The following is a 109937-nucleotide window of genomic DNA, read 5'->3' as shown; positions in this document are numbered from 1 at the left end:
TTGTGAGTTCAGTCCTTGAGGAGGCCATTTAAGGATCTAGGACAAATAAATTAAAAAAGGGGATGATGCTTGGTCCTGCCAAGAGGGCAGGGGACTGAACTTGATGACCTCCTGAGGTCCCTTCCAGCTCTATGAGGGGTGTGTGTGTGTGTGTGTAAAGCACATGTTGATTTTGGCACTAGGGAGTAGATGACGTAGCTTTAAAAATGCATACTCACTTCAATGTTGCGAAAGTTCTTCCCTGCTTTTTTTTGGTTGTGTTGTTTTTTTTTTCAGTTTCTCTATTTTAAGTTGAATGCAGTGTTTTGTGCTCAGTTCAATATTATAAAGTATGTGACAGGGTCATTATAGCTGAATATCATTTGAATAGTGTTTATATGCCTTCTGGACTTCATGTTTAGCTTCAGAGCTTTACTGGGTTTCATTCTCTAGTAATTTTCTGACTCAACCATATAATCTACCCTACCAGCTGCAAACCCATTTATTTCAATGGTTGAATAGCATGATGCAGTGCCTAGTTTCCCATGCTGCTAAAAAATTATGCATATTTTAACACTGAAGTGGAAACTTGAGCAAGTGAAATATATACGGTGCTGGTCACACTGCTAATCAATATTGGTTTGCTTAGCAGTTTTATAGATTTATTTTCTGGATGCACTTACATAATTTCAATTATTCAAAGATTGAAAATATCAGTTTGGAAAGCTGCCTCTTTTGTGCTATGCAAATAAAATAGCTTGTTTTCCCCAAAGCTCTACGTATACCTAAAATTGTGTGAACAAGGTAAGCAATAAAATGGTCCTACTATACCTCCTAAATTATATAAAATTACCTCAATATTTTCTCTTCTTGCAAGTCTTCTTCCTCCCTCAAAATATTACATCAGCATGAAACGGAACTTTATTTAGGATAGGAAAACACCAAAGAGTAATTGCTAAGGGTGATATTCATCTCTGTATAGGCAGCCCATACCTCACTTGGATACCATCTTACAGGCGTCCTGATGAGTGTTCCATGTAAGCTGGGTGCTTGTGCCGCTATTCAGGGATTCTAATACTGATTAGCAGAATGCCCGCAGCCAGGTTTGTGCTTCTGCTGGAGGTTCACAATTGTACATGCCTTGATGTACATAGCAAAATTTATTCTGCACGTGGACAGAAAAAGATGAGGGAACATTGCTTGCAAGTATTTGTTGCACATTAAAAAGCTTCATAGATTTTATATTCAATAAAGTGAAGCCTGACTACCAAAGTACATACACAAACTGTTTAAATCTTCCTACTACAACAGCTAAATCACAGAATTATGCAATTCCCACAGCCATGTTATGGAAATACTTCTGCTAAAATATGCTTGACTAGTAAAGCTTATTATGAGCCTAACCCAGTTTAACAGATTAAACTGCTGTTTATGAAAAACAAGTATGTTTCACCAAGATACGTTTTTACCAATGCAGTATGCAAACCTGGGCAGCAAGATATGCATCTCAGTTACAGCTCAAGGAAGAAAAACACTCATCAGAAAAATGTAAGATTGAGTTAAGCCAAAATATATGTGTGTGAGCAAAATTAAATGCTTAATGCTTTCAGTGGACTTTATGAATGAGTCCCTACACAGATCACAAAAAGTAAAACTGCGTGACACAATGCCAACATTAGACCTTACGTCATTAAATCCTGTTTTTTAATTGGGACTTAAGCCATGCATAGAAAGATGAAAGATGTTCAAGAAAGATGTGGAGAAATTAGAGAGGGTCCAGAAAAGAGCAACAAGAATGATTAAAGGTCTAGAGAATGTGACCTATGAAAAAAGGCTGAAAGAATTGGGCTTGTTTAGTTCGGAAAAGAGAAGATTGAGGGGGGGCATGATAGTGGTTTTCAGGTATCTAAGAGGGTGTCATAAGGAGGAGGGAGAAAACTTGTTCTTTTTGGCCTCTGAAGATAGAACAAGAGGCAATGGACTTAAACTGCAGCAAGGGAGGTTTAGGTTGGACATTAGGAAAAAGTTCCTAACTGTCAGGGTGGTCAAACAGTGGAATAAATTGCCAAGGGAGGTTGTAGAATCTCCATTGCTGGCAATATTTAAGAACAGGTTAGATAGATGTCTATCGGGGTGGTTTAGACAGTTCTTGGTCCTGCCATTAGGGCAGGGGGCTGGACTCTGGCCTCTCGAGGTCCCTTCCAGTCCTAGTATTCTATGATAGGCTTTTTATGGATCCTTTGTATAGTGGCTAGAATATGGAAATGTGAGTTCTGAGTACTGCCTACATTCTCAATGTGGCGCTGTGGGAAAACCGTTTAGGTCCAGTGCCACAAAGGTGTTTAGGCACCTAACTCCCAATGACTTAAATGAGTGTTAGGCACCAAAGTACCTTTGTGAATCTGGCCCATATTTCGTCAGGGTCTAGGGCTGTGTCTACACTATGAGATAAATTGGAATTTCAAGGCTTTAGCTAGCTAGTAAAACGTGACTGTCTTAACATGTAATACTGTTAACTTGATTTATTGACCCATAGCGCTGATCACAAACTCCGCCATGAAGCCTCTATGAGCTCCATGCCAGTCCCAAGCCTGGATGAAGGAGGAGGGTTGGTCAGATGTGTGTCGATGCTCTGACCATCAAACAACAATATGCATGAAATCTGATTCCAGTACAACTAAATTATGATAAATGCTGGCTCAGACGTCACCTGGATAAACAAGGTCCGCGATACCAATCGAGTGATCAGGGTTGGGTCGATAAGTTGGCTACTGAAAGAAAATTACAACTAACACATATGCTCTCCATTGGAACATGGAACGTCTGAACACTGTGGGCAACTGGAAAATTAGAACTGCTTCAGAAGGAAATGGAGAGATACCAATGCGATATACTTGGACTGGCAGAGATGCGTTGGATGGCTTCTGGAGAGAGATGCAGTTCTGAGTCATTTGGCCAGGAAACAAAATGAAGCATGAAGCAGGAGTTGGATTCCTTCTTAGCAAAACAGCTAGAAGAATATTATTAGGATACAAACCACTGAGTGCAAGAATGATGGTAGCAAGATTCAAAGCAAAACCGTTCAACATCTCAGTCATTTAGGTGTATGCACCCGTGTCGGACAGTACGGAGGAAGAGATTGTGCTATTCTATAAAGACTTGACAAAGACGGTGGAAGAGATACTGAAGAAAGATGTGTTGATCTTCGGAGGAGATTGGAATGCGAAAGTTGGAACAGATAACGAAGGTTGGGAGAGAGTCATGGGAAGGTCTGGAAATGGAGAAAGAAACAAATGAGGTCAGAAACTACTAGAGTTTGCTACAGAGCATGAGATGGTGATCTGCAACACAAGATTCCAACAAAAGGACTGTAGGAAGTGGACGTGGCCATCAAATGACGGGAAGTCCAAGAATATGATAGATGGATAACATCAGTACAGCAGTGCCAAACTTTCCAAGGAGTGGATACAGACTCAGACCACAGTCTGTGATCACAAACATCAAGATAAAACTCAAGAAAATATAAGACACAGTTTAAGAAAAGAAGAGACGGGGCGAGGCTATGTGAAGAATAAACAGGGAATGCATACAGAGCAATGCTGAAAGAGAAGATGAAGAATATCACCACGGAGTAAGACCTAGATAAGAGAGTCGCAAGGGATAGCCATTGCTAAAGAGGGGGCAATTGAGCGGACTGTTCCAGAAGAAGAAAAGATCAATAAGAAGTGGATTACCCGGAAGACACTGAAGTTGGCTCGAGAGAAGAAAGCGTTGAAGTTCAGAAGAGATGTTTCTGAGATGTCAGAACAGCAATATAGGGTGAAATGCAATGAGGTAAGGAAAGCAGTCAGAAAGGATAAGGAGAAATGGTTAGAGGAGCTATGTGAAGATATAGAGAGGTATTACAGCAAATGTAGGACCAGGGAGGTGTATAAGACAATTAAGAATATTAATAGGAAATGGCAAAGAGGAGAATGAAGAAGTGCTCATGAGCTGGGGGAAGATTGGTGCAATATCTCATCCATCGCTGCACAATCTATAGAAAGCACAGTTGGAGGGAAGTGGTACGGACTGATCATGAACATGGATAAAACAAAAGCAATGGTATTTGGAGATAAGGAAATAGGAAGGAAGATCAGTGTTGATGGTATCAAACTAGAAAATGTAGAGAAGATCACATATCTGGGGAGCAACATAACATGATCTAGACGATAAGAAGGAAATAGCGAAAGCAAGTGCGAGTTTGAAGGTGACGGATAAGATCTGGAAGAGCAAAGTGATTAGCTTAAGAATGAAGCTGAGCATCTTGAAAACGTGTGTATTCAGCAGCATGTTGTATGGATGTGAGTCATGGGTGATAACGAAAAATTTGAAGAGAAGAATATTGGCATTCAAAAAGAGTTGTTATGGAAAGATTCTGAGAATAGGATGGATGCAGAAGGTCACCACAAACTGGTCAGCCAACATTTTAACGGAGTGGGCCATTCTGTTAATGACCTGAAAGTCTGCATCTCACTGAAGAGGAATTTTCACAATAGTTTTGAAAGAGAGGCTGCTGAACTCTCTTTCATATTCAAATTCGACACATTAACACGTGGTTTGAACTGGGATGCGAATTTTCTGGGTCATTATAGGGGCTCTTTTGCATACTTGGCTTAATCTATTTCTTGACTCCCCACCCCCACCCCTCTACTCTCTGATTTGCTCACCATGGTATTTTTTTTCTGATTTGTCAACCTTGATTACTCTTTTTGGTTCTCTGTGCCTTAAATATTGAGTCTGTTCTAGTATGGCTATGGACTGAAGTAGTGGGTCTGTCCCATGAAAGCTCATCACCTAATAAATTATTTTGTTAATCTTTAACATGCTACTTTACTGCTTTTTTTCTTTTGTCTCTTGCTCTGACATAGGTCATCAGGCATTCTTCCCTGTTGTCCTGGCCTGTTGGAAGACCCTTCCAAACCATAGTCCCTCTCCACCCTCTCAGGGTTCAGACTGCTTCTAAAAAAACTCACTTCTGCCGTATCATGTACAGTTAGGGTTACCATATTTGAACTTCCAAAACAGAGGACACTCCTGAGAGGCAGTGTATCAGTATCTGTATCTATTAACACAAGTTGTATTAATGTGTTATAGTGTATATCTAGTACATGAATACAACATGAGTTGTATACAGATACACCTCTTCTCAGGGTGTTCTCTTTTTTGAAAGTTCAAATATGGTAAGCCTATAGACAGTGAGGGAAGGCACTGAAATCATTTAATGTAAACCAAAAGGGTTAGGTTATGTCTGTCTCAAGTGAGTCACCATCCATTCATACAGCAGAAATATGCCTCCTCCCCTTCCCTTTCTCTTAGTTCTTCACTTCTCTGTGTATTTCATCATGAAGGCCCCAATATTGCAAGTTGTTCTGCAGGGGGTGGATACTAGTACCAAGCCCCATTAACTTTGGTGAAGCTCCCTGTGTGAGGAACTGGCTGTTCTGTGTCATAACTGAGGGTACAGGCTGCACTGTTGAACAGTTGTGTCCCCTGAATACTCTAGCTTGGGGTTCTTTTTACACTGCTATTCTGACCTGCTCATACAGCCTTCAATGTGCACATTCACTTCTAGCTAAATACACGGGCACTCCAACCACCAGTCAATCATGAATTATACACAGGGCAACAGCTGCAAAGTCTCTTGGTTCCAGTCTTGTTCCACCCAGAAATGTGCATCCTGTATTGTTTAACACAGTACTGCCAACAATGCAAGGGCACAGAAAGCCCACCATGGCATCAAAAGGTAAATGATAGGTAACCCCAGAGGCACCGAGACCACTGATGACAGGGAGTGAAGTCTCTGCTCGATAGCCATGGATTTCACTCCCCTTTGTCAATAGCCTCTGGCTGGGTCTATGCCTGTTGCGGAAGATTCAAACTCTTCGGTTTGATCTTCCAGGGTGCCATCAATGTTGACCCCAGAATTCCTTACAAGTCACAAGCATTAAGGAATGTTGATGGAGGAAGTGCTCCTGTCGGCATTTTGCAGTGAGGACGGGGACAAATATCGACGTCTGCAAAATCAATTTTGGTCCAGAACTGGTGTGCTGAAAATTACGTAGCAGCTGTCGATATTCGAGGTAAGTACAGACCCAGCCTGTGTCCCTTTGGGGTTACAGTCGTTCCCTCAGGTAAGAAAGCAGGTTCAAGCTTCTGAGACTTTCCAGCAGTTCATCCCAGACAAGTGCCTGCTTTTAAGGCCGACGCACCCGAGTGGTGGCAGAAGGGCCTGAGCCCTATGAGCTACCACATGAGCTACCGGCCCGCTGGTGCTCAGCCCAGGCTGCGGAGCGGAGGCTTCCCTGGTGTCTGTGTCCCTGGGGTCACAGACCTCTGCCCTAGCCTTGTCAGCCCCAGAAGAGTTGGCCCGCCCCTGCCCTGTCTGGGGCCAGGCCAGCTCAGCTGAGCTGAGCTCATCGGGGCGGGACGGGCCAGGGCTGGCCCCCCAGCGGGTGCGTGCGGTGGCGCCTGGCTCTCAGCGGCACCTCCGCGCTCTTGCCTCATCCCCCCTCCCCCCGTTGTCCCCTGCCGGCTCCGCTCCCCGCGCTGAGCCACGTGCTGAGGAAACCCGCCGGGCGGGCTGCGCAAGTGGGGGGGGGGCAGCCCCGTCCCAGCGCTCCCGGCGCACACGTGTTGCCCACTGGGGGGGTGTCTCTGTCCCCCGCCACCGTGGGCAGCCGCGGGGCTCCCCGCCAGCAGCGTGGGGGGAGCCCGGAGCCCGCTGACGGCGTCCCCGCCAGGGCAGGGCGCTGCAACAGGCTGGGAAGCGGCCGCTCCAGCCCGCCCCTTTCCCGGCGCGTGGGGCTCCGCCAGGCGCGCCCGCCCCTAGTCCCGTCCCAGCCTTCCTACGGCCCGGCCCGGCCCGGCCCAGCTCGGCCGCTGCTGCCGCCGCCTCCCCGCTCAGCCGCTCCGCTCCGCTCCGCAGGCTCCCGCCGCCCGGCCCCATGTCCTCCACCCCCGTGCGCTCCCCCGCGCCGCGGCCGCACAGGATGAAGAAGGACGAGTCGTTCCTGGGCAAGCTGGGCGGCACGCTGGCGAGGAAGAAGAAGGCGAAGGAGGGTGAGGGGCAACCCGCGCAACGTGACTAGCAGCAGCTGCCGCCGCCGCCCCGGCCAGGGCCCTGGTGGAGGCGGGGGAGCTTTGACTCCCCCTGGAGCCCGAGCCCGGAGGCAGCGGCGCCTAGGCTGGGTTGTGGCCCTGCTGGGGCCGGGGCTGGCTGGGGCGAGGGGCGGCTGCTGCGCCCCGTTCCGGGAAGTGTTTCCATGCCAGAGAGGGGTGGCAGTTTGGGTCAGTGGCTCCCAGCCTCCTTCCCCCCATTGCATCTGACGAAGCGGGGCTTTGCCCACCAAAGCTTGTGGTCCAAAAGATCTGTTAGTCTGTGAAGTGCCACAGGACTTCTCGTTGTTCTCCCCCCTGCCCCCCACAAAGTGGTCCAGCAGCCCTGGCTGGGGGCACTGGCTGCTGGCAGAAGGGAGGGCGTGTGGGTAGCAGAGAGGTTTGGGGCAGCCCTTCCAGCTCAGCTCGCTGCTGGGGCACCAGGCATTAAATGGCGTCAGGATCACTCCTTGTTTTGCCTCTACCAGCGTCAAAGGCTGCAGAGTAATGTACTAATATGAGCAGTGCAAAGGAAACCCCTGGAGCAGCCTGGCTGACGGTATGTTGGAAACATCCCGTTTAGTTAGGCAGGGCGCGTCAGTTTCACTTCTTTTCCCCCTTTAGTTTTACTTGCCATCTGCCTTGTTCTTGTACCTGGACTGCCAAAGGGGAGAAGCCGGAAACTTTTCTTGGTTGGAAAAGAAGGACATAGTTTGGAAAAGGCTGAGAGCCAATGCTCCAGCACAGTGCCAGGGTATTTGGGTTACAAACACTGCAAGAGACTGGTCAAATCCAACCCGTTGTTTTTCAGGGCTGATGGGCTACACGCTGCTGTTCTACAGATCTAACTTTTGGCTGGGGCTGTATGTGTGTAACTTTTGCTTAGGCTTGTGGTAGGATCCCTTCCCTTACTGTAATGTCTACACTCATCCCTCCTTAAACGAGTACTTTATTTACGAGTACTTGTTTAAAGGAGCAACACATATACTTACCTTTTGTTCACTGGACGAGTGAACTCCCCCAGCTAATACGAGCCTTACCCCCTCCCTGCAGCTCCAACCCACCACAGCCTGACCCTCTCACTGGCCCCACAGACCTAAACTGCTGCAGCCTAACCCCTACCCTGCCCCCACCAGCTCCACACACCCAAACCACTGCAATCTAAATGCCCCCACCAGCGCAGCAGACCAAAACTGTTGCAGCCTTAACCCACCCTGCTGACCCCATGCACCCAAACTACTGCAACCCAAACGCCCCTGCCAGCCCCATGCACCCAAACCCCTACAACCTAACCCCCCCCACCAGCCCCATGCACCCAAACTGCTGCAACCCAAATGCCCCTGCCAGCCCCATGCACCCAAACCCCCAAACCTAACCCCCCCGCCGGCCCCACCCACCCAAACCGTTGCAGCCTTAACCCCGCCCCCTGCCGGCCCCACAGACCCAAACTGCAGCAGCCTGGACCCTGCCCCCCGTAGACCCAACCCACCACCAGGTTTTAACCCTCCCTCCCTCCCTCCCACTCATGTCCCCAAACTGCCCCCAGCCTTTAACCCTCCCCAACCCCAGGTTCACTTATGTTTCAAAAGCAACGCCCCCTGCTGCCACTCCAAGCCCTTGGAACCAATCAGAGACTTTTACATGTATTGTAATGGGAATTTAGCGTCCCTCTTAAGAGTTTTTGCCTATGAACAGAAAGCTGGGAGCCAGTTGTGCTTGTATAGCGAGGGATGCGTGTACACTGAACGGCTACCATGGTGCAGATCGAAGCCGTGTCTACACGTGCACGCTACTTCGAAGTAGTGGCACTAACTTCGAAATAGCGCCCGTCACGGCTACACGCGCCGGGCGCTATTTCGAAGTTAACTTTGACGTTAGGCGGCGAGACGTCGAAGTCGCTAACCCCATGAGGGGATAGGAATAGCGCCCTACTTCGACGTTCAACGTCGAAGTAGGGACCGTGTAGTCGTTGCGCGTCCCGCAACTTCGAAATAGCGGGGTCCGCCATGACGACCATCAGCTGAGGGGTTGAGAGACGCTCTCTCTCGAGCCCCTGCGGGGCTCTATGGTCTCTGTGGGCAGCAGCCCTTAGCCCAGGGCTTCTGGCTGCTGCTGCGGCAGCTGGGGATCCATGCTGCAGGCACAGGGTCTGCAACCAGTTGTCAGCTTTGTGTATTTTGTGTTGTTTAGTGCAACTGTGTCTGGGAGGGGCCCTTTAAGGGAGCGGCTTGCTGTTGAGTCCGCCCTGTGACCCTGTCTGCAGCTGTGCCTGGCACCCTTATTTCGATGTGTGCTACTTTGGCGTGTAGACGTTCCCTCTCAGCGCCTATTTCGATGTGGTGCCGCGCAACATCGAAGTTGAACATCGACGTTGCCAGCCCTGGAGGACGTGTAGACGTTATTCATCGAAATAGCCTATTTCGATGTAGGCTTCACGTGTAGACCTAGCCTGAGTGTTACAGTTATGCCGCTGTTACGATTTAAGTGTAGTTTATCACTGTTGCTCTATTGTAAGAGTGACCTGAGAGAGATCTAAACTATAAAGTGTTGCCAGGCATAGGTATTTTGGTCACTATTTTTACCAGTATAGTTAATTTTAATTGGAATGAGAGAGAGCTGAAATAAGTGTTGCCAGGTAAAGTACTGTTTTGCTGGTACAAGTTGAACCTCTCTAATCTAGAACCCTTGGGACCTGACTGGTGCTGGAGGATGGAATTTGCCGGACGATGGGAGGTCAGTATTGTCCAGCAGCGCTACCAACACTTCTTCTGCTTATTGGACTCTTACAAGGCATTTTGGGGTAAATTACAGCAAAATAACAGCACAGAATGTTGAGAGCCAGAACTGGTGGCTGTAAACAAACTTTATGGGACCATGGGAAACTTGGCCACACCCATGAGTGGTCATCCAGCTAACTAAAATCATGCTGCATTACAGATATTGCTGGCTGAGAGAATTCCAGATTAGAGAGGTTCAACTGTATAAATTGCATCTACACTAACTCCTGGTCTATCCCAATGTTCCCTCTAATCTTTTCCATCTGAGTGCAGATTTTTTCCATCCTTGTGCAGAATAATTTTTTATGTGCACCGTGGCATGTACGTACAAAAACCTGGATGTGCATGTTCCATTAATCAGCTAGGCAACGTTTGACTCTCTCCTGAGGGGCTGCACAAGCATCTATCTTACAGAAACAGAGGTCTATGCTAAAAAATTAGGTTGACTTAACTACCTCAGTCAGAGCTGAGAAAATCCATGCGTCAGAACAGTGTATCTAGGTCAGCTGAAGTCCCCCTCTAGACGGTGCTAGGTTAACTGAAGGAATCTTCCATCCACCTAGCTGCTGCCTCTCAAGAAGGTGAATTACATATGCTAAGAGGGGACCCTCTACCATCAGCACAGGCAGCCTTCATTTTGGAGTGTTACAGCAGTGCAACTGTCCCACTGTGGGATTTGCACTGTGGACAGGCCCCCAGGGTGGTTATACTGCTTTAACTCCACCAGAATAGTTAAAATGATGCAACTTCTGTGTGAACAAGAAGATACTGCAGTTAAATTTTGCAGAACTATTTTTACTTCTTTAAAAACTAAGCTTGATTTTTCTCCTAAACTACCTCAAAACGTCCCTTTTGAAGATGACTCGCTTTCTTGCCCTCTGATTCTTGTCTGTTCGCATGTTGAGTCCTACCCAGGAAGTATCCCCCATCATCATCATCGTCCTTGTCCTTACTCATTAACAATTGATATCTGGTAGCAGGAAATCTGAGTGTCATTTCCTTATGTTTGAATCTAATTTTGACCTTGCAGATCAGAGGCATTTTTGGCTTGGTCTAGATTGGGGTGGGCAAAATATAGCGCGCCAGATCTAGCCCACCACCAGCCTGAGGCTCAGGGGAGCTTCGGGCAGGATTCCTGCCTTCTGCACCCCTCGGCACGTTGCTTAAAGTGGTTGGCTGTGGGGGCCATGTGCTTCTCTGAGTTGTGTGAGCCCCTGTGGTGGGAGGGCTTTGCACAGAGCCCCCCAATCCCAGCAGAATGTCACAGCTTGGGCTGTGCTTGTGGTGCAGACAGCAGGCAGAGGACGTTCCCTTCTCCAGAGGCATGCAGAGAACACATAGCTCTCACAGCCAGCTGCTTTGTGTGACATATGGGGATGTTGCAGTCAGGGAGCCTGCCTGTGAGTCCCACTGAGCTGCTGGCAGTAAGCCACCTAGGAAAGCAACTCACGGACAGAGCCTGCACTTGGCACCCAAGTTCCTCCCCCCCCAACCCTCTGCTCCCCCTCTTGTACCCCTGCTCCAGGTCACAGCCCAATCCCATGGCACTCCCTTTTTCACCCTTTCCCCCAACCCCTCCCAGAACCTGTACCTCCTCCTTCACCCCTCCTTCAGGTTAGACCCCTCTCCTTTATCCATACCTCCTCCCTGCCCCAGATCACAACCTCCTCATTCACACAAACTCCCTCTCAGGCCCCTTCTTGCACCCCAGTCCCTTACCCTGAGCTCCCTTTTGCACCCAACCTGCATCCCAGACTCCACACCTCCCTTCATATAATGAAAGAGTGCAATCCTTGAGCAGGTGCCAAGTTCTTGGAGTGCCCCGCCCCCAACCACATCAAAAATTGCCTACTTTGGTCTAGATTAAGACTGTGGGTGAGGGGGAAGGGGAAAGTCACTTCAATTGAGAGGAGCTTCAAGTGGCTATTAAAGTTGTGTATGTTTTAATTACACTCAATTATTCTATGAACAGCTTTTATTTTATTTTGAAATATAAATGTTTGGCTTCCAAACTTGGATGAAAGGAAATGTTGCAAGGCCACGCCAAACTGCAACCTGGGAGATGAAAAGCAATTTCCTTTGTTTACTGTCCTTTTTTAATCCAGAGTTTCTCAAACTTTGGCCCATTATTCTGTTTTTGAGGTACTGAAGAAATATACTTGCAAGATCCCCTGATATAAGTCAGTTTGAAAAGAAAGGGATGGAGGAATTGATCTGTGGTGAGGGACCCCAAACCTTCAAATATACAATTCTGGTTTTGGTTGTTGAAGGCAACTCTTTGAGCCTCAATAGCTTGCCAGCATCCCTTTTAAACAAACATTTTCCACATTGTAAGATTTTATTTTTCTAGACATCCGCTGCTGCAGTTGTGTTTGGCCTCATCTAAAAACATGTTTTGCTGAACTTATTATTATTTTGCCAACTCCTGTTGTGGTCACAGCTCCCACTGGCTATAGAATTCTTATTTTAATTATTGTCTTTTGTATTGAGATGGAAACTCCTTGATTATATTATTCTTCTGGACTGGAAGGAAATCCAAATTTGTGATCTTTTTCTTTTAAATGAAGTGAATGGAAATTGAAAAAAAAAATTTCCCCCAGACCTATGCAATTACAAACAGTTTATTTATTGCACCTTATTTATCAGCAGGGCCAGCATTATGACTTTGAGGACATGGAGCTTATTCACCTTAAGAGGAAGGAGTTTCCATTCCTTTAGCCGCTTCTGCCTTCTTCCCTATGCCAGCCAGTTGTCCTTTCAACAAGCCAAGGCCAAAATACAGCATGTGACAGAGAGCCATAATGAAAGCCCCCAAAATGTCTGTACAGAAAATTCAAACCAAATGGTTGGTTTCATTTTTTCAGTATAAATGGCCTTCTTTCTAACCTTAGTTTAATGATTGCAGTTTCAGGAATACCAAACATTTAAAATCAAGAGTTATATCTGTACAATTCGTGAGATTTGGGACATTTAAAAAAAAGACAGGTTCTTTTTCATTGTCTCCTTGCTTTTGAGGCTTTTAGGTGCACATTTTCAAGCTCTCTCAGCAAACCTAAGATTTAGAAGCTGCCTTTTTTAAAATAAAAATATAAGCAGGGATTTTTCCCTAGTGATACGCTTCCAGGAGTTGCAGGTTTATACACACAAAAAGTGTGAGGCTCAAGATAAAGTTGCCAGAATTCACAGACTTGTGAAAATGTAAGATTGGGAGGGACCTTTAGAGGCCATCTACACTGGCAATACTCTGTTTCAGGACAGTGGTTGTCTACATTTTCATCATTCGTGCACAAGGGCATGGAATAGAGGGAATTTAGAGACTAAAATGAAGGCCATCCTGTGACATTAGATGCACGCCAACTCCCGAAGGACTCAGCCTTGGGGATTACCAGGAGGGCCTGATGTGGGATAGCAGCAGCAATCAGCCTCAGGGTCCCCCCGCCACCACATCTCTGTGCGCTCTCCGCAGATTGCAAAACTGCTTCAGCCAGGGAAGGCCCACAGGCCAGGCGTTTGAGACCCCTGCTAGAGGGGCAATAGTTGGTGGATGATTTCCCTCAGTAGGCCAGCAGAGGGCCCAGTGTCTTTCTCTATGTCTACTCATTGCCAAGAGTTGGTGCTTAAAGAACTCTTGGCAACAGCAAACTAAAATATCCCTTATTACCTTCTCCTCCTACATTGTTATAGGTTTTAAAATCTAAATTCTGCTGTGTTAAGACAACAAAATTCATCAGGCACAACTAGGTAGTCCCTAACCTGCCTCTTGTTAGTAGTGTAAAGTATAAGAAAGTGATACTGTTAACTGTAAAGTATATTATGCCCACATCAGTCTATCTTTTGTATCCCAGCATTGGTGCAGTCACACACTACTGAAGACTTTTGGAAACTGCTACATTTGATTTAAAGGAATGAAAAATAAATGCTAACAAGCTGGCCCCAGATTGTTAACCCCAGATTTGTTTGTTTAACTGCCCATTGCAACCTTGTCCATACTGCAGCTGGAACTACATTAATGTAAACCCACTGGTTGGTATGTTACAGGTCCCTGATTCATAGTGCTTTGCTTGGTTATTTAGTTGAAGCTCAATAAGGTTATACTTTTAGCCCTGGTGGTGGTCCCTGGTTTAATCCTTGGTGTTGGCTAAGAAGGCAACCATCAATCAACTGTATTTAAATGAAATTACTATTAACGAATTTGTTACATGATTTTTCCAATCAGTCTGAGAGTTGTGTTAGCCAAACTGTGCTATTGATGACTCTTGTAGCCCTGTAACATGGTTTTATAAAGTGGCTGTAACGCTATTCCCCAATAAAATTCCTACCCACAGTGATTGGGGAAACAGTAGTAGAGCTAAGATGACCTGCTGTCACATTTAAATACAGCAGCTGCTAGTGCTGTTTCTGGAATAGGCGAAAAGGGGCCCGTCTGACAAATGTGGATGTTATTGGACACAGCTTAACTTTCTGGGTCAACTTTGTATTTCATTGAACTCCAGTAAATCTGGATTAAATCCTTCAAGTCCTCGAATTTACATCAGTGTAGTAGAAAGCAAAATTGCTGTTTTTAGTTGTAGATTGATATGACTTTTATGGCTGAACTAGTTTATATGGTGTTCCTGAGAGTAAAAATGATGTCATGCTCTTGTTCCCTTTGTTCATCTCCCCATCTCATCAGAAACTACTTTTTTCCTCTTCCTTCGTCTGTATGATGTCTACACTATAGGAAGCACTGTGCTGACAAACCTGCAAGTAACCTGGCAATGTCTCGTCATGGCTAGGTCATGGGGATATTAGACAGGAAAGTGTTTTGTTCCCCTGTTGAAATACAAACCTTCAGGAACTCATTTTGGATCCATCGGTGTGTAAAACCAAAACATGGTGCGACCAGTCCTCCAAAGCGGTTGAATTTGCAGGATTGATGGGCCTTTAGCTTTGCTCAGCTATAAGAGAAGCTGTGCAAGATAAAGATGTTTCCTTTTTGTCTGTAACAGAGCTTTTAACTCCCCCCAACCCTTGCCTGTCAAATTAGAGTGACATTCCTATGGGGAAATAGAGAAGGAGAGTGTTTCATTGCAGTTCTCCAGTCTTTTGTTCTTGCAAAGCTTTTTTTCCTTGCCATAGATTGTGGGAAAGATTTGAGCAGCACAGGTGTCTAAATAAAATTCTTCTTTGTAGCTACATATAATGCCTGTATGTGGGAGTGGGTTAGAGAAATACACCAGCCATAATTGGTAATGGGCGTGTGTGTCGGGTGAAGGAGCTTGTCTCAGAAAAAGAGCAATGAATGACTTATCATGTAATCAGTATTAATGGAGAAGGAGAGTGAGGGGGTGGAAAGAACGGGACTGTCAGTGCTGCAGAAGACATGGTTACAGTAACTGACTTTAAATCATGTTGCGGTTTTGATGGAGACCAACACCAACATACCTGTTGGAGGTTAAGGTGAGGTCCTTGGGATCTGGGCTCTGATACAGCAGTAAGACTGAGCAGCCAGTGGCTTGGTGCACAGTTAACAGCTGCTGGTTGGTGCCTGGCTGGCAGTGCAGGACCAGTGAAAGAGGAGATACAGCTTGGATCAGCAGTTCTTGGTCAATTAGGTGGAAGTAGAAATGGATATTGCTTTTGCTACTGTGTTCACTTACAGGCAGAACAGCATGATAAAGAGCTCTATCCATTGACCAAACCACCATATAGCCACTTCACTGCTCCGGCTAGCTCATTTTGCTGCATAAATCTCTACGCAAAGTGAAATCCAGCTTCAGATCTAAAGAGCAAAGTCAATGACGTGGCGACAGTTCCTCAGACTCTTTGAAATCAATGAGACTAGCTGTGAGAGTAGGGAATAAAGTGGTCAGAGTCACGTCTACCAGGCCTCCTGTCCCCATCTATTTAGCATGATAGGTGCAGCATAGTGAATTGGACCCACTAGAAAAACTAACTTCTCTCTCTCTCTCTCTTTTTTTTTTTAAACAGATTATGGATCTTGGGTTTTTTTAAGCGTATCTGTCAAGTAGGCTCTGGAAGGTGTAGCTCTGTAGATACGCTGCAAAAATTACTCTTTTTAATTAATAATGTAAAGTTTTTCCAAATACAACAATATACTAACAAAGCAGATTGATCATCATATCCAAAGTAAATAGAGTTAGGATAAAAGGAAGGGAGGGACGGTGATGTGTCTGAGCCAGGCATCGGTACTGTGGACAGCTAGGTGAACCAAAAGGTCCTTCTCCCAGCAGCGCGGCTGTCAGATCAGGGAGAAGGGGCTGCAGAGCAGCATCAAGTTGTGCTTAACTCTCATCAAAAGTGTGTTGCATGTGTCGAGGGTTTACTGTGGTATCTTCTATAGGGCAACTTTGTACACACTGCTGGTTTCTCTCATCAGCAATCTCTGGCATATGTTTTTTTAGAACAGAAAGTCATAAAAAGGGTACCATAGAATTTGTAAAGGTTCTGGAGTTCCCAATGCATCTGGTCCAAATATATTGATGAGTAAATGCTTTCACTGGAGATATGTCCATGCGCTGGAGCAGGACAAGCCAAATTCTTGCCAAAGACCTACAACTGGTTTAAATTTATCATTGTCAATCAGCTGCAACACAGTCATCATTCCTTGGTCCATCCGGTCCCCCCACCTCAAAGTTTTACCAGCTGTTTTCAGGGTAGGATTGCTTCGTTGGACTGCCTCTACAGGGAAGAATGTATCGAAGCAGAACTTTCTAGTCAAGGTTGACCAAGCTTGCCTCACAGTTGTCATTGTGGGAGCTCTAGAGCCATCAGCTCTATATTAATTTTATCCTACAAGGCCTGAAAGGGAAAGAGGGTATACCAAAAATGGCACTTCTTTAACTCCCCATGCAGTAATGTTTTGTGTGGAGTGTCCATTCCTACTGTTGCTCTGTGGTTAACTGGAGATCTTTTATTTTATTTAGATTAAATTATTTGAAAAAGATTCCTGTTCAAGGTTTCAGGCACCTTAACACCTCCTTAATAGTACATTGAAATTCTGGGCGTGTAAAGTAGCAATCTCAACAGGACTTCAGCCAGCCCTTTACAGAAACTCCTTTCTCTCTTCTTTGTCTCTGCCCTCTCTGCAAGCCATCTGAAACAGATGGCTTTTGCAGCCTACCTTGAAGGGTGCCAAATTCAGGCTATTCTGGACCAAATGTATGTGTGTGTATAGGGCATTCCACAGTCCCACACACCTTGGAGAGAACACCCAGCCAGCTGCCCTCTCTCTTTTATAACAAGAGGGGATTCAACTCTCACACTCCTGCTGGCAGCAGCTTTGACAGGATAACACAGGGAAAGAGGCAGGCACTCAGCTAGGGGAGGCCCAGGCATTTAGTGCTTTATAGGTCATAACCAACGCTTCATCTGAGGACCTACAGGCAGCCCATTTAGAATCCAGAGATCTTACTGTTTGTCACTACTATGTGAAGGGATCATATTGTGTGTAATTTGGAAGCTTGTGTTTAAAAGTAGATGCAATGGATTCATCAGTATAAGGCGGGGGGGGGGGGCGGGGAGGAGGAGGAAATAGGCAGGGCCCTGATCCCACAGTCCTTGTGCATTCAAGTATCCCCATTGAACATAAGAGAATAGCTTGGATAAAGACGTGCTACTTTTAGGAGTGAGAGCTGCAGGACTGATCACTTCCCTAGCTACAGTGGTGATTCTGAGTCTTTTCTTCAGTGATGCTGTGCCTTTCCATGCCTGTGAACTGGCACCTCCGTCTTATTGATGACTGTATAGGGTTACAACAAGAAGTCCTGTGGCACTTGATAGACTAACCGCTATTTTGGAGCATAAACTTTCGTGGGCAAAGACCCGCTTCATCAGATGCAAAATATCTGTTAGTCTGTAAGGTGCCACAGGACTTCTTGTTGTTCTCAAAGATACAGGCTAACATGGCTACCTCTCTGATACTTGTATAGGGTTACCAGATTTGACCTTTGAAAAAAGAGGACACCTCTGAAGGGGAGTGTATCTGTATCAGTATCTACCAACTCGGGGGGTATTAATGTACTATATATACTCTTGCACATTAATACCCCATGAGTTGGTAGACGCTGGTACAGATACACTCCCTCTCAGAGGTGTTCTCTTTTTTGTACAGTAATCCTTTTGTGGGAGTTTCATAGAGCCATGTTCCATAGCCCGGAACATAGCTAGGACTGTAACTCTTCTTGTATCCTTCTTATCTTGTTAACAAAGGCACTCTGTGTCCCTTTTGTTTCCTGCCTGGCCGGATGTTTGCTCCTCTCCTCTTTCTAGCGTCTTCCCCTCTTGGCCACCCTTGTGTCCCATGTGGAAATAATGAGTAACAACTCTTGCCACAAGGCTCTGCAGTAACATTTTTGACGAACAATTGCAAACCTCACAGCCAGTTTGAAGGATCATGTTTCGCTGGTGAAGTACAATTGAAATACCATAGCCATGAAATGTTACTGTAAGCGGAAGAACAGATTTCTTACATCATCATTTCAACCAGTGGGCATACAGCAGTGGTATGCCTAACTAAAGAGTGAAACTAATAATAAAGTGGAAAACATTCATGCTGTATTTCACCAATGTTGCGTATTAAATAACCCATCAGTTGCGTTCCAGTATCTACCAAAGAGAAACTTTGGGTTGGCAATGTGGATAGAGCGCTGGATGGGGAAAGGTGAAACTTGACTTTTATCCCTGGCATCGTCCTACCTTGTGACAGCACTTCACCTCTCTGTGCTTTTTTTCACTCTTGTGTAAAGCAGGGAAAAACGATACTTAGCTCATTCTTGTAACCTCATCTCATGAGATCCATGAATGAAAAGCACTGTAAGAGCCAAGTGTATTTTATTACTGATGTATGCCCAATAGGTATTTCTGAGGTAATGGAAGAGTGCCGCACAGCTTTCAGTGTCATAAAGATTGATTTCTAGTTGATCTGCTTATAAAAGGATGACGTACTAACAAAAAGAGAGTGTACGACAGACACAGCACAGAATCTTTGCTCTGCACTTGGTTAGCTTTTATAGTCCATTTACACAGTGTCACTGCTTCTTTTGTCACTGTAAAGTTAAATAAGTAGATCAGTGATGGAATGTAATCTGGTTAGCAGAATTGACTGTTTTTAGAAGGGAAATTAACATGTTGTTAGAATTTATACTATTAAACTGATACATTTACCTATAGTGAGGCAGGTAACAACATTCCTGCCTTGCTGGACACACACTGGACTGAGTCCAAATTATCCCTTCTCCTTGTGCATCCTTAATTAATAATGAACATGGACTTGCTTCCGAGCTTGGCTGTTCGTAGCATTGTCATCTGCAGGGCCTCTGTGCAACAAATTCCCTCTATCATACAGGCCCGGTCTACGTCAGGAGTGTATTTTTGTAGTTTTCCTTTTTTTTTTCTTTTTTTTTTTTTTCCAAATGCCGTCGCTATGTTGGCAGTGCTTAGGGTTCTAATCTTACGAGACTGAACATCCTTTCCCTAGCCAACTTCCCTAAGGCCCTGTCCTCCACTCAGTCCAACCCCACTCACTCTGTCCTTGCTCTCCCCCACCCTCCCTCACTTGTTCACTTTCATCAGGCTGGGACAGAGGTTTGGGGTGGGGAGGGCAGGGTTCTGAGCTGGGGCAAGGGGTTGGTGAATGAGAGGGGGTTCAGAGTGCAGGCCCCAGGAAGGAGTTTGGGTGTGAAAAGGGGCTCAGGGCTAGGGCAGGGGATTGAGGTGGGAAGTGGGTGTGAGCTCTGTGCAGTGCTTACCTCATTCGGCTCCCGATTCCTTGGAAGAAGCAGCACCTATGAGGAAGGTGCAGCAAGGCAGCTGTGCCCTCTGCCCTCATCTGGAGATGCTGCCCCTGCAGCTCCTATTGGCCACGAATCTTGACCAATGGAAGCTGTGGAGCTGGCTCGTCTGTTGGGGGCAGCGCACAGAGGCCCTCTAGCCATCCACCTGCCTAGGAGCTGAGGGACACGTTGCTGCTTCTGGGGAGCCTTGTGAAGCCAGGTAGAAAGCCTACCAGCCCTGCATCAACTGTGCTTTTAATGGCTCGGTCAGCAGATCCCTGTTTGATTGGGTGTTCTGGTCAACAACTGGCAGCGATGCTGTAGAGGCAGTTGTACTGGCAAAAGAACTATTTTTGCCAGTATATGTTATTTCATGTGGGTAATTTGTCTAAGCTGTGCTAGCAAAAGCAATTTTTGACTGCTGCAACTGTGTTTGCAATAGGAGCACTTTGTGGCTATAGCTTTTAAGTGCAGTCAATACCTCTGAGCAAATGGTGCATATTATATCATGTTTTGGGTTATAGCTAAAAACTTTCATCTCATCTGGCAGCAGAATAGCTCTACATCTTTATTAGAGCAAGTTAAAAAGGCAAAACCTTTCAGTTTTAAAATAGTGAACTTGTTTTCATTTCATAGTGTTTTGCAATAGTTTTGTTTTTAAAAAAGTTTTCGCTCATTTTTAAAAAAAATTAGCAAAATAGTTATCAAAACACTTCATTTACAGAAAATCAGTTTTCACAACTGTTTTTAAAATTATTGTTGGAGGGAGAAAAGACATTTTATAGACTACTCAGTTCCTTTCTGGTAGTTGACTTGTGATGGTTAGGCTGGACTGTAACTGCAAAGCATGAAATCATACCTACTTCAGTACTTTTTATGGATTGTAACATTTCAAGGCTCTTCATTTATGCATATTTTATTCAAATAAGTCACAGCTCAGTAATGTGGGAGTACAAAGGACTTATTCAGTACAGATCTGAGTTTTATATACATGAGTATTGTAGAATTAAATCTCTTTCTGACATATTTTAAAAGCAGCTGTCTAGGCCAAACATTGATGTATGATTGCTGTTTATCCTGTCATCTTTTTACTCTCTGCAGCAAACCAAAATTGCCTCTGTCACTCTTCTTACAAAAGAATGTTCTGTCTGGGGTCCAAAATGTGCTACTTTTAAGACTTGATCCAAAGCCCACTGAAGTCAATGAGAACCTTTCAACTTCCTTCACTGGGCTTTGGATCATGTCTTTAGTTCACAAGAATGGGGGCTTCAGCTAGTGACCACCTTCCATTGCCTAAAAGTATCAGGAGAGTTTCTAGGTATGGGTTCAAAAGGCAGGTGATCTGGGGAAAGAGCTAGATGAGGCAGACTTTGCTTCCTGTAGGCTTCAGTGTTTTAGCAGCTGCAGGCTTGCTGCTCAGCCTACATAACAACTTAATCCATGGTACAGAGAGGTTGACTGATTACAGGTATACATTTGGTCAGCATTTTGGATGCTAAAGGTCCAAAGTTTCAAACTTGAGGGTGTGGGGAGGGCGTAAAATTATGGGGTTGAGAATTTCAGAGTTGCTAAAGAGATCTGGATATCTAGTTCCCATTTACTCTAAAAGTGATTAGGTTTCCAAATCCCTTGGGCATTGTTGAAAATCTTAGCCCTGGGGAGCACAAGGCAGGGGGTGGTCCATTCAGGGGGGGCATGGAATTTCACGGGGGGGGGCGCAGTCCGATGGGCTGCTGGGTCCCAGGCTCATCCATCTAATTAAAGATGTTGAAATATGTCACTGTTTTTATGTATGTGCATTCACGTTTATGTGCTGATTAATAGAATTTTTACATTCTACAGACTTATTTTCTTACATGTGCCATAAGGGCTTTTTTTTTTTTTTTCCCCATAGGAACATAACTGAAATTTCCTTAAGTTTGGATTGCATTAGACAGGTGGGGCGGCCCTGCTCACTGCTGGGACAAAAAGTGGGACTCGATGTAAAAAGTTTGCTCAGCCCTGTCTTAGCCTGTGTTTATGAGTTTGAAAGTGTGGGTTTATGTGAGGATACATGGGAGACAGAGACCCCTCGATGACTACGTGTTAGGGACATCAGAAAAGCTGAGACAGGGTGGGCAGTAATTGTTGATGGGGGGGGCCGCTCCCAGAATTTGGTAAGTGTCTAAGGGCTGTACTTTTCTATGATATTAATAGAGGTGGGGTTTGGGATGGAGGCTGGGAGCAGAAGGCAGCTCAACTAGGGACCTGAGGTTCCAGAGAAGGTGTGGGCTCTGGGAGGGAGTTCAGGTGAAGAAGCGTGTTGTGACCTGGCCCAGGAGTTTGGGGTGCAGGATACGGGAGAGGGCTGGGGGCAGGAGAGAATTCTGACAGCGAGTGGATGTAAAGGGTTGCGTTGTGACCTGGGACAGGGATTTAGGAGGATGTGCAGAGGGCTTGGATTATGACCCAGGACAGGGAGTTGTGGTGCTGGGGGGGTTTAGGGGTTTGGGTACAGGAGGGGGTTGTTGTGAACAGGGACAGGAGGTTGGGGTGCAGTGACTGGTGCAGGCTCTGGCCAGGTGGCACTTAACATAGATGGCTCCTGGCCAGCAGCTGGTGGGATCCTCAGGCAGGCTCCCTGTCTGTTGCATTTCCACAAGCACAAGCCGTTTGTTCATGGGTGGGCCGCTGAGGTGGGGCCCGGGTACGAGCATCCCCCTGCTGCCTTGGGCCACCAGGCCCATCAGGATGGCGTGTGGGTACGGGAGGCCCTGCACCAGGCCTTCAAGCGGGGACCACAGTGACCCCCCCACCCTGCACACCGCCCCACATGCATGGGGAACACAGGATTAAACACAACGATGAGCAGTTTATTGGAACATTGTAACTGTCTGCCTCTGTCTGATTGAGGGAACTATGTACAGGCAGGAGCGGGAACAGCTAATGGAGGGCTGAGGGGAACTATGTACAGGGATATCGTGGTCCTGGGTGGGTGTCCTGTGAGCCCAGGGTGGCTGGGGTCAAGGCAGGGGGCTTTACACCTTGATGGAGGTCTCTGGGCTGGATCCCTGCACCTGCCCCTTTCCCCCTGTGGTTGGGGGCCCCATTGGGGCTGGACCGGGGCTGGCGGCATGGGCGGATAAGAGTGTGGCTGGGGCAAGGCCCCCACAGCCTCTCTGGGGTTGGCATGGGGGGAGCGGGGGGCAGGTGGCGCGGCCTTCACCTGGCCGGCCCTCGCCAGCAACATGTGGGCCAGCTGCATGAGGGCAGCAGGGAGGAGGTGGGTTGGGGGGGGGCGCTGCATGGGGTGGGGTGACAGGGGGGATCAGGGCACGTGGGAGGTCAGAGGGGAGTAGGCAGGAGGGCGGGTGGGTGACAGGGACATGGGAGACCGTGGGGTGGAGGTGCAGGGGGTGGGCACGGGAGTGGCTCACGTTGGCGTGGCAGCTGGGGCCAGGTGGCTGACCAGGTTGGCCGCCACTCAGTCCTAGGCCTGATGCTCCATGGCGAGCCACTCCCGCAGCACACCCAGCAGGTGCCACAGGGCTGCGGTGTGAGCTGCGTCCCCCGCTTCCTCCTCCCTGCCCTGGTGGACGTCCTGGTGGTGGCCCCGTGCTGTCCCGGGCTGGGGTCTGGGCTGCTCCCCCTCGCCCTCTGTCATTGGGCACCCTGGGACTATCGCGGGGCTGGTTTGGCTGCTGTAGCCGCAGAGACAGAAGAGGGGAGAGGAACGGGCCATTAGTCCTGAGTGATGACCCCTGCAAACCCCCGGCCCCTCCCTGTCCCGGGGGCCCTGGGGAGACTGCAGCCTGGCTTTCCCCATCTGGGTGCTGCAGGCGTGAGCTCCCCTCTGCTCCGCCCCTCCGGTCCCTCCGTGGCTCAGTGGCCCGTGGTGCTGTCCTGGCTGCATGGTTCTGAGTTCTGCGCGTCGGCCCTCTGAGGCCGGGAGATCAGGGCCATCCAGCCTGCAAGTGCCTTAGGGCTGATGGCTGTGTGGGTGGGCTGTGGCCGCCCTAGGCAGGACCGAGCGCCCTCTCCCCAGCTCTGCGGCGACCAGCATGCACGGCAAATACCTCTGGGTCCCTCCAGGAACTCAGGAGGGGCACAGTGGGAGGGGGCCCGGCTGCATGGGCCAGATGGGACGTTGATGATGAGGGCCACCTCACTTGAGCCCTCATCATCACTGATGGTCTGGAGCCTTTGCGGGCAGCTGGTGCCAGCCGCTGGTCCCTGGCAGTCCTCTCCCCCCGTCCCTGTCTCGGGCTCCAGCTCCGTGTCGGGATCTGCGGGGTCAATGACCACGACTGGGTGTTCCTCCTCCTTGGGCCCAAGGAGAAAGTCCAGTTCTTTAAAACAGGGGCAGCTGATGGGCACTGCCCCCGACTGCCCGGCAGCGTCCTGGGCCCTGCAACAGCCCTGCCAGAGCTCCTTGACCTTGGACCTCAACTGGTCTGTGGTGCAGGTGGGGTGACCCCAGCCAGAGACACCCTTGACAAGGCCCTCGAACGCCGCCACGTTTTGATGCTGGACCCCTGTCTAGTGCAGGACCTCCTTGTCTTCCCAGAGGGTGAGGAGATCCCACAGCTGGGCCTCGGTCCATGAGGGGGGGCCTGGTGCTCTGGGGCCTGGCTCCCCTCCTGGGAGGACTCCCTGGTGTGGGCAGGGGTCTGTGGTGCTGGCCATGGTGCCGGGGAGCAAAGTGGTCTGGCTGGGGCCTCGCAGCTGGTAGCGGGCTGTGTAGTGGCGGTGGCTCCCTGCTGCCTACGTGCTCTCAGCTTCCTGTCGGGGGGTTTGTGCAAGCCTGCTTCCTTAAACGTGGCCGGACACTGGAGCCATAGAATTCCACTTGTGCTGTGAGCGGTGCCGCTCTGTCCACTGCCGTGGAGGACTCCCTCTTTTGAAGCAGCCATCTGCGGAGCGTCTACATTTGCTCTCTTTCAAAATAATCGTTTGAAAGGCAGAGCTCTTCCCAGCGTGGGAACGGAGGACCAACTTTTGAAAGACCGCGGAGTGTGTGTAGATGCTCCGTGGGTTATTTCCTAAGAAGGCCGTCTTTCGACCTCAATTTCAAATGTACTTGCTAGCGTAGACACACCCATTGAGTGTTGCTGTACATTCAGCCTTCCCATGCAGTGAGTCACCTTGTTGACAAGCCTGGCACTTCATCTTAGCCATGGAGAAACCTGTGTTTCTGTAGCTGAAGTTCTGGATTCTGTGATGCATGTATACTAATTGGAAAACATGGTGCACAACATTGTTCCAGTTCAGCCTTGCCTTACGGATTCAGTTGACAGAAATGTTTGATTATTTTTTTAGTTATGTTTGTATTGGAGGAGTGGGGTAAGGTGTGTGCATGTGGTGAGGGATAGGGTGGAGGAAGACAGTACAATCTAGGAGATAGGGACCTGGACGGGGTTTTATTTCTGGCCCTGCTGTTGATTGGCAGGGTGACCTTGAGCAAGTTTATCTCTCAGTGACTGTTTCTCAGACTTTAAAAAGATGTTAATGATACTTGCCTCTTTTGTAAAATACTTGAAGATCTCTAAAAGAGCTCAGTCTTATTATTATAAAAATACTTTTCAACACTGAATAAAACATATTTCAAATGGCCATTAAACAGGTGATCCTGTATGGCTTTAATGTCTTCTCTTCCTCATTTAATATTTCATTTAAAATGACTGAGTTGTAATACAAATACGCATTGAAAAGAAAAAGCGTATTTTTCAGTGTAGCTGCCATGTGTTGGCACTGAAAACTTTTAATTAGCTGAGAGAGAGATGTTCACCAGTTATTTTGGGTGGGGGAAATAAATTCCTGTGGTTTTGAAATGTGAGACTTGGATGAGATGGAGAGCTATTCGTCTCTGTATAGAACATGTTGTCTGTTTCTCACTATCTTTAAATAAAAAGAACGTGTGATTCTCAAAATGCGTCACTCCATTCATCCTACTTGGCGAGAGTTGGAAGACATATTAAATAGATGCGAAGATTGCTGTCTTGTTTGGTTTAAAACAGAATGACACTTGCATACTGTGGTCTTTGTCTGGCATAGCAGTGTGGATATAATATGTAGTTCTGGCACACAATGAGGATTAGATCTTTTCTTCTGGGATGGTGGAGTTGTGGAGCATTTCCAAGGCATGTGGTTGTGAACTTTCCCTTAATACACCTCTCCCAATTCACTCTCCTCTGATTTACATTCACATCCCATCCTGTTGGGATCAACATCTGCCTCCCTTCCTTTATGTACTCCAGAGATCTGCTGAAGTGACACCCTAGGGTATAGGGCAGAAGTGGCTGGTACATATTTGTCTTTAATGATCTATGCTGTGTCTAAATTCTCAGGGATCTGTGCCACTGCTGACCCCCAGATATGGCTGTTCACATACCAATCATGGAGCCCTGTCCTACAGAAACCATTTAACTTAACTCCAATCAGAATTGCAATTTATGTATACACAAAAGTGCCTGGAAATAATATGGGACTTCCTAGGTCACGGTGAAAGGCATTTGATTGCACCAGGGTATTTTGGCACCGAGAGCAAATCCAGTGAAAATAAAGATAACACGAATCAATCGTGATTGGGAAATTTCACTTTGATGATGGACAGGACTGCACAGATGACACAGACTGTTGTTCCAAGGACGCTGGGTATTTTGGCATGTCACAAAGTGAGTAGTACCATAACTTTGTAATTAACGTTGGGAGTGAAGGAAGAGTTTTCTTCTGTCCCCTGAATGGCCTGAGCAGGATGCAGAGAGGGAAAGATTTCCAAGTTCACCTATAGCAGCTCTCCAGTGATGGTGCTTGGCTGCTGGCTCTATGCAAGTGTGGCTCAAGAGGACTATTCTTATGCTGGTTGAACTTTTGTGGGGCAGGAATTGCCTTTGTCTGTGATTTTTGTGCAGTGCCTAGAGCAATGAGACCCTGATTCCTGTTTGGGTCCTTGCTTTATACATTAAACAGGCAATAACAGGAAGGTGGCTTCTCGTTCCTGGTCTAATGGGAGCTGACTCAGAGGCCACCATCTTAGTGAGGAGGAAGCTCTCTCTCTTTCTCTGGGCCAATTGTTTTATCCCCTTCTCTCCACCAGGCCAGGGTGAATTTGTAGCCTAGACTCCAAACCTCTGCTCCTCCTGTTCAGTGAAATCATTGAATTCTTGGATGCTTTCCCAAATCTATAATCCAAACTTTTGGATTCTCTCCCAAAACACTGAGCCTCTACTGGTTGGTGGTTGGGCTGATTTTTCTCATATTTGAGTTATCTCCTGAAATCCCAAGGATAGTCGTGTGTTGGACATGCTGGACTGGATTAGGAGTCACAGTCTGTTACAAACTTCCCATGTGACTTTGGGCAGGGCATGGACTCACTGTGTGCTTCAGTCCCCATCTGTAAAATGGGAATAGTACTTCTGTGTGATTTGATTACTTGGACTGAAAACTGTTTGGGGCATGAACTCTCTCTTACTCTGGTTTTGTTGAGCAGCCAGCATAATGGGGCCCTGATCTTGGTGGGATCTCCTAGAGTCTTTTGCAATACAAATGATTATTTCCTGAATATGGCAGAACTGGAAACAATGAGGAAAAACAAAAAACAAAACCCAACCTCCTTAAAGGGTCAAATTCTATCACAGTTACTCAAGTGGAGTAACATCTTGTCCTGCTGAAATCGTTGAATGTATTCACAAAGTGAAGGAGCTATTAGGCATGCCTACAAGTGGTAGAATTTGGCTGCTGCTGTTTTGCTGCTTTCGGACAGAAACACTTGAAAGCTTTGGATGAGTTTCTGGATGTGGGTTCCAACTTTATGAAATATCCTGCTCACCTCTAGGCTGAACTCAGTTAACATTTTACTGGGTACAAATCCAGTATTATATATATAATTTTTGCTGCCTGTCTGTCTGGGCAACGTTCTACCATATTCCCCCTCCCCACCCCACATTGTGCCTGCCTTTGCCCCCTCCCCTGGTGGCTGTGGGGCCCACCCAGCCCCCCCCAATGGAGCCCCCACATCTGTGCCAGCCACAGTCCCCACAGCCAGAATGTGGCCCGGCCCAGCCCCCACTGGACCACATGAACCCCTCCCGCACCCAGCATGGGTCCTGGCCCTACCCCCAACGGAGCTCCTCCCCCAGCCAGTGTGGGGCCCGGCCCATACACTTTGGATGTGTATTACAAGTTTCTGTCTAAAACTTTCTTTTAGCCCAACTTCTGCTTGCAAGCAGAGCTGCAGCCGGGCTTCTAGCTTATTATAAAACTCTAAAATTTTTTGTTGAGCTAACTAGTTGAATGGCAAGATTTTTGTTTTCTGATTTTAGAAGACACCCAAAGCAGAACTCTGTTAATTTTTTGTTGATGTTTATGCATCGAGAGCAGTTAGGAACATTTTAGAGAGAACTTATGTTCGTGGTTTGCAGTATCTGTTATCGTCAGTTTATTTTTCCTGCAGGAGTACTTTGCTGCTCAAAACAGTTACTTTTCTTAAATTGCAAGTCATAGCGGTAGATGCAAATTTTCATATATAACACCCAACTTCTTGGTGGAATTGCATATCACAGGCTGGACTGGAGAGTGACATTTTCTGGCTACTAACTGAGTTTATCTGATTTCATTGTCCTCATCAGTGAGTCCTATTACCTTTTATTTCTTTTGATATAATTTAGAAAAAAAATTGATGTGCAGATGTTTACACATCTATATGCTTAATGTAAAAGGTTGTAAATCAGTTTGTATCAATTAGAACAATTAAGAGGAGAAAAGCAATAAGCTGAAGCATGTCAACTACTTTTGGTGATCCCTATTCAACTGCAGAAATGTTTATTCTTGAGCCTGTTTGTGTGAATACTTCTCATCATCTTGTTTACTGCCTTGTGAAATTGCATTGACTTCAGTGGGGATTGCTAATGGAAACAGGTGCTGTGCTTGATAGCGTTTGCTGCATCAGCCCTTCTTTGGGCCACTTTTAAAGCATACATAGTGAGTAATTGTGGTTGTTCTTTTGGGGTGTAGGGGGCAGTGCTGTGTGATAGGAGCAATCAGAATGAATGGACTGTGTTAGAATTCTTCAGTTACCTTCCTGACTCTGTTGCTTAACTGTCTGACTGGTCCTTCATGAGTCACCTTGTCCAAAATTTTGAAACTTGGGTACTAATGTCAACAGCCTGAATTTTAGAGGTGCTTAGCACTCATTGTTCAATGGGAGTTGGGGGTTTCATCACGTCTGAAAATGAGCCCCTTATTTAGGTGCCTAATTGGTGTTCCCAAACTTGCCCTCAGCTTCTCTGGCTCTGTCTATACTGGACATAGAAGTCGACCGCTGAGACGCAGTTGCAGGTATGCCAGTTCTGTAGCTAATACTGACTTATAAGCAGTTGACTACAGTGGCTGTCTCCACAGAAGAATGTTGATGGGAGCATTTCTCCTGTTAACCTTCCTTAATCATTGCTGTTTGCAAGGAGATCTGGGGTTGACTTTGACCCCGGAAAGTGCCGTTTTGCGCATGCGCAAAACAAAACCCTGGAAAATTGACCCTGAGTGGGTCAGTCTTCCATGGTAGCATGGCTTTAGCCTCTGTGTCTATCCTCTTTTTAAAAATGGAGATAATAATACAGTAGTAAAAATGTCTGTGAAGATTAGTTCATTCTGATCAATCTCTTTTAACTGTACTTGGTGTAGATGTCCAAAGTAGTATTGTGGACTATACAGTAATGTGCAATTTTTTTTATAGAAAATTTGCTGCACTGAATTTAAAATAACTTCCTTGTATAGGAAGGCACTGGGCTGGGGAGGGATGAAGAACAAGTACACTCATTGCTCACTGTACGAGCACAATTGGTTCCTAACCTTTTGCTCGTAGGCAAAAACTCGTAAGAGGGATACTAAATTCCTATTAAAATAGGTGTAAAAGTCTCTGGTTCCAAGTGTTTGGAGTGTCAGCAGGTGGCACTGCTTTTGAAAGGTAAGTGAACATGGGGTTGGGATGGGGTTAAAGGCTGGGGATAGTTTGGGGCCATGAGTGGGAGGGAGGGTTAAAACCTGCAGGCGGCTCAGGTGGAGGAGGTGGGGGCTTGTTCCTCCTGGTTGCAGCAGAGGTACCTGGGGATGTGTGCAGGGGGTGAGGTGTTCGGAATGGAACAGGATGGGGTGGGTGTTGGGAGCGGGCTGGGGGGCGTTGTGTGGGGAGCTGTGGGCTGAGGGAGTGTTGGGACTGGGCGGGGAGGTGCATGGGGAGTTGCCAAGGGGGGAATGGTGGGAGCAGCCCCTGCGGGTCTCCCCCTCCTCCGGCCAGGACCCCATGGCTGGAACTGAGTCAGCCGTGGGGCTGCGGGTCAGCCCACCTCCTGGACAGGGACCCCGCAGCCAGCTCAGCTCCAGCCGTGGGGCTGTGGGTCTCCCTGTGCCCCAGCCTGGGACCCTGTGGCTGGGTTGTATAAGCGGGGAAGTTCACTCGCATAGTGAACAATTTGTAAGTATATGCGTCTCTCGTTTTAGCGAGTACTCGTAAGTAGAGTACTCGGTATTGGTGTTGTCCAAGACCAGCGCCTGGTATACTGAAAGATAACAGATATACTTAAGTGGGTCTCCCCACATAAATATCTTCTGTATATTAGACTCTTTCTTCCCCTAAAGTTTTAACAGCCAACTTTCAGACTCTACCTCCTTCTTTCAAATGTTATTTGTACAGGAGGTGGTGGGAAACATCCCACCATCAGAAGACCCTTGTTAATGAGTGGAAAATCTCTTCTGCTCTTTATGGCAGAACTTTAACTGAGTAAGGAGAAGGGGCATAAATGTCCTCCCCTCCAAACAGAAATGTATTTCAGTAGTAGCTGTTGATGTTCTTTTTGAGTGAAATTCACCCCTGTGCTGGGAGCTAGCACGAGTCCTAGACATCACTTCAGTCTATCCTCTGTTAGTCTGTCAGCATATTAATGGACCGAAGCAAACCGTTTTCAGGTTCAGGATCATGGTACTTCACTGGACTCATTCAGTTCACATCTTGAAGGATAGAAAGCTTTATTATTTTAATTGTGGCAGTACCTAGGAGACCCGCTTATGGACCCTCACCTTGTTATTCTAGGTGCTGTAAAAATGCACTTTTTTCCTTTTAAAATGTTCAAATTGTAGAACTTGGATACCCTTCATTTACTTGCGAGGATCTCCCTTTTACGAGCTAGCAGTGAATCAGCTAGAGGAGAAGGTGGCTAGTTACCAGTCATACTTAAATAATCTCTGCACTCTCTAGATTGAGCGCACTCAAAACTAGTGACGAGAAGCAGGAAACGTAGGAGGAAGGACCTATATCACAGAACAATTAATAGGACATTCTTGACCCATGCTCTCTTGTACCCTGGCCAGGCTTGAACAGAATAACTTTCAGTTTCAAAGTGCAGTAGCACTAAGAAGATAAATTGTGATACAGGCAACTTAATTGTGACAGTAACAAAGCCTCCCAGGCAAACTGCCATGATTTATGTGGGGGCGTAAAATATAAATGAAGGAATTGAGATTATTGACCTGTCATAACTTCATCTAAATAAGGGGGGCTCTTGTTTCTGTTCTCGATGTGGGGAAGAACCATTCACTGTTTGGGACCTGTTGCTTTTCCTTTGCAGTGTAGGTAAGTGGCTGTTTCTTTTCTTTAGTTGAGATGGCTACTGCACGGAAAAACAAAACAAAAGAACAATGATTAATGGTCCAGTAGAATGTGAGCTTTTGTATTTAAATAGGCACACATTTTCTTCCTGTGTTATGCATATGCTGATCCTCATTAAGGCTACAGAGCTACATAAGGACCAAATCAGTGTTCACTTCAGCAATAACTTTCCTGTTGTCCAAGTCCCATTCTGCTTAGTTCAGCTATTAAGTTTAACATCTTTTTTTGGTGTATTTAAAAGGATTAATCACTGCTGGATCCTTAAAAGTGGATTCTGCTGGGGAAAGAGCTGGATACTTGCTTTTATTTGAAGGTGTAGTGATATTTGTTTATGGATTAAAACAGAGGGACCGGTGTGTGGATTCTAGGGAGTGCGCTGACCAAGAGCCCCTGCTGTACCCCCATCCGTCTCTCCCACAGAAGCACCGTACCGCTTCTGGTGGGTGTGGGAGAAGTGCGCGCCTTCCCTGGGACGTGCTGCTGCAGGGGAGAGGTGGGTCTGCCCCTCATTGGAAGTGGTACTCACAGTAAGCGTGGGGGTCCATGGGGCCTCCTGTGCACTCTTACATGTCGTCTATGGATTAAAAATAGAAATCAGATTTGAGTCTTCATTTTTCTGTCCTGAATTCCTGTTTCTTTGACATAGTACATCCGTGGGCATTTCAAATATAGAAAGGAAATGAATGCTGAACTGTATTGCAAAGGAAAAGCATACATAGACCTCAGATAGTGAATGGGTCTTCTGTCTCCCCTCATGAGGGGGTCTGGGTGGTCCCAGACCTCACGCTCCAGCCCAAAGACTAGCCCAAATATCTGTGCTGCAGTTTTTATAACCCTGCAGCCTGAGTCAGCTGACATGGGTCAGGTGCAGGTGCTTTATTGCAGTGTAGATGTACTCTTTGGGGCTCTGTCACATCACAATCATACGGAATGTTATAGCATGCCATACTGAATACCTCTAGTCCGGATTATTTTTCATGGCATCCTTCAACACAAAAATTGAAAAAATAGTTTTTTTCTTAAATTTCTCCATGGAAATTTTCTGAGTTTTTTTTTTTTTCTTTCTGAACACTCAAAAGATTTTGGTGAAAAATTGAAATATTGTGTAGGAAGCTTACACTTTTTTTTTTAATGGAAAATGTTGTCAAGCCCAATTTTCCACTAACAGACTGTTTTGATGGCAACTTCTTGACCAACCTTAATCCGGAATGTACTGCTTCAATCTGATGTAAATGTTTTTGAAAAATCTTTTTAGAGGGAAATAAGGGGAACCTTTTGTTTAGGACCTGCCAGTCTCTGATGGGGTTGTCTGTCACTGTCAGTTTAACACAAGCCTATAGAAACCAAAATAACCCACTTCTCTCAGCTAAAAAACGAAGAGTGATCAAAACTCCCTTTCCCAAAAGCAGTTGTTTTGCATTTGCCTTCTTTCTGACCTTTCTAAGTGGCATTGTGAGTCTGTACTTTTACCTTGTGTGTGGATACATGTGTGCATTGGGAAGAGCATTTCGAGCAGATCTAGAGAAGTAGTTATTCCTCTTTATTCGGCACTGGTGAGGCCACATCTGGAATATTGTGTTCAGTTTTGGGCCCCCCATTATAAAAAGGATGTGGATTTGCTGGAGCAGGTTCAGCGAAGGGCAACAAAAATGACTAAGGGTCTGGAGCACAAGACCCATGAGGATAGGCTGAGGGACTTGAGCTTGTTTAGTTTACAGAAGAGAAGACTTAGAGGTGATTTAATAGCAGCCTTCAACTTCCTGAAGGGGAGCTCTAAAAAGGAGGGTGAGAAACTGTTCTCAGTGGTGTCAGATGGCAGAACAAGGAGTAATGGTCTGAAGTTGAAGAGGGAGAGGTGTAGGTTAGATATTAAGAAAAACTACTTCACCAGGCGGGTGGTGAAGCATTGGAATGTGTTGCCTAGAGGGGCGGTGGATTCTCCATCCCTTGAGGTTTTTAAGTCCCGGCTTGTCAAGGTCCTGGCTGGGATGACTTAGTGGAGTTTGATCCTGCTTGAAGCAGGGGGCTGGACTAGATGACCTCCTGAGGTCCCTTCCAGCCCTGTGATTCTGTATTGTCTGCCTGTTCAGACTTACTAACCATTTCCTTTTATTACAGCATGCATGTAATTCTTAACACTGCCCTCCTAGGAATGTGATCAAGACAGTAGCTATCATTTTGATTGCAGTAACTGCCTAGTGTTGTTGCTACTTTTGCATCCTAACTGATGAATATATTGCACCGCTTTCTCCCTTTTTATCCAAAGATCTCATCAGCTTTTGCAAACATTAACGCGATAACAAAACAAACAAGCAATGATGTAGCACTTTAAAGACTGACAAAATAATTTATTAGGTGATGAACTTACGTGGGGCAGACCCACTTCTTCAGATCTGGAGATATGCCATTTCCAGGACGGCACTGACGGGTTTGTATTGCTAGAATACAGACTAACAGGGATGCTTCTCTGTTACTAGTTAACATGTTAGTCCATAATAACAGAGAGGTGGCCATGTTAGTCTGTACTCCAACAAAACAAAATAGCAGAAATATAGCACTTTAAAGACTAACAAAGGGTGCGTGTACACTAGCCGGCTACTTCGAAGTAGCCAGCACAACGTCGAAATAGTACGTGTCGCGTCTACGTGTGCCATGAGCTATTTAGATATTGGAATTGACGTTAGGCGGCGAGATGTTGAAATCGCTATTCTTATCCGAAGATGGGAATTGCACCCTACTTCGACATTCAACGTCGAAGTAGGGCATGTGTAGACGATCCATGTCCCGCTACGTCAAAATAGCGGGGTCTTCCATGGCTGCCATCAGCTGAGGGGTTGAGAAACACTCTGTCCAGCCCCTGCAGGGTTCTATGGTTGCCGTGTGCAGCAGCCCTTAGCCCAGGGCTTCTGGCTGCTGCTGCTGGGGGTCCATGCTGCGTGCACGGGGTCTGCAACCGGTTGTTGGCTCTGTGGATCTCGTGCTATGCAGGCCGAGTGTGTCTGGGAGGGGCCCTTTAAGGGAGCGGCTTGGGGCTTTGCTGGCCCCTTATTTGAATGGGGAACGCTTGTGTGTGTGGATGCTCTGCATTTCCTTCCAGGGCGGCTCCTTTCAACGTTCTCCGTCTCTACTTCGACGTTGAACGTCGATGGCACCAGCCCTGGAGGATGTGTAGACATACGCGTCTAAGTAGCCTATTTCGATGTTCTTACGATGAAATAGGCTACTTTGATGTAGTGTGCTAGTGTAGACGTAGCCAAAATGATGTATTTGGTGATAAGCTTTTGTGGGACAGACCCACTTTATCAGATCAATTGCATTTCCAATACAGACTGACATTTATAAGTACAGAGGACCGAAAAAAAATTGCATAAAAACTGACAAATCAAATAGGACTGAAGGAGGGGGATAAGGTGAGGGGGGGATGTTAAGTGTCCTGCTTGAGATAATTACAAGCATCAAAGGAAGGGAAGCAGTCCTATAATGCATGAGGTAACTGATGTGTCTGTTCGTACCACGTGTTAATGTGTCGAATTTGAATATGAATTCCAATTCACAATTTTCTCGCTGTAATCTGTTTTTAAATTCTCTGTGTTCTAGGACACAAATTCTCAGGTCTTTAACAAAATGGCCCAGTCCACTGAAGTGTTCACTGACCAGCGTAGGTATATTGAGTTTCTTGATGTCTGCTCTATGTCCATTTGTTCTTTGGCGAAGGTTTTGCACAGTCCGTCCAATGTACATAGCGTCAGGTACATAATGGCATATATAATGTTGTTGGAAGTGCACAACAATGTGCCTTTGATCTTGTAACTAACATGGTTAGGTCCAGTGATGGTATCCCAGAGTAGATAGGTGGAAAAAGTTGGCAGCGGGCTTTGTTTCAAGGAAAAGTTCCAGAATTGGTATTACTGGGGTGTAGCCTGTGATTGCTGGAGAGAATCTTTCTTAGGTTAGGAGGTTGTCTGTAGGAAAAGACAGGCCTGTCACCTAGGGCCTTCTGGAGTGTAGCATCGTGATCTAGACTAGGTTTTAGGTTTTTAATGATGTGTTGCACGGGTTTGAGTTGGGGCTATAGGCGATGACGAGTGGTGTTCTCTTATTGATCTTCTGGGGCCTATCTTGAAATATCTGGGTATTCGTCTGGCCCTGTCAATCTGATTTTTGTTTTTTGTTTTTTTTAACTTCACTTGGTGAATATTTAAGTAGTTTTCAGTCTGTGTCAGTAGGATCCGAGCAGATGTGATTGTATCTAAGGGCTTGGCTATAAACGATGGATGGTGCGGTGTGTGCTGTATGGAAGCTGGAGGCAGGTAGTAAGTGTAGCAGTCAGTGGGTTTCTGGTAGTATAGTCATGAGACATGGCGATATACATATCTCATAGAGCTGGAAGGACCTTGGGAGGTCATCGAGTCCAGTCCCATGCACTTACAGCAGGACCAGCCACCATCCCTGATTGATTGATTGTGTGATTGAAATCAGACCTTCCCCAGACCCTTGAAAGGCCCCCTCCAGAATTGAACTCTCAATCCTGGGTTTACAAGGTCAATTTTGCTTTAACCACTGAGCTGTCTTCCTCGCCCCCGCTCCTGCCCCCCCCCGCCGCAAGTGGAAGTTTGGTTCAGTGTTTAGAGAACTTACTTGGACTCAGACCTGAATCTTGTTAGTGTTAACAGGAATTAAGCACTGTTAGTGCAGATGTGAAATCTGAATACTGCATGCTATCTCGGAGGCAGAGAGGTGAAGTGTTTGGTTGATGTGTATGTGTTAGTGATGTAGCCAGGCATAGGACACCAGTCTCCTGTTTTGCAGACCAGTGGTTTAACCACAAGACCATTTTCCCCCCGATGAGTTGTAGGTTGTTACTCTTTTTCTCTCACACACAATTTGGGATTTTGAACAAGTGAAATAGAGGATGAAATTAACCAACCCTTTTAAACTGCCAGGCTGCAGGGCAACCACCCCCTTTGGCCTTAGCTCTTTCCCGTCCTGACAGCAGCTGTGGCTGATGATAACAAGAACAATAAAGGTGGCCTGCACTGTATCCTAAACACTCTCAGTGTTAACGATGCTGAAGTTATTGAGGATGCTGATAATCAAATATCTAATGTTGAAACCAAGTTGAAACCAAATTGTTCTCACTTACATGGGTTTGTGGAATTTGCCTAATTGAAATTCCTGTTTCATTTGTTTTTACTGGGTTCAAGGTAAGCTTAGAGTTCTCTTTCTTGCCTCTTGAGAAATGCTTAAAAATCTCATTGGAGCTTACACTTTCTTGCCACTGATCACTTTCATTCTGTGCAATTGTGGGGACTCGTGTGCACCGAAGTAGCCAGCTATTTGGAACTGAAGTGCCTTTAAGAGTGCTTACTGTTGTGGGTTTAAATGGTGCAGCATGGCATGTGGATATGCAGCCCAGGCCATATATTGGTTTAAGTTGGTAAGGCCCAGTCAGTCAGCACAGCAACATGGTCTCTTGAGTGGGATTGAAAGAGTGGTGGCTTATGGCCCTGTGCTTCTGTGGGAATCACTTAGAAGGGAGAGTGCTTGGTTGCCTGATGATTTAGGGCATCTTCGATGGTGTCTGGAAAAACCCGCTGACAACTTGGTGATCCTTTATTGCTATTTACTATTTCTATTTTGCCGCTGTCATGCCTGCCATAGGCAGTGATGGAAGTAGGTCCCTGCTGTGAAGAGTTTAAAGTGTAAGGGCTGAATTCTGCCATTCTTACTTGCACTGAGATAGTCATGCCTTGCTCTGATTTCAGTGGCGCTATTGGAGAGGTAAGGCACCTGGGGTGGGGATAGGATTGAGTTTTGTGTTAGACAATGCTTAAGTAAAGGGAATTCTATAAAGGAGGGAATGGATACAGTGCTGAATCTTTAGGACTGATTCTGGTCTTACTTATGCCTATTTTATAAAAAGTATCAGAGGGGTAGCCGAGTTAGTCTGTATCTTCAAAAACAACAGGAAGTCCTGTGGCACCTTGTAGACTAACAGATCTTTTGGAGCATAAGTTTCATCTGATGAAGTGGGTCTTTGCCCACAAAAGCTTATGCTCCAACATATCTGTTAGTTTATAGAGTGCCACAGGATTTCTTGTTTTATAACAGTGATCACCACTGTTTGATTTACAAGGATGATATCCTGGGTTTTGAATGCCAGCCTCTGCTCTTTCCATGAAAATCGCACAGGACGTTAGTCTAAATGTGTACGTGTTCTATTTCTCTATTCTAATTCCAGCGTATGCTGTTTAATTTTCTTATCTCATGACTCTTGGTGCCTGAGCACCATGCAAGCCAAAGAAAGGAGGGGAAGCTCTTGCTGCTGTCGAATGTCCTCCACTAACAGCATGAGAGTATAGTCTGCCCCATAGCACTGATCGTTAAAACTGTAGTGAGTCCCAAAACACATAACTAGAAACTAGGAGTTCAGGACTGCTGTGGCTTTTGTGCTACCTTTGATTTCCTTCTTTTCCCTGCACGTTTACCTCATTATAGCACTGGCTATTGGGCTAGAGTTGGCACCCTAAAGCTAAACTGTTGGGGTATTTTATTAAGTTGGATGATTTATTGTAAGCTTCATGATCTTCCCTCACATTGTTCTTCTTAAATCCCCACCTCCTGAGGTCAGGGGATCATAGAAGAATCTCAGCTTTAATTTATTTTATCATTTATTTATTTCACTATTTTACAGAAAAAGGTTTTTGTCCTCTGGTTTCTGAAAAACATCTGAAAACATGCCTAGAGTGTAGCAAAAAGGCACAGAAGTGGGAAGGCAATGAACTCTAGATTTATTAAAAAATATTACATTTGTGGGCGAGGCTGTCTATCATGGTTTGCGGAGTTGGCAGTACAGGTTGAACCTGTTTAGCCCGACACCCTGGGGACCGGACCAGTGATGAATGAGAGAATTTGCTGGACCAAAGAAAGTCAGTATTGTTTAGCAGCATTACCAACCCTTCCACTGCTTACTGGAACACTGAGAGTCAGGACTGGTGGCTGAGAACAACTTTATGGGACCACGGGAAACTGGGCCACACCCATGATAAGTAGTCATCTGGCTAACTGTAATCATGCTGGATTGCTGATGTTACTGGATGGGAGAGCGCTGGCTAGAGAGGTTCAACCTATACTGGAATGTTTATCCCTCCCCTCAAAGAAGTGTGTGTGTGCTTTAGCCAGCTGATTGTCAGGCTGCTGGAACAAGCACAAGCCCTGATTCTGCAACTGGATCCATGCCAATGATATCCCATGCCCCAAGGGAACCCCGGGTAAGTCTGTCTTCATGGAGCTGTTTGCAGATCTGGAGGCAATTTTTTAAAGAAGTGTCTGTACTGTTTTCAAAGTGACCTAGGCATTTTGGTGTCTGCACCCTCACTGACTTTTTGCATGAGACTTCGGGGTACCATTCTTAAGCACTGAGATCCTGTTGACTGTCAGTCATGTGTCGGCTCCTAAATTACTTCTGTAAAGAGGACTTGTCCTACTAAAGCTTGTCACTGTTAGAAAGTTTTGGTGTATTAATTAATGCTAGCATAGCTAGAGCCCTGCAAATCTGCTGATATCTGCTCTATATCCACGGGTATCCATCTCATTTTTGTGTATACAAATTTTGTGTCTGGAACAGTACAAATTTACAAGTATCCACTTTATATCTGTGGGTATCCACATCTGCGGATGTCTGTGTGAATAGCCATGGCTTATATTTGTGGATGCAGATAGTACCTCCACAGAGCTCTGTGGATAGAGATGTGGATGTGCATACTGGGCATCCCCATTCTCACCAGTGTGGATACAGATACAGCAGTAAAGTGAAGCAAAATAAGCTGTTACCTGTGGAAGGCACCATTAACCAGTCTATATGAGGACTTATGTCTGTATGCTTCACCCCTAAACAATATAGTTATCCTTGTATAACTTTTCCAGACCAGGCTGTAGGCTTCTTAGTCAGTTACACACTTTTGAAAATTTTGCATTGGGTCTATAATTGGTTAGCAGATTTACTCCTACAGACCAGATTTGAATCACGAACGAGAACAATCCCTGTGACTCAGGGTAGGTCTACACTAGACCTGAAAGTTGATCTTAGATACACAATTCCAGCTCTGACAATTGCGTAACTGGAATCAATGTATCTAAGATTGATTTATAAGGCCGTCCTGACAGCGCAAGGTTGATGGGAGAAATTCTCCGTTTGGCCTCCCTTACTCCTTGTGGGAATGAGGAGTAGTGGGGTCGACTGTCGAGCCCTGATGGTGTGTCAGGGTGGATCTTCTGGTGAGTATAGACACACTCTCAGAAGAAACACATTTGTTTTCCCCACCTGGCTGAGGGCTGGCCTATGCTAGAAAGTTTACCTGCATAGCTGTGCCTCATAGGAATTTGGGTGCTGGGCTGGAGAATCAAGGAAGTATGGAAAAGGCCTAGTATAGCATTAAAGCAATTTTATTCCCACAAGTGTCCTTTTGCCAGTAGTAGTTATCCTGTTTGAGGAGTTTTGCTGGTTAAAAGACAACCCCTTTTTGGTCACTACAAGGAACATTTCTGGTGGGGCAAAGAGAGATATAGCTACACTTACAAGCCCTTTTTAAGTGCAGAGATAGCCTCTATTATTGAGAGAGTTGTGAAACTTGTCTCATCTAAACTAACTTTTTTTTGCAGACTAGAGTGGGCCTGTGTTAAACCCTGTGTTGGGTTCTTCCTAGAGCTACAGACATTGCTCAGTCCTGACTAATTTGTTGTTGTTGCTATCTCTAGAGTATGTGAGTTGTCTTAGTCTCTTGTGTGTGTGTGTGCGGTAAGTTTTATATTTCCTATCCTGCTTCTGTTTTTGTATCTGATTAACAGAGGGCTCAGGAAAGGAGGGAATGAGACAGAATTGTTACCAACCTCACTGTGAATATATTTTAGTTAATCATATTGAGGATACCCCAGCAAATGCAAATTCATGCAGGCATGTGCACAGCCCTGTCCCTTCCATCTGAGACCCCGTCCCTGTCACATCCATCCTGCCAGTATCTGTCCACCCTGGCAGAATAGTCCCATCCTCTCCATTGCCAGGAGGCTGGGAGGTGCAGCCTATAACAGGGCACAGGGAGAGGTGCAGAGCAGGAAGCAGGAGGTGCCTGCTGGGGTCCAAGCCTGGGCAGGGTCATGCCTGGTTGTTTGGTGAGGCATAACCTCTCTGGCCTGTGATACCCACTGCCCATGAATGTGTCCTAGGATTGTGAATAATCCTGATCTCAATTTTTCCAGCTTCGTTTGTATTTGGTTTCATGGGACGGTTTCTTATTTTTAGGAACTCTGGCGTGTGAATTATTATGATAAATCTGAAGCTTAAAATTCAAAGCAAACCTAGCCACACAGGGCAATGGAAGGTGATAAAATAAGACCTGCTATTAGGTGCCTCTGACATCCTGCATAATTGATGAGTGCCATCTGAACAGCTTATTCCTCTCCACGCTTCAGAATTGTCTTTGATAAGCCATCGTGTTTGCTCAGTGGTGGAGGAATGTGACTGTGCTGGCTAACGGGCAAAGATGACTGGCACCAGTGACTTTTTATAGGCTAAGCGCAACCTTGTGTCAGCTGTTTCCCTGAATTGACTGTGATGGACTTGTGGCTTCTTTGTCTTTTTTGCAGAACATGAGCTATGTTGCGGATTCCATGCGGGGAATTCATCCTTCTTGAATTTCGTGCTACAGAGCAAAGTATTTTTTCTCCCCTCCCCTTAACTGTTGCTGCCTTACTCCCTCCTCCTAAGTCATCATGACCAAATTAACCTGAGTATGGCCATGCATGTCAGTCCCTGTCCAGCTGCCACCCTTCCTTTAACACTTTCATACTGGACTGCAGAAGTGTACGCTCCAGACCATTGCATACTGCAGGAAGCCAAAATGGCAGGGCTGCTTTGTAGAAAGCGCAAAAAAGGAGGTACGAAAGGATTTGTCATGCACAAAACTCCAAGGTTTGTAAGCTACCTGTGTGGATCAGAGTTCTTGCAGGGAGTTTGTGGTTTACTGTAAGTGAGGCTCCATCCCCAGGGCTGTCCTTTGGAATTTGCTTTATTGAAATGGCAGCACATTTCTCTAATTGGGCACTTCAGTCTTGCCTGCAAAAAGAGGACAGAACCTTTTGCTCGTGCAGAATTCAGCTCAGCAAATTGGATTTTAAGACCCAACATGATTTTCTAGCTGTCTGTAAGATGGGACATGGAGACGTAACAGATGACTATATTGATTTCTACCTTTAACTTTTTCTTTACCTGTTTTTGAGTCCATAGCCGTGGAAGTGGCGTTGTGGAAAGGAAGATTTTATTTGCTAAAAATATCTTATTTTGCTTTGATTTCAAAGTGTAAATATTGCATTTTAAAAGTACTTCCTTCCTTATCCACTTGGATCAGAGAGCTGTCCTTATGAATCACACTGCTGTGTGAATAAAAGCAACTGAGCTACATTTTAGAAGTGGGTTTGGCAGAGTTTGATTTTTATTTTTTGACAATTTTCATGGATAATAGTAATATTCATTTTTAAGTATATTTTTTGAATTTAAATCGTCATAGTTGTGGGAAATCAGATGATGGGAAGGTCAGACAATAATGCTTTAAGGACAGCAGATGTGATTCAAAACATTAATGCTTTATCGCCAGTATGGCACAAATTGTCATCAGTTGTCAAACTACACAAAATAAACGTCCTTTAATCAAACCCTATTAAATTCTCAAACAGCACTTTTCTTATTTTGCCTTTTTGTAAATTTTAATGGTTAATGATGGAAATATTTTCTTCTCAGTTTGTATGAGTGTGTAAGTTCAAGTTGACATTTTACCAATTAATCTAATCCTTGCAATGATTTGTAAAAGAAATCTTATTTTATGTGTAGCTTTATGAAAACACCTTACATATTTATTTATCATTAAGTAGGTGCCAGCAGTACTTTAAAATAAATGCAATGATTCCAAGGCAATGACTGTCTCATCATCTATCTTTTCTCAGAGTTAAGTGCAGGAAGCCCTTGTCCTTACTGGAGGTATTGGTTGCTACCGTAATGATATAAATGCTGTTAATAAGGAAGATAAAACTTCTGTCATAAAGAGTAATTTTAGGCTGGGATTTTCAAAGGCAACTAAGTTGAATGGGATATGGGGTCCAGATCATTTGGGGAAACTTTGAAAATCTACATTTTATGGTCCTGATCTGCAAATCCTTATTTGTATTCCTACTTGCATGTATATTTCCATTGACTTCTCAATGTAAGGACTAGTTGGGGGGCATAAGGATTTTCAGGATTAATCCCTAAGTGGGTCACATACAGCATGGAGAAGATGCCATGCTATCAAAAGTCGCCCCACTTAACATGTGACTTTTTAGTTCTCTGTGTTTTTTTTTAAGCGGGATTTGAAAAAAATGGATTTAATTAAAAAATTAGTAAAATCCACAAGTCCTTAGTGTCTTTTTAAACTAAATATGCTAAGGTAAAAAGCTGCAGTGTGTACGTTGCATTTCATATACAGTAGAGTATGCAGTTTTGCTCCTATCTGTTTGCAGAAAGTATACAATACCAAAAATGATCTTGACCTTATTACGGGCAGGCCAGACTCTTGTTGCATATTAACCCGAGCAAGTCATTTTAATATGGATTTTAATCCACAGGCTCTCAAAATATGAGTCTGATTATTTGTGGCCTATAGGGACATAAGGAAAACATGTGGTGCTCAGGGAGTTTACACTTGCTTGATTGCCTGCCAGAAAGCAAAAACTAGCTCAACTCTTGGAATTATTATTAGGAAAAGTGAAAAATGGTTTTTAGTGCCTTCTCTTTGGATGCCAGTGAAACGTTGCATGGAGATTATCGCTTGTGTGTCTCAAGCATTCTAAGTCCCCATTAACCTTCTTTCTGTATGAGAGGGAGGTGGAGACTTTATAATGTGTAATGTGAATACAAATGGGTAGCGTATATGGGTTGCTCTCACTACAGGAAAGGGGAATACAGATCTATTTTTAAAAGAACTGCCTGGTGAGAGTTCTGTAAGGTTTAGATAATCCTTTTTCCCCAGGAAAGGACAGTTCTGCTAATCTGGTAGTTTGTTTCCCAGTTTATATAGAAAGTTTTGCTTAGCTCTAAAGGGGCGCACAAGGTCTTTGGGTTTCTAAGAAGTCTCCTGCACAGAGCATGAAAAACACTTTTGTGTCTCTTGGAGTCATGCTGCTCTTTTTTGGTAAGTTGGAGGAGGACTGGTTACCTGCGAATTTTAAGTTTGGCTTTTACTGTGCCCTGGGAACTTTAGGGTTTTTATTGCTTTCCACCACACCCTTCCTCAGTGGCCAGTGCTACACAAAGCTGGTGATGGGCAAACCCCAGCAGGTTGGGAGATGCATCTACAAATGTGTCTGCTTCACTACCCACTGTAGTGTATCCTAACTTCTTCTTGGTCTGGTAAGCTCATGAGAACGGGAGGTTTCTGGCATTTCCTGGTAAAAGCAGACTGAGGCTAAGTTGTGTGTGTGTGTGTGTGTGTGTGAGAGAGAGAGAGAGAGAGAGATGGAGCTGCAGGTGGGGGATGTTTGAACTGGGGCTGTGTGGGCCCTGGGAACACGATTTTGAGTTGTGCTTAACTCACATTAATGTGAGTTAACCGCAACTCGAAATAACTCATTTTGAGGGTTTACTGTACTTATATCGCATTGGACTGTTGGCCTAGCATAGATACATGCCTTACTGTCTCATGGGTATAAATCACAAAGTTGAAATGGCTGAGAACTTAAAAGCTGGATGGTAAGAGACTGCGAATGCCAGGCATGATCAAACTTTGTGTTTTTTCTGGACAAAAGTAGCTCTCAGCCATGCTCGTAGGTGTTTCCATCACTTTACTGTGACTCGACAGACAAGCTAGGCTTCAGAGTGATGATTTTGGAATCTTGTTCTTCAGATCCATTTTACAGGGGGCTGAATGGAGAGACAGACCAGTGGGCGACTTATCCAAGATCTTACAGTGAGGTCCGTGGAGCTTTGTGTTTACAGCTCAAGTGCAAACATTCCAGTCTTCTGTTTAGTCCCCTTGTCTGTGAAGGCCTCTTTATGGTCTCAATGCCAGTATTAGACTAAAACTGTTCTCAAGTTTTCTTTGGGCTCTTCTGCGCTTTTTGTTCATTACAGTAGCATGTAGTAATCCTTGGTGTTTTGTGGGTGGAAAAAATTGTTGATATGCTCCTAGAAGTGTAGTCAATTAGTATTTAGTTCCCTCTTCTATCTCATGTGCAGCCCCGTGAGATGCACCAAAGGAATAGTCTTTCCTTGAGACTGAGAGAGAGAGAGAGGCCACAGAGCTCCAAATACTTCCTGGAGTGGGAAGTGGTAATTCTGAGTTTGTCTTAACTGCAAGGTCGTGACGCCTGCATAACAACTTCTATTAAATCACCATACTAACGAGCTGTTTGATATGTAACTGTAAAATGTTTTGACTCTGATTCTTTTCTACAGCAACTGCAGTTCTTATTTCCATAAGCTGAAAATGGGCATGCCCAAAGTATTCTCCCTTTGTAGCTAAAAATTGTGTAAATGTACAAAATTTCGCATCTACAAATTTTTTTTTCTTTTCTTTTGTTCAGTGAGTGACCTGCAGGAAGAAGGCAAAAATGCTATCAATGCACCAATGTCTCCCACAACCATTGACATCCATCCTGAAGATACCCTATTAGGTACAGTATTAATGCAACAGGCTCACATAAATGAGTGTGTGTGTTAATGGAGTTCAGTGTGTGTAGGTACTGAAAAGTGAAATAAATGGAAGCTAACAGAAACAAGCATGAACATAAGGTAGAAATTAGAAAGACTAAAAGGAAATCTGAACAGCCAGCTGCAAGCCCACTGCCCAAGTATGTTAGAGCCAGGAAGCTAGCAGGAGTATTGGACTGTCCATTGGACTACCAGGAAGACAAGGGCTTTGCAGAGATTTCTTTGCATCATTCCACATCACAGAGAATATTGGGAAAATATCTACTGCTACAACAAGTCTTTTCAGGTAATGAGAATGAGACGCTGTCAACGATTCAGTTGTCAGAAGAGGCGGCCTTGGAACAAACAGCTGAACTAAAGCACAGCAAGCCACTGGGGGTGTTATTCCAAGACTTCTGAAGGTATTGGTTAACCAAAGTGCTAATATTAATATTGAAATTTTCATCAGTGTCACTTACTTGGTCTCCAAGCTCCTGGTATAGTTAACAAATACTGTAACAATCTTTAACAAAGGTGCTAGTAGTGATCCTAGGAATTACAAATCAATGAGCCTTACTCCAGTAATAAACCGTAAGCAATGGTAGATGAACATATGAAGAGACAGGGAAGCATAGCATCTGCAAAGAAAAAAATGTACTTTGCCAAACTACTAGAACTCTTTGAGAAAGTCTGTGGATAAAAGAGGAACTCATTTATAATTTTATTTGAACTTTCGCAAAGCCATTGGTAGAACACCCTTTTAGCAGGAATGAAGGAAGCTAAGATCTACACTAGAAGAGCTACATCAGTGCAACTCTGCCAGTGCTGCTGTGCTGCAGTAGCACATCTGGTGAAGACACTTGGCCGATTGCAGAGTGCTCTCTCGTTAGCATAATTACACCACGTCCCGAAGAAGTTATGTTGGCAGGAAAGCATCTCCTGCTGACATAACACTGGTATGCCATAGATTGTTGTAACTTTCGTCCCTTGGGGGTGCCTTTTCACAACCCTGAGTGATGAAAGTTGGATCACTTTAAGCAATAGCATAGATCTGACTTAAGTGGCCTTGGGATGACATGAAACGTGCTGTTGGTTGTTGAGAAACGGATTAACAGACAGAAAACAGAGAAGGAGAAAACAGTCAATTTTCAACATACCAAAAGTTTTTGTGGTGGGATATACCAACTTTCTTTACTAGGTCTGATGTTTTTAATATGTTCCTTCAATGATCTGAAAAAAGAAGCGAGCAGCAAGATGGAAAAAGGAGCAGGTAGCATAAAATTGTTTAAGGTAGTTAATATGAGAGTGGACTGTGAGGAAATCCAAAATAACTCTGATAATTGGGCAGCATGATAGCAGGTGAAATTCACTATTCACTGGTGCAAGGTTTTGCACACCAGAAAAAAATAATTTAAAATACTCAAACATGTGTCTGGGTTATAAATTAACTGGAAGCAAGAAAAAGATGTGGTGTCATTGAGGGCATCTCAGTGGGAACCTTGGCTTATAGTGTAGCCATGGTCAAAAAGCCAATAAATGCTAGGATGTGTATATAATTAGACTGAATATAATTCGGAACATATATCTTGCTATACTTATCTGGTCCCTTTACCACAATACCTGAACACAATACCTGAACACCTCACTGTCATTAGTGTGTTCATCCTAATGTGTTTATCCTGTGAGGTAGGCAAGCCCTACTATCCCCATTGTATTAATGGAGAACTGAGGCACAAAGAGACTGAGATTCTGTCTAGACTAGCCCTTTTATCGGCCGCATTTTTGTCCATCAAGGGTGTGGGAAAGATGTGTCCCTGACCAACAGAAGTCTCACAGCAGAAGTACCAGTGTGGACAGTGCTGTGTCATCATGAAATGCTCCCCCACCAAGAGCATACTACCGCAGCTTGTTGGGGGTAGTTCTATTACGCTGTCAGAAGAGCTCTGTTTTATTGGTGTAGAGTGACTACATGGGAGACATTACAGTGGTGCAGCTGCAGTGGTATAGCTGTGCCATTGTAAGGTCCATAATGGAGACATAGCCTAAATCACTTGCCCACGCTCATGTGGAGTGTGTCGCAGAACTGGGAATGAACATGGATGTCCCAGCTCCGGGTCTCTGGACCTAACCACTCAACCTTTTTCTCAAAGTAAATGTTACTGGGTCATTACACAAATGGATAAAGCATTCTAACCTTGAATGCTTTATTTGGTTCTGCTTATTCCGACTCACAAATGATGATGTAGAAGGGGACTGAATATTGGCTTAGAGAATAAACAGAGGAAGGGAGAGAGAGAAAGATGATGAATGTTTATTTTGATGAAGAGGCAAGTAAGAACTACACCGGGGTATGTAAAATAGTGTGTTAGAGGAGGTTAATTAAGAGCGTCTATTTGTCCTTTCTGATATTATGAGAACATAGAGGTGCACATCGAAATTAAAAATCCACAAGATTAAAATGATAAAAAGGAAATGTGTCCCCCCCAGTATGTTGTTTAACTCATGGAACTTCTTGGTACAGAATGTCAATGAGATAAATAATTCTGAACAGCTGAAAAAAGGGGTATCTGTTTATATGGATAATAAGAAAATCCACACTTTCATTATATAGGCAAAAGAAACCTGAGAAACAAGCCTTCAGTCTTCTGGGCATGTAAGATGAGCACTGACTGACTGGGGTGAGGAAGAAACCTAGCTTGTTTCGAGATCATTCAATAACTGATGATTATGGAGACCTAACACCTTCTTCTGTTGCATCTGGTATTGATTCTTTTCAGAGATGGTGTGCTGGATTAGATGGAACATTAGTTTGATTCTCTCCTATATTTTGATTCTGCTCAGGCCCTTGAGCACATAACAATAGATCATGAGGCCTTCGTATAAAAAGAAATAAAAAGAGCTTCTCTAATCCCTGTTTCTCTTAACTATTAAAGGTGGGTGAGAGAGGCTGAGAGAGGTAAGGGCCCAGCACAGGAAAGGTTTGATTACTTTTGGCCCATGGTCTGATAGTGGGGTCCTTAGAGAGGTGAGTGTTGCACAAGCAGGGGTGAGCCCTCTATTGAGAGTTTCATCTGGCAGCCTTGTGGGTTGCGTGCGGGGTGTAATTTCCCCAGCCTTAGAATGCCTGACTCATCCCAGGAGCCAGGAGGAAGTAAAGAATGAAAAGAAACTGGAACTCTTACGCAATCGGAAGTGCTTCCTAGGTTTGTGGCAAATGTTTTCAGATTTCAGTTTGGGGTTTTATTTGCCTAGATTATGGACCCTACAAAGTACTGAGCCCAAATGTCTGGGCAGGCCTAAGGAAATCCTGCTCGATTGTTCAGTCTCGCATACCTGCCCTGTGCGAGTGAAGTGCTTCATTGCTAACAGGACAGCAGGTCCTTTTTACTCGGGTTCCTAAATAGTGGTGAAGGTCAGAGAGCTCTTTGTCCCTGGCACTGAAGCCAGCAAAACTCCATTTGGTCACCATAACATTGCTTGTGTCACTGGCCCTGTAATAGCAGTGTGTGGGCATCTCTGCCCATCTTCTATTCACATGCGTGTCAAAGCAATACAGAGGAAAAGTCCAAGCATCATCTCAGAGTGAGCCAGCCCACCCATGTAGATGGATTCACATTAGCTTTGCTCAGGCTGGAGTGCCTAAACATGGCAGAGTAAACCAGCTCAGGTGGCCACTCATGGATCTGGGTGGGGCTGCTGCCTGGGCCACAGTGCCCATATTGCTGTTTTTAGCATTTTCGCTTGAGCGAAGCTAGCGTCAGTCACTTTACCTAGGCAGGCTTGCTGGCAGCCGCAGGATAGCCCTTCTCAAACAGGTCTGGCTTCTGAAATGGATACAGGGTCAAGCATCAAAGGCTTTTGCCTCAGAAGTCTTAAGCGACTGTATGCTGTGAGTGTAATTCTGGCCCATGGAAGTCAGTGGAAGTTTTGCCGTTGACTTCCAAGAGGCCTGAACTCCATCTTGTATGCCTGTGTGCCCAGCTGAACGCCCCTCCTCTTTCTCCTCCCACGTTCTGTTTTAGATGCAGAGAAGTGGCTCATGTAACAAGGCTGCGATGCTGCATTGCCGTTACTGAGTAGCAGCTGTGCTTTCATTTCCCCTGACAGGAGCCTTTCTAAACTGAATCAAACTGTCCTTTCACCCCAAAGGGGATACAAATGAGGAAAGCTGGGGAGGCTGAATTGGCTGGCTGAAATCGAGCACCAGAATTTACAAGGAAGTAACAACGAGTCAGGCTGCCTCCTTGATGTGCAAGTCAAGGGCGAAATGCTGGGTGCACCTACAGTTGCATTTGGTGGTGGTGGGGGAAAAACAGAGAAGGAGCCTTTGTTTGTGTATTTGCTACCAGTCCAACAGAGTGTTTGGCTCAGTGGGTAAAACCTCCAATGCAGTCATCCTTCTAAAATTAATCTTTACCCCTCCCTTTCCCTTTTCTGTTCCTGTGTCTCCTCCCTTCCATTGGCTTTTTTTTTTTTTTTTTTTTGCCGTTCACTCCCTTTCTCTGTTGGTCTTCCTCTTTCTTATTTTTATCTTTTTATCTGTCTTCCCTCTCTTCACCCATGTGTTGTGGAGATTCCTCCCTCAAGTCTAAAAGAGCTGAATAGGTCTTGCCTCAGAGTCTGGCATGGTTCCTCCAGTTGGCCCAAGAAACTAGAAAGACCCTTGGCAAGAAGCTGGGTGGGCTTTAACTCTGGTGCTCTCAGCTGCTGGCAACACTGAGGAACTAAGATAGGTGTCCAGTTCTGATACACCCCACCACTTCCTCAGTGCCTTCTTACCGTCACCTTCCTCTCCATATCAGAGGGGTAGCTGTGTTAGTCTGTATCTGCAAAAACACCGAGAAGTCCTGTGGCACCTTGTAGACTAACAGTTTTTGGAGCATAAGCTTTTGTGGGCAAAGACCCACTTTGTCAAATATGGGTCTTTGCCCGTGAAATCTTATGCTCCAAAAATTCTTAGTTTATAAGGTGCCATAGGCCTTCTCAGTGTTTTTCCACTCCGTAAGTCTGTCTTGTGTTCTTTCACTCATCCCACTCTGCTTTCTGTTCTGTGTCCTTCTGCCATTTCCCCTCCTTTCTATGTTGTTCCCCGTATCCCCCTCCTCACTTGCCTTCCCCACTGCTCTTTGGAGCTAGCCAGAGAAAATACTTCTCCTTTTCTCCCCCTTCAGCTCTCCAACAACAGAGCTGATTCCGCCTCCGCTAGACTTGCTCTAGGCACCTTCCACCAGGCACAACTGAATTTTACTCTTTGAGGTTGACTCAGCACTGTGTGCATGGTCACAGCAGACCGAGCAGAGCCTGGAACAGTCTACAGTGGGATTTGGAAAGGGCGGGGAGCAGGAGAAAAGAGGATGGCCCATAATCCCCTGTCACCCCTGTTACAGGAAGAAGCATAATGCAGAGAGCTTGCTGGGCCTTAGAATGCTTCAGTCTGGTGATATAGTATAAAAGGAAAATTAAATCACCGAGGAAAGGATCATCATTATTAGCTGGGTGCTACTAATGTGTTGTGGAGAAAGACAGGGCCTTGCCCCATGGACCCCCTGACATGCTATGCTGCCTGACCTGAAGAAGGCCAACTGAAACTTACTTTAGGGAACTTAGTACTGTGTAATCCTTCAGTGTATCACTAAAGAATCCCCCTATGATTTGATCACTTGATGTTCCCTCACTCATACGATGACTAGACTTTGCCATTTCTTAATCAACTTCCAGCCAGCTTTATAAAGGATAGTTCCTGCAATATTCTCAACACTGTGTTCCTGTCATGGCTCTAACTAGAGTTTCCCCTTCTCATTGGGCAGAGGAAAATGAGGAACGTACCATGATCGATCCCAACTCCAAAGAAGACTCCAAGTTCAAAGAACTGATCAAGGTAGGAATTAAATACTCGTCTCTTGTTTTTCATTCATGAGAAGAATCGTTAGAATGCTGCGTGTTATTCTTTGCAAACAGAGACGTGTTTCTGAGAGTACAGCTATGTAAAAGGATGATAATTGGTGAACTGTCCTGGACATTGAGGTGACCTATAAGTGTTAGGAAATAGGGGCAATAGAAAAAGAAGATATGAGTTGAAGCCTGGAAGACATCTGAGAGCCTGAGGACGCTAAGGGAGGGGAAATGAAGATTATAGTGTCATCCCTTCAACTACTGATGAGCAGAGTTCAGCCTGAATCTAGCAATGCTCAAATGACCTCCCTCGTGACTTGAGAGATCAGGCTCCCTGTAAGTTCAATAGGCCGGCAAACAGTTCTGGAAGGTGTGAGTCAGGGTTACGGGAAAAGAGCGCAAATGATCAGCAAAGGAGGAATAGGATTTTTCACAGAGTGAAATTCTGCTGTGGTGGAGGAGCTCCTATGCTCTGTGCTGTTCTAGAAAGGGTGCAAGTGAAATGGTAGTGCAAGGTAGTCTTCATAATTGCACACTGGGGGAGCAGGCTCCAGGCCAGGTCCAAGTGGAGAGGAGGTTTGAGAGTATAGGAACATAGGTATTGTCACAGCCACTAGAGCTGAGGTCCCTCTAATCCTGCGTGCTGTGCTCTATGATGGCCAGAGGCTTCAGAACCCCACAGTAAGCAGATGTGGCAAAATCGGTTTCCCACCTTAGATGTCTCATAGCGATTAATTGGCTTAAGCCCTAATGCTTGAGGTTGAACATCTCTTTCAGTATATTTTTTATGTATTACAATAACTTTGGAGATTCTTTTTGTCCATGCAAATATCCAGTCCTTTTTAGCATCTTGTTAAGTTCTTGGCCCCAATGACCTCCTGTGGCAGTGAATTCCCCAGTATAATTACACAGCTGTGTGAAAATTACTTTCTTTTTTTGGTCTTGAATTTTCCTACTTTCGGTTTCATTGAATGTCCTTTTGCTCTTGTATAATGAGACCGGGTGAGCAGAAGCTTCTGAGCTACATGTGTGATAGAGGAAGGACTGGATCTGTGATTGCAGTGTTGCTGCTAGCACCTGCACTCACTGTGCGGAGGGGCAGCAGCTGTTATTCCAGTGAAGGATCTTAAGTGCTGTCCAACTGCCTGTCCTGTAGTGGAGTGAACCCACTCCAGCCCCAGCAGAATTCTCTACACAGTGCTCCTTTACTCGTGTTCTGTCTGAGGCGTAGAAGTGAACTCAGTGTGTGCAGCATTTAGGAGGGTCAGATAAAGGGTTAGGATACGGAGGTAAATAGTGCTTTTTTTCCTAGAAAAATGGTGGTGGAACTCAAGCCCTAACCTCTGCTCCAAGGCCCAGCCCACCCCCGGACGGCTTAATCTCCTGTGCAGGGCCCGAGCTGCTCTCCCCCCAGCAGGGTCCCAGCTGCCCCTGGCTTCACCCCCCTCTGCTGTCCCAGCCCCGCCTCCGATGCTAAATGAATACCCTCCCCCTCAGCCATGCACTCCCAGGGCCAGACACTCCCAGAACCAGGCACCTGCAGTCCCCTTCCCAACTCTAAATCTATGCCTTCCCCCAGAGCCAGGCAGCCCAGCCCACCTCCCCACTCTAGACCAATGCCTTTACCCAGAACCAGGAACCACCCCCTGCTTCCTCCCTGCTCTAAGTGAATGCCCTCCCCATTCCCCAGAGCCAGGTATATTGCCAGCCCCCCAAATGAATGCCCTCCCTCTTCCCCAGAGCCAAGTACCCCCAGACCACTCCTTCCCTCACCACTCCCAAGTGAATACTGGCGAGTTACTGACCTGGTGCCGCAAGGGCCACTCCAATCATGCTGTGCCCCCCTTACAAAATTTCACCCCCTCCCCACTCTGTGCATCTTTGCCCTAGTGCATCCTTTCTTCCCAGAAGCTTTCATGCTTATTCTACTTGCTTACTACATTTCCTGTGCTGGTCTCTCTGTGTGTGAGGTTTTTGATTTGTATGGCTTTGGATAGAAACCGCAGTGCAATAATGGTTACATGTGTCAGAAAAAACCTTGATGATGTAATCCCACAAAGAGGGAAAGGACATGTACTTGGATTCACTCTTGTCGCGGTATTTTTACTTGGTACATCACTGGTGTGAGTGCATGCCTCAACGAATAACCTCAGCAGTGTATGTACATACTTATAAACCATCCAACCATCCACTGCAATTGCTTGAGGGACATAAAACCAGCTTCTTATCGAGCAAAACTAGTGGCAGAGTTGGACTTTGCACAGCGTTTTGTGCAAATACACAAGATATTTTTCCCCTTGAATATGCTGTGGGTTAAAACCCAGTAAAATCTCTGTCTTGCTGTATTACTGCTCAAACCCAGGAGTGCTTGCAAAAACTCTAGTGGTCTGGGGCTGCTCTTCCAAACTACACTGTGGGGTGTCGATGTCTATGCTATGAACTGTTATCGTGAAGAATCAAAACTGCACCAGTGTGGTCAGAGTAAGTGAACCAAGTGCACTCTGGAATACAGTAAACATAATTTAAAATCTTCTTGGTTCACCACAAGGGGTGCGTCTACACTAGCCAGCTACTTTGAAGTAGCTGGCAAAACGTCGAAATAGCACGCGTTGTGCCTACACGCTCTGTATGCTATTTCGATGTTGAAATCGACATTAGATGGCGAGACGTCGAAATCGCTATTCCTTTCCAAAGATGGGAATAGCACCCTACTTTGACGTTCAGCGTCGAAGTAGGGCATGTGTAGACGATCCGCGTCCCGCTACATTGAAATAGTGGGGTCCTCCATGGCTGCCATCAGCTGAGGGGTTGAGAGACGCTCTGTCCAGCCCCCGCAGGGCTCTATGGTCGCCACATGCAGCAGCCCTTAGCCTAGGGCTTCTGGCTGCTGCTGCTGTTGCAGTTGGGGGTCCATGCTGTGTGCACGGGGTCTGCAACCGGTTGTCGGCTCTGTGGACCTCATGCTATGCAGGCCAAGTATGTCTGGGAGGGGCCCTTTAAGGGAGCAGCTTGCTCTTGCCCCAGAAGGGCTAGTCCAGCCTGTGGCCCCGTCCGCAGGCTTTTCTGGCCCCTTATTTTGACGGAGAGTGCTTGTGTGTGTGTGGACGCTCCGCATTTCCTTCCAGGGTGGCTCCTTTTGATGTTCCCCGTCGCTACTTCGATGTTGAACGTCGACAGCACCATCCCTGGAGGACGTGTAGACGATATGCGTCGAAGTAGCCTATTTCGATGTTCTTATTTTGAAATAGGCTATTTTGACCTAGGCTACGTCTACACTAGCCAAAAACTTAGAAATGGCCATGCAAATGGCCATTTCAAAGTTTACTAATGAGGTGCTGAATATGTATTTGTATATGTATACGTATATGTATTTGGCATAAGGGAATAAGGGGACTTCGAAGTAGCCGGGGTCCTTTCGAAAAGGAGCCCCATCTGGACGAGCCGCACAGCGGCGAGCCACATCAATTTCAAAGTGCTGCGGCTGCTCGCATGCTAATGAGGCGCTGCATATGTATTTGCATGGCCATTTCAAAGTTTTTGGCTAGTGTAGACATGGCCGTAGTGTGCTAGTGTAGACATAGCCAAGGTCTTTTCCGGCTCCTGTTGAAATCAGTGGGAGCTTTACTGTTGAATTTGGTGGAAGTTGGAGCCCTTATGTGGTGGTCAGGAATGAATTTTTGAGCCGTTAATGTAAATTAGCAAGGTTCTTCTCACCTCAAAATCTTTCTAGAGTGAGCATGACAGCTTGAACTCTGATACTGTAATGAGCTTCCTCACAGGCACAGGGTCTGCATGCATGGATTGGGCCTGGTTCACCATGAGTCAGCACAGTTGCTTACAAATCAGCCTGGTTACATTTTACTCCCATTATGCACGTGGCTGTACAACATTCACGACAATGGAGAACTGAGCCCTAGGTCCTGGAAACCACTAGGAGCTCCCTCCTCTGGACCAGCGTGTCTCAACCTTTTATTTTTTTTTTATAAAGTACTGCTTTAAAAATATATGTACACCCCAGTACCCACAATTTTCACACATGCAAATTTTTTTCTACCATTGCAACACATTTGTTTAAACAACTTAATTGTAACTGGTTAGTTAGAAGAAATTGCCTATAGACAATAAACTTGCCATCGTACTTATGACTGTGCAAAGAGGATCAATAAACATAAAATAAGTCCAATTTTTATTCATACATAAGTATGTATTTTTATGCAAATGTCAATGAACAGCAATCAATGAAATTACAATAAAATTATAATTAAGTTAATGTGAAATTTGAGCTTGTTTGATGAAATCAAGTGTACAAACCTAGCTTTCAAACTGCAGAGGGTCACAATTAAATCCTTTTCTGTAGACACGATTACTTAATTTAGTTTTTACTATTAAAATTAAAATTCCAGAGCCAGGCACTGCCAGCTCCCCATTTTAACCCAATCCCCCTCCCCTCCTCCGGGACGAGGCAGCAGGGCCAGTCCTAACTAATCAGTGGCCCCGGGCAAATGGGGCCCATTGCGTAGCGGAGGAGGGGCAGGTGCAGGTGCATCCTCCCAGCTGCTGTGCCCTCCTGTTTGGGCCTGCTGCACCCCCAGCCACTTGCAGTGTGCCCTGGCCATCAGGCTGCTCAGCTGCAGCCCTGTCCCTGTTCAGCAAGCACACACCGGCTCCAGCCACTCACGGTCTGGTCCATTTCAGCCGCCCCTTGAAATTGGCGGCCCTTGGCAACTACCCGGCTTGCCCGTCCCTAGGACCAGCTCTGCCAGGCAGCCCCAGCCCTCCCCACCCCCCGACTTTAACCCAATCCCTCCTCCTCCAGAGCCAGGCAACCCCCCCCCCCCCCGCCCCCGCTGTAATCCAATGCCGGTGACTCACCAGAGTGGCCGCTCCCGCCACCACCATCGCCACTGCCACGTGCTTCTCCCTCCAGGCGCTGGGGAAGGACAGGTGCGCAGAACAGCGCACAGCGCTCTTGTGGCTCTGAGCATTTTATTGCTCAAAGAGCCGCACAGCGCACTTACCTTCCGGATTTCTCTTGTGTGCCCCTAAGGGTATGTGTACCGCGCATTGAGAAGCACTGCTCTGGATCATCCCAAAAGAGCCTGGTGTGTCTTCTAGTGAAGTTTCTACATTTGTTAATTTTTCAGAAGCTCTATTTAAAGACGGAGTTTGTACAGTGATATAATTGGAAAGGAATTTGAGGTCTGCCTTGGTTTGAGACTGAGGCAGAGAGAAGATTGAATTATGCGGTAATTGTGTCTGAATGACCTAATGAAAGTGGTGACATGTTCATCTTCACTTTGCTCTGTATTCTTTTAATGGCTCATTAAACTGTCTATTACTAATGTTTACAGTAGACCCTGGGTTTAAATGGGGGTTGGGTTCTTGCACAATCCCCGTAAGTCAAAATTCGTGCAACTAAGGGGAGCCAGGAAACTGACCAGTGCATCAGTGCTGGTCAGTTTCCTGTCTCCTGTTCCTCCAGGGCAGAGGAGAGCCTGGCTCTGGGCTGCCTGTCACTCACAGGAGACTGACCAGCACTGATGCACCGGTCAGTTTTCCTGCTCCTCTCAGGGGCAGCAGCCTGACTCCTGGCTCTCCCACCACACATTTCTTAGGGGCAGCAGCCTGACTCTGCCACACCTGACAGGAGCAGTTTCCCCACTCCTGCCAGTGGCAGCAGCTGCCCCTGTCAGTGGTAGCAGCCGAAAGTTAGGCTCTTAGCTGCTGCCACTGACAAGAGCATGGAAACTGACCAGGGCTGCTGCAACGCTGGTCAGTTTCCTTGCTCCGGTCAGTGGTGGCAACCAAGAGTCAGACTGACTCTCCCAGCTCCTGACAGGAGCAGGGAAACCTCTCCTGTCAGTGGCTGCTGAGTCAGCTGCAGCCCCTGAGGGGAACAGGGAAACTGATCAGTACAGCAGTGCTGGTCAGTTTCCACACCACTCAGAGTTGCATTAACCCTGAGGTACGTGCACTCGAGTTGCACGTATCTCGGGGGTCTACTGTATTGTTTGTTTCGGTTGCAGTAGCATTTAGGAACCCTATTTGTGGACCAGGTTCCCATTGTTCTAGATGCTGTACAAAGCCAGAACAAGACAGTCTGTGCCCCACAGACAATTGAAGATCACCGTTAAGTAGAGAGGGTAAAGCTGAATAGTTATTTTTAAAGCTTTAATGTTGATCCTGAACATTTTCATGCTTGCTCTCACCTCTCTAAAATTGGATACCTCTCTAGTATTTTTAATCCCCTTTCTTAATTGTTCCCAGTCCACTGCATGCACCCTCAGTAATCAGTGCTGTGAAAAGCAGAATGAGAGCAGGGAAGCCCCTGGGAAAATGAAGCAGGGAATCAAATGGTGACATATTGTTTAATACTTTTTGGCTCTACAGAAAAGGTTGCTTAATCTCTTCTTCCCTTCTGCAATGGGAATTGTTATCTGTAGTGGATTAAGCACTGCAGTCTTTTGTGTGCATTTGGAAGTGATTAAAATGTAACTGCCATAGCTCTGGGGTAGAAAGAGTGTGGAATCCTACCCTAATGCAGAAAGAACAAAAGGGATAATAACTTTTCATCCCAGGCCAAGCAAGAATAGTAAGTCTCTTTTATTGAATGGCTGCTGTGTGGGGACACTACAACAAATGCTTTAAATGCTGTTACAGAACTGAAAAGGTTCACCAGGTAGAAATGGGCTTAAAGTGGTGTTTAGTATAATTTATGTAATTTAAAAATAGTCTGGCACAATGGGTCAGTAGGAAATCCAACTGGAAAGAACAACAAGATGATCAAATAAATCCCACTGGTGGTCATCAATCCCCGTTTTCTACTTATGTGTTGCTGCCTGTAGCGATTTCCAGTTCTGAGCTTCCTAAAACAGCAGGTTCAGATTAGAAGTGTATGAAATTGACAAGATGGCCCTATGGTGGGAGTTCAGATCAAAACACAAGAACTGAGACAGTAATTCACAGTAAATAGCTTATCCAGCAATTTTTGGACTTTTTTTTGCTGTGGGTAACCTGCTTAAACTTTTCTCAGACTCGTTTGTGGTTTGTGGCTTGTATGCAAATTGATGAATTTGCAATTCAGCTTTGATGGTTACTTTTGATCACTTTGGTTGCATGGTATGCTGCTCTTTTCCGATTAGATAAGCATGTTGGTTCTTAGGGCTTGTCACCATGACCCTGTGGTTTGGGTCTGAACTGCTGCACACATCAAACTGCTGCAGATAAATGCATCATGTTGATCTAAGGTAATGCAAACTAGATATCTTTTGGTTTGTGCCAGCAGTGCCCACAGGGCGCCGTTAACAACCAGTCACTTTGGTGTGTACTTCAGTTTAGCTCTTTAGATTGAACTTTGAGGCCATTTAGACAAGACCTTATTATCAGGTTTCCAATGTGCACATTTCCCGTTAATATCCTGTATTGTTTGCTTTATGAGTCTCAATTTTGGTGAACCTTCCTGCCATTAAATTTGTTTACTTAACACCGAGGTGATGTGAACATAGTTGAAACCAATCCATTTAATTAATTCTAATGCATACTGAGGGATATTTGTAAGCTCTTCCAGTTCTACTGAACAACTTCAAGCATAGTGCGATCTTCAGAGTAATGCAAATTTGAATCCACTTGAAGTCTCACATCTATGTGTTTTTAGATCCAAAACTGGAAGGGGCCTGATTTTTGGTTCAGGTTCAGTACAGCCAGCGTAATTTCCTAAAGTGTCTAGGACCCAGAATTTTAAAGGCTTTAGACATTTCTCTACTTATTATTGCAATGCTTAACTGGGTTAGGAGCCCACATGTCATTGACGGTCATTGGGACTTACGTTCCTAAATCAGTTAACACTTTTGAAAATTTCATTCACAATCCCATGGAAACACCTATTCTCTAAGGATTTTCTCCAGTCAGGCCAAGGGAAGTCTTGCAACTTCCACGTCACAGTTTCAGGGTTAAGTGCACTTTTGATCGCTCTCCTTGATGGCAGCACCCACTGAAGTTTTAGACTTCCCAGCAGTCACCTCTTGTGGGGCAGAGAAACAGCCTCTCTCTTCCTTCAGACAGAAGGATTTAGGCTTGCGGTCTCTCTTTACTTCCCCATGATTATGGTTACACAAGCGAGTATCTTTGACAAAACCCGCTGCACGCCCACACGCAAAATGTGCCGTCTGCCAACAAAGCTCAGCAGCCTTAGTCAACAGATTCTGTCGACAGAAAGGTCATGTGAATGCTCTGGGGGGCCCTCTCTTGACAGACAGGGCTTCTAGGACACTGGGCAGGCCCGTCTTCTGTGCTTCATGTTGGCTGTTTTGTTGAGAGAGCAGCTGGGCAGTCCAGCCGCTCTGTCAACAGAGCGGATCACTCTTTTGATCTGCTTTAGTGTTCGTCTGCACTCTGTTTGTCGACAGATGTGTCTAATGGAGCCGTAGCCTCTGGTTTTTCTAACAATGCTGATTAGGATGCAGAACAAGTTGTTAAATTTTCCCCCAGAGGATATATGTCACTTACCAACCAGCCTTCGCTAAGCAAACTGCATTTATTCTTAGGGCAAAACCGTTGCAGAGAAAACATATACAAACAATAAAAGAATCTGCATGCATGCTAAGTGTCTTTACCAGAGCTTACCCTGACCCAAATATAAGGCTTTAGCAAGCATCAGTCATTGAAACCCCACAGTTAGCTTTGCCCTTTTGGTTACAAGTTCTTGTTTAAGTTTAAGTCAGAAACCAGACACCACCTGATACTGACTGGTCAGTTCACTTTTTCCTTCATACAGCTCTTGTGCCTTTGATTGCCAGTCTCTGGAAACAGATCAGTGGTCAATCAATCAGTGGTCCTCTGCTCCAGGTGTAGCTTTAAAAGGCAGGGTTTTTGCATAGTTGGTGTTGTGTAATTTGAATTAATCACTCACTGGGGGTTGTCCAGTTATTGGCTAAAAAGTCTATGCCAGTCTGGTGTATTTCAGGCGGTTTGAATTCCGTACATTTCCATGGTCTGGCATAATTAGAATGGTCAGATAGTAACTATGAAAAATCAGGACAAGGAATGTGCATGGGGGGAGGCGGAGGAGGGCACCTGTGTAAGACAAACCCCTGAATATGAGACTGTCCCTATAAAACCAGGACATCTGTTCACCTTAGTTACAATCAGCTGATTCTACATGGTTTCTGTCAGTTGGGGTCAAAATCTTGCGAAGACAGTTTACAGTATTTTGGTTTTGGCAGATTTAGATCTGAAGCCTGTGCCTTTCAGGCCAGATTCGACAGCAACCAAATCAACTGGTGTTGCAACTGAATCCTGCTCCAAGCAAAGCTGCTTGATCATTCTTGTGTTTCAGCAGACTTTTCTATTTGGTCTTAAACTCCTTCAGGATTAGAGGCCATCAGATATTTTGGGCCAATGAGATAAACTGAAGACAAAACTTAAAATGGAATATTTGAGCTTTGCAGTTGGGTTTGTCAGGTTTCACAAAGGTCAGCCTGCCTGCCTCGTGACTAACCAGTGCAAGTTTTGCATGTTCAGTCTTGATTTTTTTTTTTTAATCTGCTTGTCCAGAAAAAGCCAGCACTGGAAGTTTATCTAAAAGGCTTGTAGACTTGGTTGACTTACCCCAGCATAGGGGTCGGCAACCTGCAGCTTCAGAGCCTCATCTGGCCCTTTAAGAAGCTGCTTGCTGCTCTTTGCCTTGCAGTGCTGAAGTAATGGAACTAAATTGAATTGGTTTAACGGCTGGATCGCCCCGGCCGCCTTGCCGGCCATTAAACTAATTCAATTTCATTCCATTATTTCAGCAGGGGCAGTGCAGACAGACTCAGCTGTCCCTCCCCCTGCTCACTTCCCCCACATGCAGGGGAAGGGCTGAGTCTTCCCCTTCTGGAGCCACACAGCTGCGCCTGCCCCTGCTGGAGCTGCCCAGCCGTGCTAAGGAGGAAGAGGCAAGGGGAAGCCTTCTGTGAGCACAGCTTCCCTCCCCTGTGGGGCCAGCGCCACCTCCTGGGCAGCATGGCACCCACCAGCTCCTCCTCACTCCGCAGCAGCTGCTGGAGCCTGGATCTGCAGCCGTGGGTGCTATGTCAGCTCTCCCAGGACCCAGCCCAGCTCCCCACCTGGCCCTGGGATCGGGTGAGCACGGCAGTGGTGCTGCTGGGTGGGGAACAGCTGGGAAAGTTGAAGGCCTGTTCTGGTCTGAGATGTTTGGGGGGGACCCCAGATGGGGAGAGGGGCACCCAGAGTGCGTGTAGCGGGAGAGCAGAGGGAAGGCAAGTAAGATCTGGATTTAGTGGTCAGGTTAAACCTGGGGATGAGGGGGCGATTTGGCGCTGATGGGGTTAAGCCTGGGGATCGTGGGAGGTTAAGGTTGGAGATGGGGGTGGGTTTGGGAGCTGAGGTGGGTAAAGCCTGGAGATGGGGGGTAATTTCACTTTCTAACTGGTATGAATCATTGTGTGCGCGCTCTTCTTAAAATAGGGGTTACAAAATATACGGTTTGACATTATTTATTAAGGACTGTCTTGTATTCATATGCACTGCAACTCTTAAAATATTGATTTTTGTAATTGAATTTGAAAAAAATGGCTTTTCTCGCCCTTTTGGTTGCAGGCCCCTGCCCTAGCAATTTCCACACACAACCACAAAGTGAGCTAAGCTATCTTGTTTTTTGCATACTTTCACATTCTCTTGGAGAAGGTTATTCCAACTCTTGTTTGAATGACCCTTTGCTTGGAATTGGCTTTCTTTCTTTGGTTGCTGGGCTTCCTGCTTTTCAGTTGTTCCAGATGCTCTGATGAACTCAGTTTTTGTTTGTTTTTTGTTCTGTTTTGTGCCTGTTCTTTATTTGCAGTGGTGACCTAGGGGTCTTTGTCCTTGATCTCTGCAGGTTTGCTCTGAATAGGTTTCATTGTGTTTCAGGGGCAAGCATCCTTTCTAACAAAGCACTTTACACTATTGGTGAAGTTTGATACAAAAAATGAGCTCGCCTGTGCACATTAGCCAGGCAGGTCAGTTTTATTTTTCCACCAGTAGGATATTCATACTATTTTATTCCTGGTTTCTGCCTGGTGGCAATTTCAATTTTCAGCCCAGCACTTCTAAATAAAACATGGCTCATTAAACCAGATGCAAGAGTTTCCCCTAAAAGTGGTTTAATAAACATATGTCAAAATGTAAAGCACCACTGACATTATTATGCAGATATGTGCCTGGGGATCTGACACAGACGTGGTTTGATAAGGAGAGAAGTTAATTTTACTTGAGTTTTAAAACTGCTACTAGCCAAATACACCTGAAGGCCCCCCTTTCATCCCCTCCCCCACCGCCGATCTCAGATGTGCAGCGTCAGCTATGTGAATACCATAGCTCAGTGTTTTCCAAACGGTGTTCCCTGGAACCCTGGGGTTCTGCAAAGTGAAAATAAGGGTGTGTGTGGAGTATCAAAGTCTATTGGAGAGTTCTTGGAAGGTCTATTTATCCTGTCTAAGCAGACAGGATAAATTGGCCACTGGTGGATCATTCACTGTGTAGTGGAGACAAGCCCTAAAAGAAATTCCACATTTTGGCATTTAAGGTCCTGATCCAGCACTTAACAGTGAAGTGTGCACACAACTTAGAACAGAGAAATACTGCCACACACTCCAGCGGGACTACACACATCCTTAGTTAAGGACATGCTTACACCTTTTCTGTGTCTGAACCTATATTCAGTTGCTTAAATAGTCAGCTGTTGGAGATAATTGGCTAGATTGTGCTTCTGGCTTTGAGTAACTTGGAGACCTGGAAAATGTGAAGAGTTAAGCCTCTGTGGGAGAAGAACCAGAAAAGAAAATCTGTCTTTCTTGTACATTTTAAATCAAGTTACTCTATTTCTCCCCATGAAAGAGTTAAAAAGATCCAGTGCAGAGAGTATTTTTCCAGGTTTCTTCGGAGAGAGACAAGCTTTTTCAAACAGGAAATCAAGGGGCAGTCTGGCTAACTTTGGTTGTTGAAAATGGTTGCTTTTGCCTCTGAGGGCTTTTTCAGGAAGGTTTGGGTGGTTTATTTTTTAATTACAAATTAATTACTGTAGGAGGGCCTCATATTAAACTAGTTTTAATATTTTTTGCTCCCTCTTTTCAAATATATCCATTGAATAAATTTTTGTAGAAAATGGACAACTAGCCCTTGTTTTATTTCTCTAGCCTTTATTTGCTTTTGCCAAAAGATCTTTTATATTCTGAATTTAACTGGTGAGTGCTGTGAGTTTAAGGCCTTACATTAGGATGCCATTTTTCTGAAGTAATTAAGTAACTTGAGAAGTTGATGGGATTAAGCTTCCTATTTTGAAAATGGTGGTTGAGTCTCCTAGTTTATAGATCTTTTTGATATCTGTTTACCCAGGGTCTCTCTGTCTGTTCTCACAGTTGCTACTAGAAAGGTGATGAAGTAACTTCACTCACAGTCTTTTGTGCCAGATTTTCAGGTGCTCTTAGTACCCAAAAGTTGCCATTGTTCTCAGTGGAAGCTGCTGCAGGCTGAGAGCTTTTGCACATTTGAAATTCGAACCACTTTATTCAGGCACTAAATGTACTTTAAAAAAAAATCTTCCTGCTTCTGTTATGGAATGACGTTAACCATGTATTTCTTTGACTTCTCCTTCATTAAATGTTTTCTGTTGGTGCCCAACAGTTATCAAGGTGGCATAGTTCAGGAAGAGGCTATAAAATCTCTATTTTACCATCTGGCAAAAGAATGTGCCTAGTTAATTGGAAGTTGATTTTTACTGAAGTTGCAGTCAGTAATGCTAAGTTAAGTCCTGGCTGGGATGATTTAGTAGGGGTTGATCCTGCTTGAAGCAGGGGGGCTGGACTAGATGATCTCCTGAGGTCCCTTCCAGCCTTATGATTCTGTGCTAAAGGACCGTGGTCGTCTTCTCCCACCCCCATTTCCTCTTCCTCTTCCTTTTGCTGTAATAATCACTTCCTACACTAAAAATACTGTAACCTCATTTTCCCCCTTACCAACAATCTATACTTCCTTGATTCCTTCAGAAGGGGACTATAAAATATTAGGATGGCGTTCCCTGTCCTAAGGGTATGTCTAAGCTTCACAGCTGTTAGTGATGTGGCTGTGCCAACACAGCTGTAGCATTAAAAGTCAGGCAGTGTAAACCCTGTCAGCACTCTTGCTGACGAAAATCTTCCAGCCCTCATAAGCTCCTGTGGACAAAGCAGGGTTTACATTAGTGCTTGCCCCAGCAAAGCTTGTGTCATTTGCAGAGAGAGAGCGTGTGTGTGTGTGTGTGTGTGTGTGCGTGCTAACTGTCCCTGATCAACAAGAACTTTGTTGCTCAATTGACAGTGTAGACAAAGCCATGGCTGCATGGCCTGCTCTGGTCATGTGATCTGCCCTATTGCATAGTGCCTTCCAAACTGTTCCACCCAGGCTTCACTCCACTTACTTTGTCTAGGCTGAGTGTAATCTTTGGCGAGTTGACAATGGCTGGGTTTGTCAAAGGACCTGAAGAGAGCAGGGCACCTAATTGCCACTGAAATCTGAGGGGACATAAGTATTCAATGACCTTATGCTCCTTTGAAAATCTCGGCCTAAATGTCAGGAAGGAGAATGAAAGGAGTGGTGCCCCTATGGCAGAAAGAGGAAGAGGATGGGCACCTCACTGTATTTATTGAGGAAGTGATGTTTGCCTGACTGGAGTGAATGACGAAGCATATACACATATTGCAGAGCACTATGTCACTGGGTGTCTTTAAGATCTATTCCCCTCCTGCCCTCCTCTTATTGAAAAATACGTTTCACTCGAGTCTTTTAAATCATGTGCTTATATCCGGCCCAGCATTAAAGACCTGCTGCTACTGCATCATGGAAATTTAATTAAGTGGGGGCGGGGGAAGGAGGGGAGACTTGTAGAGCATTCTTTTTATTGGCAACCCTCTTTTGCTTCCAGGCAGCTCAGAGCACAGGGGAGATGAGCACAAACCTCTTCCAGTTCACCCCGAGTTAAAGGCTCACTATGTCATCCAGCTGAAACTTGTGAAAATTTGTGCTTTTTTAGCCACGATTTTAGTTTTGTTCATTTTCACAGAACCATGGAGGCATTTAAGGATCATGTTAGAGGTACATGGGCATAAGGATCTCAGAGTACTTTATGAATATTAAATATTATTGCCCATGTGGCACTGGCGAAGTGTCCTAAAGGGATGTGATTTTTTCTTTAAAGTACTCTAATGTGCTCTACTTTAACTGGACCATATATGTCCCTCTGGCACACCCTATTTTGTCTTAACATAGTGAGGTACCTTTAGAGTGTGCCCACATGAAATTTTAGATGGCAGGTGCATTATTTTGAAATTGGTAAACCTCATTACAGGAGGAATAATTTCCGTTAGGATACGGAATAGTGCTATTTCGAAGTAAGCTATTTCTATGTCCAATCGGGGTGACCATCTGTCCCGTTTTCACTGGGACAGTCCTGTATTTTAGGCAGGCATCTTGCCCTTTTTTATCAAAAGACCTACTTGTCCCAAATATTCAGTCCCCCTGCTGAGCTGCCCTTCTCCCAAGCCAGTGTAGTTGCAGCTGTAGGTAAAATCAATCAACAGCTACCCCTGCAGCACATGCAGCACATACTGACAAGCCAGTACAGGCAGTAGCAGGAGAGGGAGCCAGGGGCCCTGCCACTAAGGCAGGGCATGGTGGAGGATAGGGTAGTGTGTTTTGTCCTTTCATCTAAGATTTTAAGGGGGACCTGGTGTCCCAGCAGTGCTGGGCAGCCACTCTGTGGGGCAGCCACCCCTTCAGCCAGGGAGGCCATGCAGGGAGGCAGCCCAATCCCCACTGCAGGACAGTCTCCTGTATAGCTGTGGACTCCTCCCACCTCTTCCCCTCTCTCCCCTGCAGGGCAGCTGCCTCTATAGCTAGGGAGCCCCCACACAGCATGGGTGCCCCATATATGGCCAAGGAAAATATGGTCACCTTAAGTCCATTGGCAATATTTTGAAATAGCACTATGTGTCCGGAACTGCTACTTCAAAATACCTGGGTGCTACTTCGAAATGCATTTTGTGTGTCTCTGTGTTATTTCAAAATAAGATACTTCAAAATAACTGTTACAAAATGTTTTATTTTGAAGTACCTCTGTGGTGTAGCCATAGTCTTAGTCTGGGTCTACATTTACATTGAATATCGATGGCTGCAACTCAGTTTTAGGTACACCAGTTGTATACCAAAAATCGATTTTGCAGTTGTTGATATTCGTCCCTGTCCTCAATGCACAATGCCGATGGAAGCACTGCTCCCACTCTTGTGGCTTGCAAGGAGTTCTGGGGTCAACATTGACCCTGGAACGCGCCATTTCGCTGTGTGAAACAGCACTCCGGAAGATCAAATCTAAGCATTCAATCTTCTGTGACAAGTGTAGACCGAGCCTTAGAGATTAGTGTGTCAGTGTGCTTAACCAATTACTTCCCTCTGGGACACTTTGCTGGCCTTATGTCAACAAGCTTTAGTATGTCTCTGCTGCTGTAAGGTAGCTTAATACAGCTGAACCTCACTAACTTGTATAAATTAGCCAAATGCACCTTGTAATCAGCACACCCCAAATGTGTGTGTTCCTGACTCTTGTGATTTTTGTCACAAGTCTGGCAATATTTGTTTTTTCCCTTAAATTCTCAGTTCATATCATCACAGGATTATATACAAATCTCAGCTTTCAGGTTTAAAAAAAAAAAAAAAGGAGGCGATCCAAATGTTCATAGTTACACCAGAAAGCACATCAATAGACTCTACAATTTCATATATATCTCAAATTTAAAACCTTATGATTTCTAAGCTACTCTCAAGATTTTGGGGCAGTCCTGCCTCCTGGCATTTGAACACTTGAGATTGACAGTACTGCTATCTTCACTTACAGGCACAAGTTTAAGAGCAGAAAACAAGATCTCTTTTATCACAAAAACTACACTACTTCAGCAAAATGTGGTTTAATATAGGAAGCTTAACATAGTAAACTGGAGCAAAACAAGTGATGAACTACATTTTCCCCATGTGAGTGCCAGCTAAACAAAGACATGACACTGTTTTACCTGTAACTTTTAAAATGGTTATGTCAGGGGCCGGATAAATTTAAAGATATCCCTTTGAAAAAAGATTACTTATGCTCCTTCTGGCTTCAGTTAGCACATGCAAGATTTTATAGTTAAGCTAGTTTAGCATATGGGAACTGCCATGCACAGTACAGTACAGAATGCCTGTCAGACTGGCTCAGTCAATGAGCATTTTGGTTCCACACTCCTGTCTGTCTATAGTGTGCTGCTGGTGCATGATGTAACATCTCATTAGGGTCACCAGATGTCCCAGTATTAGGGGCTTTGTCATATATGTAACTATCCCCACCATCCCCGCCTGCCCCTGGCTTCCTAGGATCATGCACACCCAAACACCCTTTCCAACCTTCTGCCCCCCTCCCCAGGCCACACTTCCTCCTCCCCTGTCCTCCTCCTTCTGTCACTTGCTTTCCCAACCCTCCCACTCGTTTGCTTCCACAGGCTGTCTCAGGAAGGGGTGATGGCTCTGTCTGGAGGTGTGGGATCTGGGGTGGGGCCAGGGATAGGGTTTGGGAGTGAAGGAGGGGACTCTGGGCTGAAGGTAGAGCCGAGGGGTTCAGAGTAGCAGAGGAGGCTCTGGACTGAAATAGTGGTTAGGGTGTGGGAGAGGATACAGGCTCTGGGCTGTGGGTTCAGTTCTGGGGTGAGGCCAGAAATAAGGGGTTCAGGGCATATGAGGGGGTTCTGGGCTGGTGTAGGGAGGGGTTGTGTGTGGGGTGTGAGTGAGGGCTCTGGCTAGGTTTGCAGACTCTGGTGTGGTATTGTGGGGGTCTGAGGTAGGATTGAGTGGTTAGGTAGGTGGGAGGGGGGATCAGGTCTTTGGCGCAGGGTTTTGGGGTACAGGAGGTCTGAGGCTCTGGATGGGAGCACAGGTTCCAGGGTGGGGCCAGAAATAAGGGGCTCAGCTGGCAGACAAGAGCTTGAGGGGGGCAGGGGGTTGGGTGCGAGGGGTCTTGTGCAGACTATGCGGTAAGGTTGGGGGTGAGGGGTTTGCAATGCAGGAGGGAGATTCAAGTTTGGATCAAATGGTTCAGTGGGCAGGAGGGGGATCAGGGGTGGGACAGGAGGTTGGGGTGTGATGGGGCGGGCTCAAGGGTACAGCTCTCTGAAGAAGTGGCATGCGCTCCCTCTGCCCCCTGCTTCTACATGAAAGCGTGGCCAGGCAGATCCCATTGGCTATGATTCCCAGCCAATGGGAGCTGCAGAACCGATGCTGGGTGTGGGGGCAGCATGTGGAGCCCCCTTGGTTGCTCCTCCATGTAGGAGCCAGATGGGGATATGCTGTTGCTTTTGGCAGCTGTGCAGAGCCACGGCGGACAGGGAGCCTGTCTTAGTTCCCTCCATGCAGCCACCTAGACTTTACATGGCCTGGTCAGCAGTGCTGACCAGAGCCACCAGAGTCCATTTTCAACCAGACTTCTGGCTGAAAGCCAGACACCTGGCAGCTCTATGGCTTCTTCCCACCTATACTCAATTCTAATCCCCCCGCTTCCCTCCCCCCACCCCCGCAAAAAAAAAAAGTGTCCTGATTTTTCTTTCTTGCTGTCTGGTCTCCCTACTTCTCACCCGTTTCTTGTTTGGGTTGACAGAGAGCTGGGATTATACTTCAGAGAGTCTATTTAGCCCATAAAAACAAGAAGAAGTCCTGTGGCATTTTATAGATGAACAGATTTTTTGGAGCATAAACTTTCATGGGCTTGTGCTCCAAAATATCTGTGAGTCTGTAAGGTTCCACAAGTATCTGTGAGTCTGTAAGGTCCCACAAGTCTTCTCGTTGTTTTTGCGGATACAGACTTAGCATGGCTACCCCTCTGATATTTAGTCCATAGATGGAGTTATAGCAAGCATGGCCAAACTATGGCTTACATCCTTGCCCTGCGCCCCTCCTGTGCCCCACACCAGTGTTCCCTCTAATCTTTTCCATGCATGTGAAAATGTGGAATTAAATTTGTTATGTGCACTGAGGCCTGTGTGAATGTGCACCACCACTAGTAGCAAAAATCCCTACCTGTGTGCGTGCTGCTAATCAGCTGGGCGCATTTGAATCTCTCCCAAGCAGCCACAGAAAGGCACAGCTTACAGGGAACACTGTCTCACACTCCCCAGCCCCCTGCCTCATCCTTACATTCATGGTCTGCCATACAATTTCCCTACCCAGATGTGCCCCTCAGGCCAAATAGTTAGCCCACCCCGAGCTAGAAGCATATTATCTTTGTGAAAACCTATCCCTTTCCGGCCATTGACCAAACAGGGGTAAAATACCCTGTAGTGCGTACATAGACTGCCACTCTGCTGTGCTCAGGGCTTTGTGACTTTCACCCTCTAGTGGCTGGCTTAGAGATAGATCTTCCAAAGCTTGTTAGTGTATTAAATACATGGAACAGATCTGGCTGAAGAGATAGAGGCCTGTGTTTTGGAAGCAAAAGGATCAGAAAAGACTAAGAGATGGCAGTGAGCTGTGGGTTTTCCTCATGTATCGCTGACCAGCCATGGAGGAGGAGAGGGCTCTTGCGTGATCTGGGCTCAACAAGAATTGAAATTTCTTCTTCCACACCTGATCTCTCTCTTGTGGAAGTAAGTACAGGAGGTGATTATTCATGCAGGGGGTCCTGTTTCTGGTCCTTACTTTGATCGCTCCCTGTGATGCAATTCACGTGCTTCAGTGACTAGACACCCTGTCTCCCATCTCCATTCACCAGGTCCTCATTGACTGGATTAACGATGTCCTGGTGGAAGAGAGAATCATCGTTAAGCAGCTTGAGGAGGACCTTTATGATGGGCAAGTGCTGCAGAAGCTTTTGGGTGAGTTGATGTTACGGGGAGGGGAGAGGGTGGGGGCTGTGAGGGGTATCCCCTTTGATGGCTAGCTGCCTGCAGTCTGGTTAAATTAAACATTAAGACAATCCTGCTTAGGACAGGCTGGTGCAGTGCCTGACTGCCACATCTCTGGCCACCGGTTCTGTTCAGGTGACAGATAGGAGATTCGAATAGAGAAGAAACCTGCTCCCTACAATGGGCAATTCATGCTGATGTCTAACCTCCGCCTACTCAGGAGAACTGCCTAGACAGATGAAATAGCGCCAAGGAGACACGTGCTAAGCAGTGTTCCCTCTGCATTTTTCCATTTCTGCGTGGACTAAATTTTATGTGCATTGTGGCTTGTGCAGATAACGCATGCTGCCACCTGGGGGGCAGCTGTGGGTGCTCTGCTCATCAGCTGAGTGGCACCTAAATGTTTCCAGGGCTGCCGCCCAAGCACTCAACTTACAGGGAACTGGTGCTAACTTTTGTCAGTCAGAATGAAGCTGGCCGAACTCTAGATCTAGGATGCCCACTTTTGAAAGTCTTTGGTCCGAGAGCAGTCCATTTCATACGTTAAAACGGTTCCTTTTGCAGGTCAGAGTAGACACTTCCTCAAAAATTCACTTTGTACAATGTGGCACTATGGAGTGCACGCACTCTCTTGGGTTTAGGGGAGATAGGATCTTCAGTCTGTCATTAGGTTAAGTAAATAGTAATTTTAGCTATTGCTTCACATCCCTTTACACCTTCCCTTCCCCATTTGGCAACTGTTCTCCCTAATAACTTCAAACCAGAACCCTTTGTGTTTCACAGGAGGTGCTGCAGGAGTCAGTGCCGTGGCTCATAGCGCAAAGAATCCTGTGCAGAGACTTAGGTCATGTCTTCGCTATGGACCTTAATGTGGTACAGCTGCTGCAAGGTCTCCCTTGTAGCTGCTCTGTGCTGACAGGAGAGAGCTCTCATGCTGGCATAAATAAGGCACCCTGGTCAGGGGTATTAGCTATGTTGTCAGAAGAGCTGCTTCTGTCGACATACCGCTGTCCACACCCGCACTTTTGTCAGAGAAACTGTCAGTCAGGAGGGTGTTTTGTTTTTTCACACCCGACCGACAAAAATTTTACGGACAAAAGTGGTAGTGTAAACAAAGCCTTTGAGAGTCAAGAGGTAGAAGATCAGACATGCTAGAAAAACAGGCTCATAGTTCCCTTAATTGTGACCTCCAGATTGAGAGCAAGTGCCCAGGGAACATTGTCAGAGCTGTCAGAAGGAGGTAGAGCTAGGTGTTTTAATTATGCTAATTTCATTAGCCTTAGTGCGTTATGCTTGCTGAATTTCCCTTATCTGCCATTTAGGAAAAGCCCCACAGTGTTCCAGTAAATGTTCACAATCTTTTAAATACTGATTTACAATAATTGTTGCATTGTGCAATTAAAATGCCTCTAAACAGGGTGAAGCTCAATAAAATGGGGTGAGATTAATTTTTCAGACTACTTAGGAAGTTTTCACAAGCTTACAGATCCTTGCCATATAATGCCAGAAACAAAATAACTATTGTAACAATTAGCTTTTTTTGTTTAAAGGGACATTATCCAGGGAATACAGTAGGGGCTCAACATTCACATGTTGAGAACCCTTGTGAAAGTTGAATTTTGTGAAGATGGCAGGTTGCAATTTTCCCCATCTTCTGCCATCCAGGCCTGCCTCTTCTTCACAGAGCTGTGGCTGTCACAATTGGGCCCCATCTTGTGGTCTAGACTTGCTTGCTGTAGCAAGCATGATTGTATTGTTGAAGCTAAATGCCTTCTTGTATTAGTGACACAGCAAGAGGCAATGATGTGTGGCACAGGAGCGGCGTCTTTTTTTTTTTGGAGGGGGGCACTTCTCACAATCTGTGAACAAAAGTCGATCCTTCATTTCACCCTTTTGAGACTCTTAGGGTGCGTCTACACTAGCCGGCTACTTCGAAGTAGCCGGCACGTCGAAATAGCACGCATTCTACATGCGCCGTGTGCTATTTCGACATTGAAATTGACATTAGGCGGCTAGACATCAAAATCACTATTCCCATCCGAAGATGGGAATAGCACCCTACTTCAACGTTGAACATCGAAGTAGGGCATGTGTAGATGATCTGCGTCCTGCTACTTTGAAATAGCGGTGTCCTCCACGGTGGCCATCAGGTGAGAGGTTGAGAGATGCTCTGTCCAGCCCCTGTGGGGCTCTATGGTTACCTCACACAGCACCTCTTAGCCCAGGGCTTCTGGCTGCTGCTGCTGCTGCTGCTGCTGCAGCTGCGGGTCCATGCTGCATTCACGGGATCTGTAACCGGTTGTCAGCTCTGTGGATCTCGTGCTGTGCAGGCCGAGTGTGCCTGGGAGGGGGCCTTTAAGGGAGGGGCTTGGGGCTTTGCTGGCCCCTTATTTCGATGGGGGAGTACTTGTGTGTGTGGAGGTTCCATGTTTCCTTCCAGGGCAGCTCCTTTTGATGTTCTCTGTCGCTACTTCGACGTTGAACGTCGATGGCACCAGCCCTGGAGGATGTGTAGATGATACGCGTCTAAGTAGCCTATTTCGATGTTCTTACGATGAAATAGGCTACTTTGACGTAGTGTGCTAGTGTAGACATAGCCTTAAAGTAGGTTCCTTAACCCTCATGCACGTCTTGATTGTTATTGTTTCATGTGTGAAAGTTGCTCTGAGATTTAATAATAGAATTCAGATTCCTTAAAGGAAATATGACAGATGGAAAACAGGAGCTTCTCATCTGGAGACTTTTGAAGTCACCCATAGTAGTAGATTAACAAATGGGTGTCAGACTAATTTAGAGGCTGTGCATTGTTTGCAGAATTTGATCCAGATGATAAATAGTGCCACTGGGGTGCGATGGTCTATATGGGGTCAGCATAAAAGATTAGCAAAGTACCTGTTTGCTGGCTTGCAGTAAACTGGATCCCTAACTTGTGTATTCAGAGAAAATTAATAACAATGAGGTTTATGACAAAAAATTCACTTCCCAAGGAGGTGGTGCCTTCCCTTCTATTAAACAACAACAAAAAAAATGTTCTAGCAGGATATCGAGTGAATGAAAGGCCCTGGATTCCCCACCCCAAGAGTATGGTGAGCTGGCCTTTTTTACCCTAGCCTAAGGAGGAGAAGGTACCAACTTCTCTGTTTGCTGTACAAGTCACCAGAGACAGCTTGTCCTCTTTGCCTCATCTCCACCAGTCTGAGGAAGAGTTATTAGAGGCAGCACAGCTCATTTTCTTGGCTTGAATAATGGAGAAAGAAGAACCACTAGTGTGTAGCTCTTGGTGAATAGTTAACATGAATGATTGAGCAGCTCCAAATTTTAGTAAAATTTGTGACTTTGTTTTTTTTTTAAACCAAAGCTTGCTGTGCCTTGTCAACTGTATTAAAAAAACAAAAACAAAAAACCTAACCTACTTAGATCCTGTCTATATGATAAAGTTATGTCAGTTTAACATAAATTCTGTTTTTAAAGTAAGTTAGCTAAGCTAGTATAAACCACTGTTTGTAATGCTTATTTTGGTTTAAGAGAGGGCTTATTTAAATATGTACTTATCTCATAAAGCTGGAAGGAAGAGGCCTCAGAAGTAGTCAAGTCCAGTCCTGTACACTCACAGCAGGACTGATCACCATCCCTGATGTTTTTTTTTTTTTTTTAAATTTATTTGCCTTAGATCCCTAAATGGCCTGCTCAAGGATTGAGCTCACACTGCTGGGCTTAGTAGGCCTGTTCTGAGGCCACTGAATTATCCCTCCCTCCAGTAGCTATGTCTACACTGTTATTTATGTCAGTATAACTTATATTGCTCAGGGATGTGACTAAGCCTCCTGCCTGTGCAGTGGAAGTTACACTATCTTAGAGTGGCTACACCAAAGAGGTTGTAGAGGTGTAGCTGCGTTGGTGAAACTGCGCAGCTATAAGGGCTTTAGTGCAGCCATAGCCTTAGATTTAGCCTAAACTGATTCCTAACTGACTGCAGATTAAATTGAAATACCTCTGGTTTCAACTGCACAGACTTTTGCACCATTTTAACAAAATCAGACCTGAGGTCAAACTGGTGTAACTTTTCTTGTGCCAGACAGGGCCTTATCAGCTACATCTACACGTGAATGCTACATCAAAATAAGTTATTTTGATGAATAATGTCTACCCGTCCTCCAGGGCTGGTGCCGTCGACATTCAACGTCGACGTTGGGCAGCACTACATTGAAGTAGGCGCTGCAGGGGAGCGTCTACACACCAAAGTGGCCCACATGGAAATAAGGGTGCCAGGAACAGCTGCAGACAGGGTCACAGGGCGGACTCAACAGCAAGCCACTCCCTTAAAGGGCCCCCCCAAGACACAGTTGCACTAAACAGCACAAGATCCACAGAGCCGACAACTGGTTGCAGACCCTGTGCGTGCAGCATGGATCCCCAGCTGTAGCAGCAGCAGCCAGAAGCCCTGGGCTAAGGGCTGCTGCACATGGTGACCATAGAGCCCCACAGGGGCTGGAGAGAGCGTCTCTCAACCCCTCAGCTGATGGCCACCATGGCGGACTCCACTATTTCGATGTTGCGGGACGCAGATCGTCTACACGTGCCCTACTTCGACGTTCAACGTTGAAGTAGGGCGCTATTCCCATCTCCTCATGAGGATAGCGACTTCAACGTCTCTCCGCCTTATGTCGATTTCAACTTCGAAATAGCGCTCGCCACGTGTAGACATGGCGGGTGCTATTTCGAAGTTGGCGCGGCTACTTCGAAGTAGCCGGCACGTGTAGATGTGGCTATCATGTTGAACTCATTTAACTATTCAGGAGGAAGAAGGAAGGTACATTGACTAAATTTTAATGGTACCTTCTGAAGGTTATTACAATGCTTCTAAAATACTACCTCCCAAGAATCTCTGTGTTTTTCCCAAATACTGAAGTTACCAGAAGACATCACTGTGAAGTTTGGAACATAAATATTCCCATTTCACAGGTGGTTTACTTGTCCAAGGTGACAGATCTCAGGATTGGTGCCCAAGAGTCATTGCCTTCTAGTTGTGTTCTCTTCCCTGTGCTTGTTTAACAAGGCCTGTTTGTTTAAATGCAGAAAAGCTGGCTGACCGTAAACTGAATGTGGCAGAAGTGACGCAGTCTGAAATTGGTCAGAAACAAAAGCTGCAGACAGTTCTGGAAGCTGTCCATGATTTACTCCGACCCCACGGCTGGACAATCAAGTGGAATGTTGACTGTAAGTGCTATGTGCAAAAGGTCTGCTTTGAAATGAGACTGTTTCATGTGCCTGCGTACAAAGAGGAAATGCTTCTCTGCTGCACATTTCAGAAATGCAACATCCATCCTGGTAACCAATAATTTGATCACACATTTTGTGAAATATTTTACAGAATACTAATAGTAAGGCATAGCTGTTGCCCATATGAAGCTATATATGAAGGTGAAGGTTGGGGTTATGCCATATACCCATCAACTTCTAAGATCCTTGTTCCAGCTCCTTCAGAGGAGGAGGAATATGTTTATAATTGGACTCTTCGAAGTGCATCATGCCTTTAAACTTCTTAATAATAATAATAATAATAATAATAATAATAATATTGTTTTGCTGAGCTCTATAAATCTGAGAAACTTATTAGATTCTCAAGGTGGAGACTTGAGAGCTTGGACCTAGGCATTCATTCTAGCATGACAGTGTCCTGTTTGGAGATACTATTTCTGAGTAAGCATAAAGTACATCCCTCTAGGGCAGTGGTTCCAAACTTCCGCATCACATCCCCCTTTTGATTTTTGAGAAACCCACACACCCCCTAACTTCGTCTTTAGCATCATCCACCCTCCCTTTTAACAAAAAATTCAATTTGTAATTTAAAATAAGCACAAAAACTTGATATACAGTGTTACTTAAAATTAAAAATAAGCACAAATACTTTTTCTTGAGCCCTTGTGGGCACCTGGTGCAGCCCCAGCTGGCCAGCTGCCTGAGCCCCGTACCAGCTGCCTACCCACCTGAGATCTGCACTGTCAGATCCACCCTCCTGAGTCCCACGCTGCTGGGGCCACCCACCAGCTGCCAGGGCCAGCCATCCACCCACCCACTGCCTGCTTCAGCCATGGGCCAGTCTTCTGAGCCGACCGCCCAAGCCCCACGCTGCCAGGGCCAGCTGCCAGCCTGCCATCCCAGGCCACCTGAGCCCCACACTGTCAGGACCAGTGGCCCGAGCCACATGCTGCTGTGGCCAACCGCCCGCTGGCCAGCCCCAGCCACCCGAGCCCCAAGCTGCCATGGTTAACCGCCCGCTGGCCAGCCCAATCCTCCCAAGGCCTGTGCTGCTGGGGCCCTCCAGCCCCAGCCCCAGCCATCTGAGCCCCATGCTGCGGGGGTCAGCCGCCCAAGCCCCATGAATTCTGCAAGCCAGCTGCCACCCGAGCCCCACAAGCCCTGCCAGCCGCCCACCTGAGACCCTCCCCTCCCACAAAGCTGGGCACCACCAGCCCCACCCCAGCTCTAACCCCAACACCCTCACAGGAGCCAAGTACCTGCAGCCCCCCATCTAATCCTATCGTCCTCCTCCTTCCCAACCCAACGCACACTCATCCACCTTTGCAGGAGGCAGCTAGCTCCACATGGGTCTTTGTTGGCTGCCCTCTTTTATAGCAGGTGCGCTAGGTCACCCATGTAAAATGGCAGGGGCTGAGAGCCAGAAGCAAAGGCCATCTCTTTCTTGGAGTGGGGGGAATGATGGGGGGGCTGGGTTGTCTCATGCCCCCCCTCCCGAATTTCTTCACGCCTCCACCCCCGGGGGCACGCCACCCATTTTGAGAAACCATGCTTTAGCGCATGGTCCTTTTATCTACAACAGAATTTATGGTGTGTTTCCACATAAGGAGTGAACTATTTTAATGTGCCTTACAAGCAGGCACACCATAGTCTGTGTAATTTGCTACAGATTTGTTCAGGATAGGCATTTTCAAGTATCAGCCTGATTTAATACAACTGGGCATATTTGAACTTGCTCAAGATGTGCTAATTCACTTTAATAGCCAATGTGGTTTTGTACTTCTGCAGACATGACTTTAAGAATGTGCACTATTTTGTTGACGCAGTCAGCTGTAGTTCTTTGGGGTGTCAGTACCCTGAATTAGTATTGTGTGTGGTTAGTATATGTAATATGCTCCCTCAGTTCTTTTACTGTTCCCAGAGGAGAACGATAATCTGAGCACTGGTCTAATGTCCATAATTGGCTCTACTTTTTACTTGCTTTTTGTGCCTTTGGAGAATCTGTTCCCCTCTGTTATGTCTGTAAGGTGGGGATAATATTTATCCATCTGACGCAGGGTAATTCATCAATGGTTGTAAAAATCTTTTGTGATCGTTATGTTGCCTTGCCAAGTTAGTCTGTATCTTCAAAAGCAACAAGAAGTCCTGTGGCACCTTATAGTCTAACAGATATTTTGGAGCATAAGCCTTTGTGGGCAAAGACCCGCTTTGTCAGATGCATGATTGGGGGTTCCAGAGGAGGGTCTAAATGTATAGGCTCATGAAAAGGAGGGAGTCCCAGTCAGGAGGAGGGCCAAGAAGAAGGTTGCCTTGCTAACCTTCCTCCGCCGCCACCCCGCAAACAAACAAACAAACAAACAAGCAGCTGGTAATTTAAAATCGGTTTTCAACTTTTTCTTTTTAGCAATCCATGGCAAGAATCTGGTTTCCATTCTCCATCTTCTGGTAGCTTTGGCTATGCATTTCCGGGCTCCGATCCGGCTTCCTGAGCACGTTTCTGTTCAAGTAGTAGTTGTAAGGGTAAGTATGAGCTCTCCGGTATGGCATATCATCATGACTGCCATCCATCACCCTGCTCTGCTTATACGTCAAAAGCCTTTCCTCCAACCATTCTTTGTCCTCATTATTTAGCTACCCCAGTCTGTGTTATTCAGGAGACCAGAGTGGATGATCCCTTCTGGCCTTGGAATATATGACTCTTGCCATATTTTATGATGTGTTCACAAAGTACCTGGAACAATGCATCTCTAATAATGGTCAAGGCCTCTTGTTGCTATTGCCATACAAAAAATTAATACATGCTGCAAGTTGCATGCCAGAGCTCCATTTGTTTTCTTTTTACTACCAGTAAATCACTTTTGGCTGTTCATTGAAGAGGAACCCATTCAGATAGCAACCACACAAGGATCTGGGGAGAGGTTTAGAATCTCTTGTTTTGGAAGTCATAGGTGTTTCCTAGGGGACAGGTCATCATGCTGATTGTGACACTGATCCCTTTAGCTCTGCATTTTGATCTTAGTTGTCATCTTTCTTAGATCTGTTCCTGTTTTTTTGGCTTGATTAGGAAGATAGCATTTGGCACAAGGAACCCTGACTTCTAGTTTCCTGCCCTAGACATTGCTGGTCCTTTCTGTCTTTGCTTTCTGGTCCTGGCTTTCTGCCCATTTTTCTTGGTCTACAAAGACCATGTTGCTGCTTGCAGGGTACTTTAACTCATTTTTTTGTCACACTTCCTGTCATAACTCACTCATTCCTGGCTCTGTGGTTCTCTTTGGCTGATGAAGCTACAGAAGCCCCCAGATGGGACCTGAATCCAAATTTCCTGAGCAACTACAATCCTACCAGTCCGAGCCTTCTCACTGGCTGCTTTCTCAAGATCTGCTGTAAATGTTCAGTGTGATGACCCATGCAGTTATAATGTAAGCGTGACTGAGAGCATTGACCATGGATTTGGCAATAGCAGTGAGAGGTCTCACCCTTGGTGTGGTGTATGAGAGGGCTAGTTATGTTAGTTTGTATCCACAAAAACGAGAAGTCCTGGGGTACCTTATAGACTAACAGATTTATTGGTGCATACGATTTCCTGGGCAAAGACCCACTTTGTCAGATGCTTGCTATGGTGGGAATCATTTCAGGAATGAGAAGATACGGAGTGTGATGGAACTGAGTCCCTTTGTTCTGCAAATTTGGGATAATTCTCTTAAGATGAAATTTAGACAGTGATAGGTAAGACATACGATTTGGTTTAATTTAAAATACTGACATTCTTTTGACTGCCAGGTGGAATGCTTAAGGTGTGTCTCCACTGCAGCTGGGAGCATCCTCCAAGCCCAGGCAGAAAGACTGTGGCCAACATGGCTCATTAAAAATAGATGCATTGATATTGCAACAAGGATGGTGGTTTAGGCTTGTCTCTTGAATACAATCCTAGCTTGAACAGAGTTAGCACGATTCTGCACGTTCCCAGCTGCAGTGCCGACCTACCTTGGGCGGGACGAGAGACTGTACGTAGACGTGCATGCTATCTATGTGGTCACTCCTTCACATTTACTGGGCTGCTGCTACTGTCCTGCAGCATATTAAATTACAGCATGCTATCCTGCAGTTTGAGCTTGAATAAGTTGTAAAATATCTGTAGTTCAACTTGTGTGTGATTCAGTCTGGAGGAAACATGTATCAGTTCAGTAACGTATTGTGATGGGGGAAAAACCTGCTGGCTACCAGAAAAGACAGCTGTGTTAATGCTAGGGCCTCACCCTGTTGCCATGGCAACCAAACAGCAGTTACTCCAGCTTAACTGACACACCAGGAGGCAATCTAGAACCTGCTAGAACCAGCTGAGACAGTTAAGATTGATTGGGACAATGGGAGCCAATCAAGGACCAACCTGAACTGGTTAGTAAATTCAGTGGTGCACCAGGAGCACTGGGATGAGGACGTGTGCTGCTGGGGAGCAGGAACTGTAGAGGTGCTGTCAGGTGTCAGGAGAGAAGCTGCACTTATAGAGGTAGGGGAATGGGGGAGCCCTGCCTGGGGAACAGCCCCTTTGGCCCCCAAAAGTTGGGAGGGAGGCAAACTCCTCCAGGGGTAGGGAGATTGAAATAAGAAATCTAACCTGTTACTTCCACATCCAGCGAGGCCATTGGAGACTAAGATTTTTCCTCTCACTTGTGCAAATGATGTGTGGCGAAATAAGACTACAGCCTGGAGACTACCACTGAGATGAGCATTTCGATTGAGAATTTCTGTTTTCCCCATCCTGGGGGAGAGAATATTCTACCTCAGGATCTACTTTGTGAAATTAGGAGCTTCATCACAATATTTAGGCTTTTAAAGCAAGTATCAGCATTATTAATAATTTAAATAATAGATTATTAATTATGATAATGTATTGTATGTATTGTCTCACCTACAGGCCCCAGTCACAATCAGGGTCCCATTAGAGAAGGTGCTGTACAAAGAGTGTAATAGACCACCCCTCCCGATACTGTTAGAGCCACTATTATGTGCATCCAGGTGGATCAGTCAACATCATGGGCAGTGATTGGCGTATGGAAGTATCTGCAGAATTTGGCCCACATTTAAGAAAAGATGCCAGAAGTGGAAGTCAATGGGACTTGGACTCAAATCACTTAGGACATTATTACCCCTTATAAAAGGATTACAGTAAATGCTGTTTTAACCAGTATTGGAATAAAAGGATTTCTCATTTAACTGTCATGTGAGAGTGGCCAGCAGCTCCTCTGTTCTCCCCGAGAGTGGCTCACTGCACAACATGGTACGCTGTCCAGAGCCGCTTACCATGCAGCCGTGTGCAAACAGCTCAGAGCAGCTCCCAGTGCGGTGCCCTGCCCAGAGAGGCACATGGCGCAGCTATGTGTGAGCCATCCAGAGCAGCTTGCTGAGTGGCATGATGCCCCGCCCAGAGCAGCTTGCAGCGTGGCTATGGGCCAGCTGCTCAGAGTGGATCCCTGTGCAGGGAGTCGCCCAGAGTATTTTAGAATATCCAGCATATTCAAATATCCAGCAACCTCCTGGTCCTGGGGCTGCCTGATATTGAAGAGTGTACTGTACGATATTGAAGAGCTTACTGTATCTTGATTTAGTTCAGCTGGTGAAAATTCTTAAAGTAGACTCAGTTAAACTGTTTCATCCTTTTTAAAAATTGTCTTAAATTAATCTGGTAATTTGCCAACATTAGCCTTATCTGTTTAAAGCTTTTCCTACACTTTAAGGGCTTGTCTACACTAGCTCCCTACTTCGAAGGGTGCATGGTAAGTAAGGTGTTGGGAGATTATTAATGAAACACTCCTGAAAATTTTGTGGGAGTAAAGGGACTTTGAAGTACCCTGGACACTTCAAAGTACCGGCAGGTGAGCTGTGGCTACGCATGAGCCGGCACTTCGAAGTTTAAAGCTTCGGAGTTGCCGCGGGGAAGAATTAGCTTAATGAAGTGCTGCATATGCAGCACAGCACTTCATTAATAATCTCCCGAGACCGTAGTTACCATCCTCCCTTCGAAGTAGGAAGGTAGTATAGACACAGTTTAAATGTATCACGGTACTACAAGGATTGGGGGGCGGGGGAGCATGTAAATATATCTTATGGTGACAGAAGGAATTTATATATTGGCACCATATGTGTTGGTGTAGCTGGATTCATGTTGGAGATCATGCGTGCATAACTGTGTTGGCGGGGAGGTGTCAGTTTTTTCATACCTCTGGCCAAAATTGCTGTTCTGCCAAAAAAAAAAAAACCACTCTCAAGGAGACATGCCTTAAATCAACTTAAAGCTTCATTTAGTCCTCCTCTAGACTAAGCCCCACCATCAATCTACTTTAGCTACACAAATAACATAGCTGAAGCTGACATACTGACTGTGATGTCTTGTGTGCGGTAAGGTCACCAGGGCTGGGGGAATGGGAGGGCTGCTCTGCTGTGGTTGCCGGCTACTCGTCTTGTTTGGGTGGGGTACCGGTATTCATGGGAGAGTGCTCAGAGATCAATTTATCTTGTGTGTGTAGACATGATAAATTGGCAGCCAGTGGATTGACCACTGCAGCATTGATCTCCAACACAGTGGTGATGAGCCTCCTCCGCTACCCCATGTGGAATTCCTGTGTGGACGTAAGTCTCAGAGGGGTGGCCTGGCTAGTTGTTCGCTTCACAAACAACAAGTGGGCATACTTAGAAATAAGGAAGTCATGAAAGATTCCACAAGATGGCAGTGTGTCCAGCTTCAGGGCACATTGTTGCGAAAGCCAGTATTAATTTCCTCTTTGAATTGACCAATTTTTTTAGATGCTTTGTTTATGAACTATAAACTGTTTTTACCATTGACAGTTTGATTTTCATAGTTACTCATGAAGTCCCCCTACACAGGAGGGATAGCTGCCTCAAGTACTGTAGTTAGCAGAGCTAGGACTGCACCTGCTGAATGGCTTTAATTATATGAGTTTTTCAGCATTTCCCCCCCAAAAGAGGAAACCCTTCAATTACTTCCCAAAGCAGAGAACTGAAAATCCTGAGGCTTTGCTCCTAGCTGACTTCCCCCTCCTTAGTTTTGATTTTCATTTGAAACATAAATTCCCATCAGTTAATTTTTTTATAATAGAGAAATATGTAAAATCGGAGACTACAGAAAGAACTTATTCAGAAAGCATCATAAGGACAGTGCTTAAGTCTCCTGTGCATAGTTTCTGTGAGACTCAAATTATATTCAAGGCTTACCTAGACAGAACCCATCTTTCTCCTAGTGCACTTATTGTCACAGATTTGCAGTACATGTAACCTCAGTGCAACTAAAAATTCTTAGGGTTGCTCTGAGGTGATCCTCCCAGAGCTGGATTCCCAAGTCGAAGGCCAAAGAGGTGAGGAGGGTATGTGGTGTTCATGGAAAAATAAGTCTATTCAGTGACTGCAGTGCAAATGGCCAGGACCAAACCTTGGTCAGTTGTCCATGGGATGAAGTTCCAAGACTCTTGCAGGACCAGCATGCTCAGCTTCTAAAAATCATCACTTTTTCCTTGAGTGATTGTTTCCAACCAATCCAGGACCTTTGTTTTCCTCTTCCTTTTCAAAATTTAAGACCCATTCACCAGCTGTACTTCCTGAATTCATTCACTCACAGAAATTGCTTCCTACCTCTTGGCAGTAAGGTGGCTGGAGGCTGCAGAAGCCCATTTGAGAAGCAAAGTAGAGGACCAATGGGATGGAAACAAAGCAGCAATTGCTTAGCCCTCAGTGTTAGCACTCGGTCAGACTTCCTTATTTGTCCATCCCTGCAGTCCTCCCATCTTGCATTATCACACCGTCCAGGCAGTAATCCTTTGGCCACCTGCAGGGATCAGAACCAGATATATTTCTGAGGTGGATTTGATGTGTTTTTTAAGACACAGTGGGATAGATGCCCTCAGTATAGCACAGAGCCAGGCCCTGGAGAGAAGACATGGCAGCAAAATGGTAGGAGATGACAGCTGCCGCCAACATTTGCTCTGGGCCACCGGTTCACAAGAAACAGCAAAACAGTCCTTTTTTGTGAATAAAGGGTGGTGGGAAGGAATTCCTGCAGCGGATCTTGGGTTAAACAAAATGCTTCAGAGATGGATGCCTCTTTGTGGTGGTGTTCTCATTAACCATCTCTTGTTGGCATGTGTGGTTCAGCTGTCAAAAATCAGTAAGAGGGAACGGAAGGGGCTTGTGCTTGATGGTTGTTTCCCTGGGATACCAAAACTACAACAAGTCCTGAAGGAGCAATCCAACTGAATCATCTCGCAAGTCAATTTGACAAGATCTGGTTGGAAGTCAGTTTCTGGGAGCTGAGCTCTCTAAGACAGCATCTGAAACTGACAGAGAAAGAGGAGGAAAATAATGTCAGAGGAGAAATTATGAATCCCTTAATTCTGTAGAATACCCGTGCAGTCAGGAAAGGGCAAGTTAGGAATGTGTTAAATAAGCAAGTACAAGCTCTGGCTCTGTATTGAGTTAGAAAACTACCATGCAGGAAGGACCCAATTACAACAATGACATGTGTCCCATAGGCCCCAGGATGGCACAGGGACATGCTTACAGCACAGCTTGATTTTGTCTCTAGCATGAAGACCATGGATTTAACAGGATTTGGGGAAAACTGTTTTGTAACTGTGTTTCACAAGGGCAGAGTAGATTTTAGTCATGCAGAAATTCATCTTGAAAAGCCCAGTAAAAAGACTTTTCAAAAAATAACTTCCATTATGAAATAATTTCCTTTTTTCCCCCTACAAATTCCTTGGTGAATTTACTACTGAGAGATACTGACTCAACCTGGTTTAGATTCTTGTGCTGAGCAAGCCTCCATTACACACTGGTAGTTCTGCCACTGTACCTCAACCTTGACCTCTGGTAACCGCTCTTATTATCCCATCCCCAAGCTGTTCTGAGGTCTGCCAATTCATTTGAATCATTCATTATGTTTATGTCGTGAACAGATATCCACAGGGGACTTCAGAGGAGATGGGCAAACTCACTCTCTCTCATTTGTGATCCAGGCAGAATTTAGATTCCTGTCTCCTGAGGAGACTTGCTAGTGAATTTATAGGCTGCAGAGATATGTGCCTTCTAAACATTCATTTGGCTGTCAGTCTGATAAATGCCACTGTGCTAAATCTTAACCCCCTGTGTCAGTTGCCTTGTCCCATCTCTACAGAAACTTTATCCTAAAAGCTAGATAAAATGTTGGCTCTCCTTTGGGACTTGATGCTGCAGAGCTCTTATGAACTCCTCCACTACAGTTCCGCTTTCTGACTTTTATATCTTGGTTTGCAGAAGCGGGAAGGCCTTCTCCAGACGGCTCATGTTACTGAGGAGCTCACAACCACAACAGAGTAAGCAGGAAATCCTTATCCATGTGAGGGAGAGAGGTGTGTGTGTGTGTGTGTGTGTGTGTGTGTGTGTGTGTGTGTGTGTGTGTGTGTGTGTGTGTGTGTGTGTGTGTAGAGGGATATATGGCATATCATTGAAAATGAAAGAGCATAAAAACTCTGCTTATTAGATTAACCGAATCTGTGACACCCTTAATGCACAACTTTTTCATGCAGAGACCACTTTATCGCTAGAAACACACTGCAAGAGAAAAGTCTTTCTCCCTGATAAATCTGTGTTCCAAAAGATTTTAGCTTTACCCTAATATGTCATTGATATTTGTGAATTTTTTTTTCTGTCTCCTTTATCCTATTGTGTATAACCCATTTCTGTCCAGCCTGACTGCACCACACTTCTTGGGGCACCTCCACAAAATTGGCTAACTACTTTCACAAGAAAATTGAGCGTGGGAAGGATCTGTAAGTTTTTCTCATCCTCATGCTGCCCAGTGGGAGCTCAGCAGCATAGTCCTTTTAATCTTTGCAGCTGGTCTGTGTCGCTTTCTGTTTTTACAGTTCTCCCAAAGGAAAAGGGATAGAAAGGCTCTTTGGCTGAAAATGAAAGCTCAGACTCTCCAGCACGGGGCCTAAAGGCAATGTTAACAAGGGGCCTACATGAGCCTTCTCCAGCTCATCAGTGCCTGGGTTCCCTATAGGGCTGCCTCAACCTTTTATCATTTTGTAGCTAAGTGAAGTACCAGGTGATTTGCTCCATGGGAGTCCTTTTGGCTGAAACATTTAGAAATGAGGGCACAGCTCCTCTGTGGGGACATTAAAGCACTTGTGATCCTTTTCAGGGGAATGGAGATTTGCCACTGTATCTTTAGCCAAAACTCTTTTCTCTCTTTCAGCTTGGGCAGTGTGCTTGGCAGTCCTCTTTCTCAGAAGTGGCTGTGATTCAGTGGTGATGTGTGTAATTTGTAGAGTGCTTTTTGTTTTAAAGAGAAACGTGCTCTGTGTGTGTGTGTGTGTGTGTGTGTAATTAAATGTGTATCTAAAATCCTACGTGTTCTGACACAAATTAGAAATACAGTAGGGTCTTGACATTTGCGAGTGCCACATTCGCAAATTCAATTGTTTGCAAGTGGTCTCTCTTCCTCGGGGCTCTGGGGCCAGAGCGCTGGCAGCCGCCCATTCCCTGGGGCCCTGGGTGGGGAGTGCCAGCAGCCGCCCCTTCCCCAGGGCCCTGGCTGGGGAGCGTCTGTGGCTGCCGCTCTCCAGGGCTCCAAGCCCCCCCACCTGTCCATTCATGAAAATCCATTCTGAACACAGAACCCTCGCATATGTTGTGACCCTACTATATGACGAAACGCTCTTAGCCCTACAACAGTCAACAGAACTAAAGCTTGTACAGAATTCCCCCACCCTGTGTTTGTGTGTGTGTATGTATTTATATGCTATATTCTCAGTGTATGTAAATTTGCTATCTGAGAAACACCTCTCCATGGTCACTACAGTTCCAGAAGGTGCTGCCGGTGGTTGGACGCATGTCCACCATCTGGGGCAGTTCCAAGTTCATCTTCTCCCCTTCACTCCCCAGCCAGAGTGAAGAATACAACAAACTTTGCATTTTCCCATCACACCCTGACTAAGTGGAGTAGCCAGCAATGTTCCTGTACAAATTGCAGGCAGGGAGGAGTGCTTCAGCTCTCCCACCCTCCTTAAAGGGTGCCTTGAGGATGAGAGGCTTGAAACTGTGACTGTCCCAGGGGAGAGGGAGCCCAGCCAAACCTTTTCACCTCCTGGTGATTCTGTTGCTCTTATATATGGTTTGATGAGCAGAAATCCCATTCCAGCTGCATCCCATTTTCCTGGCACAACTAAACCCTTACTTTGTTGTAAGTTATGATAAGAGGAAGCTGCATACTGAATTTTGTGGTCCTAGCTGTTACCTTTTAGGAGGAGTTCTTGAACACACAGACAAACACTTTCAAATATATGTTAGATTTTTTTCTCTAAATCAAATTGATATATCTAACCATGACAATGCTTATTCTGAACAGTATAATGTAATCTATTATCTAAATGTACACAGAGATTTGCTATAATATAATTTGATATATTTATTTATTCAGTATTAGACTTGGAAAAGTAATAATTATGCATTTTGCATCAATGGGCCTCATTAATCTTGGTGTAACTCCATAGACATCAGTGGAGTTACATCAGGGATAAATTTGGCCCATTATCTTTCTCTTGTTGGGTCTGATGCTGTGAGGTGCTGAGACTCGTACCTCCCTGGGGCATCAAGGATCTGCACAGGATCAGACCTGTTGAGCCCAGAGTCACTTCAATTACAGGAAGTAATGTTTCCTGAACTAAATGCATATTTTTATTCCATGTTCTCACTTGCAGGATGATGATGGGAAGATTTGGTAAGTAACCTTTGGATGTTGTCCCATCATACACATTGACAAGACATCTGTCTGTGTTTCTTATAAGTGCGTCTTGGGTAATCCAGGTCAGCGGTGCAAGCAGTTGCACAAGGCAGGAGCAAAGGGCTGGGACAGCGCTCTTACTGGCTGAAAGGAGTCCTGGCTGGAGCTCAAGGGAGGAGAGGGAGTGGGGAAGCTGCCAAGAGAGCCATTTCTTTCAATCTTTCGCTCTGCCCGCTAGACATGGGACCTCAGCCCATGATTTTTATGACAGAAGATGATTTTCTGTTTTAAAGAAACTTTCCGCAGTGAACCCCACTAAAGGTCTCTCCAGTTTCTCTACAAGGAGAGCCTCAGCACTTTAGCACTGTGGTAATAAGCTGTTTAGAAAAGCTGTAGGAAAGGTAGAACTGATAGGAAGATGGCAACTCTATTTTACAGCGGCTTTCATAAATCTGAAATTTGACTTAAATGTCCATTTTCAGATTGAAATTTGCTTCAGGAAAACAGTGCCTGTAGGAGGAGGGAGAAAATAGAGATTGGGCATTAATCTGGGAGACCCAGATTCAAGTGCCTGATTGAACACAGAGTTTTCCATCACAGATTAATCTCAATTGAGCAGGGCAGGTACTTGACCCTGTATCTTCCACATCCCAGCCCAGTGCCATAGCCGGCAGGCTATAGAACATAGGAGTGGGGGCATCACATTTCAAAAGGTGGATGCAGCACAATCATCTCCCTACCCCCATGGGGGCCTGCTGCTGCCTCCCTGTGGCTTCTGTGCACAGCTGTGCTGTGCTCGTGTGCTGCTTGCATCCCTGCCAGCTGAGGGCCAGCTTCATTTCCAGTCCCTGCCCCCCCTCACCCCCTGTCCCCGCGGGGGCCTTAGTTCCCTCCCTGTAGCCACTCTTGGCTCAGCTGCCCACCAGCCTGCCCCCTGCAGTCTCAGCCATCATTTCTGTCTCCAGCCCCCTCACGTTTTGCAGAGGCAGCTGTGTGGGGTAAGCTTTTACCGGCACAGCCCCTGTTTTAAATTTCCCCAAGAGAGTCCAGGCTTTGTTTTTTAAAGTGCAATTGCAGTATGTTGATCTTTTCTTTAGTTCTTTTGTTTTACTTTAAAAGGTTTCTGGGGAGGGCTGGAAAAGGGCGGGGGTGGGGGAAGCTCTTTAAACAGGAGGGAGCTGTTGTTACTGCTGATAATTACTTGGCAGGGCTGAAGTGGGGATGGCTTTTTAAACATAGTGAATTTTTGTTTTCATAGCTTCCAGGGAGGGCTGGGTAAGGTAGTTCTTCAAATGTGCTTTGCCTTCACCTGTATAATGAGTATCCTCTCTCCAAATGCATCATAGCAGTTTATGTTGCTGACTCATATAAGCTACGTCTACACGTGCCCCAAACTTCGAAATGGCCATGCAAATGGCCATTTCGAAGTTTACTAATGAAGCGCTGAAATGCATATTCAGCGCTTCATTAGCATGCGGGCGGCAGCCGCGCTTCGAAATTGACGCTCCTTGCCGCCGCGCGGCGCGTCCAGACGGGGCTCCTTTTCGAAAGGACACCGCCTACTTCGAAGTCCCCTTATTCCCTAAGGGGACTTCGAAGTAGGCGGCATCCTTTCGAAAAGGAGCCCCGTCTGGACGCGCCGCGCGGCGGCAAGGAGCGTCAATTTCGAAGCGCGGCTGCCGCCCGCATGCTAATGAAGCGCTGAATATGCATTTCAGCGCTTCATTAGTAAACTTCGAAATGGCCATTTGCATGGCCATTTCGAAGTTTGGGGCACGTGTAGACACGGCCATAGACTGGCATATGCTGAAAAGTTTTTCTTTTCTTTTCTTTTTTTTTTTTCATATGAACATAACAGAAATTTCTGTTGGTCTGGATTTTATTAGACAGATTGTGGGGCCCCAGCTGATTGCAGGGGTAAAAAGGGGGACCCAACATAAAAAGTTTTCTTACTCCTGCTATAGAGAAGAGCTCTGAGAAAGCTCTCGCTGTGTATGCCCCATTTCCCACTCCAAAATAGTAGTGTGGAGTAGCTTTCTTTTGGTCTCCCTCCTCATTTTATTCTCCTGAGGTGCAGGCTCTGCTACAGCATGTTCTGTATCGTATAGTAGTTCTGTGCCATTGGTATGAACTTGGACAATAAGTTTATAAAACAAACAAAAACGGCCATTTTTTGAGACTCTTTTACTGGCTTTTCAAAATATGTCAAATATTTTTTGAAAATTTTCAACAATCAAAGAATTGCAGCCAGTTCCACAGCTGAACAAAACACTGAGGCTGTGTCTAGACATGCCCCTCCTTTTTGGAGGGGCATGTGAATGACATGGATTGGAACTGGCTAATGAGGTGCTGATATGAATATTCAGTGCCTCATTAGCATAATGCCAGATGGTCACTCTTCAAAAGTGCTGCTTTTGAAATGCAAACTGGAGATGTAGATGTGGGCACTTTGAAATAATCCCCAGCCTTTGAAATTACCTTATTCCCAAGACGAATAGGGAACAAGGGAATTTGGAAGTCTGGGGTTTGTTTCGAAGCACCCACGTCTATGCGGCCAGTTTGCATTTTGACAGTTCAAAGACAGTTCAAAGCACGACTGACTGCCATTATGCTAATGAGGTGCTGAATATTCATATCAGCACCTGCGTAACCAGTTTCGATGAGGGGCATGTGTAGACACGGCCTGAAGGTTTCTTGACTAAACTTTTTTGATTGAATTTTTTCAGGTTTCTGGGGTTTTTGTGAATATCCAATTTGCAATGAAAAATTTCGTCCAGAATCTCAATGTTTGGGAAATATCAGTCTTTTCTAATAATAAACTGTAGGATGAAGTCTCCATGGTGTGATACAAATCCAGAGCATTTCATTCTGAAGTCATTTGAAAAGTGATGTGGGACCAGCGCTTTATTTGTGCCAAGGTTTGCCATTGTTGACCTCCTAGCACCTCCAGGTTTGGTGGTTCATTGCCCTGGCACCTCTGGGCTTGCTGCATCAGTTATTAAAGTCAAAAATATTGCTTGAGCTCCAGCAGCTCTTTCATTACAATTTAAGTACTATGTGGGACCAAAAAAAAAAAAAAAGAGATGGGCAGGGATAGACTTAAGACACAATTTTCAGGTACTCCTGGGGATTCCATTACCATTTGCTTTGGCTTTTAGTTACCTATCTTGGCTGACCAGTTTGTGTTTTAAATCTCCATTGTGTTTCTTAAGACTGAGAATGTAGAAAGTTACCATGCATAACTTAAGCATATGACTGTTACGGCAGAACAGAGTTTTTTTAACTTTGCTTTGGTCTCTTTATGAATCAGAACGAGATGCCTTTGACACCCTCTTTGACCATGCACCAGATAAACTCAGTGTAGTGAAAAAGGTAACCTGTTTCAAAGTTTCATTTTTTACTGTGGTCAGGAGATGATTTTTAAGCAGGAAGAGGTCCCAAAAGTCCGGAAAATAGTAGAAGACACTTTTGGTGTCAGTGGAGAAAAATATGTCTATGAGAATCACACAAATTTTACTCCACAGAGTTTCAACTGAAACTTTTAACTTAAAGCTTTGTAGCTCATTGCAGCCAATTAAGGTCTCATCATTTCCAAGTGGGTTTTGAATCATTCTTGGTGTTTGTGTCTGCATTTTTCCATACAGCATTTGAAGGGAAAATTCAAGTATTAATATCCCAAAGAAGCATCCGGTGTGTGATCTGAACAGTTGCTTTGTGCCCTTCTACAGCTCGAGAATCTCCCTAGCATGCTGTGGTTGTCAGAGGGGTAGATGTATTGGTTGTGATTCACAAATTATGACTACAGGAAGTTGTAACACACACACACACACACTGGGGTTGTACCAGATGGCTACAAGAAAGTAACAGAAAGCAGGTATATTAACCTCAAGTTTAAACACTTCCTTTTTTTCCTTAAATAACCCCACAGGGTTTTTTCCCTGGTTAATTTAGATGTCATGAGGCAATCTAGAATCTGGTAGAACCATTTGAGATAGGTAGGTTTGACTGGGACTCCCGCTGCCAGTCTAGGAGTGGCAGGAACTAGTTAAAAGCCTCCTTGTTACTCAGTTCAGTGGTGCACCAGGGAAGAGGAGGCACTGCTGGAGAGCAGGAACTGTAGAGATGCTCTCAGGTACCCAGTGGGAATCCTGCAGGCACAGAGCCAAGGAGCAGGGGGAGCCCTGCTTCTGGAACAGCTCCTTTGGGCCCCAGCAGGACGAAGGGGGCAAAGCCCTGCTAGAGGGGGAAGAGGCTGATATAAGACATTTGATATGTTGCCTCCATGTCCAGAGAGGCCACTAGAGACTATGAGATTTTTCCCCTCCCCTTTTTCCCTCCTGTGCCAATGACGAGAGTGGATAAAACAAGGTACACAGCTTGCCCCTGAAGTAAAGTGGTTAGGCTGAAAACTGCTGTGAGCCACAGAGGTAAACAATTAGACTGAGAGATGCTCTTTTCCCCAGAAGGAAAGCAAATACTCAGCCAACCACTTCCTGGAAGTACAGGACCAGTTGCAGGGAATTAGGAGATCTGCCATAATATGTACATTATAGAAAAGTTTGAGAAGGTTTGTTTAACTTGCACCCTTTAACTTCACTTTCATTAGAGCAGCCAAAGGGATGCTCACAAAAAATAGTTGGAACAGTCCCCTGGGTCTGTTCTCTTGGTCTAGATCACTGGCCACACACTTTTCAACGTGCCTCTTTTTGTGGGGCCAGAGGGAAAAATGACAAGCAGCCATTCCTCTGTCAGCTTTTGTTGTTTCCATCTGGAAGAGAACAAAGACAGTACATTACACGATTAGCTTGTACAAATACCAGTGGTAAACAGTTCATTATAGTAACTATTTTACAGAGATTAGAACTGAAATTTGCTTCTTTGCTTTATGTGTGTGTTGTTTTTATTTGTATGACTGTAAAACATAAGAGCCCTAGTTGTGGACCAGAAGAGAATAACTGTTTCCAATGTGTATTTAAACTAACGTGTAGAAGCTTGTAGCCTGGGTGTTGATTGAATTTTGAGTTAATGCTGTACATTTAATATAAACTTTAAAATCTGACTTCATGTCCCTTCTAAAATTCATGCTGCTGTTGCCCTTCTACTGAATGGTAGTAGTTGTCCAGGGCCTTGCAAGTCAACTTCATGTTGGGATGGAAATCACTGAGACAGAGCCTCAGTATATTCTTATTGGAACTTGTTTATTCATGCATACACACCAGTTTTGGGCTGGAGGCAGTTACAAGCAGCTGCTGCATTCAAGAGTCTCAGCTCAGTACCAGTGACTGGTTTCCATAGAACAGTTCTGGCCCAAGAACTGATTCTGTGTAGAAAATTCAGTTAGACAGTGCACACTTCTGCTGTTTCACAACTGAATTGGCACTACCACAGCATTTTCTCCAAGACTAAAAATGTGCTATCATACTAAGAAAAATAACATGTAAGATGTGGAAGAGTACCATCTGGTGATTCTGCAATGGAGATAGTAATTTACATTAATATATCACTTCAATTCTTGTTTTGTTAAATTTGTGTTTATTGGTAAAGAGTGGTTCATGACTATTATTTACTAATCTTTTAAGTCTAATGCTGTATTAACCCTACTAAAGGGGAATCTGTTTTTGTTTTTAACTTTATTAATTCTTGTCATCTTTCTTTACAGTCTCTGATCACTTTTGTGAACAAACACCTAAATAAGCTGAATTTGGAAGTGACAGAATTAGAAACCCAGGTAGGAATTTTAATACAGGAAAATATATCTTATTTAGATCCCACCTCTTCAAACTCTTCTTCATACAGTTATCTTTATATATGTGAACAGTTCCATTAGAGGGTTACTCCTTTGTAAGTGTTAACCTTATCCTGTAGGCCATCGTAATTTGCAGTAGCATTTGCCTCTGGCAGCTTCTCATACCCACTTATTACAAACGTGAGCTATAGCAGGTATTGCTGGTAATTTGTAGCCTCACTTAGCTTCAGATAACAAGGGAGGTTTTAGAATATTTGTGCTTACTGACTGTAATACATGACTGGGTTTCAGACCAATTTTTGTAACACTTCGAAGAAAGCATTTGCAAAGCACCAGCTGTATTAATTAAATTATGGAAGGGAGCAGGTCACAGCATGTCTTTCCCAATTGTGTGAATTCAGGGTGTTGATGTGAACCAGGATAAATCTCCAGTTGTTTCGGTAAATGTTGCATCTTATATCTGTCTGTGTTTTGAACTCAGATTAGATATTGGGACACACTGGCTACGTCTACACGTGAAGCCAACATCGAAATAGGCTATTTCGATGAATAACGTCTACACGTCCTCCAGGGCTGGCAACGTCGATGTTCAACTTCGACGTTGCGCGGCACCACATCGAAATAGGCACTGCGAGGGTACGTCTACACGCCAAAGTAGCACACATCGAAATAAGGGTGCCAGGCACAGCTGCAGACAGGGTCACAGGGCGGACTCAACAGCAAGCCGCTCCCTTAAAGGGCCCCTCCCAGACACAGTTGCACTAAACAACACAAGATACACAGAGCCGACAACTGGTTGCAGACCCTGTGCCTGCAGCATGGATCCCCAGCTGCCGCAGCAGCAGCCAGAAGCCCTGGGCTAAGGGCTGCTGCCCACAGTGACCATAGAGCCCCGCAGGGGCTGGAGAGAGAGCATCTCTCAACCCCCCAGCTGATGGCCGCCATGGAGGACCCAGCAATTTCGATGTTGCGGGACGCAGATCGTCTACACGGTCCCTACTTCGACGTTCAACGTCGAAGTAGGGCGCTATTCCGATCCCCTCATGAGGTTAGCGACTTCGACGTCTCGCTGCCTAACGTCGAAGTTAACTTCGAAATAGCACCCGACGCGAGTAGCCGCGACGGGCGCTATTTCGAAGTTAGTGCCGCTACTTCGAAGTAGCGTGCACGTGTAGACACAGCTACTATGACTCAATCAAACATGAATATAGGAACATGTTGCTTTCATTCAGGGCCAGTATATCTGAAGCTTGCGTAGGTCTAACTGCTGTAATAGAAACAATTACACAGTGTAATGAAAGAAACTACACTGAAGATAAAGGCTGCTTTAAAATTGGTTAACTTATTCTTTGCTGTTTGCCCAGGAGAATAAGTGTGGGCACCGGATAGCCTAGAGAATTGGTTATGGAATACTGACCATTTAATTTAGGTAATTGGTTTGAGTCGGACCTAGGCTGGTATGGATTAAATTGATCATCTATTGATTGATGTTCTGTGGCCTTAGTGAATGGTAGGTTTCAGTACAGTTCTGGGGCCAACTTACAGGAGGTTCTGCGTCTCTTAACATGATACTGCCTTATCTGATGCTCCATTAAGTGGCTCTGGTTTCTGAAGTGCAGATATCTGTGGGCTGTTACACTGCTTTATTGTTTGTATTACTGTAGAACATAAGAGCCCCAGTCATGAATTAGGACTCCATAGTACTAAACATTGTACAAACACAGGACAAAAATGTTCCCTGCCCCAGACAATGCTTTGCATGTGCCACCTTATCTCTGATCAGAATTTCAGGGTATGTCTCACAGGAATTACGTTGTTTTAGAGCACTGGAACTTTGTTGGTGGGTCTCTTCATTGGCTTGCATGTGGCTGTCTTCTTGGGTCGGTGCACCTCGTCCCAAGTCATGGGAACACACATATGGTGTAAAATGAGGAAAAGGCACACACAAGTAGTTTTGTGTGGTCTTCTGGATTGGGTTTAAGGATGTAGTTCCTTGTAGTTGCTCATAGTGAAGCTGGAGAAATTGGTGCTCTCACATGTGGAGAGTTATCCCTGGGCCTCTCTGCAGCAACCTGTCTTGCCACATAGGGCTTGGTCAATGGATTACAGAGTAAAAGGTGATTTGGCTTTCTGAACCTGGAAAGACATTGATCATGCTACAAGACCTGGATGGCAGAGTAATGGAGAAGAGGCACTAATGAGGGCACCTACTCTTTCTGACACAAGTGCAACGATCTCTTTCCCAGTCCCAAATAGGCAAAAAGTAGATTATTAAATGTCTATAAACCAGCTAATGAATTTTTTGCATATAAAGGTAAATGGCTTGCGCTATTTACCAGGATTTTCCTCATTTCTTGCAAAGCCTTGCATGAAACCAGATGCCTCCTGCCTGCCATTTGGGAAATTTCACATGTATCTCTTCTCAGTTTGCAGATGGTGTCTATTTGGTATTGCTCATGGGTCTGCTAGAAGACTATTTTGTTCCACTCTACCACTTCTATTTAACACCTGAAAGTTTTGATCAGAAGGTGAGTAGAAATTCCAGTTTGCACTCCTCTCTCCTCCATCTCGCACATGCTGTTTTCAATCCATTGGTTCTATTCTTTTCATGCCCAATTAAGCTAAAGAATAGCAGATCCTTTCTTTCAAAGGCAGCAGCACAGATGCAGTTGGTGTAACATCTGGCAGTTACTAGAATCAGTACTTTAAGGGTTGCTTGTGAAACAAAGGTATAAATCCCAATGACTTTACCAATACCTCCGGAATGAGCCTCGCAGCTAGGCTAAGAGAGTCATTCAGCATATGAAGACCTAAAAACATATTCAAGAGAAGAAGAGCTTGGGGTTATGATTTTTCAGCACAGCTGTGGTCAGATTATGTTCCTAAACCCAAGGAATATAAAATAAATAGTTTGCACTTACATAGAACTTTGACATGTTCAATTGGATTTACTTATTTAATTATTAGGATGTCTCTTTATATGATGGTATCAATGTTCCTCCTCATTGGGGGTTGTTGGTGAGGCTCCACATCCCAGCCAGCTCCCAGCTGCAGGGCTGGCAGGGTCCCTCCACACACCAGCAACCCCAGCCTTGGGAATGGGGGGAGCTGGCTGAGTACCTGCTTTTTTTTTCTTATGCACAAAAAAACCCACTGACTATTACTATAGCAATGCATAGAGGGCCCTCTGAGACCAGGGCTCCATTCTGCTAGGCATCATACATAGTCACAGTAAGAGCCAAGCTCTTCCCTGGACCACTTACAATCCAAGAAGGGCAAAAGGCGGGAGACAGGAAGTAGTAGTATACCCATTTTACAGGTGGGAAACTGAGGTACAAGGAGACTAAGTGATTTGTCCAAAATGGCGCAGGTAGTCAGTTCCACCGTGCTAGGCATTGAACCCAGATATCCTGAGTCGTCGTCTGTTGCCTTCTCCCACAGCCATCCTTTATTTTTTCTAATTTTTGTCACTTCTCTGTAAAATAGGGAAATAAGACATACTACTTCCAGTGCATGTAAGAAACTGAGGCAGAGCAGTAGTGACTTGGGCAAAGCCATGCAGCTGGTCTCTGACAGTGCTGGGATTGAAATGCATTTTATGAATACTGACAGTGGCATGACTCTGCACCAGACTTACCCTAAGAGGTAGGCCTGGATCCTGCAGTGAGCACCATGATGTAGGCAGCATACAACACAGAGCCCCACCGATGTCAATAACTGTTACCCAGGCTTGGGGATCTGCTTGTGTACAAGTCACTGCAGAATTGGGGGGCCATTGTTCCTGTCCCCAAAAGGTTTATAATCTAGGTACACAGCACACTGGCAAGCACAGAGGAAAACTCTAGCTAAGCAAATAACTCAGGTGGGTTGTTTGTAGACGGTCGCTGCAGACTGAGCTGTGAAGAGAGGTGAGGGATTTGCCATACTGGAGCAAGGAAGTTGTTTTGCTGGGTGGGGTAGACCAGTGGCACCTAGAGCGAGATGCAAGTTATGAATGCTGTGTGCCATTGGGAGAGGAACAGGTTGTCCCAATGGTCAAGGCAAGGAGGAGCCCTTTTGGCTGCCAGCTGCCCACTCGGGTTGAGCCTCATGCTGTCTCTCATGACGGGGGTATGTCAGGGCTGAAACTGAGCGAGCAGCATTGCGACCTGGTGTGCTGCAGTGGCAGTGCCACTGAGGTTTGGCTCTGCCATCTCCTTGTTGTGATGGAGGAGTAGCAGGGCCAAACTTGAGTCGGCAGAGGGGCAGCGAGCTCTGCTCCTCCTCACTGCTGCTGGAGGGCTGGTCCCTGCACCATCGCTTGCCCACCCGCATCTCACTTGCAGCAGCTCATTTTCCCTATGCTGTGACCCACAAGACTGGCCAAGTGACAGCCTTGGGACCTGCTACAAGTAGGGGGAGCTGCGGGGAGTTTCTGCACTGGGGTAGCTGGCTGGGCGAGGGATAGCTGAGAGCCCTGGAGTATCCCAGATGAAAATTTCAGGAGGCATATTTGGTGTCAGTAGCAGAGTTCACTGGTAGCCCCCCACCCCTCCTTCCATGCTGTGTAATTCTCTCAATGAGTTCAGTCTGCAGCACAGTGAGGCGCTGACCCTAGTTGCAGTCCTTGGGTGTTTCTGGCACACAGACAGTGTAGCTGCTCCTTGTCCTGGTGCGATTTTGTAGTAGCTCTTATATGAGTGCACATGGCACCCCAGGGTCATGAGTAGGAGCAGGAGCTGGTGGCATTCGGGGTGTTAGTAAAATTACAGGAACTTAGTGCTCTTCAGGGGCGTGGTCCTGCAACATCTGGAGCACCTTCTTTCCCTGCTGTCTTCAGTGGGAGAAGGTTGAGGCCCAGCACTTACCAGGAGGAGCCCACCACCTGAAAGAACTGGATCTTTTCTTTGCAGCTCACCTTTTGAGGGATATAGCTCATCCTCATCAGAAGGAATCCTGCTAATGTGGTCAGGTGAAAAATATGTGTTGTACCAAGTTAGGAGAGCCTTGTAACTGGCTGAAGCATTTGCCTGCAACACCCTGCTCTGTTCGTGGGTGTTGGTCCGTCTGAGAAACAACTATGTGGATTTTGCTGGTTCAGTGAGGCAGGTGATTGGTTGCCAGATGTGGATGTATGGAAGGTAGGAGTGGCTTCAAAAAGAGAGGGTCATCCCCAGGGTGACCTAACCTAACAGAGTAGGTCTTTGTTATCCTAGAGTTTTCTTTGCCTAATACAGAATGGCAGGGGAGTGGGTGGTGATGAACTTCCTGGTGTGTGGGCTGTGTTTATAGAACAAGTGGGAAAAGATGAAGTTTTTATTACTTCATAGAAAAATCTCCAAGGGTACTGCTTAGCTTTTACTTCTGGCTCGCTCTTCGATTGAATTTTCCCGAGTATAAAATCATACAATGGCTACCTAGAGTGCTATGGCTTCTGAGCTACGATTATGTTGCTTATTTTATGTCTAGTTGCGTGAGAATTCTTGCTGACCTCAAGTTATTAGACATTGTTTTGAACCAGACAGTCTTCAGTAATAAGAAGAAAGTATATATTTATATTTGGGGGTAGGATTAGTTAGCTTTAATATTTTTAACTGTGCACCGCTTTCTACCTCTGACATTGCTTTTGCTTAAATAAATGAAGGACAAACAGGAGTAGGAGGAAAAATTAAAATTCTGAGCAATTAAGCTAACAAAGGGGGTTGCTTCTCATCTTAATGCAAAAGGGTTCTGAATGCATAACTCCCCTCCTCACTGAGATGAGTAGTTTTAATTAAATCTCCCTCCGCATGTTGCATAATGTCTCCAGAGTTCCTCAATTACAAGGGACAAAAATACAAAGATCTCTTTATCTGAATTACCTTTCCACATGCAGAGACGAAGAATTTCTTAAACTCACTAGGCACCCAGAAGAAAAGCTGATTGCTCATGTTAAATCCCTTCAGACTAACGTTCTCTCCCAATAGTTTTCTCTTCTAATTGATCCTCTTCATGTTTTCTTTTCTACATGTCTCCCTGTTCTCTTTTCTGACTTCGCCTTAATTCTAGGAGTAGATTTTGTGGCTTCTCTGTTAATACGACTGCTTCCTTTCCATAGACCCCAGAAGCCTTCCCCCCACCCCGCCCCCATCAAAATACTGCTCTTAATTATTTCTGCAGGGACAGCCCTTTACTGTTGCTGCTTGGGCACTTAGTTTGTAATGATTGAGTGAAAATCATTTGAAAATGTTCAGCCTGACCTTACTTCTCATCTTTCTCCTTCTAATTGTCACCTGTTTTCTGTTGAGTAACTGCTGTTATGATCCTTACTGCTTGGATGGCAGATGATCTGTTCCATGGAGGTCTGAAACATTGTAACTTATCTTAAGCATAGGGACAAGAGCAGCTTACCAGAAATATAGATGTTCCTTCCCTCCTATAAAACTGTGCCATCTTGACCTTTCAAGGTCCCTTCCTGCCCTATATTTCTATGATGTATTGATCTCAGCAGCATACTAATCTAACTATTGATTGTTCTGCCAAGTTTTCATAGGGTGTTGTAATTCATACTTTTCTTGTATTAAATTTTTAACTCTTTAAATTTAGAAACTTTCTTTTTAAATGAGTCCCTCAGTAAGTCTATATTCTGCTGCCTTTATTCCTGGGAGCCAAACACCTGAGACTCAGATGAACATATACTGATTTGAAAAGAAAATAAATCCCAGCATCATTTTGGATGTCAAGAAAAATGAAAAGAAAGTAACTTGTTTTATTTGCTATTTGTTTGAATTTGGGAAATTGAATAAATTGCTTCTTTGCAGGTCCATAATGTTTCCTTTGCCTTTGAGTTGATGCAAGATGGAGGGCTCAAGAAACCAAAGGCTCGTCCTGAAGGTAATATATACTCTGTAGAGGCAAAAAAGATCTCTACAGACATAGTGGCAATTATATCACTTGTGATACTCCATTAAAGGCAGTGGATTGTTGTTATATCAGGAAATAATATTGTGGGGACATAGTCAATAAACACTGTTATGAGTCCTGTAACATGCAGCTATCTCCATAAACAAGACATTTCTGATCTTCATATAAAGTCCTGTGTATAGGTCACTTGGCACAGGCCTGGCAAGCTCCCTCTGTGGTTCTCCAGAAGCAGTGACATGCCTGCTGCTCTTAGGCCAAGGAACAAGAGGGGTCCAGAATGCAGTGGGGAGTGTGAGGCTGAGGGCTGGACGTGGCAATGGTTTTGGGTGGAAGGGGTTTTGGGTGCCAGATCTGGGAGAGGGTTGGGTTTAGGAGCAGGCTCAAGGCCCAAGTGTTAGCTCCACAACTCCCACTGGCCAGTAACCGCAACAAATGGGAGCTACGCATGGAGACTGTGTGTAGAGCTGCTTAGTTGTAACTACACCAGGAGCAGCAGCAGGGAGGAGCCAGCTGAGATGAGTGCTTCCCCGAGATCCAATCCTCTGAAACCACTTGTGTGCCCCAAGTCTCCTCCCGCACCCAAACTCCTTCCCAGAGCTCAGATCCACATTCAAACTCCCTCCCTCTTAGTTAACCTCAATTTGACATACCATTCCCCCGACATGCCAGATGAAAGTGTGTGTGTGTGTGCGTACGTACCAACTCATGTAGCAAATCTTTGTGTATTTTACTCTCTCTCATCCAGAAGACTTATTATGCATTTCTATGTTGTCTCCCTTAATGAGCATTAACAGGTTCAAGTCAGACCTGTGATTTTCGTAAATGATAGTGCTGCATGATAGCTGTTCAGCAGCCTACGTTAGCTCAGTTGGGTGCTCTTGATCCTTTTCCTAGTGGAAAGTTTACATAAAAACAGTTACCCACACGATTAGCGCCAATTTGTTTGCAGCCAGACCATAGAGACAAATAATTGAAGGGCTAATTTTATTCCTGTAGAAATCAGTAACAAAAGCCCCCATTGGCTCGTATGGTGCTGGGCTAAGTACCAAAGGAGCATGAAGCTGGAATTACCCTTTTGCCTTTTTAAAAGTTGAACCTTTGAATACTGAAGTTAATTAACAGAGCAGCATCAAGAAGCTTGCATTATCTTCACACTGCTTGCTCTTTGACTAACGAGAGGAATTGTGTTTTCTGGACTGTCATTGGGCAACCTTGGCTTTCACTGTGAGTGCCTCAGAAGTGTGCTTGCTGCTTTTGCAGAGCAAACAGAAAGCCAAGGGGTCCTGAGGGGCTTATAGTCTAACTTTCCATGACACAAATGAGGATAATAAATACAGGTTGAACCTCTCTTGTCCAGCGCTCTCTTGTCTGGTAACATTCATAGAGAAGCAGGACCATGGATGTTGCTGGACCAGAGAGCACCAGCTGCCCAGAGCTGATCTGGCTTGTGGGATGCTCCCCCTGGAGAGAAGGAGCCCTGCTGGTAGTCCTGCTGCAGGGAACCCTTCCAGCCCCAAGGCAGAAGGAAGCCCTCAAGGGAGCTGAGCCAGGGTGGGGAGCCTGGCTGGGGCAGGGAATCTCTGCCAGCAGCAGCCCTGTTGCAGTGGGGAGTCCCTCAGGCAGCCTGGGGGCAGGGAGCTGGTGGCAGCCAGGGGCAAGGGGTATGCCTGTACAGGTGATCCTTGGAGGCCTGGTCTCCCCTGGTCTGGCATATTCCCTCATTTGGGACCACTCCGGTCCTGAGGGTGCCTGACCCGGGAGGTACAAAGAGGTAAGGAAGGTGCAAAGATCAGGGCATCAGGATACCCCAGTTACTCAGCTTAGGCATATGTACGTCATCTTGGCTTAAGCTGTTTTTCCTGTTTTCTAAGTGTACCTTACAGAGAGACTTGATTGAAGGGGCCCTATGAACTTGGTAAACCAGACTAAGGAAGACAGTCCATGTGTGGGGCCTGTGGGAGGCTGTGGGCACTGTGGGATTAAAATCAGAACGGGCATTGTTAGCATGGTGGAGAAGATGAGGGCCATAAGAGGCAAAGGCAGGTAGATTGGCCTGACCATTACTGCAGGAAAGCCATTCAAAATGTTGTTTGCTCCAGACTGTATGTTGTTTGCCCTCTGATTCAATGTATGGCAGAGGATGTTGTAGAAAGAATGGGACAGGTCTCAGTGTCTATGTGATCCTCAGATCAGCTGATTATCGTACCCTTTAGAAAGTAAGTTTATGACTAAAAGTAGGAGGGCAAGGATAGCTAATGCTGCAGTCTTCTCAGTCTGATTATCCCCCGCTATTGCTGGATGTACAGTCTTGTGTGTATGGTTTCTCTTTGGCACTGGTTGCCCTGGTTGAGTGAGAGGAGTGCTGATAAGCTGCATGGAGCTGGGCTTTCCAGCAGAGATGTTGCTGGTTTTGTACTTCTGCTTCTGTGGAAGGGACAGTAGTATTGGAGGCTGTGCTTTTTGCAGTAGTTTATCCTTCTGTGGGGAACCCTAAAAGTCAGGTGCTGCACATGCAAGTGTCCCTTTGAATAACACTTCACAGTGTTGCAATTTCTTATGTGCCACAGGATGTTTTATGTGGGGGATTCGCTGTACATATCCTCTTGCACTGCTGTGACTCTGTTTCCAAATGGAGTGGACAGTACCTCAGGTGAAGCCATTTACTGCATTGATAGGCAGTTGGTGGTGAAGCATTGGAATGCGTTGCCTAGAGAGGTGGTGGATTCTCCATCCCTTGAGGTTTTTAAGTCCCGGCTGGACAAGGTCCTGGCTGGGATGACTTAGTGGGGGTTGATCCTGCTTGAAGCAGGGGGCTGGACTAGATGACCTCCTGAGGTCCCTTCCAGCCCTGTGATTCTGTGACTTGGGTAGTAAAGGCCTCTTGCATTCTTTGTTGTAAGTTGTTCTGGGATAGGGCACTGAACCACCGCTTGCCATGGAAAAGTTCTTTCTGCAGGACTCACAAGAGGCAGGTCGAGTGTCCAATTTAATAATTGAGTACATCCTGCTCTACTCACTATCACTGCAATCAAATATAAAGAAGTCATTTTGAGTGGTGTATACAACATTGTACAAATTACAGGCTAAATTCTGGCTTCCATTATATCCACTGAACACATAGACATAGGCACATCTGAAGGCAAAGTTTTGCTGCACATCATTAAAGTAGAATGAATTGAAGCAGGCTGCTTTATATCTTCCTAAGGGATTTTTGACAGGCGGTAGAAATGTCATTAATTTAAAACTCTGTTTTAGGTTATTTTATGATTTATTGCCACCTTTTGTTGGCATTCTGTCAAATAGCATTGGTTAGGTTTTGGCCACACAAACTTCCTCTTACAAGAAGTGGAAGATTGAAATCATGGTTTTTTCTTGGGCACATCTGGCATTCCTCTCATCAGAGCCTCTCATCATGGTCTATAATTACCTATGCAGTGAGGATATGTCTGAGATCATATTCCTTTTTAATCTAGCAGACAAGGGTTTAACAAGACCCGAAGGCTAGACAGTCTTTGAAAGCTGGAAAAAAATTAAGCTGGAAATAAGGCAAGCATTTCATAAGTGAGAGTAATTAACCATTAGAACAAATTACCAAAAGATGAGGTGGCTTCTCCATCAGTTGAGCTCATTAAATTAAAAGTTGATATATTTCTAAAAAATATGTTCTAGTTCTAAAAAATATGTTCTAGCCAGGCTCAAGTTATTAAACTTAATGCAGGAATTACATGGTGAAGTTCTCTGTCCAGTGTTAAGAAGGAGGTCAGGCTAGAAGATTATAGACCCATCTGACCTTAAATGCAATGAATCATGACATTACATTAGCAAGTACAAGATATAGGTTTATTCTTTCTCAGCATAATGGGGGAGAAACATGTCATAATTCCCTCCCTATCACCTCCCATCAGCTAAGGCAGAACTGGCACCAGTGGCTCAGAAAGGGTGTCCAAATTGTGTCCAGGGGTTTAAGATAAATGAGAATAGTAGGGAAGGGGTGAAGTAAGCCAATGGGAGATGGTGCATGTGTCCTAGGAATCCCTGCAGGCAGAGGACCACCTGTTACTCTAAAAAAACAGACATTCCATTTTATTTTACCTGTAAAGCAATGATTGCAAATAAGCTGCACTGTTTACTTATCTTGCAGACGAGGTGCTGTGACAAAGGACAGAGACTGGTACTAGCCCCCTAGAGATGTAGTCTTTGATTCTTGGTTCTAGCTGAGCTGAACTTGTTGCAGCAGTGGAAGAGGGTTTCATGTCACCTTCATGCTGCCCCCATTGCAGAGGTCTGCTGCGGGCTAATTTGGTCTCAGGCAGAGGTCAGAGCAGCCTTAGAGCTGCTCTAATTTCCAGCTGTCTACAGTGGAGTCAAGGGGGATTGGTACAGTGGACTGCTTCCTGGCCACCCTTCCGTCCTTGGGAACACACTGTCTTGGCTGGATGCGTAGAGTTGGCAACACAAGCTCTGTGCCTGTTGGCAATTGCCTATGCCACAGTCTCCTCAGCTAACCTCTCAGGCCAACTTTCAGGTGGCTCTGCACTGCCAGAGTTCAATGTTTGGTATTGGCCCTCCAAACTGGCTACCAGCATCAGTAGGTGGAATCTGCCTGTAGGTTTCACTGGACCACAGCAAAGATTCTTACCCATGACCTGATAGTTGTGGAGCCTGTGGCTGGTATGAAGCATTGCTCCTTAGGGCTATGTTTACATTTAAATCTGTCTCTGAAGCATCTAGGCCTGTTGCACAGAATGTACTAACATGGTCCCAGTCCATCTAGGAGTGTTGTGCTGCTGAGGTGTTAAACAGCTTCCTAGGCCTTCTAGAAAACGGTGATATACAGAAACAGTTCTGCTGACACTAAGACTTTTCTTCCTGCATTATAGGGGTTGTTTTTGTGCAAGCAAGATCTTTTTTTTCCCTGAGGTGTTCCCCTACCCCCTGCTGCTTGTGCACACCTTGAAGGATATGAGAGAGGGGATAGCATAGGGAATTATATGATGCTTGGGAACTGGTAATTGGATATGTCATTTTTCACTTCTCAGTCACCCCTTCAAATCCAGCCAAGCTGAGAGAGGCTGCTCGCCCTTTAGTAACGCTAGTGGCTGTCTGGTGGCTTGTGTTAAAAAGGTTAATTTTGTCTCGAACAAATGTGGGCAGCACAAATCTGTCCCCTCAAGTGGTGTTAATTGGGAGCCAGTCAACCATCCCATCTCTGAGCCTGGGAATCAAATATTCTTGGAGAAGAAATTTCTCTCCTGCCCAACAAGGGATCATGTCAGGGCAGGCATGTTGGCAGGATATGTCCTCTGTGTGAGGCTCTATTGCCAGCACCGTTCATACCCATTCAATCCACACATGTAATGAGAAAGGCAAAGAGCCTCTTTTCATACAACTGCAAAATACAAGATGCAGGAAGAGGGTGAGAGGAGATTGAAAATCTGATCTGAAGCATACGGGAGCTTGTGGATTGTCATCTAAAGAAGGAAGCAGGAGTAAGAAGATGTTTTCCAAACTGGTTGTGGGTGTTTTCATTGTCCCTCAGAAGGATTTGCCCAGCTCAGACAACCTTTTTTTCCCCCTTTTCTTTGCTCTGTATTGTTCTTCTCACACACGTTTTTTTGCCAATGGAATCTGGTCTGGTTGTTATTTGTGTTTTCTCTTCCTTCCTCTTCTACCTGTATGGTTTCTCCTTAGTTTTTTCCTCTCCCTGTTCATTTTTCTTTCCCCTGCTATGCTTGTCCTTTCCCAACTCTTTACCTGCTGCTTTTCCCCATCTCCTGTGCTGCCAATGTCGGGAAATGCTCTCTTCAGGATGCGAGGGCACTGGGCGCCCAACCTTCCACTTGCAGTCTTTGGAATGAACTATTCTGCGCTACTTACTCTGTGTTATCGTAGCACAAGAAGAGGAGGAGCAAAGAGAGAAGCTTTCTGTTGTGCATCTGAGGTGGGAAAATACCACGACCATGAACAATGAGCTTGAAATTTGCAAAGAGGGAGAATGGGGAGAGTGGGAAAGGCCTGTGGTTTTGGTGGACTGGAACCATTGAGGTACTCTTCCCTGCTCAGATGGAAATGTACCCACTCTCCAGCACAGTAAGAGGAGATGCAGGAAGATCTGGCACACACAAAGCAAAAGCTTAAGTCTTGCTCACTGCACAGCAGTTGATTTGAGAGGTTCTAGATATGGTGGGTCACATGAAATACACAGTTTAGGCTTAAATCTCCTCTCTGGACCCTGATAAGCAATGTCCCTGGTAGAAGCTACCTAGAAGTCGTTCAAGCTGTGATATAGTATCTCACATGGAGTATTTTTCAATATTGTTCATGAGGTAGTAGGTGTGAGACAGAAGAACCCTTCAGTATGCAACAAATTGTAGATCGGGCAGGGATGGGGGTTCCTTTTTATGTTTTTCTTTCCAGACAGAAATTTAAAAATACCATTGATTGACATGCTGGGTAAAGTTTCTTGAGGTCTTTCGTATGATACTATCTGAAGAAATTGGATGTGTTATTTTAAAATTTGATTTAATTTTTTTTGAGTTCATAGCTCAGAAGACAATTTCTTTCATTCCAAGGAAACTGAGAGGTAGTGCTTAAAACACCCTAAGAATTTCTCTCTTTTCTTCCACAGATGTGGTTAACCTGGATCTGAAGTCTACCCTCAGGGTTTTATACAACCTGTTCACAAAGTACAAGAATGTCGAATGATCCTGGAAGCTGATGAGTGGTTAATGCTCACAATCTCTTTGGGGGTGGGGGTGGGGGAAAAGGGAAAACCAGCACCCTCAGTTTTCCCTTTGTGCCTTACACTATATTCCATGCTGCATGATGGCATTCCTTCTTCTGTTCACATTATCTCTATGTAACTCTTTGCATGACGTGCCCACTGAAAATACTCCCTGTGTTTTATGTTAATTCCCTTTTGAATACCATTTTTATGTCTTTGCTCTGAGAAACTGGTGGGTCTGTGTGTTCGGGTCAACAGGCATTCTTGTTCTGCTGATAAAGAAGTGTACCACTAGTTCCTTGGATAAACACGAAAAACTTGAACCCTTTTTGATAGGGCAGTGCTCTTTCATACTTTCTTTGGTAAACTACAAGCTTACCACTGGCAGTGGAAGATATGCTAGGCTTGATTGCTAGAAATACCACAGCAGACCCTTGCATTGTAATGTATTTAGAAACTGCATGGTTTCCATTTAAATAAGGTTTGTGTGTGTCCCTGTATTTGTTTCTAAGGACAAACCACCCCCCTGAAATTGTTTGTATGAATCCAGGAGGGTTTTTTTATAGTTTTCATGTTAACCTCTTACCACCCAGTATTATTTCCACTTGATGTTTACGCACAATTAGTCTAGAAATGGAATGATTGCGAATGTGGCCATGGCTTTTTTCTCTCCCTACTGTTGTGCTGAGGAAGGAGCTGTAGTCGTACTTTAAAGGTGCAGTCTCTGGATCAGCTGGGTCAGGAGCTGGTCATCCAGATTGGGCTGGATTTATGCATGCTTTTTAACCCTTTGGGGAATGAATGGGGAGGGGAGAGAACAGTTTGATTGGTTGACCTCTTCTTTCAAGAGGAAAAGCGAGCGTGCTTGCTTGTGCTCCCTTTGAAGGCAATGGCCATTACAGAGCCCAAAGTTTATAACCAGAACTACAGCTTCAATACGATGTTGCCTCTGCTTCTTGGGTTATTCTGGGCAGTTCTGTAAAGTGTACACCAGGATCAGACCCACTGGACTGGCACTGAACTTGGGTCAGTCTAGTGGTGCAGTCACAGGGCTCTGTTGACTTCATTCCATAATCCCCAGTGATACTTTGCTACTGCTTTGAAAGGTGGACCCCGTGTTGTAATCCTTAGGCAGAACTCCCACTGAGTTTTGCTGGAGAAAATATTAGACCCTTTGAATGTACCAACTTTTGTCCCAAGACACCTTTACAGTACTTGATGGTCTTCATGTGACTAATAATGCCATACATATAGTTAAGTATACAAAGAAGGCAAGACTAGGAAGTGTGTGTGAGCAGATTATGAACAGGGCTTTTAAAAGACATAATATTATCCTACTAAAACAAGTCTACGTACTTGATAGCATTCCTTCCCTCAGAATGTAGAGGAGAGAGTCAAAACCACTATATTATTGTTTTCTGTTTATCACATTAGTCACATTATGGGCTTCCAGGTTTTTATGTAAAGCATTTAACTGAGCAGCCTATCAAGGAAGACAGTGTTACTGCTTCTTCTGGGTCTAGTTCAGTTCTTTTGTAAGCAGAGGCTCATCTCTCATCGACTACAAATAAAATGCATCTGCTTATACCTGGTCTGAATTTACACAGAAGCATTAAAGGGCAAGAGGAAACACGTATCCCTCTACTGTGCTATGTGAATTTCTCTTCATTAACATTTTGTATCTCATCTTGACACTTTACCAGTGACTTGCAAAGGGAGAAAACACTTTTTATTTCTTTATGATATATGAAAGTGCCATAATGGGACCATTGTCCAAAAAAAAAAAGAAAAAATGGGAAGAAATTCCTCCTTGTTTCCATTAGAAATTCAGATCACATTTACAATGGAAGCAGCTGTGGTGATTGAAGGACTAATGAGTTAGTTTGGAAGGACTAGATTCACAAAGAATTTTGGTGCTTCACCTACACTGTGGGCACCTAAGTTCAAACTTTGGATCCTCAACCCCCCTGATCAGCTGCTGCCTAGACCCTAAATTCCTGCTTCAATTCAAATGTTGTATATGAAGTGGAAGAGCTTCCAGAGAAGCGAGAGGGAACCCCACCCCAGAAGATCTTACAGCCCAGCAATTAGCACTACACTTAGGAGTTGGGAGACCTGAATTCAGGTCCCCACTCCAGCTGAGGCAGAGTGGTGGTTGGAGCTGACGTTGGTTTTGCGCATCTCATTGGCCTGTGAAGTAGTCCTGACATGAGTTCTCCTGCCAGGTGTGGGACCTTCTGGGTATGTCTTCACTACACAGAATATGGATGCTGCCACGGTCGATCTTCTGGACTTCAATTTAGTGCATCTGGGAGGCAGAAGGGAGGTCTATGGGAGTGTGTGCTCTCTTTGACCTCCTGCAGTGGAGATGGGTGCAGAAGCTTGAATTCGGATACAATCACTCCAGCCGGGCAATTAATATAGGTGGAGTTCTGTATCTAAATTCAACCTTTCCCTTTAGTGTAGATCAGACCTTAGCTTGTATAACATGGACAAATTGCCAACAGGATGCGTTTTACTGAAGAAGGGCTTCCCCAAAAGCAAACAGTTTTAAATCGCAATCATCTTGATAACTAGCATTGCTTATTTCATGTCTAATCCAGGACATATTTAATGTGTGGATTGTGATGGGTTAATACATTTTGGTTTTAAAGCTTAAAAATATCAGTCTCACCCCATCAGCGCTAAAAGACAGGACGGCTAATATTTAATGTTACTGATATCTGCCTTTAGCATAGAGATTGGTAGCAAAAGCAAGGGAATTCTGGGGCTTGTTGCGTAGTCTTGAACACTGCAGGTCAAGCATTCATGCTTCCACATGAATATATGGTCAAAGAGATTGGCTGCCTTTTAAAGTCTGTGTAACGTGCCTTGTAGCTTCACTGTCACAGCTGTGGGTTCAGTTCCAGCCAGTTACATTACATTTGGTTCTGTGGCTCAGAAAAAGCCTGAGCTATGGTAGGCTGTGTGCTAATGTTTCACAAGACCTCAAAGCAACAAAAGCAGAGTTTACATCAATGTAAAAACATACAGAGCTTTCTGTTTTTCCCTCCTAGAAACACAGTGCTTTGTGTATTAACATATTTTAAGACTCTTTCCTACTATTTTTTAATGTTCACTCTGGATTTGTTACTGAAAAAACAAAAGAAAACAAAACCTTTCGGATGAGATATTGCACTTGTCATATCTTGGACAAGTCTGGCTTAATGAGAGAGTAAACGTAGTGTACTGTAAGCAAATTACAATGCAATCCTATGTTTTCTAAAATCACAGCAGGAGTGTTGTGGAACTTAATGCATGGTTTGTGACAACTGTATTTATTCTAATAAATGATGATTACATAGCTTTCTGGCTTTTTCTTGACTTGCTTACTGGATGAAATCATAAGAAAAGGATGGAGTTGAATGAAGCAGGTATTTAATGGAGACAGGATCCATCCTGCCATTTACCAAGAGGCCAATGAGATACTGGTCTGAATAGGCCTTAAAACAGAGAAGACATGTCATAGTGTGTTTCTCTGGTATTGGTGGGACAGCACATTCAGGAGCCAGGTTTACCTTCTGCCTGGCTCTGGGAATTTGCTTTTACCCCATGTGTCTGCCCTTGCCATCAGTTGCTTTCTCACCATCCCCACTTTCCTACACATTGACTTGGAGCATTTCCTGTTGGTGATTCAGCCCTTCGACCAGTCGTTATATAATCTCCCCCCACTCTTGA

At 45.3% G+C, this 109937-nt stretch overlaps 1 protein-coding gene across 1 annotated transcript; it reads left to right on the top strand.

The window, feature by feature from the left end:
- Positions 1-6639: 6639 nt before the first annotated feature.
- On the top strand, positions 6640-109565 carry LOC142018195 (beta-parvin). The gene is made up of 13 exons (XM_075003747.1): positions 6640-7080; positions 44913-45002; positions 50826-50896; positions 69701-69803; positions 74910-75050; positions 77497-77612; positions 84396-84454; positions 86846-86865; positions 90179-90240; positions 92528-92596; positions 95041-95142; positions 99394-99466; positions 106125-109565. The coding sequence occupies exons 1-13, from the start codon at positions 6966-6968 to the stop codon at positions 106199-106201; spliced, it is 1098 nt and encodes a 365-aa protein (XP_074859848.1). The 5' UTR covers positions 6640-6965; the 3' UTR covers positions 106202-109565.
- The last annotated feature ends 372 nt before the right edge of the window (positions 109566-109937 follow it).

Source organism: Carettochelys insculpta, chromosome 1 (assembly GCF_033958435.1).
Source record: "Carettochelys insculpta isolate YL-2023 chromosome 1, ASM3395843v1, whole genome shotgun sequence".
Taxonomy (NCBI): Eukaryota; Metazoa; Chordata; order Testudines; family Carettochelyidae; genus Carettochelys; species Carettochelys insculpta.
The sequence above is the reverse complement of the archived record's forward strand: the minus strand, read 5'-3'. Positions and strand labels throughout refer to the sequence as shown.

Excerpts from the sequence above, each read along its gene's own strand:
- LOC142018195 (XM_075003747.1), top strand. The coding sequence starts at position 6,966 with ATGTCCTCCACCCCCGTGCGCTCCCCCGCGCCGCGGCCGCACAGGATG. Across the intron at positions 45,003-50,825 it reads TCCTGAAGATACCCTATTAG|AGGAAAATGAGGAACGTACC; the intron begins GTACAGTATTAA and ends CTCATTGGGCAG. Across the intron at positions 77,613-84,395 it reads TTCAAGTAGTAGTTGTAAGG|AAGCGGGAAGGCCTTCTCCA; the intron begins GTAAGTATGAGC and ends CTTGGTTTGCAG.